A 110,676-nucleotide genomic window follows, 5' to 3' on the forward strand; every position below is an offset into this window, starting at 1 on the left:
TCTCTTCTTTCACTTTCCCAAGGCCCTTCACAATTAAGAATATATCTTTCAAATCACCTGTCAACCTCCTTTTTTGAATAGCAGTGTTTTATGTAGTTTTCCAATCTTTCTGAAGTATTAGTCTTGTATTTCCTTTTAATCAATATTTTAGTCTTGCTTTGTGGGTTTCTAAATGCTCCCCAATCCTTCACCTACTATTCATTACAATTTTACAGGCATTTTCTTCCAGTCCAATACCACTGATAATGTGTTTCATTGCAACATGACGGCGCCAGTGACCAACACAACCAACAGCGATGGTCCACAAACAGTTCATGAAACTTCTTTTAAATATGCTTCTATGACTAAACTGCACGTAACTGGAGCCTGATATTTACATTTTGATGATGTGGTTTTGTGCCGACTGAGTGTTCTGGAGCTTTTGCTGTCTCCGGAGGAATTCAGCGAGGTTGAGAGCAGAGTGTGCAGCCTAAAGGTGGAGCACAGGCTCCTGGTCAGCTCTATTATGTCTCGCTGATTAAAGCGTCGAGCAAGATTGAACTTGACGAGGACGAGAGTGGAAGGCAAGTGGGTGTTCAACGCCATTTGTCTGTGCTTGACTGGTCTCCCTTCCCCCTCGCTTACTGCTGCCGCAGGAGTCTCACACTGCAAGGTGTGATTGGCATGGCTCATGGCTGTGGACTTATTTTTGGAGGACTGCGGTTCAAATTACATGCGTCTCTGGATTCTGGTTACTTTTTTTTGCTGTTTTGCGCAATTTGATTAGGGCACTTTGGCGCAGACTGTCACTGTGGCCTGCTATCACCAAACAATACAGTGCCAGACCAAATTAAACTGAACATCCCTAGACATTTTGAGGACTCTGCAGTTTGATATTTAATATTCTGTGTGTTGTTCACTCACTTTTTGCTGTTTGAGTGATTTGTTCTTTTTTTTGCATTTTGAGTGTTTGATGTTTTCTTTGAATGAGTTCCATCGTGTTAGTCCTGACAAAGGGTCTCGGCCTGAAACGTCAACTGTACCTCTTCCTAGAGATGCTGCCTGGCCTGCTGCGTACACCAGCAACTTTGATGTGTGTTGCTTGAATTTCCAGCATCTGCAGAATTCCTGTTGTTTCCATCATGTTTCTTTGTTTCGTGGCCTGTGGGAGCATGAAGCTCAGTGTTGTATACTGTATATATATTTTAATAAATATAGTTTGACTCATTGGCTATAAAAGGTTCATTTTGCCCATGGTGTCTTGATTTACAGTGGGTGATATTTTGAAAATTATGAAATATTTCTTTAAATTCCAACCATTGCACAGATACTGTAATATCTTTTCATCGTTCTTTGTATAATTGTTTTCGGTCATTTCTGCTATAACGCATAGGCAGCCATTGAGTTGTAGGGAATACAGTGAGCAGAATTGACTCGATGCTAGGATGCAGAGGGTTATTTGAAGGTTGACTCTGGCTGAAGACCTGTGACTAGTAGGTGTAGCCCAGAGGTCAGCGTCAGGACCTGTTATATGTGAATGATTTGGATATGAATATAAATGGAACAATTAGCAAGTTTGATGATGATACAAAATTAGGAGGTATTGCTGATAGTGAAACAAGTTACAATGAATTGCAAAAAAAGATCTTGATCAGTCAGGGAGATATGCTGAGGAATAGCAAAAGGATTTCAACTTGGGTAAGTGTGAGATGATGCATTTTTGGATAATCAAACCAGGGTAGGACTTATACAGTGAATAACAAGGCACTGACAAGTATCATGAAACAGAGGGATCTGGGAGTACATGCACACAGTTTGTTAGAAGCGACCTCACAAGCAGACAAGTATGTGAAGAAGGGAATTAGTAAGCTGGTCTTCATTAGTCAGGGCACTGAGTTTAGGAGTAGGGACATGATGTTGCAGTTATAAGTTGCTGGTGAGAATACACTTAGGAGTATTGTTTACAGTTTTGGTCACCCTGTTATAGGAAAGCCATTGTCACACTTGGAGACATTACAGAAGAGATTTAGGTGAATGCTGCCTGGACTAGAGAATCTGAGTTATAGGGAGAAGTTGGCCATACTGGATCTTTATTACCTGGAGTGCAGGAATCACCTCAGACGATTATGAAGTTATAAGGGATATGGTTAAGACAGACAGCCACATCTTTTCCGCCGTGTTGGTGAGTCCAAAACTGGAAGGCGCAGATACAAGAGGGGAGGGACTTTACAAGAAACTTGAGAGGTAACTTCTTTATACAGAGGATAATGAATGAACTTCCAGAGGAAGTGGTCAAAACAGGTACAATTTCAGCATTTAAGAGGAACAGAGGGGATAATTGTGAAAACTGGGACTAGTAGGAAGGATGCTGTGGTTGGCCTGGACCGGTTGACATTACTGTCTATGACATTTGCTCCAACACTATCTCAATCTACAACGGGCTATGAAAGCACTTCAGTATCACTGCTCTGCAATTTTCTTGCAGATTTGGTATTCTGTTCCCCCTTATTGATTACTGGCAGTAGAGCAATGGCACCCATTTTCCTCATCTCCAACCAAATGCGTTCTCTGTCCTTTAAGGACAGTAATTGAAAATCTGAAATTTTTTTAAAAAGTGAAACTCCTGGGAATACTCATCAGGGTCAGGCAGTTTTGTGGTCTGAAAAACAGAGGTAATGTTTCAGGTTGATTACTTCTCATCAGCCGATTTAATCCTTGGATACTTCAGCCTCTCCAAAGCCAAGAAGGCATGATATCCAGAACTAATCTCCAGGTGGGCAACAGCTAAGACTGTAAAGAGTAACTTATCTAATAACTTTTGAAACATGTGATTGCAGAGAAATAATTATTATAAGTTAAAGAATCAGAACGGGAATCTGGTAGGAACCTCAGCAAAATTCGTCAGCATTGATGTCAGGTTAGAATGGAGAGAGTGCTTGCTCTCCTTGGAATAAGGAAAGCCAAGAAAAAAATCATAAACATAAGAGATTCTGCAAATGCTGGAAATCTTGAGCAACACACAAGAAGTGCAGAAAGAAGTCAGATCCTAATCATCAGGTTTCATCAATCCCGAAGAAGGATCTTGGACTGAAACATCAATGTTTATTCTCCTCCATAGCTACATCCTGAGTTCCTCCAGCATTTTGTCTGTGTTGTTCAAGTTGAGAGATTTGGTTGAATTGCATGAGATTGTGATTGGTTTTGATTGGGTAAATAAAGGAAAGCCGGTTCCATTACTTCAATAGCCAGCAACAGAAAATTTTAGATAAAAGATATAAAGGGGATGTGAGAAACAAATTATCAAGAGTAGTTTTGATCTGAAATTCACTGTCCATAAAAGCAATGGAAATAAATCAGTCTTCAAAGCCAGACTCAGTAGGCCTTGAAAGTAAATTATTTGCAGCCGAAAGAGGATGATAGGATTAGGCCTCGAGGTGCTGGTAGAGATTCAAGTGGCTTCCTCTAATGTGGCATTTCTGGAATTCAGCACTGGACAAAACTTCAGCCTACCATGGGGTACAAAACACTTTCATAAGTTTAAACAGCAAAAGCATTCATCTTGGATCCCATAGTCAAGAGCCATTACATTTGGCAGATTATTTAATGACCATCACTTTCATCTTACACAAATGTGGGTAAGTTCTTAGTTCATGGTTCACATGGTGCTACCAGCACCCAAGCTAGCTCTCTATGTTGTACATACAGCTTCAAGTAAATAGTTTCTTTAGGAGGCCTGGCAATTAATACATCAGTTTCCCTCAGGGAGCGCTTTCTTTCTCTTTGCCAGTGCTTAAGCTGCAAGCACAATTCTCAGAAACTGCAATAGGTAAAAATAAAAGCTGTCGTCAAAGTCCAAGGTTCGGAGCAGCCTCCAGTTTTGAGGGAGATCTGTTTGTTGACCAGTCTCACTTCCATTCTAACAAATTTCAAAAATACTTTAGGTAACATAGCAGGACAATCTCTGTAATGTGAAGGGCTAGTTTACTTGTTGGCTAAAAGCAGCTACTGTGCTGGTTGTTGATTAACCCTTTCAAGGGATGCATCAGCTCCTTCCCATTGGTTGCCTTGCTCGCCAAGTCCAGTTCCAGGCACTGAGTAGTATGTGCAAGAGACTTGCAGGTTTTCCTTTGTCTCCAGGTGCTCACCTTCACACTGAGGTCACGACCAGTGCAGAAGAACCACTGGGGAAATGTGCTGCATATATAGGAAGGCCCATGCACATGCTTAGCTCGGTACTGAAACTGTTGAGTTTGAATGTTTGGTGTTGTAGTTTCTGTGACAGATGTTTGGTTGATTGTTTTACTGCTTGTCTGTAAATAAATGGTGAATGTGCTTATTTGTAATCAGCATCTTCTATCTCACTTACCAAACCTGTGAACCTGCTTCCTTGTGACAAATCTCCCAAGTAATTCAAGACCTTTCTCTTTTAATAATACAGTAAGCAACACAATATCTGCTATTATTATGGCATAATGTATTCCTGGGACTGATTCCAATGCAGTAATCTAGGCATTTAAGTGATTTTGTAGTAATTTGTAATAAATAGTATGTACAACAGGACAGTCAATACAGCATAGAAATACAACTGTGTCAGTGTGAATTAATTAGTCTGATGGCCCGATGGAAGAAGCTATCCTGGAGCCTGTTGGTCCTGGCTTTAATGCTGTGGCACCATTTCCTGGATGGTAGCAGCTGGAACAGTTTGTGGTTGGGGTGACTCGGTTCCCCAATGATTCTTCGGGCCCTTTTTATGCACCTGTCTTTGTAAATGTCCTGAATAGTAGAAAGTTCACATCTACTGATGCGCTGGGCTGTCCGCACCACTCTGCAGAGTCCTGCAATTGAGGGAAGTACAGTTCCCATACCAGGTAGTGATGCAGCCAGTTAGGATGCTCTCAATTGTGCCCCCATAGAAAGTCCTGAGGATTTAGGGACTCATACCAACTTCTTCAACCGGCTGAGGTGAAAGAGGCACTATTGTTTTTTTTTAAAACACACAGCCAGTAGGTACAGACCACATAAAGTCCTTGGTGATGTGTATGCTGAGGAACTTAAAGTTGTTCACCCTCTCAACCCCAGATCTATTGATGTCAATATGGTGGGGGGGGGGAGGGGGGAGCCAAATCTTTTGGACACAGATGAAGGGAGTCCATTCACAGCACAGTGCATCACGGGCTCACCACTTCCAGCCATCTTCATGATGTTTTTCTTCAGGAAGGCCTTTCCCTTTACTCTTTTCTACTTTCTGCCAGAAGATATAGGAGCTTGAAATCTTGGACAGCTGGCTTAAGAATAATTTCTTCCCCACTGAACCAATCATTTCTTTCAAATTTCCTTTGCAATGGTGCTGCTACATCCTAGGACTCGCAATTCTCCGTTATCGTCACTTCAGCATTTCTTTTTCTCCTACTTCGAGCTGCACGGCAATCTTTGCACCGTTCTGCTGCCTTGTACTCGTCGCTGTGCTCGTTGTGTTTATTATCACCACGTGCACCGTTTACCCTGCAAGTTTCATGCAAGCAAGGAATCTAATTGCACTCTGGCGTACATGTCCAAGTCTGAATCTGAACAAACATCACCCTAAAGTGCTGCGGATATGTTCTGCCAGTGAGCACATTCAAAAACTGAACTTTTTAAACACTTGAGGAATCAAGGATGTGGGGAAGTGGGCAATGCAGGTCAACTATGATCTCATTAAATGGCATAGGAAAATGCAAACAGCCTCCTCTAATGTTTAAATGCACATGAAGTGCCACAAGGAAAGCCTTTAAAAGTCAATAGAGATTCAGTTGCCCCTCGATATGCAGCATTCACATGCCTTCAAGTCAGAGGCTGTTCCAGGATGACCATCCAGGACGTGCAGCTGAGAAGGGCCATCTTTCCAAGTAGTCAATGATCCCCAGTCCCTCAGGTAAAGGAAGTAAGTGAACGATTCAAAGGTACATATGTCAGAGAAATGTATACAATATACATCCTGATTGCCAAGGCTTATACTCCAAAACAAACCAACAACAGACAAAGAAGGACGTATCAGATGAGGTATCATTCTACAGGAGGACAGTATACTTGATCCGATCCAGGCTCTCCTCCATCCTGTTGACAAACAACTGGATTTCCAAGTAGGTCATCTTATCCAAGGGGAAGGCAGAAATTAAAAAGATCTGCATTTTAAGGGTGGTGAATCTCTACCCAAGGGGGCTGTGGGGGCTCAAGACAGAGACTGATAGATTCTTAGATAAAGAAAGTCAAAGTCTATGGCATAAATGCAAGAAAATGGAGTTGAGGTAATAATACAGAAAGGCAAAGCAGTTACAAGGTACCTAGTTGGCTACTCCCGCTTCTACTTCTTCTACATAAAATCAAATTGTAAACCATTCCACTACTAGATCATAAAGAGTATACCTCTGAACTCCAGTTCCTTCAGTTTGATAACTTTCTCCCTTTCCCTATCAAGACTTTTCAATTTTATTCTTGATATTTTCAACTAACCCACCCACTACAGTTTTAAAGATTGTTCCCACCTTGGGTGAGGGAAAGTGCTTCCTGATTTCATCCATGAACATAAAGCTTTAATCTTATAACTCTTTCTGTCCAAGACTCACAATGTGGGCGGTAGTTGCTTTCCATCTTCCTTTGAAAGTCCTTAGGACCCGGACTTTCCACTCATATTCGGCATTATTCTAGTGAATCTGCTCTACATCCCTTTCTAATATCCTTTGGCGGTTTGGGTCACAGAATAGAATGACTTACGTTTGCAATAAATATGAAGACAACATAGAAGACACTAGAGATTTTCAGAACAGTGACAACAGAGATATCAAACATTTTACCTAGAGGAACAGTTATCTTGATGGAAAACTAGGAGCAGAGTAGCCATGATTGACCAGTAGGGCAGACTTGAGAGGCTGAGTGGCCTACTCTTACTTTCTTCTGTTAAAATCATCAGCCTCTTCACTGTTCAAGCTATAGTTTTCACATTCAGCTTTAAAAAAAAACAACCAAAATCCATCTATTCCAGCCACACAAACAGTCATAAATTTTGCAGTAGTCGATTAAGGATTGAGAACAGTTAGTCTTTTGAATGAAAGAAAAGCTCCATTCTAAAAAGAACCCAGTCCACTGAAAGAGTAATCTGTTGTTGGGACTGTAGGTCAAGAAGGACTTATTCGTTGAAATAAGGAATTCTTTGATAAGCAAAAGATTCATATCTCTCCACAAAATTAATCTGGGCTCCAGGTGATGTGGTTAACCCAGCATCTTAAAAAGATTCAGAGTATGTGACCCTCTCAGAGAGGTCTTGCTGGCACAGTAGCTGTGAATGAGCAATAGCTCTTGGAAAATATTTCTTCAGATATACGCAGGGATCCTGAGGTCAAGATCAGGCTCTACCTCCAAATGACCCGAATTCATGATTGATCAACATTTACTGATCAGTTGAGAATAAGAACACAAGAGAACAGGAGCTGTAGGCCATTCTGTCCCACAAGCCTACCCCACATCCAATATGATCACAGCTGATCTACCCCAAGCTTCATTTCTTTTATGTCAGTTCCTCAGAGCCCTCAATTCCCTTAACTTTATATAATTTATCTATCCTCCAGATGCTCTAGCCTCCAGAACCCTTCAGGGTAGAGAAATCTAGATATTCACCATCCTCTGAGTTCAATACATATTTCAGTTTTAAATGATCACCCCTAATCTTGTTATTATGCCGCTGTTTAAGACCTTTCACTGGTGTAAACATCTTGACATCTACCCTGTGGTGCCCCCAAGGATGCCATATATTTCAATAAGATCACCTCTCATTCCTCTCCACCCTAAAGAACATAGATCTGATTTCTTTAGCTACATATGACAGGGCAAATCTCTCAAGCCGGAAAATAGCCTCATGAATCTCTTCTGCATTGTCAAAATCCCAGGAAGAATTAAAACTTCATTGAAGTCAGTGGCTGCAACATCCAAGACAGCTGGGTTACAGCATTCTCCCTCAACAACTTAATAAAACAGTGCATAAAGCTGGGAACCTCTCCTGAGCTGAACTTTCAGTCTAGTATGGTATTAAGATCATTTTTTCTTCCCACCAGAAACACTCTCTCTCCTAAATTTGTGAATCACTTTTCTCACAGACCTCTTTCTTCCTCCTTCACAAAATCCATAGCCCATCTTATCAGCCACATCATCTGCCTTTTTCAAGCCCCCCCCCCCCACCCAGGCTCCTCACTGACATTAACAATGTTACACCCAGTCTGGAATACTGCAACTCACCTCGGACAAAGGGAAACAGTCAACCTGCTCTTTAACATTTAAAAACTGAAGTTATGATCCTATCAACAATTAGAGTTTCCCATTCTCTATGAATTACTAATTAATCATCTGGAACCTCTGAGGAACCCAGGTCCAACTTGTGGAGATACTTCTTTGCTCAGTTTGTAATTAACCTAGCTACACATTTCTAAATTCTTGGACTTCTAAAGCAATAAGATTTTAATTTTTTTTATCATCTTTAATCATAAACATTTCCATTTATGCATTCTATAAAATGTTTAATCTATTGGTTAAAATCTGGATATTTTTCCTCTAAGTTTGCTAGTGTGAATGTGATTGCCTCCCTGGTCCATACATCACTTGCTGAATGCTACAGATCCCTTTGAATTGATAGCTGGCAGCAAAAGACTTGAGAAACTAATCTCCTTTAACAATTCAGTAAAAGAAAAATGAATTGGAAGTGAAACAGGGCAAAGATTCAAAGTCACAGCAATACGTCATTTGGGCACAAAGTCAGTTCATTCTTTTTAAAAAAAAGCTAAATTTAAGGAATGCAGTAAACCAAATTAACCAACCATACAAATTTCTCTCAATAAAGGCAAAATAAGGTTACTACATACAATTGGAGAGGATAATTATGTATAAATTAATTGCCTCAAATCTGTTGGTTATAAAGTTTCCAGGTTTGATTGGTAGGAGAAATATCTAATCATCTCCATACAGTCTTGGAATAACCAGGCACAGAAATCTGGTGTATTAGTAAAGAGCAACTGTAACGAAAACCAATTTCCCCCGGGATCAATAAAGTATGACTATGACTATGACTAGGAAGTCTACCCTCCGGGACCCAGCAGACTTTTACAGGCAGCTTTCTTCAAAGCAAGAAGCAAATGTTGTCATTTAGCTGTTTATTGTTGTGTGATCAATGGAACCTTGCAGAAACATCTTCCTGAAACAAGAAAAAACCTCGGACTCCTGAAATCATCCCGAGTAAAGTCAAGCCCGTAAACAAATGTCAATCCTCCAGTAAAGCTACGAGGGTGAAGAATAGAATTTTGCTGCACAAAAAGATGCCATTTGATGCCACTTGATGCCACTTTTTATGTCTAGCCGTCTCCGTGTGTCACAAGTTTGGAAGAACTGGAACAATTTCAGCCCATACTTCAACCTCAAATCGGGCCACCAAACCCTGCTCTAGTGAAAAAGGAACAGAGGCAGCTGGAAATGACTGAATATGGTATCTATGCACAGTAAAATGTTAGGCTGAATTAACATTTTACTGACACACCACTGACCACTGGTGAAAAGTGCACTTTGCAATTAAGAGTTTGATTAAAGCGCACACTCACACACTTACACACCACACTAATCATCAAGACATGGTTTTACCTTATTTGAATCCTTTAACTAAGGGTCTTCCTGTAATCCCAGATTTGCATGTTGTTTCAGCATTTGGGAAGGAATTGGTTCCCCCTGTTCCAGTACCGCACTGATAATCCAAACCAGGTTTGACCTATTTCAGCACCTTCATCACATGGCAGCTGGATTGCTGCCTACCACAGTATCACCTACATTTCCCACTTGAACTGTGCAGTATCCTTGCAATCAACTAAGCTAATCAGGAACAGAGGAGCATGGGATTGATGGCTTCTCAAAGTTCATTAAAGGACTAAGTGGGTCTCATCACTCGGGTATTTTACTGTCTTAACCAAGACTTCTAAGTTATTTCTTAATACCACAGTAACAGGAACTGCTTCTACCTACTGTTGAAGCCTTGACTGCCATTAGAGATGTCTTAAAATGGACTCCTTGTTTCTAATTCCACCACCATAAGATGGCCTGTAGTGTGCTTCCAATTTAAGGGCTCTGACACCTTGGGTCTCAGTAATGTGGGCTAGTTTCCCTAATTATTATTGCTGCTTGGTGAAGTTAATACCTCATGCTAGACTAAATTTATCCTGTGATCAATCACTCCTTCAACTATCATCAACTGCTTATATTTTCAAAAAAACTTTACAACCACTGACATCCTTGTATGTAATTTCCAACTTATGGTTTAAACTGTAAACTGTTCTGTTGTGTTATAGCTGTTTTAACTCTCTGACAACCAAAACATTAAGGTATATCATCTTGGTTTACCTCTCCCTCCTCCACAGTTAAAGCTATAGATTTAAGCCAATTCAGAACTGTACCAGGAACTGTGGGCCAACAGCAGAGCAAAGCCTTACAACAGATGTACAATCTTTAACAAGAAACATTAATCTCAACCCATGTGAACTTTAAAAATCCTAATACATTAAATAAAAAAAACAGGAATAGCTTGGCTCAGTCAAAAATCCTTCATTCACCAGAGAAAAAAAAAACAAATTGACTGGTGCTTAATCAAGCAGTACACAAACTCCCAGGTCTGTCTCCAATACAGAGACTACACTTCAAAACAATTCATCATACACAGAGTACATGAGAAGACTGAGACACACACAAATTGGCAAATAAGTACAGGTTTCCAGCACAAGACTGGTTTTGTTCGATGATTCTACTTTGAGAGTGGGAGCCTGACTCAAACCATTTAGTGAGAAACAAAACAATTTTTGGATTTTGCATTTCTAACATAGAAAAATATCTCAACCCACTTCAAAGGCAAAGAGGAACTTAACACCAAGGAGTGGCAAACAAAAGTGTTTGGCAAGAAACAAGATTTGGTTAAAAGTCAAAGAAGAATAGGGAGGAACAAAGATCTGTGGAGGGAGTTTAGAAAACAAAACACAACAGTGAAATGAAGGAGCATACACAAGAATGAAATGCAGAGAGCAAGGAATGCTTTGTGCTTTAGGGACACAACGTTTTGAATGCATGTTTCTATGCTGTATGATTCTGCAAATACGAGGAACTGGAGCTCCACAAATAGGTCAGTAAGAAATGAGGTGATCAGGAAGCAAGAGGCTAAAGAAGATGTTACATGGGTTGCAGTATAAGAGAATAAGGAAGATTGCAAGGTCAGTTGAGATAATACTGGAATCAAGGCAGGGATGAACATTAGTTCAACCCAATTCTGTTTTATATATTAACTGCCATTATGCTTTGCTGGGAGTTATCAAGATAGTCAATGGAGCAAGTCCTAAAACCTATATGAGGCATTGTCAGGTTGAAATCTACCAAATGCTATAATGCATTTGCGACAAATTTTGGGTGGCACAGTAGCCGGCTGGTGGCGTAGTGGCATCAGCGCAGGACTTCGGAGCGAAGGCTCCTGAGTTCGAATCCAGCCAGCTCCCTTGCATGCTTTCCATCCGCACTGGGTTGAGTGTCGAGCTAGCAACTTGGCCTCGTAAAAATAAGAAATGCTGCTAAAAAAAACCCGTCATGACGGCATCCCAATGACTCCACCCAGAGTTAAAGGCTTTCTTCTTTCTTCTTCTGCGTGGCACAGTAATGTAGTGGTTAGCATAACGTTATTACGGCTCCGGCGACCTGGGTTTAAATCCTGCCACTATTTGTAGGGAGTTTCTACGTTCTTCCCATGTCTGGCACGCTATGATTTCCCCCCACATTCCAAAGACTTACAAGGTTAGTAGGTTAATTGGTCACATAGGTGTAATTGGGTGGTGCAGGCTTGTTGGGCCAGAAGTGACTTATCTCTTTGTTAAAGCATCTACATACTTGCCAACACCTCCCTGAGGCATAATATACTTTCTGGTGCCTCCATAGTGTAAAAACATGTCTTCCATACACTAACATGGGAAAAATAATTCTGCTTTAAATTTTTATTTGTCTTTAAACCTAGTTTATACAGTACCTCTGCGCTGTACAGCAGCTTCAATATCAATGTGATCCTTGAGCTTGATTGTTTTTAGCAAGAGTTGAAATAGCTGGTTCAACAGGAATTCTGCAGATGCTGGAAATTCAAGCAACATACATCAAAGTTGCTGGTGAACGCAGCAGGCCAAGCAGCATCTATAGGAAGAGGCGCAGTCGACGTTTCAGGCCGAGACCCTTCGTCAGGACTAACTGAAGGAAGAGTCTTCCTTCAGTTAGTCCTGACGAAGGGTCTCGGCCTGAAACGTCGACTGCGCCTCTTCCTATAGATGCTGCTTGGCCTGCTGCGTTCACCAGCAACTTTGATGTATGTAGCTGGTTCAAGTTGTGACTGGAACAGCCTCAGGTCACCATGCCTAACAATGTCCAAGCAGTTTCTGTTTTTTGTGAGTATATCATTCACTGCACTGAACCCTCTTTCAACAAGGTAAGAGGATGTAAGTGCAATGAAGAGCAGTTTGGGTCTTCTCCAAAGACCAGGAAACTTTGTACAACAATGTAGCCACACACCACAAAAGCCGACAATTTTGAAAAGCATTTTTGCTTCTTCATTCTGAATTTCAATAATTTCTTCTTACAAGCTCCCTTCCTGTTCTTCCACCTTACATAGAAATGGGTTAATTACCCAGTCCGGAATTTCCAGGTCATTCAAATCCTTGAGTCGATTCTGAAAATCCTTCTTCAGTGATTGCAGGTGTAAGCAGTACTCTTGCAAATCACCTTCTGTGGAAGAGTGCCATTCTTTCCATGCAGGGAAACTGTGAGAACATTCTTGTCCCAGTGTTTTGCTTATACATTTCCAATAAAAGTGGACACTGCACTTTTTGTCTGGATTAAATTGAAATTCTCACCCTGCAGTTTCATATTTAGAATGTTCATTTTGTCATACAGATTGGCTCAGTATGCCACATCTCCACGTAGAAGTTCAATCTTATTTCCCAAGTTCTTGTTGACTTAGAGAAAAAATTCAACCAGTATGTCAAAAGATCAAAGAAAAGTTTTAAGCAGCTGCCTTTTGACAGCTAATGCACTTCAATATGAAGCAACAAGCATTCAAACTTTTCATTGTTATCTTGGCATAACTGGTGACATATTCTGCTATTTAATGGATGAGCTTTAATTTTGTTGATAGCAGAAATTACAAGAGTCATGCCTGAAAAAGTCCCTGGCTGAGGTTTTTGGCTGCAAGATGTTGATGATGAGTTACCCAATGATTGCAAACAGACTTAAATTTTTTTTCATAAATGCAATGAAACCAGCAATGCGACCTGTCATATATGGTGCTCCATCTGTTGCACAAGAAATTATGTTCCTACTTGGAATACTTTTATCCTCAATATACATTCTGAGCTCATCATAGAGTGATTTTCCATTGATACTTGTTTTTAAACTTTTTACAATCTCTTCATAAACTTTTCCATTTTTGATAAACTATACATATGCTCTAAGCAATACCTCATGTCTTACACAATTCACTCATCCAGTTGTATCCCAAATTCTGTTTTTATAGCTCTGTGCATAGTTGATACTCAATGTCTTCACTCATGTTGTCAATACAATGAGCTACAGAGCTATTACTCAGAGGAATTGATTTTAAAATACTGGTATCCATTTTGAGACAGTGGTCAGCATTTCTTATATAAGCAGGCATTATTAATCCTTCACCAATTGTATGAGACTTTTCACACTTTGCTATCCTTTTGGAAATGTTATAAGAAGCAATGAGACAACTATCAAGGTTATTTTTAGCTTTCTTGGCAAATAACTTGAGTGTGCAACATTTTTCAAATGCTTCTTTCTTCTTCTGGAACTGAGTAATAGCATAAGTAGCCTTATCAGGGTGTCTACTACGGAAGTGTTCCTGCAACCTTGATGGTTTCATGGCTTCATTAGCCAGTGCAGTTTTACAATTAAGACACATGGGGCGTCGCTGATCTGACAGGAAGGGAATAAAACCATACTCCAGGTATGTAACATTGTATTGATGAACTTTCTGTAGTTTCTGTTTCTTAGGATTACAATTCAAGGCTTCACTACTCTCAGACTCAGATCGCACCATATGTATTTATCCATTATTATTGGAGCTGGATTAAAATAAACTCAACACACACTGGGGATACTTACTGGATGTTGACGACAGCAGCGAGTTGACATGGATGGAACGATGGTAGCAGCACGTGAAGGAATGAGGCGATGATGAAGACCATCACAACAGCAGAAATTACATTGACAAGGATTCCGATTGGAATCTGAATGTTAGTTGGGATAGAGCTAGTATTTAGCAAGCTACCTTTATACTATTCCAGTTAGCACAATTGACCAATCACGTAAGGTCTCATAATCCCCAACGATGGTTCTTGACTGCAAATATGAAGCCAAGGTCGCTTTGAACACCTCAGGAGAAATCCTTGGGATTGGCAGGTTCATTGATTGGCTCTATTTTACTGTTCAGTTCTGGCCAGTGCTGTATCATTAAGTAACCTGTTTTCTGTAGATCTGTAGAGAAAGTTGAGAGGGTGTACTTGACTTACCAACTATTAAATTGCATGAACTCGTTCCATGTCACGAGTCAAGGGGAACTGTTGGGCACCCTAATACTAATTTATGTATCCCCAGTAATGTCTGTTTGCTTGGTAAGGTCGGATGAGATTGCTGAATTTCAGACGTGTTCTGACGACAAGTGCTCACCACTTGTTCTTCCTGTGTACCAGTGCCTCATCCCTTGTTTTTAAAAAAAAAGTTCCTGCTCTACTAATGGTCAGTCAGGTCTCGTGCCTCAAGTTAGGGTTCTGCTTACTGCCTCCCTTCCCAAGAATTTTTAAACGCCCCCCATGACTTCCAATTCTCCTAACACCCCGTAGGACGCGTTAACCACCCCCATTAGGAATTACTGCTGTAACTCTAAGTTAAAATAAAATCAACAGGGCAGATAAGGTGGTGGTAAACACAAAATAATCTGCAGATGCTGGGGTCAAAGCAACTCTCACAACACGCCGGAGGAACTCAGCAGGTCGGGCAGCATCCATGGAAACGATGAGTCGACGTTTCGGGCCGGAACCCTTCGTCAGGACTGTAGAGGGAAGGGGCCGAGGCCCTATAAAGAAGGTGGGAAGACCCTCTACAGTCCTGATGAAGGGTTCCGGCCCAAAACGTCGACTCATCGTTTCCACGGATGCTGCCTGACTGGCTGAGTTCCTCCAGCATGTCGTGAGATAAGGTGGTGGGCTGGGGTGGGGTGGGGAGGCTGTGGATTTTTTTTTGTATCTTTAGAAGGCATTTGATAATATGCCATGCAAAGGCATGTTGTTCTATGATTGTAGCTCATGCAACTGAATAAGAGCTTGAATTTTTTTCAATTTTTATTTTCGGTTCTTCGTTAAATCAATGGTGCAGCTAAGTTTAATTTGGTAGTAAGAAAATGTACATATTCAAAGTATTATTTATTAAAATCTACCAATGTCTACCAAGTCAACATGGTCACATCACTGGCCAATGCAATCCATAAATAAAATCATGTTGTCTTTGTAGAACTGAGGAACTCAAAAAGCAACATAAATTAAAACGCAAATTTATACCCTACACAGTTTTATCAGTTTTAAAATCATTTTCCCAATATTTTGGACCCCGTATCCAAAGAAAGATGTGCTGGCACTAGAGAGGTCTAGGGGAGGTTCGCCAGTCATCCTGGAGGTAGTGTACATTCCATTTCAAGCAAATGTCAAATGGCACTGGAGCACTGTGATCAGTAGTCATAAGACAAAATAAGACAGCACACCCAGATGCCTTCCTGATTGTTGTGGGGGTGGGGGGGGCTTCAACCAGGCTAGCTTGAAAAAGACCCCAACTACTCAACACCAACATGAGAGCTGCAGAACCAGAGGAGCCAACACACTTGAGCACTGTTACACCATCATCAAGAACACTTACCATCCCATCCATTTCCATACTCTGGTATGTCCTATCAACAGGCTGTACTACTCGCAACATATAGGCAGAGACCAAAAACCACAGTACCAGTGGTGAGGACAATGAAGGTATGGTCAAAAGAGATAGAGAAGTATATACAGGACTGATTTTGAATTGGTGGGCTGGACCATATTCAGAGATTCCCCATAGCATCTGCTAACCCTGTGATTTCCATCTCAGAGATTGACATCAGAACATCCTTGTCAGGCATCAGGTCCCAATAATGTATCTGACAGGGTACTGTAAATCCATGCCAACCAACTGGCTGGAGTGTTCAAAGCCATCTTCAATCTTGCAGCCCAGCAAGCAGAGGTTCCCACCTGCTTCAAAATGTCATCAGTCATACCAATACCCAAGAGCAGAAGGAGCTGCCTCAATGACTATTGCCCAATGGCACTCTTATCTAATATGATGAAGTGTTTTTGAGCATTTTGTCATGGTTAGAAGCAATTAGATGCAACGCTCAGACTGAAGGAGCTATACCTGGGTAACCTGCAACCTGATGGCATGAACGTTGATTTCTTTTACTTCTGGTAATTTTCTCTCTTTTTCTATTCCCCATTCTGGCTCCCCTCCTACCCCTTTCTCTTCTCACCCATCACTTCCCTCTGGTGCCCCTCATTTTTCCCTTCTCCTATGGTTCACTATCAGGTTCTTTCTTCAGCCCTTTACCACTTCCACCTATCATTTCCCACCTTCGTTCTTCATCCCTTTCTCCCAACCACCCACCTTCCACCTCATCAAGTTTTCACCTATCACTTGCCAGCTTGTACTTCTTCCCTTTCAGCCACTTTCTTATTCTTGCTTCTCCCACATTTATTTACAGTTCTGATGAAGGTTCTTGGCCCAAAATGTCAACTGTTTCTTGCTCTTCATAGATGCTGCCTGACCTGTTGAGTTTCTCCATCATTTTGTAAAGTGTGTGTTGTTCAAGATTATTAGCATCTCATGTTTAGCTCCTGCCTGGGCAAGGCGCTGGCCCCACATGCACTTGCCTGCTGCCACAAGTCCACAGCACACACACTCTCTCTTGGCTTTGGAGCACTGAGACAACAGCAAAATGTATGTCAAGCTGCTGTTCATCAATTACAGATTAGTGTTCAACACTATGATCTCCTCACCACTAATCAACAAGCTTGAAAACCTGGGCTTTTGTATGTCCATTTGCAGCTGGAACCTTGAGTTCCTCATTGGGAGACCACAGTCCATACAGATGGGTAATAACATCTCTTCCTAGCTGACAATTAACATAAGCAACCTAAAAGATGTCTGCTTAGCTCACTGTTCTACCATCTCTACACTCATGACTGTGTGCCTAGGCACAGGTCAAAGGCAATCCATAAATTTGCGACTGACACCACTGTTGTTAGCAGAATCCAGATGGTGATGAGGTGGTGTACAAGAGTGAGATAGATTAGCTGGGTGAATAGTGTTGCAATAACAACATCACTCTCAATGTCAGCAAGACCAAGGAACTATTTGTGGACTTCAGCAAAGGGAATTATGGAGTACACGCACCAGTCTTTATTGATAGGTCAGAAGTGGAAGGGTGAACAGCTTCAAGTTCCTGGGCATCAACATCTCAGAGGATCTATCCTGGATCCAGCACACTGATGAAATCATGAAGGCGGCATGCCAGCTGTTATAGCTCATTAGGAGTTCGAGGAGATTTAGAATGTCACCAAAGACTCTTGCAAATGTATTCACTTGTATAGTTGAGAGCATGCTGATTGGTTGCGTCACAGGCTGGTACAGAACGCCAGTCCTCAGGATGACAGGAGGCTGCAGAGAACTGTAGCCTCAGCCAGTTCTGTTATGGCACAACTCACCTTGCCAAAGGCCAACTTCAAGTGGCACTGTTTCAAGGAGGCAGCATCCATCATTAAAGACCCCTCACTATCTGGGACATTCCCTCTTTGAGTAACTACCATCAGAGAGGTGGTAGAGGAGCCCGATGACCACACTTGGTATTTTAAGAACAGTTTCTTCTCCACCACCACCATTTTTCTGAATGGTCTATGAATCCATGAATACTACCTCATTTTTCATTTTTTGCACGTTTTTGTACTTGTAATATTTATGCCTTTGCACTGTACTGCTACAGCAAAACAACAAATTTCATGACGCATGTCACTGATAATAAATCTCATTCTGAACCTGGAAATGAAAAACTTAACAAAGAAGGAATGTTTGATCACTCTGGGCTAGTACTCAGTGGAGTTCATAAATATGATCTCATTGAAACCTACTGGATACTAAAAGGCCTGGATCAATAGGACATGGGGAGAATGTTTCCATTAGTGGAAGAGTCTCAGATGTGACAGCACAAGCTCAGAATAAAGTGGTGTATCTTTAAAACTGAGAGGAGGAATTTCTTCATTTGGAGCGTGATGATTCAGTCATTGTGCAGTCATTGCTATGGAGCACTGTGGAGGTCAAGTTATTGGTGTATTTTAAGGCAGAGATTGATTAGTACAGGGGTTAAGGGCTAAAAGGTGAAGGTGGGAGAATGGGACTGAGAGAAAGAAATATTAACCATGAATGAATAGTGGTGCAGAATGGCCCAATTCTACTCCTACATCTCAAATTAGTTAAAAACAAGAAATTCAAATAGTACATATATTTTGTCAAGGCACCACAAGTTAATAAAACAGCTGCAAAGAGTGGATTATTTTCACAGCTTGAGTGTTAAGTTTAGCCAACTGTGATCAATTCAAAATTCTCTGGAGAGTTGAAAACTAACAAGGTATGTGACGTGTTCACCATTTTGTCACACTACCAGCTCTGGAAAATAGAACACACATACGTAAGATGCAAATTATGTCAGAGCTTTCTGTTTCCAGTCAGGTTTATGCAGTTGGTATAAAAGCTTGCACTCTTTATTAATGGATTTTCAAGTGATTATGTACAAGAAACTGCATCACAAACTACAAACATCTCACACAAGATCACCACACACAAGAAAAGCAGCCCAGCTTAAATACCTTCTTGGTTACAGACACTGCTGGTCCAAACACCAAACACATAATGTGGAAAGAAGTGATGGAGGAGCAAAAAAAAAGCCATGTTTTACAAAGACTCTTACCAAGAATCGTGCAACCTTCCTTTTAAGTATAAAAAAAACTAGTAATTTCACTTTATTAATAATTTCTGATAGAAAGATGACATGGTTAGAATTTTAACCAATATACAGGAACCTGGAGTGGAACGATACTACAACTGCACAGTGCTCAGTCAATTCACCATGGCCAGGAGCAGCACAGAACAAAGCCACACTGCAACAAATTGACAATTCTTTTACAGTCCTTCTGGAAACTAAAGATACAACGAGGCTCACAAGTATGCAATTTTGATTAGCATACACCCCACTTATTCCCAAGATGAAAATATTAATATTTTTTAAGGGAACTTCTTTCTTTTTCTCATTGAGAAAATATTCAAACAGTTCTCGAATGGCTCCTGTCAGTCAATGCGGGGGCAAACACGAGTTAAGTTTTGCAAGTGCCAAGAATCACATTCTCAAAGATGCTTGCCTCATGTAATTGTAAAGGAAAGCATATGCTTTAAGAGACCAGCAAAATCAGATTAGCTGTTTTCACAAAGGGGTTCCCTTCTTCTGTTGGTAAACTGACAACTCTGGCTGCTGGACTTGGATCATTCTTCCATTCTAAGCTACAGCCAGCCTCAACAACTGCAGCTGACTGGGGTTGCTAATCACAAACACCTAGATTTCTTCTAACTTCTCGCCACTGTAAACCAATATTGGTGATGAGGTGCTGCTAAATTGGAACTAATGAATCACTACCCCAAACTCATTACCTCAAAGATTAAAAGAAAATTAACGGGAGAACTGCCTGCCAATCTGTTTTTTCTGAACGAGGAACATCAAAGGAAGGAGGAGGAGGAAGCCATGCTATTTAACTTGATGAGCAAGTTAGTCAACACTGCAGTGTGTAGTCAGGTTCAAGAAAAATCAAACTCACTTTTTGCAGGTTGTCACAATTTTAGTGGGATTCAACTGATCAACAATGCTGAGACTGTGGGTATTTCCAATTACTGCCATCCACACCACAGCAATGTTCATGTTCTGTGGAAACTATCCATCACCTGCAAACATTGGCTTTATTAAAATATCAAACTAAACATTTATACAGTGGCTTTAAAATACAGTTACTACCCAAATTTGAGACCTTAGGACTTCTCTTTTCTTTTCAATTTGGACACCTTTTTGACGGTTCCATTTTTGTTGAGGAGTTTTAGGACTCGATCCTTGTGATCCAGAACCTTCATCATGGTATCTTTGGCTTCAGTGATCTGGTCTATAACCAGTTTGCAACGCTGCATGTTCCCCTGTGAATAGAACAATGCAGAATAATGTTACAGCAAATTAGATACTATTAGTTCCATTCTCACCAAAATGCTCCCAACTGACTGGGGACAGATCAAACCACACTCCATGGGCAGGAGGTGTACGGCTTTGTGCACTTTGCTTTGCCAGGGTCCCAGTGCTAGTCAGGTGTATGTATTCATGCTGACTGGTCAGGTAAAAGAATAGACAAGAGATTCTGCAGATGCTGAAAATCCAGAGCAACGCACAAAATGCTGGAGGAACTCAGCTGGAGAGGAATGAACAGTCAACATTTCAGGCTAAGACCCTTCATTAGGACTGAGCTCTTCCAGCAACTGGTGTGTTGGTCAGGAAAAATAGCTTTATTTGAATAATCCAATTGGGAAGAGGCTTTGGTACTGTGATAGTGTGATGCACAAGGTCTGCTCTGTGGGCTGCACAAAGATCCATTCTCTCAGCAATTTCACATCATTCACTTATTTATTTCTTTTGACTCAAGTGCTTCAGAACAAAAAAGAACCAGAGAGGGTGAGGCTATGAGGCTGGAAGTGGTCAGTGGAGGGGGCAGCTGGGAGGGAAACAGGTGGGATTCCATTGCATAATTTAAACAATTTTATTTGTGAAACTGTATATACATTTTAAAACAACTTTTTAAACTAATAATAATTAGCTTATGAATGGGCCTCAAAAATATTTCACATTGTCCTTCTGTCCCTCCCAACTAAAAGGTTGTGTACTACCAAGTATACAGGACTAAAACAAATAACGATAATAAGTATTACTGCCTCAACCTCCTCCTTTCCAATAAAGTCAGTGCTGTTCTGATCTTTGACCTCATCCTCTTAGCCCTCAATTCTCATGTAGATTTTGTATTTCCATGTCAGTCATGAATTTCTTTTAAGGACTACACCCACAACACTGTCGACATAGTGAACTTTCAAAGATTTGCAACCGGAGGAAATTCCTCCTTACAATTTTTTTTTAATCCTAAAACACTGCTCTTTAATTTTGTAACTTAACAACTTCTGTCTTGCACTGTACTGCCCCAAAACAACAAATTTCATGGTGTGTCTGTAATAAGGAATACAATTCTGCTAACCAATTTTATATTCTCCTACTGTGAAATATCTTCACAACACCCCTCTGATGACCCTTCTCAAAATTAAACATCTCAATGGGATTGCCGCCTACTCTTCTAGATTCTCGGTTTGCTTTTCCTTTCTTCTAAAACAATTCCCAAGAATCAAGTCCCCTAGATGTGACATCACAAACCCTGCATGGCTGTTACAAAGTTAATGCACCAACACTTTGCATCAAGAGTCTACATTTTTCCTCCAGTATCTTTCTTTAGTTACTTACATCCTATCTTTGTGTGTTCCTTTGAGTTTCTAAACACTATGTAATTTTAATAAAACTGTTTTCTATTCTTCCCAAAGTAATACATTTCCCCACTACCCATCTGCCACATGCTTGCCCATGTCTATATTCCACCTTACTGTCTTTGGTCATTTATAAACGTGGCTAAGCTATACTTGGTCCCCTAGTTCAAATCATTAGTACATAAGTAGTGAGGCCACTAGTACAGCTGGTTAACCCCCTCTTCTTCAGTGTGCTGCCATCAACATTATTTGACACTTTTTATGTGGCACCTCACCGAATGCCTTTTGATTTGATCCTCAAACATTAACAGTTTCTCCCTCTACAGATGCTGTCTGACCTGCTGAGTGTCTCCAGCATTTATTTCAGATTTCGCAATGTTTGATTTTTTGTTTTAATTTTCAAAGGACAATTAATGTTGGTTTGTGGCTCCCAACTTCCTCTGTAATCCAGTGAATTGTAAACAGGATTCATACTATTAGTACACAGTTGATGCAAAAAGGATTAATGAGCACTTTGAATTTGACTTTTCTCATAAAAAATGGTAAATCTGAAGCATCATGTGTTGTCAAATTTGGGACCATCCAGTTCAAAGTGCAAGACTATCTTATTAAAGTTAAGAATTTTTACCTCAACAGAAATGACTGCATATATACCTATCCACCAACCACAATATTCCTGCTCCAGGACATACTTTATCTAACTACGTGATACAGCCTCCTCAATTTCTTTACATTCTGCGGACAGATTTAACTGGCCATTTTTAAGGTGGAGATGGATCAACATTAGTCGTCTGATACAGAGCGCCATACTAGGCTTTCTCTGAGACGAGGTAATAAACACTGATGTGGACTGCAGTCTAATAAAGGCCAGATGGGGTTAAGACAGCCACTTTCTTTACCTAAAAGATATTAAGTAATCAGTTCAGTTTTGACAACAAATCTGATAAATTAAACGTTTTTTTTTAAATCTAGTTTAAGCTATTTCTCTCTTATCCCCCTAAATAATCTTAATTCAGATCCATAGTTTGGCATTACGGCATTAAAACAAGTGCCAAACTCAGCCACTACATTGTGGCATGTAAGCAACATCAGCAAGAATAGCAAATCATTGTGTTAGTTTGCCTGGTCCTTTTACAGGGTGGTTAAGAATCACAGTGTTACAGACCAAGAACAAACTAGGCTGAGGACCTCAGGTTTCATTCCCGAAAGGATGTTAGTGAACAACCAACCAACATCCTCTGTAAGGAAATTAATTACTGCATTTAATTTTTCCAGCTGTCATGACAGGACTTGAACACTTGCCTGTGGACAATCAATCCACACCACCAGACTGAGAGTCAAGGTGACTCACCATTGTGCTAACGTAATCTGTTATCACACTGAGATGGAGCTAAGGGCAGCAGTCGTGTTATAGTTTGGACAGGAAGCAATTGTAGTGATACATAATTAGACCATAAGACATACGAGTACAATTAGGCCATTCGGCACATTGAGTCTGCACAGTCATTCAATCATGGCTGATTTATTATCCCTCTCAACCACTTCTCCTGCCTTCTCCCCATAACCTTCCATGCCCTTACTAATCAATAACCGTTCAACTTACACTTTAAATATACCCAATGACTTGCTCTCCAGCGCCATCTAAGGCAATAAATTCCACAGATTCACCACCCTCTGACTAAAAAAAATCCTCCTCCTATCTGTTCTAAATGGACATCCTTTTATTCCAAGGCTGTGCTCTCTGGTACAGGATTCCCCCGGTGTAGGAAACATCTTCCCCATGTCCACTCTATCTAGGCCTTTAAACATTCGATAGCTTTCAATGAGGTTCCCCCTCATTCTTCAAAACTTCACTGTACACAGGCCCAAAGCCATCAAACATTCCTCATGTGTTTATCCTTTCATCATTCTCGTGAACCTTCTCTGGACCCTCTCCAATGGCATCACATCCTTCTTAGATAAAGAGCCCAAAACTACGCACAATACTTCCAAGTGAGGCCTCACCAGTGCCTTATAAAGCCTCAGCATTACATCCTGGCTTTAATATTCTAGTCCTCTCAAACTAAATGCTAACATTGAATTTGCATTCATCACCACCTACTCAACCTGCAAATTTACCTTTAGTGAATCCTGCACGAGGGCTCCCAAATCCCTTTACACCCCAGAATTCTGAATTTTCTCCCCGTTTGGAAAATAATCCACACCTTTATTCCTTCTTCCAAAGTGCCTGACCACACACTTCCCTTTACTATATTCCATCTGCCACTTCTCTGCCCATTTTCCTAACCTTCTGCAGACTTCCAGCTTCCTCAACATTACCTGCCCCTGAACCTAGTTTGTATCATCCACGAACGTGGCCACAAAGCCATTAATTCCGTCATCCAAATCACTGACATATAATGTGAAAAGAAGCAGTCCCAACACCAACCCCTGAGGAACACCACTAGGAACTAGCAGCCAATCAGGAAAAGATCCTTTTATTCCCACTTCCTGCCAGTCAGCCAATCTTCTATCCATGCTACCATCTTTCCTATGGGCACTTGTTTAGCAGCTTCATGTGTAGCATCTTATCAAAGGTCTTCTGAAAATCCAAGTAAGCAACATCCACTGACAGTCCTTTGTCTATCCTGTCTGTTAGTTCCTCAAATAATTCGAACAGATTTGTCAGGCAAGATTTTCTCTTAAGGAAACTATGCTGACTTCAGCCTATTTTATCATGTGCCTCCAAATCCCCCCAACGCCCCCTCCCCCTTTTTTTCCAGTGGTCTGATATCCATTCTGGCTTCTCTTTTACTCTTTATACACCTGAAAAAAAAAACTTTTGGTATCGTCTTTTATATTATTGGCTAGCTTACCTTCATATTTCATCTTTTCTATCCTTATTGTTTTTTTAGTTGCCCTTTGTTGAATTTTAAAAGCTTCCCAATCATTTTTGCTATACTGTATGCCCTCTTTGCTTTTATGTTATCTTTGACCTGCCTTGCCTGCCACAGTCGCCCCATCTGTCCTTTAGAATACCTCTTCTTCGGGAGGAGTCTATCCTGCGCCTTACAAATTTCTCCCAGAAACTCTAGCCATTGTTATTCTGCCATCATCCCTGCTTGTGTTCCTTTCTAATCAACTTTGGTCAGCTCCTCTCTCAAGACTCTGTAGTTGCCTTTACTCCACTGTAATAATGATACATCTGATTTTGGCTTTAAACCCTCAAACTGCAGGGTAAATTCTATCACATAATGTCACTGACTCCTAAGGCTTCCTTTACCTTAAGCTCCCTAATCAAATCAGGTTCATTACACAAAATCCAAAATTGCCTTTTTCCTAGTGGGCTCAACTACAAGCTACTCTAAAAAGCCATCTTGTGGGCATTCTACAAGTTTTCTCTCTTGGGATATAGCGTCAAAATGATTTTCCCAATCTACCTCCATATACTGAAATCTCCCCATGACTATCATAACTTGCTCGTTTTACATGCATTTTTTATCCCCCGTTGTAATTTGCACTCCACATCCTGGCTACCGCTTGGAAGCCTGTAATCTAACTCCCATCCAGGTCTTTCGACATGCAGTTTAGCTCTACCCACAGGGATTATACATCTTCCAGTCCAATGTCACCTTTTTCTAAGAACCTGTTCCCATCCATCCCCCAACCTCCAAATAGAGCCACCCTGCCACCCTGCCCCCCACCTACCTGTCTGTCATTTCAACACAATATGTATTCTTGGATGATAAGCTCTCAACTATGCTCTCAGTAATGCCCACAACATCACACCTGAATATCTCTAACCTCACTACAAGATTATTTACCTTATTCCGTATACTGATGCATTGAAGTATAACACCTTCAGACTTTTCAGCACCCTTTTCAATTTTTTCCCCATGTTACCAGCAGTTTCATTCTTATCTCTTTCTAAACTACACACTGTATTTACTCGTATACCAACAACCCCATCCTCTGCACTACCACTCCAGTTCCCACCTCCTTGCCAAATTAGTTTAAACCTTCTCCAACAGCTCAAGCTAAGCTGCTCACAAAGATATTGGTTACCCTTGAGTTCAGGTATAACCTGTCTTTTTGTAAAGATCACACCTTTCCCAGGAGAGATGATCTAGAAATTTTAAACCTTGCCCCGGCATCAATTCCTCAGACACACCTTCATCTACCAAATCATCCTACACATATCCTCATTGGCATGTGGCACAGGCATCAATACAGAGATTGCTGTCCAGGAGGTCCTCCTTTTCAGCTTTCTATGCAACTCCCTATATTCTCTGTTCAAAACCTCATCTCTTTTCTTATGTGTGGTGTTGGTACCACGACTTCTAGCTGTTCATCCTCCCCCTTTAGAACACTGTGGACCTAAACTGAGATATGCCTAACCCTGGCACCTGGAAGGCAACATACCATCCTGATGTCCCTTTCATATCCACAGACATTCACATGACGAATAATGTCAATGTCATCTTGGAGGTCCCAGGTGTGCTGGTTTCCATTATCCTACCTTGGTGATGCTTTACCATAGGGAGATCGATCAATTCAGCCCATATCTGGAGGTTGCCTAGAATTAGCCAGTTCCAACAATACATTTAGCCATCTAGTCAGTTGCAATAACAGATTTAAATTCTTCTCTTTCCTGCAGCTTACACAATTCTAGCCTTCAAATTCCATAAGACCACAAGTTATAGGAGCAGAATGAGGCCATTTGGCCCATCGAGTCTGCTCCACCATTTCATCATGGCTGATCCATTTTCCTCTCAGCCCTAATTCTGCCTTCTCCCGGGATCTCTTCATGCCCTGACTAATTAAGAATCTATCAACCTCTTCCTTAAATATATCCAATAACTTGACCTCCTCAGCCACCTGTGGCAACAACCCCAGATTCACCACTCTCTGGCTAAATTAGCGTCCCTCTATTCTGAGGCTGTGTCCTCTGGTCTTCGTCACCACAGGAAGCACCCCCTTTACATCCACTGTATCTAGGCCTTTCAGCATTTGAAAGGTTTCAATAACATCCCTCCTCATTCTTCTGAATTCCAGTGAATACAGGCTCAGAGCCATCAAACGTTCCTCATATGAGAAGCCTTTCAATCCTGGAATCATTTTTGTGAACCTCCTCTGGACCCTGTCCAATGTCGGCTCATCTTTTTTTTAAGATAACAGGCCTAAAAACTGCTCACAATACTCCAAGTGATGCCTCAAAAATCCTCAACATTATATGCTTGCTTTTATATTCTAGTCCTCTTGAAATGAATGCTAACATTGCATTTGCCTTCCTCACCACCAACTCAACCTGCAAATTAACCTTCAGGAAATTCTGCACAAGGACTCCCAAGTCCATTTGCAACTCAGATTTTTGAAATTTCACTCCATTTAGAAAATAGCTTATGTTTTTACTTCTTCTACCAAAGTGCATGACCATACACTTCCCAACACTGTATTCCGTTTGCCACTTCTTTGCCATTTCTCCTAATCTGTCTAAGTCCCTCTGTAGCCTCTGCTTCCTCAACACTACCTGGCCTTCCACCTATCAACGCATCGTCCGCAAACTTGGCCACAAAGCCATCAGTTCCATCATCCAAATAATTGACATATAACGTAAAAAGCAGTCCTAACACAGACACCTGTGGAACATCAACCAGAAATGACTCCCTTTATTCCCACTTTGTCTCCTGCCAATCAGCCAATGCCTTATCCATGCTTGTATCTTTTCTGAAACACCACAGGCTCTTAACTTGTTAAGCAGGTTTATGTGTGGCACCTTGTCTAAGGCCTTCAGAACATCCAAGTACACAACATCCTCTTTTGTCTTTTCTACCTGTTATTTCTTCAAAGAATTCCAACAGTTTTTTTGTTTGTGATTTGTCAGGCAAGAATTTCCCTAATCATGCTGACTTTAGCCTATCTTATCATGTGCCTCTAAATACCCCGAAACCACATTCTTAACAATCGACTTCCAACACCTTCCCAACCAATGAGGTCAGACTAACTAGCCTATAATTTCCTTTCTGCTTCTCTTCCTTCTTGAAGAATGGAGTAACATTTGCAATTTTCCAGTCCTCCAAAACCATGCCAGAATCTACTGATTCTTTAAAGATCATTACCAATGCCTCCGCAATCTCTTCAGTCTCTTCTTTCAGCACCCTAGGATGTAGACCACCTGGTCCAGGTGACATCTACCTTCAGACCTCACAAACTGCAGAGATGGGGCCTTGTATATATCATGGGCCAGCACTTAATCTGCTCCCAGCAATGCATGGCTGGGATGTCAGCTCCACAGTTTGCTCATATAGGGCATCCACAAACCTGGATCAGCTCACTGATTCGATGCATGTCATCATCTGCAGCTGCTTTCTTCTTTGGAATCAGCCCTTCCTGTAATGAAGCCAATCTGTTGTACACATCATGTTCCAAGCTAGTCTGTAGAGTTCAGAAAAAGAAAAAGATTAGTGAAAAGGACTGAGCTCAAATTCCAAACTTTTTCTTAGTAATCTGCAATGAGTAAATACTTGAATGTTATGATACCCAGTCAGGAAACAAATGAACAGAATCTGTTTTAGTTTAAATTTCCTTCCCTCTCCCCACCCTAGTTCTTAAGCATTGTAAATTCTAGGAAACCTCTAGTATAATTTTCATAGACATTATTAATGCATGAGCCTTGAAAGTAAACAGATAATTCTTAATGCCCTTTATGTGGAAATTAAAATCCCACTGATGTTTCTTCTGTTAAGTGGTTATATTCACTGAGCAGATAACGCTCAATTGTATTCACAGCTCCTCGGGAAATGATCGAATGCCAGAGCAGACTCAATGAGCCGAATGCCTAATTCTGCTCCCAAGTCTTATAGAGCCCATGCCTACATGAGCAAAGGCCTTGTCAAAATTCAGTCAAAGACAAAGTGACAAGTAGCAATTAACCAACAAGCACCAGGTACTTTACCATAATATTTTTGATATTTAGTTGTCACTAACACTGCCATTTTATGGTTCACCACCAAGCAGAACTCAGCTGGACCAGTTGTGCAGGGTCTCCCTTCTCAACATCCATGCAGGCATGTCAGAAGCATGATTTTTCACTTGTCTGGGTGAATGCAGCCTCAACAGATCAGAAGTTAAACAGTAGCGAGGATGAAGTATCCTGCCTGATTCATCAACCTAACTATTCACACCTTGAGCACTGTGGATGCAGTGTGCACCATCTACAAACTGCACTGCAGTTATTTAAAAGAGCACAGTACCTCCCAACATCACAGCCTCCATTAGCCTTCCCTTTCCTTTGCCAAAAATTATCCTTTACTTCAGGATCAAAGAAAGCATCAGCTTTTGTGTATTTAAAGCACCTCCCCACCTTGCCCTGTCACCTTTCATAATAACAGCTTTGTCACTAAGACTGAAACTGGTCCTGACTCACCACTGTTTGTGATCTCAACTATAAATGATTTCATGTAATCATCTGTCAGACATCTAGCATCATGAAACAAATAGAATTTGACTTCTGCTGACATAACTTACTCACAGATCAGCATGAACAATGCACCAGAGCTTCCCGAAGATAATATTGTACACAGTATCCAGTACCATTACAGCTACGTTCAGCAAACACTTAGTTAACAACTTTTAATGAAGGTCACAGCTGACAACCAAATACAAAGATCATTCTATTTACAGAGCTCTACTGGTAAATTTAGATCCATGCACCCACTACAGCAATGGGTCTTTTATCATAATGCAATGATGTAGAGTCTGGTGTGCTTCATGAGAAGGTATCTAGTAAACACATACCTCAGCTACTTTCCATAAACAGCAAAATTGGCAGATGTTTGGTTTATGCGCTGGAATATCTTCAAATACATTTCAGCATAACTTCTCCCTTTGGTATCAAGTTACAGACAGTATACTGGAATTCCTTGCGTGTGCTTCCAGCATGAAATCAGACTCAGCAGCATCCTACAGTCATACTGATGTCAGTCTTATTTGATCACAAACTTCTACAGACACACTGTTGAAAGTATCCTGACAGGTTACGTCATGCTCTGTTTCAGCAATTCAAATGTCCAGGAATACAAGCTACAGAGAGTAGTGCATTAACCAAACAGATCACAGGCACATCCCTTCACATCATCGGCAGCACCTATAAAAGATGCTGGCTTAAGGCAGCAAAATCTATCGAAGATCCTCACCATCTACTTGCAGCTACCATCGAGCAGTAAGTCCCAGACCACCAGGTTCCAGCACAGCTACTTCCCTTCAACAATCTGGTGCTTAATCCAACTGGCAAAACCTTAATCACCACTATAATTTAGTAAACCTATGGCTATTCTGATCACCATGGACTAAAATGGACTGTTTTAAAAAAACTGAATTACATTTCTACTTGTAAAATTTGCGTATAATCTACGTTTAACAAGTTTTTCTTATGAATGCTGCTTATTTGATGCTATATGCCTGTGGCACTGCTACAGACTAGTTTTGCATTATCACCTGTGCAGATGACCATAAACTCTACGTGGAATCCACCAAAATATTTCAGAGGAATAAGTAGCAAGGCATAGAAATTCACTGGAGCCAGGAAACAAAGTGATGATGAAAAGAGGTTTTGCAGGAATTTCATACAAGTCCTCCTCGCAGCGATATTCCGTTGCACGTGTAGCTCAGGGAACTGGGAGTGAGTGAATAAGCCCTGCTTACGAGAACACGCACAGAAATTTTCTCCAGCATGGAGAAAGTAACTCAGCCAATCAGGAAGGCTACGGATTACAGAAGATGGAAGTTGTTAGGAAAGACACTGGGGAACAAACATAGAAACCAGGTATAGGGATGGTGGGTAGCGATTGGGGCTTTAACAAGATATGAATCAAGCATTTTGGGGTGCAAATAGGTAAATAAAATTTATCTTGAATGACCTAACAGTAGATTGATTCCAAATTATGCAAGTATATTTCCAGCCGTTTATCTATTAAATCTCTGGTGCTAGTTAATAAAACCACTCTATTTTCTGAGTTGTTATTTTAAACTTCCTGTAGAATCACCACTATTTATTTGAAAGCATAAATCAATAACCCCACCCACCCTGGATGTTCTCCTATCCCTCTCCCAACGAGCAGGAGATACAAAAGCCTCAAAGAAAAGCTCTTATCCCACTGTTATCAGATCTCTTAAACAGATATTGAAATGTACTCGTGGCCTCAATCTACCTCATTAGGATTGTACACTTTATCATTTACCTGCACTGCACTTTCTCGGTAGCTTTTATGCTTAATTCTGCATTGTTTTGTTTTACCCTATTCTAGCTCAATGCATAGTTTAATGATATGATCTGTATAAACAATATGCTTTTGGGACCGCCTGGTAAAGGAAGCCTAGAGAAAAATACTATTAACAAAGACAAAGTCTCACTCCAAGCAAGGACTGGAATTCAATTGTAAACAAAGTGGGAGAGCGGAAACCTGATTGGATGAAGACTAACCAATCAGGAGGGATGGAATACAGGGGTATAAATACTACCAGTCTAGATATGCCCAGACTTCAACACTGAAGGATGTCAAAGTATGTCATCAAAACACCAGTTATAATCAAACCTGTACTCCGCTTGAAGCCAGAGAAGAGTTTATTCGTAATATGCATACAAGCTTTTCACTGTATCTTGGTACATGTGACAATAATAAACTGATACCAATAAAAGGTCAGATTAATTTAACTCTGTCTATTTTAATGCAAAGAGTATCATGAACAAAGGGGATGAGCTTAGAGCGTGGATCAGTACAGGGAGCTATGATGTTGTGGCCATTACAGAGTCTTGGATGACTCAGGGGCAGGAATGGCTACTTTGAGTGCCAGGCTTTAGATGTTTCAGAAAGGAAAGGGAGAGAGGCAAAAGAGGTGGGGGAATGACACTGCTAATCAGAGATAGTGTCACATAGAAACATCGAAAACCGACAGCACTATACAGGTCCTTCGGCCCACAAAGCTGTGCTGAACATGTCCTTACCTTAGAAATTACCTCGAGTTATCCATAGCCCCCTATTTTTCTGAGCTTTATATACCTGTCCAGGAGCCTCTTAAAAGACCCTGTTGTATCCACCTCCACCACCGTCACCTGCAGTCCAATTTCACACACTCACCACTCTCTGCATAAAAAAAACTGACATCTCCTCTGTACCTACTTCCAAGCACCTTAAAACCGTGCCCTCTCATGTTAGCCATTTTAGCCCTGGGAAAAAGCCTCTGGCTATCCACATGATAAATGCCTCTCAACATCTTATACACCTCCATCAGGTCCCCTCTCATCCTCCGTCTCTCCAAGGAGTAAATGCCGAGATGACTCAACCTATTCTCATAAGCCATGCTCCCCAATCCAGGCAACATCCTTGTAAATCTCCTCTGCACCCTTTCTAGGGTTTCCACATCCTTCCTGCAGAGAGGTGACCAGAAATGAGCACAGTACTCCAAGTGGGGTCTGACCAGTGTCCTATATAGCTGCAACATTACCTCTCTGCTCCTAAACTCAATCCCACAATTGATGAAGATCAATGCACCAGATGCCTTCTCAACCACACAGTCAACCTACGCAACACACATCAAAGTGCTGGTGAACGCAGCAGGCCAGGCAGCATCTCTAGGAAGAGGTACAGTTGACTTTTCGGGCCGAGACCCTTCGTCAGAACGCTTGCTGCGTTCACCAGCAACTTTGATGTGTGTTGCTTGAAGTTCCAGCATCTGCAGAATTCCTCGTATTTGAGTCAACACGCAGCAGCTTTGAGTGTCCTATGGACTCGGACCCCAAGATCCCTCTGATTCTCCACATTGCCAGGAGTCTTACCATTAATACTATATTCTGCTATCACATCTGACCTACCAAACTGAACCACTTCACACTTATCTGGGTTGAACTCCATCTGCCACTTCTCAGTCCAGTTTTGCATCCTATCAATGTCCCACTGTAACTTCTGACAGCCCTCCACACTATCCACAACACCACAAACCTTTGTGTCATCAGCAAATTTACTGACCCATCCCTCCACTTCCTCATCCAGGTCATTTATAAAACTCACGAAGAGTAGGGGGGTCCCAGAACAGATCCCTGAGGCACACCACTGGTCACCAACCTCCATGCAGAATATGACCTGTCTACAACTACTCTTTGGCTTCTGTGGGCAAGCCAGTTCTCGATCCACAAAGCAATGTCCCCTTGGATTCCACGCCTCCTTACTTTCTCAATAAGCCTTGCATGGGGTACCTTATCAAATGCCTTGCTAAAATCCATATACACTACATCTACTGCTCTACCTTCATCAATCTGTTCAGTCACATCCTCAAAAAATGTTAAATCCTTTTCAATGCCACCATTAACTTTACAGCTTTATAACCAAACTCTGTCCAAGGTCCAGATGATGCCTTGGGTACATCAGTGATATTCTTCTCTATCAAACTGGTCTCCCCTCTCTCTTATTGGTCTCTCTCCCTCTTCCTCCTATGTCCTGCCCCATTGATTGGTCTCTCTCTCTCTCGCTCTCCCTGTCTCCTACAAGTTTCTCTGTCCTACTTATCTCCTCTTCCCCTATTGGTCTTTCGCTCTCTCTCCTGTTTGTCTTTCCAACCCACCCTCTCCCCATCTCCTATTGGGATCTCTCTCTCTCACGCTCTCTCTCACTCACAGCTGCAGAAAAGAAGGAAGTCATGGAAAGATTGCCTACTGACCGTCTCTGTGGGTGGAAGTTAGGAACAGGAAGGGGTCAATAACTCTACTGGGTGTTTTTTTATAGACCACCCAATAGTAACAAGGATATCAAGGAGCAGACAGGGAGATAGATTCTGGAAAGATGCAATAACAGGGTTGTCGAGGCAGGAGGTTTTATTTTCCCCAATATTGATTAGCATCTTCCTAGAGCAAGGAGCTTAGATGGAGAGGAGTTTGTTAGCTGTGTTCAGGAAGGTTTCCTAACACAATATGTAGATAAGCCTACAAGAGGAGAGGCTGTACTTGATTTGGTATTGGGAAATTAACCTGGTCATGTGTCAGGTCTCTTGGTGGGAGAGCATTTTGGAGATAGTGATCACAATTCTATCTCCTTTACCATAGCACTGGAGAGGGATGGTAAAGGAGACAGAATTGTGATCTATCTCCTTGTCTATCCATAGGTACAGACAAGTTAGGAAAGCATTTAATTGGAGTAAGGGGAAATATATAGCTATCAGGCAGGATCTTGGAAACATAAATTGGGAACAGATGTGCTCAGGGAAATGTATGGCAGAAATGTGGCAAGTGTTCAGGGGATATTTGCGTGGCATTCTGCATAGGTACGTTCCAATGAGACAGGGAAAGGATGGTAGGGTACAGACACCATGGTGTACAAAGGCTGTTGAAAATCTAGTCAGGAAGAAAAGAAAAGCTTAGAAAAGACTCAAAAAACTAGGTAATGATAGAGATCTAGAAAATTATAAGGCAAGCAGGAAGGAACTTAAGAATGAAATTAGGAGAGCCAGAAGGGGCCATGAGAAGGCCTTGGCGAGCAGGATTAAGGGAAACTCCAAGTATGTGACGAGCAAGAGGATAAGACGTGAGAGAATAGGACCAATCAAGTGTGACAGTGGAAAAATGTATATGGAACCAGAGGAGATAGCGGTGGTACTTAATGAGCACTTGCTTCAGTATTCACTACAGGAAAGGACCTTAGCAATTGTAGGGATGACTTATGGCAGATTGAAAAGCTTGAGCACATAGACATTAAGTAAGAGGATGTGCTAGAGCTTTTGGAAAACATCAAGTTGGATAAGTCACCAGGACTGGATGAAATATGCCCCAGGCTACTGTGGGAGGTGAGGGAAGGAGATTGCTGAGCCTCTGGCAATGATCTTTGTATCAATGGGGATGAGAGAGGATTGGAAGATTGCAGATGTTGTTCCCTTATTCAATAAAGGGAGTGGAGATAGCCCAAGAAATTAAAGACTAGTGAATCCTACTTCAGTGGTTGATAAGTTGATGGAGAAGATCCTGAGCGGCAGGATTTATGAACATTTGGAGAGGCATAATATGCTTAGGAATAGTCAGCACGGCTTTGTCAAAGGTAGGTCGTGCCTTACGAGTCTGATTGAATTTTCTGAGGATGTGACTAAACACATTGATGAAGGTAGAGCAGTAGATGTAGTGTATATGGATTTTAGCAAGGCAGTTGACAAGGTACCCCATGCAAGGCCTATTGAGAAAGTAAGGAGGCATGGGATCCAAGGGGACTTTGCTTTGTGGATCCAGAATTGGCTTGCCCACTGAAGGCAAAGAGTGGCTGTAAATGGGTCATATTCTGCATGGAGGTTGGTGACCAGTGGAGTGCCTCAGGGATCTGATCTTCAACCACTTCTCTTCGTGATTTTTATAAATGACCTGGCTGAGGAAGTGGAGGGATGGGTTAGTAAATTTACTGATGACACAAAGGTTGGGGATGTTGTGGATAGTGTGGAGGGCTGTCAGAGGTTACAACGGGACATCCATAGGATGCAAAACTGGACTGAGAAGGGGCAGATGGAGTTCAACCCAGATAAGCTGAGGTGGTTCATTTTGGTAGGTCAAATATGATGGCAGAATAGAGTATTAATGGTAAGACTCTTGGCAGTGTGGAGGATCAGAGGGATCTTGGGGTCCGAGTCAATAGGACACCCAAAGCTGCTGCGCAGGTTGACTGTGTGGTTAAGAAAGCATACGGTGCATTGGCCTTCATCAACCATGGGACTGAGTTCAAGAGCTGAGAGGTAATGTTACAGCTGTATAGAACCCTGGTCAGACCCCACTTGGAGTACTGTGCTCAGTTCTGGTCACCTCGCTACAGGAAGGATGTGAAAACTATAGAAAAGGTGCAGAAGAGATTTACAAGGATGTTGCCTGGATTGGGGAACATGTCTTACGAGAATAGGTTGAGTGAATGTGGTGTTTTCTCCTTGGAGTGACAGAGGATGAGAGGTGACCTGACAGAGGTGTACAAGATGATGAGAGGCATTGATCGTGTGGATAGTCAGAGGCTTTTTCCCAAGGCTGAAATGGCTAACACGAGAGGGCATAGTTTCAAGGTGCTTGGAAGAAGGTACAGAGGAGATGTCAAGGGTAAGTTATTATTGTTGTTGTTTTTTTTTAAAAGCACAGAGAGTGGTGAGTGCTTGGAATGGGCTGCCGGTGACGGTGGTGGAGGCAGATACAATAGGGTCTTTTTAAGAGGCTCCTGGATAGGTAGATGGAGCTTAGAAAAATAGAGGGCTATGGGTAACCCTCGGCAATTTCTAAAGTAAGTACACGCTCAGCACAGCATTGTGGGCCAAAGGGCCTCTATTGTGCTGTAGGTTTTCTATGTTTCTATTTGGATATGCACATTTGGAGGATGAGAGCTGACTTGATAGAGGTGTACAACATTATACGAGGCACAAAGCAAGTGGCTAGTCAGAGACTTTATCCTAGTGTGGAAATGGCTAATATGAAGGTGTGTAATTGGAGGAAAATATAAGGGGATGGGAGAAGCAAGTTTCTTTTATATAGAGGGTGGTAGGTATGTGGAACACCCTGTCTAGGGGCATTTTAAAAACTCTTAAAGAGGCACATACAAGATAGAAGAATGGAGGGCCATGTACGAGGGAAGGATTAAATTGAAGGTCAGCACAACATCATGAGCCGAAGGGCCTGTATTGTACTGTAATGTTCTATGCTCCATGTTCTGTTACTTTTCAGAAAAAAATCTATTTTTCAGAAAACAGAACTATTTCCAGATTTCTGTTCTGATAAGATTAAGCACAGATACATTGAGCAACAGCAAAACTTAGAGGAAATGGGACAGATGAGACTACTTTAACACACAGCATAGGCTTGATATGCTAAGTGGCCTTCTATATTTTAAGAATAGAACAATAGAACTTCTTGCAATACGAAACATAAGATAAAAGTGGAAATTGCTATTGATACTTTGGCAATAAAAGACACTATTTTTTCAGAAGTCTGTGAAAAACAGACATCATACTTAAGCAACGACTATAAAATTGGACCAGGTGCTACACACCTAACTGCTTGCAATGTGCACAAATATGCGGCTTCACCCAACTTACCAACTGCATGAGTTGTGCGGCACAGAGATGTACTTTCCAACCCTGAGCCTTGCAGACAATTCCTTTTTGATTGGCTATCTCTTGTAGCGTGGGCTTTTTCTCCTCTAGAAGTAAAGAGAGAGAAGGCATCAATCCAGGATTACTGTGCAGTGAGGAATAAATCAACCAACCAAAACGTTACAAGAGATTTTATGTACTTTCAGAGACAAATACAAGTTGCATTTGATCAGTTAAACTCAAGAATCCTCAAGTGAAAAGAAACAGACTAGGCCTAAGCACCTTCTAAAATTATAGTCAGAGATCTCCCGAAATCGCGTATCAGAGCATTATTGCTCTCCTAGTTAAAATGTAGAATTGAAAAAAGAATGACATTTAAATAGCAACTTACATTTTCTGCCCAAAGACTACACAAGCAACAAATTACTTTGGCAGTAATTTTTCACATTTATCGAACATGGCTCAAGTAGCAATTTTAGTAGAAAGTTGTGTGTTTAAGTCATAGTCCAAGACTTCTAGCCCAACTGAACCTTCTGACCAATGATGGTGGAAAAGGGAGTGTGATGTCTCTGGAGGGACTGTTCGTTCTGTATGCAGTTCGTTTTGTACAAATGTCACTTCCTGTTTATAATCTGTATCTACATCATTTCCTTCACAGTTTAATTCAGATTTCAACTTGAAGCGCACACAGTAGAAAGATATCCATCTCCATCCACTCTTTACTTGCCCTTGAAGCAGCAATATCTGAGTCTTAAGCTTTCTTAATATTGGTAAGCATTAGTAAATGTACTTTGGAAGAAGTATTAGGTTTATCGTTCATCACTATTAAGCTATTGTTTTGCCAGGAGTTCGTTCTAGTCCATGGCATAACTATCTGTGTATAACCTTGTTTAACACTGATCAGGATTGACAATATTGGCATATTCAGGCATATGTCAATTCTGTATTGAATCTAATATGTGTTTACTTAACTTTTTGAAACCACAAAGTTATCATTAAAAACACTGAAGAAAGCTTCTGGCTGGGGTGATTTTTGAGAAGGTCCCTGTCTAGCTTTGTACGCAATGCACTGGAAGGGCAGTAGAGGGAGTATTTGCATGTAATATGTAAGCTTCAATGTCTGTTTCAATGGTTCAAATGGATTTAAGATGCACTTGTTTTGACAAACATTTACCAAAGCCACCAATCACTGTTTTTTGGGTTCTTGTTCTGCACCCAATAGCTAAACATCTTCCTATTACAGTGTAAAACAAGGTCTACGTTATACCCTTCATTGTTCAGATGCCAACTGACAAAATTACCAACAATATTAAATGTTTTCACAAGCTAACAGTAGAAGTAAAATGATAAGCATTTACACAGTTTAGTTTGTGCCTGTAGATGGCAGAATGACAATACAAGTACAGGTGTCCCCAACTTTTCGAACGTTCGCTTTACGAAACCTCACTGTTACGAGAAACCTACATTAGTTCCCTGTTTTCGCTAACAGACGGTGCTTTCACTGATACGAAAAAAAGCAGCGCGCGCCCCGAGCAGCCGCTCTCCCCCGGATTCGGAACTGCATTCTCACCGGCATTGCTTAAACATGTGCCTGTGAGCAGCCGTTAGCAAGATGAGTTCTAAGGTATCAGAAAAGCCTAAAAGAACTCGTAAGGGTGTTGCACTTAGCGTAAAACTAGACATAATTAAGCGTTTCGATCGTGGTGAACAAAGCAAGGACAAAGTGAGTTTGGCTTGTGGAAGTTGACGAAGATGATGTTGAAGAGGTTTTCGCATCCCATGACCAAAAAACTGATAGATGAAGAGCTGATGCAATTGGAAGAGGAAAGGATAACAATTGAAACCGAATGCAGTAGCGAACAGACCGAAAGTGAAGTAGTCCAGGAACTGAACGTGAAGCAACTGCATGAGATTTTCGCTGCAATGATAAAGTACGACTTTATTTTTGAAAGGGTACGTCGGTTTAGGGCATATTTGCAAGATGGTTTACAAAGAACTGTATGATAGAAAAATGCGCGAGGCTCAGCAGTCAAGCATACTGTTGTTTTTCAAACCTGCCACATCGCCACAGCTGACGACAAACCTCGATCTTTGACGTCGAGGCAGGCAGAGATAGAAGAAGATGACCTGCCTGCCCTGATCGACGATGAGATGACACCCCTATGTCCCACCACCCCAGTGGCCGCGGACAGATACCGATCCGCGGAGAATGCAGCGGTAGCCGGGAGGCACCCAGCACGTCTTTAAGAAAAAAAGCCGAGGGGGGACTTCCGGGTCATCAAGGGAATGGCGGCGTAAGGAAAAGGTCTCTCGACAAAAAAGAAGGTAAACTGCCCCAAAATCGAATTTAGACAAATACTTAATATTGCATAACTATATTAATAAAAGGGGCAAGGATGATGTCTAAGAACAAGAATAAAAAGTCCGCTCTGAAGGCTGATAAACATAAAGAGACGCAGCAAGGCAACGGGCCTAGCTCCCCCACAACAAGCCAGGACGGAGATAATGAGGGGGAATCGGTGACTCTGTCTTTGATTCTCGGAGAGATTCGCGAGTTCCGACAAGATAACAGCAAACAGCTGGAAGATATTAAAGGAGAAATAGTAAAAACTAACTCGCGGATAGATAAAGCCGAAGCGAGGATTGTTGGAATTGAAGAGAAGCTACAAAACGCAGAGGAAGTGATAGCAGAAATGCTGGAGCTACAAGACCAACTCCAGTGGAAACTAATAGATCAAGAAGGCCGCTCGAGAAGGGAAAATGTGAGGATCTACGGAGTTCCCGAAGGAACCGAAGGTAAACCCGGATTGGTGATTCCCTTCGTGGAGAAGCTGCTTAGAGAGAACCTTGATATACCGGCCGCAAAAGACCTACAGATAGAAAGGGCTCACCGCGCGTTGGCACCACAGCCTCCGGCAGGCGCCCAGCCCAGATCGATTCTGATCAGATTTCTCAATTACAGAACGAAGGAAAAGGTGCTTAAACGGGCATGGCAAAAGAAAGGTTTCATGTGGAACAACTGCAAAATCAGTTTAGACCACGACTACGCATCGGGGAGTCTTGCCAGACGGAAGGAATATATGGAAACACGGAGAGTCCTGAAGGAAAACAACATCAGATTCCAGACCCTGTATCCAGCTCGGCTGAGAGTCTTTTATGACGAAGGGACAAAAACTTACGCTACGGTGGAGGAGGCAACGTCGGACCTGGCGGACCGGGGACTACCTATTAAAGTTATCACCCAACCAGAGTCGCTACTGGAGAGGATTCGGCAGAAGTTGTGGCAGTTAGTGGGGCGAGGACGGTCCACTCGAACCAGAGTGTCAAACTACAAGGAAAAGCTGCAAATATTCAGACGCGAATGTACAGAGAATACAGATTAATTAAGAGAAATGACTGAGAAGAGTAAATCGGACTTAAAAGTAAAATGAAAACTGGTAACTGAAAATAAATTAGGCGGAATAACTTGAATGATAGCAATATGGTCGAGACATAAATAGGAGAAAATTCTCTATGATTATTCAAACTGCTGAGGGCCCTCTAACACAGGGTGAAGATAGAGGTTATCCCTCTGAACTGAGGCGGGTCGGTGCTCAGGCCTCACTGGGAAGTCGGGGAAAATTTTCAAATGTTATACATTCAGAAATGTCTAGGGTGTGGTTATATGTCTTGGTTTACTGTTGAGAAGGGATTGCTTACTGTTTGGTTAGAAAAGGAGAGTGCTTTTTTTCTACTAGAGAAAAATGCAAACTGAATTGGTAAAAATAATTTCCTATAATGTTAATGGGGTTTTGAATCTAATTAAAAGAAATAAGATTATGTCTAAATTGAAAAAAGAGAGGGCACAAATAGCTTTCCTCCAGGAAACACATATGAGCCAATCTGAACATGGAAAATTAAAAAGAATGGGCTTTAAGCATGTATTTTATTCATCATATAAATTGAGTCACAAAAGAGGGGTAGCTACTTTAATATCAAGTACTCTTAATTATGAACATATTTCAGAGACTAGAGACAAAGAAGGACGGTTTGTAAAAATCACAGGAAGAATAGAAGGTACAGAAATAACATTGCTGAATGTTTATGCTCCTCCAGATAGTGAATGGTCATTTTATAGACACATTTTTGACCTAATGGTCAGTTCTCGAGGGGTAGTAATTTGTGGAGGGGATTTTAATATTAGATTAAATCCTATATTAGATTCTTCAAGAATAGTTACTCAGAATAAACCTCTGACTCGGAAAGTGAATTCATTGATGGAGGAGTTGGGAATTATAGATGTCTGGAGGGAATTACACCCTACTAGTAAAGATTATACATATTACTCTTTCCCTCATTCAGCCTATTCAAGGATAGACTATTTCTTTATCTTAAATACAGATAGACTCAGGATAAAAAACTGTAATATTGCAACAATTGATCTGTCGGATCATAGCCCAGTCTCTATGTCTCTAATCCTGGAAAGGAAAATGAGGAAAACACTATGGAGGCTAAACTCGCATATTTTATCAAATCTGGAATAAATGGATTGAATATATAACCCCAATGCGAGCAGACTTTAGATGACTCTCCTAATGATTTATATTGCTCTTCTCATCAACACAGTAATATTGCTAACGCAAGCACCCCTAGTCTAAATGTTTGTTGTTTTTTTTTGGAAAATAGAGAATTAACACAAGTAAAGGGAAAGATTTGGGAAAGGGATAAAAAAAAATGAAAAAATTAAGTAAATAAGTACATAGGGATTGGGTTATTATGTCTGCGGGCAGGAACAAGCACGAACAAATTGAGATATAAACACCTACAATGGTTGGTATATAGGCTTGTATGCAACATTTTGGACCAGTGGAAATGGTCCAGAAGGGTTGTATGGAAACTATTATTACCATTTTTCTTAACAACTAATTTCATTACTTAGCCTAATAGGTTAGATTTATCACAGTACATAATTATCTATTTAAATGTTTATTTTCCTTTTATATCATCTCAATGTCTACTTAAGAATGTATAAATAATTGTGGTTTTGTACATATAAAAAAAATGGAAAAGGTTATATGTGTGAAAAAAGTACATGATAATTGTGAATTCCTTATCCAAATAAAAATAAAATTAAAAAAAAAAGAAAAAAAGCCGAAATAAACAAGCTAATTGATTAGGTGCCGCCCGGCACGTAAATGTCGATTCGCCTCTGACCTGGGCCGATATTTACGTGCCGAGCAGCACCTAATTAATGAGCTTGTTTATTTCGGCTTTTTTTCTTAAAGATATGCTGGATGCGTCCCGGTTACCGCTGCATCCCTGCATGCTTCGCGGATCAGTATCAGTTCACTGTCCAGAGGGTGGGGGCCACTGCACCACCCCAACCTCCGCCAACTCAGCCTAACACACCATCATCAGTCTGCTCGGCGCTGTCCCAATTCCGGTAAGTGATACTACACTGTACATATATTATTTCTACTTTATATTGGCTGTGTATTTTTACGTGTTATTTGGTATGATTTGGCAGCTTCATAGCTTAAAGGTTACTGGAGAGCGCTTGCGTCGTGTTCTTGCCAAGAGCGCTTGTGTGAGTTTTTCTACCGACGGTGCTTGCACCATGTTTCTGCCAACAGCGCTTGCGTGAGATTTTCAGTACGGAGAACAGTGCAGACAATCGTTGTAAAGCAGTATTTCTAATTTATATAGGCTGTGTATTTATCATATCATTCCTGCTTTTACTATATGTTACTGTTATTTTAGGTCTTATGTGTTATTTGGCATGATTTGGTAGGTTATTTTTGGGTCTGCGAACGCTCACAAGTTTTTCCCATATAAATAAATGGTAATTGCTTCTTCACTTTACAACATTCCGGCTTACGAACCATTTCATAGGAATGCTCTACCTTCAGATGGCGGGGGAAACCTGTAATGTGTTTCTAAAAGCCAGTAGTCTCGAATTCAATTGCAAACAAGTTTACTGGTACAAATAATATAGGTAAGAGGTATTAGCTTGTACAACACAAATTTAGGAAGCTAGGTAACAGATTAAAAAGTAGGAGTTTTAAGGCTGTCATCTTTGTATTACTTCTGGTGCCTTGTGCTTAGAGTATAGAAATTGTTTGATGAAATGTGTGACTGAAAAGATGGTGCAGGAGGGAGAGTTTTGAATTTCATTGGGACCATTTTTGAGGTAGCACCTGTAGAAACTGGGCAGGTTGCAACTAAACCAGAACGGGCTCAACATTCTCGAGAGCTAGTGCCACAGCAGAGAATTTTAGCTAATTTGGCAAGGGAGTGGGACAAAGTTGATGGTGGAGTGCTGTCAAATCTGGAAGGAAAACAATATTCAGTAGGTAGATCAGACATAGGCTTGATAAGGCACACGGGATAAATGCACGAGAAATGATGGATTGAGAGCATTGATTATCAACAGGAATATGGTAACATTGAACTTGGTTGAAAGAAGGGCAAAACTGGCAACTCAATTCCTGGTAGAAAATAGTCAGGTGTGCTGTGAAATAGGAAGTGCATTACAGTATTGATGCAGTCCTTTACTGCAGTAATAAGGAAGGATATCCTAAAAACTTTTCAAACAAGGTCACATAAGCAGAGTTTAGGAAATAAGGAGATATGATTAGCATGTTTACTGATGACATGTAAACTGGTTAACATTGACAACACATTCGATTCAGTTCAAAAATACTCACTGGCCATCAGACTCATCTATAACGTAGTAGGCATGAAAATAAAGTCTCACCTTTGACTTTCACATCGCTGTATCTTTGGAAATGATGATAAGCTGCCTTCCAGGGATTCCTATAATGTCGGAGTAACGTAACCGGAGGTCTAGGGCGCACAGGCACATATCTGACACCCTCTTCATCTGCAAAACAAGGTTTTGGTTGGGTGGAGAGATTTTAGAAAGATTTCAAAAGGATTTGCATTGCCAAAATAAACATGCTGTTTTGGGTTAGGATTGAATGACATTTTCCAGGCAGGTAAGTTACATCTCTTCTTCCTCCCTCTTGGGGTTACAAATGACCGCTCTGCTCATCTTGGGTCTACAGCCATCCTTCACCCCACCCTCAGTCTTCATTGTAGCTGCAAATCCACTTTACCTATATATTCCTTTGGTGGTGATTTCCTCTTCTCTGCTTTGATCAGCACTGGCTTGCTGCTGCTATTCTTCTCCTCGTCTGTACTATTTGCTTCCATAATTTCACTCTCTTCTGTGGAGATGATGTGCTGTTGTTTACGGGGTTTCTTTCGGGGAGATGCACCCAGTGGCAGCTCGTTCCCAGGAAGGCTGAGGTTGTTCACCACTGGAGTCAGAGCAGGCGAAGTCACCGACATATTCTGTGAAGTTGATACTGCAACTGGGCAGTGGCAGAGGGCAAGAGAAAGTGGAGATGAAAGGAAAAAGAATGATAGTGAGAGGGAGGAAGAGAGGCAAAAAAAAAGGAAGAGATTGAAACACAGACATTCAGAGGGACAAGAAAAAACTAATGAATAACCTAAAAAATAAAGCATCCAAGTAACCATACAGATTCATATAGCTGAATATCCCAATAATTTCGAACCCAAAATCTCTGCTAATTAATGGATTAAAATCAGTAAGCTATCTGGAAGGACTGGGTGGCCAATTGTCTCCTCTGCTGGGAGTTTGTCCTTGGGTTACAAACAGGTTATTTTCCTTAAGACATTCTTGAAGTCAATTTTATCCACAAGTCAGAAAATACTAAAAAAATCACTCAGTAGAGTAACCAGCTACCACACTATTGTAATGAATGGCATCAAAAGCACACGACTGATAAGAAGGAATGATTACTAAAATTGGTGGGTGAGGGGAGGAGTGGGGGAGAGGAGAGAGGGGGTCAGTACACTGTACTCTGATTTAATATGTGGCTAAGCTAAAGGTACATTTCTAGTTGGAATTCAATCAGCAATATGCACTCTTCTTCTGACCAACAATCTGCTGGAGGAACTCAGGTTCAGCAGCATTTGTGAGAAAAGGAATTTGTACACCTCACCACCTCCTCTCCAAACACAATTGCAGCTTAACTTGCTAAGTCTCTGCAGAAAATTGTGTTGCTCCAGATTCCAGCTCCCTGACCATTTTCTTCCTTAAAGATTCCAACCTACTTTCAAAAAATCTCCCCCAGTAGACAGAACATTGTGTCTATAAAGCACTCTCAAGCACTCTTCTGCAAGTATGAATGACAAGTTATCAAAGCTTGATCCTCATAAAAAGAAATGACGATCCTGTGAATGATTATGGTGCTCAGAAAGCTTCCCACTAGGCCATGGGATGCTGGGCTCAGCAGTTAATTTTGTTCACTTGCTTCCCATGTTCTTCAGACAAAGGTTACCATCAGTAGCCTATTCTGCAGAGAAAAACAGAACTCACTGCACCCAACTCAATCTTTACCTGTGCTCTGCAGAGAGAATACCTACTTGATACAGACAGTGCATCTGCAGACTCGCTCTCTTGCTTGATTTTCACTTCTGGTAACGTTGAGCTCATGGAAACAGGTACCGAGATGGCAACTGGTTGTGATGGAGGAGTTACCACTGTAGCCATGGAGACTGAAATTGGAGGGGTGGTGGAGACGGCTGCTGTAACAGTTGACAAGGCTGTAGGCTGAGGATGGGGAGCAGCCGCTGCAATGAGTGTTGGGATTGGTGGTGGAGGCTGCTGAGAAGTCGGCTGTCCTGGTATGTTTTCCATACTCTGGTTGCTAACTGCTTCCATTGCAACAGCTACTGGTGTGGCCATGGAAACATGGATCTCTGACTTAGGTTTTGTTCTGAAAAAGTTAGAAACAATCTGAATCAAACATCAAAATACCCTCATCAGCTGCTGCAAAAGAATACCTACAAGGATAGGGTCAGTTTGTTCAAAACTCTGAACATTTCACTCCCGAGTCACAAACACAAACAAAACTAACCTGATGCAGCAGTGTCAAGCAATCATGTGATTCTGCTCCTGTGGTATTAAAGAAATGTGCACTGGCACCATAGAATTGCCAGTCTTTGAACAGGGTTCTGTGTGCCCAAGTGAATGGAAAAGATCCTGAACAACATTCCCTAACCAACATCACCAAAACATTATCTAGTCACCATCACACTCTGTGCAAATGACCTGAGGCAATTCCTACACTTCAAAAGTAATTAATTCATTATAAAGTACTTTAAAGAAATTGAAACTGTGTTAAGCTCTAATTTACATTAGGAGTGCAAGGCCATCATTAAATGGAAGATTCAAATATCAGTACTTGACAACACGCCAGAACATTTTCTATCATCTTCATTGCTAGATCTATGTTTAGTTATTAGATTAGACATTTGAATTGTTATTTTCTTTGCAGTTTAACAATTAATTATCAGCTTGTATTTTATGCAAGCTTGATATGCCTCTGCCACTATACAAAGTATAATTCCAGAAAGCTCCGGAAACTTATTTGTTCTGCATTAACTGAATAAGTGCACTTTCATTGGTTGACTTGGTACTGTAGTATGAAATAAGTATTTTCTCATTGTTTAATTCTTATCTATAGTTTTGAATACAATTTTTCTTTACCTCAGGGTACAAAATAGCTAAATACAAAGCTGTTCTACAAGCACTTAATAAAACAATCATGAAGCAATAAGTTTTATGCTTCATTTCATACTTCTAAAAGAACCCTAGCTTTAAGCATCAGAATCTAACACCAGAACTTTACATCCAAGTAAATCCCCATACATTCGTTAATTTCAACTTAATCTTATTCATTGGCTTCTACAGTGAGCAATCAGGAGGCCATACATCCTCATATAATAAGGCATTTGAACAGCAGCCAATCAGAGATCAGCAACAAGAAAAGCGGTGACTCACACAGGTTGGTACATGTGCATTAAAAAGGACATTAAAAAACTCGTGGGAGTTTCGGCGTTTAACAGCAGCCAGAGAAAGTGATTCATTAGCAAGGGCAAATAAAAAATACAGCAGAGCATGCAGAGTGGCCTTTGTTGGAGCAGGCAATGTTAACATGGAGATTTGAGGCTTTAGCTCTTTGAGGCTCTGGTGAGTTAAGCTTGAGTGAGAGAAGGCAAAAAGCGGTGGGTAGATTTCTTCCTCTCAGTTTATTTATCATTTCCTTCTTTATAATTTCATAGTTAGAGTAGTAGGGGGCGCCAGGCAGGATAGTTGAATGCTCCTCTTGCGGGATGTGGGAAAGCAGGGAGACCTTCAGTGTCCCTGATGATTTCACCTGTGAGAAGTGCATCCGGCTGCAGCCTTTAATACTCCACATTAAGGAGCTGGAGTTGGAACTAGATGAACTCTGGATCATTTGGGAAGTTGAGGGGTTGATAGATAGGACATATAGAGGGGTAACTACACACATGGTGCAGGACACAAGAAACTGCGCAACAGTCAGGAGGGTGAAAAGGGTTACACAATCATTGCAGAGTACCCATGTGGCCAACCCACTCAACAACAGGTTTACCACTTTGAATACTGTTCGGGGGGGGGGGGGGCGGTGGAGATGACCTAGCAGAGGAAAGTCACAACAGTCTGGTCTCTGGCATTAGGTCTGACTCTGTAACTCAGAAGGGAAGGAGGAAGGGGATTCTTGGTTAGGGGAACAGAAAGGAGGCTCTGCATGAACATAAGATTCCCAGATGGTATGTTGCCTCCTGAGTGCAAGGGTCTGAGATATCTCCAATTGAGTCCTCAGCATCCTTAACTGGGAGGGTGAGCAGCCACAGGTCATGGCCCACAGAGGTATCAATGAAATAAGAGAGGAAGAGGGACAAAGTTCCCCAAAGTGAGTTCAGGGAGTTAGGAGCTAAGTTAAAGGACAGGTCCTACAGGGTTGTGATCTCAGGACTGCTACCCATTCCATGTGCTAGTGAGGCCAGAACTAGGAAGAACATACAGCTTAACATATGGCTGAGGTGTTGGTGTAGGCTTCAGATTTTTGATCATTGGGCTCTCTTCCAGGGAAGGTGGACCTGTACCAAAGGGAGCATTTGCACCTATAACTGGAGGGGAACTAATATCCTAGTGAGAAGATTTCCTAGTACTGTATGGTGGGGGTTTAAACAAGAGTTGCAGGGGGATGGGAAATCTAAATGCCAGAACAGATAGCAGAGTGGTTGTGGAGACAGATGTTGCTAAGACCCCAGACAAAGTCAGGAATCAAAGGTTGAACATGGGGAGACTAATGTTTGAGTTGCATATATTTCAATGCAAGCAGTATTGTAGGAAAGGCAGATGAGCTCGGGGCATGGATCAACACATGGAATTACGATATTGCAACCATTAGTGAGACTTGGTTGCAGGAGGGGCAGGTCTGACAGCTCAATATTTTTTTAAATATAATTTTTATTAAGTTTTCAAAGTGAATACATGGAAAGATAACATCTACCCTCCCCCCTCCCCTTAACCCTCCCACCATATATACTCCTACCTAAAAAAGAAAAGAAAGAAAGAAAAAAAAAGGAAGAAGAACCGCCTGGATATTGGAAGGTTTCCACATGCTCCATGGGATTCAAAATAAATTTAGTATATTTATTTATTACTTTCCACAAGGGACCAAGATCTTTATCATCGGAGCAACTAAATATGCCATCCTATCTTTTGTAAATAAGGGCGCCAAATATTAAAAAATGTTTCATATTTATCTCTTAAATTATAAGTAGTTTTTTCGAGTGGAATAGAACTAGCCATTTCATTGTTCCAACGATTCATACTTAAATACGAATCAGATTTCCAAGTAGCTTCTTAGCTACTGCCAGTGCAATTTTTATAAATTCTTTCTGATATTTATTCAATTTAAGTTTCGGCTTTATCCCTTCAAGTAAGAAAGTACCAATTTCTTGATTACACTGAAACCATTTATCGGATAGATTTGAATTTAATCTATTTATTTTTTGTGGTGTAATATATAATTGGTGTAAAAATTATATTGTACTAATCTAAGTCGAACATTTATTGTATTTGTCATACTGTCAAGACACAGTCTTGACCAATTTGTTTCATCAATATTAATATTCGGATCTGTTTCCCATTTTTGTTTTGACTTACGGATTCCTTGTTTAATTGTCTGTTTTTGAATCAAATTATACATACAAGAAATAAATTTTTTAATCTTCCCTTTTTGAATTAAAATTTCAATTTCAGCTCAATATTTTTAAGTTCAATTGTTTTAGATTAGATAGACTGGGAGGAATTAAAGGGGGAGGGGAGGCTTTAGGGAAAATTTCACGGCAGTGCTTAGTCAGGACAGACTGGAGAACTCATCAAGAGAGGCTTTATGGGTGGAACAGAAGAATAAGAAAGATACAACTACATTAAGAGGGTTATATTAAAGACCACCCAATAGCCCGCAAGCTTTAGAGGAACAAATTTGTAGAGAGATCACAGACTGTTGCAAGAAACTATTCTAGGTGATTTTTCCACATATTGACTGGGAATCCCATACTGTAAAAGGACTAAATGGGATAGGGTTTGTCAAAAGTGTTCAGAAAAGTTTCAATCATCAGTACATAAAAGTCCCAAAGTGCGTGCAATACTGGATCTGCTATTAGGGAATGAGACAGAGCAGGTTACACGAACACTTTGCATCTAGTGATCATAATGCCATTAGTTTCAAGGTAATTAAAGATAGGTCTGATGCTCAGGTGGAGATTCTAAATTGGAGAAAGGATAATTTTGATAGTATCAGAAAGTTCTAGCAACTGTATACTGTGACAGGCTGCTTTCTGGCAAAGGTGTACTTGATAAGTGGGAGGCCTTCGAAAGTGAAAATTTGAGAGTAGAAAGCCTGTATGTGCCTGTCAGAATAAAACGCAAGTTTAACAGATTTAGGGAACATTGGTTTGAGAGATACTGAGGCCGTGGTTAAGAAAAAGGAGGTGTATAGCAAAGATAGACAGGAAGGAACAAATGAGGTACTTGAGGAGTATAAAAATTGCCAGAGAACATTTCAAGAAATCAGGAGGGCTAAAATAAGGCACGAGGTTGCCTGAGCAGACAAGGTGAAGAAGAATTCTAAGGGATTCTACAGATATGTTAAGCAAAAGAATGGCAAGGGGCAAATTAGTCCTCTGGAAGATCAGAATGGTAATCTATACGTGGAGCAAGAGTTAGTGGAGATCTTAAATAGATTTTTTTTGCATCTGCATTTACCTGGGAGATGGACACAGATTCTATAGAAGTAAGGCAAAGCAGCACGGTAATGGACTCTATACAGAGGAAATGTTTGCTGTCTTAAGGAAATTTAGGATGGACAAATCCCCAGGGCCAGGCGAGGTGTTTCCACGGACCCTGTGGGAGGTAAGTACAGAAATTGCAGGTGTCCCAGTAGAGATATTTAAAATCATCCCTAGCAACAGGTAAGGTACCAGAGGATTGAATGATAGCTAACGTTGTTCTGTTGTTTAAGAAAATCTTTAAGAATAATCTCGGAAATTATAGGCTGGTGAGCCTGATATCTGTAGTGTGGAAGTTACTGGAAGGTATGCTAAGGGACTGGATATATGAATATTTGGATAGACAGGGACTGATTAGGAATAGTCAGCATGGCTTTGTGTGGGGTAGGTCAGGTCTAACCAAATCTTAGTGTTTTTTGAGGAAGTTACCAAGAAAGTTGATGAAGGCAGGTAAGTGGATGTTGTCTACATGAACATCAGCAAAGCAGTTGACAAGGTCCCATGAGGATTTGCTCAAGAAGGTTCAGTTGCCTGGCATTCAGGATGAGGTAGTAAATTGGATTAGACACAGGCTTTATGGGAGAAGCCAGAGAGTGGTCTAGATGATTGCCTCTCTGACTAGGTCACAGGGATTGGTGCCGGGTCTGTTGTTGTTTGTCATCTATATCAACGATCTGAATGATAATTTGGTTAACTGGATCAGCAAATTTGCAGATGACAACAGGATTGGAGGTGTACTGGACAGCTTGCAGCAAGTTTTGGACCAGCTGGAAAAATAGGCTGAAAAATGGCAAATGGAATTTAAAGCAGACAGGTGTGAGGTGTTGTACTTTGGGAGGGCCATAAAGGATAGGTCTTACACAGTAGGGCACTGAGGAGCGCGGGAGAACAAAGGAATCTGAGAATGCATGTCCATAATTTATTTAAGGTGGCATCACAGGTAGATAGGGTCATAAAGAAAGCTTTTGGCACATTGGCCTTCAGGGATCAAGGTACTGAGTTCAGGAGTTGCATGTTACATTGAAATTGTACAAGACATTGGTGAAGTCTAATTTGGAGTTCTGTGCGCAGTTTTGGTCCACTACCTATAGTAAAGAGTACAGAGAAAATTTACAAGGATGTTGCTGGGACTGGAGGACCTGAGTTACAAGGAAGCATTGAATAGATTACAAGTTTATTCCTTGGAATGTAGAAAATTGAGGGAAGATTTGATAGAGGTATACAAAATTATGACAGGAATAGACAGGGTAAATGCAAGCAGGCTTATTCCACTGAGGTTGGGTGAGACTATGAGAGGTCAGAGGTTAAAGGAGAAAGGTGAAATGCTTAAGGGGAAATTTCTTCACTTAGAGAGTCATGAGTGTGGAACAAGCTGCCAGCATGGATGTGATTTTGATTATTACGTTTAAGAGAGGTTTAGATAGGTACGTGGATGGGAGGACTATGGTCCAGGTGCAGGTCAGTGGGACCAGGCAGTTTAAATGGTTCAGCATGGACTAGATGAACCGAAGGGCCCGTTTCTATGCTGTACTTTTCTATGCCTCTACGAATACTCTGATCAGATACTCAGCCTTAAACCATTGAGCCTACTATATAGTGCATCTCATCAATCCAAACTGCAAGTAAAAGCCCGATTCTTGAAACAGGCAAGCAAATGCCCTGGGCATCTTAGTAAGGAACAATTGAATTTCTCACAAGGTGCAGATTAAAAATGTTGGGGGAAAGCAGAAACTTTAACACTCAATTTCTATTTATATGGAATATGTCATGGAAGGACAAGCACTTTGAAACCTCACTGGGCCAGATCAAACAGCAATGAGGAAAATGGTGGACAATTTGTGCATGGCAAGCATTCACAAACAACACTGATAACTTCTCAGGATCATTACATTCATCCACCTGAGAAAAGCAAACTTTAAGCAAAGGGGAATTCCTCAACTGTGAAGTATACCTACAGTTCGGTAGAAAGCAAGCCAAGACCTTTGTACTTGGTTATCCAGAACTTAATCCTGCAACCTTATGATGACCATGCTAATCATGTGAGAATAGACCAGCACCTGTGGATGGGGACATTTTCTCTGCTACCTTTCAACTGAAAGGCCCAAATCAAGCATGTGTAAGGGGCTTTCTTTTTTTTATATGTCTGCGTAGTATAATTAAAAGGGCTTCTTTGTTATGTTAACTGCTGAAAAAATCCTTCCCGCTAGGGGTTTGTTTGAATCACGTTACTGATAAGAAGGTATTACGAACCAATTGAGATAGTTGTTATGTTTTTAGTGTATCTGTAAGATATTGTATGCGCGGGGTTTTGGGGCAGAAGGCGGGGGAAGAGAGACAGAGGATGGACCAGGTGCTGTGAGTCCGCTAATGGGGTCAGACCCCAAACAGTTCGGTGAGGAGAGGAGACGGAGACGGACTCGTGTGGAGCGTCTGGTCGACCACCGTCGTTGGTCCCAGGCGGCCGGTCGAGATGGTCCAACGGGTCGCAGGGTGAAGAAGAAGGGTCCTGAGCTCCAACTGTTTGTGCACGAAGAGATTGAACTTTGATAAGTGTGGCGCCTTTTATTTTCCTTTTATACTTTATTCTCTATTAATTATATAGTTCCAGTAATACCTATAAACTGTAAATCATTTAATCCTATCTGGTGTATTGTCTGTTATTTGGGCGGGGTGGGGTACTTCACACAGCATCCACACTGATTACCCAGTTTGGCGGGGCCGAGGGCTATTTCCCTAGACGACAGCGAGCCGAGCGACCCTGAGGTTGGCCGGGGGGGGCTACATATGCAATTGGCCTGAATACTCCAATCAGCTTGCATCCTTCAGACAAGTTTCACATGCGAACAACATCTATGATTTGGAACTTGCTTGTTATTTTTCTGCTCCATAGAGAAACGCCATCAGCAACACAGAGACAAGCAATGATAAAGGTGGACTGAAGTTATATCTCAAATGCAATTAAATCATTATCTGGCTGTTCTCCTGGAGACTAATGTTCCAGTCTGTAGACGTAGCTCTAGTTCTAGGTACAGGAAACTTGAGACAGAGCCTCGAGGAAAGCAGTCCAAGGACAATGGACAGATGTGCTCAGGGTAGATTCTACTCAGCTCACACTAGCACACCCTACAGCCAAATGCTTAGTGACTTTACTAGGTTGGATAAGCAAGGAGGAGAAAGCAACCACCTCTTCCAAAAAAAAAGTATGCAGCAAGCCTGTCACATGAGCAACCTCCTTCCACAAGGCACTTAAAATACTACCATAAAAGATGATGACCTTTACAGCTACAGCTGTGTCTTTCACCCTAATACTGCCTCAAATATCACCAGAAAATTATTCTGCAGCAAATACACAAAGCACTGAAGGAACTCAGCAGGTCAGGCTGTAGCTACAAAGGGAAGTGGGCAGTTAACGTTTCAGGTCCAGACCCTTCATTTGGGCTCGTGTTCAATGTATAACATGAATTCCTGAAGGCATGGAACTTTCCATTAACTGAAATACACCAGGATGATAAGTCACCCTTGAATGGCATCCATCCACAAGAGTTCATTAATTTTGTACTTCCAGATAAGGCCATCGATAGCCATCAAGAGTCAGAACCACAATTGATTCCTCCACAACTTGAACATTAACTTCAACATTAATTGCAAGTCACTTGGTTACAGATAACAGAGTAGGGTTCAAGCAACACACATCAAAGTTGCTGGTGAACGCAGCAGGCCAAGCAGCATCTGTAGGAAGAGGTGCAGTCGACGTTTCAGGCCGAGATCCTTCGTCAGGACTAACTGAAGGAAGAGTGAGTAAGGGATTTGAAAGTTGGAGGGGGAGGGGGAGATCCAAAATGATGGATCCTTCAAACTTTCAAAACCTGACGAAGGGTCTCGGCCTGAAACGTCGACTGCACCTCTTCCTACAGATGCTGCTTGGCCTGCTGCATTCACCAGCAACTTTGATGTGTGTTGCTTGATTTCCAGCATCTGCAGAATTCCTGTTGTAGAGCAGGGTTCAAACCTGGAGAATTTGGGGGTGGGGGGGGCAGGATTTATTTAGACCTCAAAGGCCATACTTCTCTTGCTTTAAAAGCTGAATTAAAAAGGAGCAATTTCAAAATTCTAATCTTACCCAACTGGTCGTGGGGATCCTGATGCATTCCGCATTGTGCCATCTAATCGAGGGCTTGTAGCCTCTGTTGGCTGAGGAGGAATGAGACTCTTCCGAACAGCCATGCTGAAAATGAGAACGTGATGAAAATGGTGAATAATGAGCCATTTTTATTTCAGATACCCTGAAGAGTAGAAGCATAATTGCAACACAATGGTATCTTAAGGGAACGACCAACTGAACGGTTCCAGGCAATAAGTACAGACAAACAATAACTTCAACCAAATTTCTGTCTTTAACATACATTAATTAAGCAGGGGAAAAAAAAATCAGATACCGGCAGCTGAAATTGAAACAGAAAATGCTGGAAACATGCAGAACTGCCTTCTAAAACAGGACTAGAAACATTAACAGTTTTCTCTTTCTACAGATGAGGCCTGATATGCCAAGTGTTTCTAGCATTTTTGTTTGTGTTTTAAAATAGTGGTCAAGTATACATCCAAGACAAAATTCATTGTCATTGTTTTAAAATAATAATGGTAGTAGCCACCTTGAACAAGACTCTAGTAACAGTGAGTTAGATTAACATGGCATTTAAAAAACATATGGCTATAGAAGTCAGTGTTAAGTGATTTCAGATGTGAATTGGAAATGGCAGTTCATTTAAAATATTAGTTAGCATAAGCAGTGGCCCAGTGGTTCCTGAACTAATGGAGCTGCTACTTCACAGTGCCAGAGGCCCAGGTTCAATCCTGACCTCTGGTGCTCTCTGTGTGGAGTTTACACATTCTCCCTTTGACTGCATGGGTTTCCTCCCACATTACAAAGATTGTGCAGGTTGGTAGGTTAACTTGCCACTGTAAATGCTGCTACTGTAGAATTGTAGAGTTGCAAAATCTGTGGAAAAACTGGTGGGAATTAAGGGTAAGTTGGGGGCACGGGAGTTGGTGAGAGAATCTGAGGAGCATAGGTGCTATATCTCTACAAAGAAACTGACTAGAACCCTATAAAGATTGGACTAAATGGTTTAAGGAGATATATTTCTCTTCCATTTCCCCTTCTTTCACAAGAATGCAGATCTGATGAGAGCAAGAAGATCTCATTAATATAACTAAACAGGTTTCACTACACCTGCCAAGCAACTGAAATGTATCTGCTTGATTGGTGTAAGGTCCAGTTAAATGCCCTTACCCATCAGAAGCTGGTTTCTTGCGCAGAATACTCGGTCGTGGTGAAGATCCCTGTGCTGGAGCAGTGGTACTGCTACTCTGAGTGTGGGTTTGAATCACAGTTGTGATAGCTGGTGTTGCGCTGAATGTGCTGATGGGATTTGCTACAATGGTGGCTCCATCTGTCAACACCACTGCTGAAAAACAGGCAAAAATTAGCACCAATGATACCTCTCATGGATTCACACTTAAAACACATTCACAATCACAGACAGAATGAACAACTCAGCTCAAAGTAAAAAGCATCAAGCAAACTTCAGAGATGGAACACTAACAAGATAATCCATAGGTAAACTGCAAGGATTAAAATTCACCCATATCCCACCAGCAATTACTAGATGTCTACTATTATCCAGCTGTTTTCATTACAGAAAGGACTATTCCTTATTCCCAATCAATTGATTGGAATGCCTATGCTCTAGGTGATGTTCAGAACCATGAATGGTATAACTAATCAAGATCAAGATCCACTCTCCACTTGCTGCCACTTGGCATATGCGCCAAAGGCATGAAGTACACCTTTATTTCCATTTAGTTAATTAATCAGAGTGCCCTACAAAAACTACAAGCAATGAAGTACTTTAAAGGGTGGTTATTATTGTAGCCAATATACCCCAAGGGGATGAATAGGTGAAAATAAACATTGGCCAAGTCACTAGAGAGCTTCCTTGTTCTTCTCTGAACCACATACTTGGTTTAAAGGGGCATAATTGAGGTTTGACTTTACAAAATGCATCACCTCATCTACATTGAAATCCATGACACTCCTTGGCTCATTTCCCTAACAAATCAAGATCCCCCTGTAATCTACAATAACCTTCTTCACTATCAACATCTCCTAATTTTGCACCATCTGCATAGCTACTAATCAAGCCTTGCACATTTACATCCAGATAGTCTATATAAATAATACATAACAAATAACAAGGGTCTCAACACCAATCCATGGCACGATGCTAGTCACTGGCCTCCATTCAGAAAAGCAACCTTCAATCTCCATCTTCTGGTTGCTACCTCCAAACCAACTTTGAATCCAATTGGACTCCATGGGATACACTCTTCCAGACTAGCTTATCATGCCAGATCTCGTTGAAGGCCTTGCTGAAGTCTAAATAGACAACATCCACTGCCCTACATTCAACTACCTTTGTGGTTACCTCTTCAAAAAGCTAAAAGATTTATCAAGCATGTCTTCCAATACACACAGCTGAGATAACTCCTCTTAACCAGACTGACCATCCAAATGCTGATAGATCCCTTCCCTCAGAATTCCCTCCAGTAACTTCCCCATTACTGATGTCAGGTCTACCAGCCTGTAGTTCCCTGGTTTGTCCTTGCTACCCTTCTTAAACAACGAAACTACAATACTCACCTTCTAGTCCTCGTGAACTTAACCAGTGGCTAATGAAGCTACTATCTCCACAAAGACCACCATCTCCTCTAGACTCCCACGAAGTCAGAGGTGGCACTGCATCACACCTTGTACTCTTGTTATCAATCTTCCTGTAAATGAAATAGCTTCTCCCTCTGCATAATCAAAATCTGCCAGAAAATTTTAACACTATGAAATCTATCTTTTGTGTCCAGGAAAACAATCCCAGTTTATTTGGTTTCTTCATGTAATCAAAGTCTCTCACTGTTCTAGTAAAGCTTCTCTGCACCTACCTCCTTCCAAACATCTGATACCCAGCACAGGTGCTAGAGCCAAGGTCTAATCAGAGGCTCATAAAACTTTACAACCACCTTACTTCAATATTTTCTACCTCCATTCACCAAACCCAAGTACCTTGAATCACAGACAAGAGAAAATCGGCAGATGCTGGAACTGTTTACTCGTTTCCATAGACGTTGCCTGGCCTGCTGAGTTCCTCCAGAATTTTATGCGTAGTAACAAGAATCTGGAAGGCAGCTTCAAAGCCTTTACAATTTATCTTACCAACTTCAATAATTTTGGTATGCCAACCTATCACTCTATTCTTATTACAATGGAGAGTAAAATACAAAAATTTAACCTCATTACAACTTGGGAATAACCTATAATAAGGTGAACTAAAATTTCAAGAATTCAGCCACAATTGCTTCACTGGCAGGTGTCTTCAAGGAGTCTTCTTGCTAATGAATGCAAGGCTACAAGGAGATATGGCCAAGTCAATTAACTCCCCCCTCCAGGTTTCAAGCTATATTTTCCCCTTTACCTGGTGGCTTGTTCTCTGTGGTCTGTTGGGGGCCGATTGATGCAGGCTGCAGAGCCTGGGTACCAATAGTTGATGACTGAATTCCCTGAGCCCCAAGTGGAGCTGGTTGAATTCCTTGGGGGCCAATTGAAGTAGGTTGTAGCCCCTGGGCAGTGATTGATGCCGGCTGGAGCCCCTGAATGTGACGTGTGTGTGTGGTATCCACAGTCATCAGCTGCATGGGATTCAGATGGACAGTGGAAGCCACGCCCACACCCGCCTGTGCTGCAATCGCTGCTGCAGACACTGAACTCGGTGCTTGTGCTGAAACTGAGATGGAGAGTGGACATTAATGGTTTCTTAAATAACAGCACATCTGCTTTTTCTTCAAAGTGTTGTAGAATTATGGATCTTATAGCATTGAGAGAGCAAATTTGGCCATCATAACCATGCCAGCTCCACAAAATATTCAGTTCAGTCCAACACCAAAGCTTATTCCCCATAAGCACAACAACATTAACAATACTCTTTATCTATGAAAAATAACTTGCCCTCCCCCTTATGCACTAAAATAAACACGATGATTCTTCTTAAATTATTAACACCAAAATGACTAGACTTAAAAGAGCAAGTTATTATATATTACTTGCAAACAAAAACATCCTGTCAATTGCCCCACTTTCCAACGCTCCAGTCAGCTGGAGGCAAATAGAATCAGAAATGTACAGCATAGGTAGACGCTCAACCCAGCACGAATGGAAAGCATGCAAGGGAGCCGGCTGGATTCGAACTCGGGAGTCTTCGCTCCGAAGTCCGGTGCTGATGCCACTACGCCACCAGCCAGCATGGTTGAGTAAAGATAGTGTAAATTAACTTCACTCTAGCTGGAAGCTGAGAGGCAGGATGAGCATTTCTGAGAGATACATAAAGAAAGTTACAGCAATGACAGAGGCTTGACCTCAGTCTGCACTGATATTGGGATCACAGCTCAAACTACTGTGTTTAGAATTTAGAAAGTGTTTATCATTTAGAATGATAACAATGGTAAGTATTTCTGAAAACTGTTACATGCGAGGTTTCTTTACAACATTTCTTGGTTGTCAACTGTTCTTGACAGGTCCAAGGCAGCCAAAGTTTGGTCTTCCTTCTATCCTTTCTTTGAATTTGTCATGCAGTGAAAAATCACATCCATTGGGCATCTTGATGGAATCAGAGGATAACTCCTCAGCTACTGGAGTAGGATCTTTCCGAAAAAAAATATTCCCCTGTAGCAGCCAACAGGAAAACACTATTTGTTGGAAAACTGGCAATCCTTTTCTTCAAGATGGTCATTTCTGTGGAATAACTCCCCCATGTTTCACCAGAGGTCTTGTTTTTCCAAGTTTTAGGTGACCTTTTTAATATCTTTCAGGATGGGGTGGTGCCGTGAGCACACTGTAGAACAGAATACTAAGCACCCATGTAAAAGGCAGTTTCGCCTGAGGAGATTTTCTCAGTGCTCTTTCCATAGATACAGAGTTTCCCTATCTTTGGTGAACTCCTTATTTTCAGCTTATGGATTCCAATAGGGCACCATGGTAGCATAGGGGTTAGCACGACACTATTACAACTTGGGGCATTGGAGTTCAGTGTTCAATCACAGCATCCCCTGTAAGAAGCTTATACATCCTGCCAGTGGAGTGCATGGATTTCTTCTGGGTATTCCAATTTCCTCCCACAGTCCAAATTGGTCATCGTAAATTGTCCCATGATTAAGCCAGGTTTAAATGAGGGGCACAGCTCAAAGAGTCAGAAGGACCTATTCTGCACTATCACAAAATAAATGAACACAATTCACTGAGGCTTAATTGGTAGCACCTCCAGACCATAATCTGTTCACCAAAAAAGGTAGTACATACTAGGAATGACACTACCATCTTTATTTCCTCTCCAAATCACATGGCACCCCAAATCTGAAATGGATTACTGTTGACTCATTGTGGAAAATCCAGGTAACAGGAACATATCCAGCACAAGGTAGTTCAGGAAGCTAATTCACTAACAACTTCATCTTGGGATAGTCAACAATTTTTGTCATCGCTACTGCTGCTTATTCCCATAAAAGCACGTTCCTCAATGAGGTTGCCATTTGGAGGTTAGGTAATTATATGGAGTAACAGTACTTCCTTTCTAATCACTATTAGGAGTCCCCTAGTATTCTGATAGCAGCTTTATAGTTTGAAGATTAATCATCTCCAACAGGAAAGTCTAACCATCTATGTTCAAAATTACATTAATATTGCCAAGTCCTCTACCATCAACAAACTGGGGTTGATCAGAATCAAATATTGTGATTACGTGAGGCCAGCAACCAAGAATCCTGCAGTCACTGACTCACCCTCCCAGGACCCTAAAATCTTTCGACAAGACACAGGTCAGGAATGGGATAGAAGTCTCCACTGGCCTGGATAAGCACAGCTCCAATAACAAAGAAGCTTGCCACAATCCTGGTTAAGGCAGCCTAGTAGCATTCCATTAACCACCTCAAATCACAAGACCACAGACCATAAGATATAGGAGCAGAATTAGGCCATTTGGCCATTGAGTCTGCTCTGCCATTTCATCATAGCTGATCCAATTTCCCTCTCAGCCCCAATCTTCTGCCATTTCCTTATATCCCTTCATGCCTTGACTAATCAAGAATCTATCAATCTCTGTCTTACACATGTTTTGGCATACACAGCTGTCTGTGCCAAAGAATTCCACAGATTCACCACTCTCTGGCTAAAGATATTCTTCCTCATCTCTGTTCTAAAAGGACACCCCTCTATTCTGAGGCTGTGTCTTCTTGTCTTAAACTTCTCCATCATTGGAAACATCCTCTCCACATCCACCCTATTAAACCTTCAACATTCAATAGGATTCAATGAGATCCCCCCTCATTCTTCTGAATTCCAGTGAGTGCAGGCCCGAGAACCATCAAACTCTCCTCATATGATAAGCCTTTCAATTCTAGAGTCATTTTCGTGAATCTCCTTTGAACCCGCTCCAATGTCAACACATCCCTTCTTAGATAAGGAGCCTAAAACTGCTCACAATACTCCAAGTGAGGCCTCACCAACACCTCATCATGACATTGTTGTTTTTTCCGTTTTGATCCTTTCAAAATGAATGCTAACACTGCACTTGTCTTACTCACCACTGACGCAGTCACCAACTTAAGCTTTAAGGAAGTCTGCATGAGGGCTCCCAAGTCCCTTTGTACTTCAAATTTTTGAATTTTCTCTCCATCTAGAAAACAGTCTACACTTTTATTTCTTCTACCAAAGTGCATGACCATACACTTCCTACACTGCATTCCATTTGTCACTTCTTTGCCCATTCTCCTAATTTGTCTAAGTCCTCCTGAAGTCTCTCTCCTTCCTCAAAACTACCTGCTCCTCTACCTATCTTCATATTGTCTGCAAACTTGGCCACAAAACTATCAATTCCATCATCCAAGTCATTGACACAAATCATTCCCTTCATCAGCTGTGTAGAGTGGTGCCAATGTGCTGTACTACCTGCAAAATTCTCTACAATCACTTGCTGTGATTACTCCAATAACACCTTCCAAACTCTCAACCTCGATCAACAATAGGATTGATTCTATTACAATACAGTTGTAATCACTATTAACGACTTCACTATTAATAGTCATCACTATTAATGACTTTCTTTTAATTCTAGATGATTAACTGAATTTAAATTCACAGCAGCCATATGAAGATTTAATCTCCCATACCCAAATTTTTCTCCAGGGCACTGGACTACCATTCCAGTAACATAATCACTATGCCATATTAATCCCACCCCACTCTCTCAAAGTTCAAAGTAAAATTTATGATCAGAATACACACATTACTACATGCAACCCTGAGATTCATTCTCGTGGGAACACCGATACCTGCAAGCTCCCCTCCTAGGCTCGCATCATCCTGACAAGATGATGTGAGTCCTTTGTTATAGTTGGGTCTAAATCCTCAAACTCCTTCCCAGGTATCTTCAAAAGATTACAGTAATTCAAGCAACCACCACTTTCAAGGGCAGTAAATGGGGACCTGACCAGCAACAGACACATCCTGTTAAATGAATCACAGAGAAGTGATAGTCATGGTTTTAACAGCTTGGGACATACTACACCCCAATTTGGAGTTAACCACTTTCAATAAATGCCAAAGCCCTTACTTGTTTCTTTAAATTTCCCCTCCTCTCCTATAATAAAATCATGGAATCCTATAGCATAGAAACAACTCTGCCAGTCTATCTCGTCCATGTCAATCATGATGCCTACCTATGCAAACCCAAGTAATTGCCTTAGGTCTATATTGCTCTGCTCTCTTCCTATTCAAACACCTGCCCAAACACCTTAATCACTGAATTCTATATGCCTCCACCACCTCCTCTGGCAGTTCATTCTGGACATTCACTACTCTGTGTAAAAAGCTTAGATCCCTCAGACCTCCTTTACATTTCTCGACTCTAATCAATGTCCTCTCGTTCTATACTCCCCTGCCCTGGAAAGATGATTCTGACCATATATCCTATCTATGCTCCTCATAATTTTATAACCCCTGCAGGATCACTGCTCAGCCTCCTATACTACCAAGGATAAATACATCCTATTCACCAAGAGAGTTATCCTCCGTGACCACAGTTTACATTCTGCCAAAAGCAGTATGTAACCAGGCACTCGAGATATTGAATTCTGTCATCAGCAAACATGAAATAACCCACTTCAACGCACTTCAAATCACTGTTGGGGCTTCAATCAGGCTACTTTGAAGAAATCTCTGCCCAATTATCATCAGCATATAACCTGCAGCACCAGGGGTCCCAACATACTCTACCATGGTTATATTATAATAAGGAATGCCTACCGTTCCATGCCTAGACCACATTGCGGGCAATCTCATCACTTGGCTGTCCTTCTCCTACCTGCATACAGGTAAAGGCTAAAGAGCAAAACTCCAGAGATAAGAATAACAAAGAGGTGGTTTCAGGAGGCAGAGAAGTGGCTGCAGGACTGTTTTGAGTTGGTGGACTAGGCAGTGTTCAAGGATTCAGAGGATCTGAATGAATACACTACACTTGTCACAGAACTTATAAAGACAGTTGTAGACAGGTGTGTCCCCACAAAATCATTCAGAGCCTTCCCCAACTAGAAGCCTTGAGATCTGCAATCTGCTAAGGACCAGATCAGTGGCATTCAGGCCTGGTGATCAAGTAAGATACAAGAGATCCAGGTATGATCTCCAGAAAGCCATCTCATGAGCAAAGTGGCAATTCCAGACCAAACATGAATCACTGAAGGACACTCAACAGCTGTGGCAGGGCTTGAATGCCATCATCTCTTACAAAGTAAAACCAAGCATCATAGGTGACAACAAGGTTTCGCATCTAGATGATCTCCATGCCTTCTATGAAGGAACATTCACGAACTCCCACAGCTCCCGATGACCTTGTGATTTCAGTCTCTAAGGCCAATGTGAGAGCTCTGTCAAGAGGGTGAACCTACAGAAAGCATCTGGCCTAGACGGGGTACCTGGCTGAGAACTGAAGATCTGTGCTGATCAACCACTGCACCCCACCCCGCCCCCGGGCTGGAGTGTTCACTGATATATTTAACTTCTCATTTGAGGTACGCACCTGCTTCAAGCAGGCTTCAATAATACCAGTGCTCAAGAAGAAGGTGATGACCTGCCTCAATAACTATTGTACGGTTACACTGACATCCACAGTGATGAAATGCTTCGAGAGGTTGGTGAGGAAACATGTCAACTCCTGCCTAACAAGCTACTTGCATCCACTCCAATTTGTCCACAGCAGATGCCATTTCATTGCCTCTTCACTCAACCCTGGAACATCTGGATATTCTTTATCAACTACAGCTCAGCATTCAATACCATCATCCCCTCAAGTTCCAAGACTTTGGCCTCAATATCTCCTTGTGATGTTGGAACCTCGATTTTCTCACTTGTGGACCCTAACTAGTTTGGATTGACAAAAATATTGCTTCCACAATCTTCATCAGTACAGGTGCACCACAAGGCTATGTGGTTAGCCTTCTGCTCTGCTCTAATTATACATGACTATGAGTCTAAGTGCAGCTCCAATCATATTTAAGTTTGTTGACAACACCACTGTCGTTGGCTAAATCAAAGGTGGTGACAAGTCAGCATACAGGAGGGAGACTGAAAATCTGGCTGAGTGGTGCCACAACAACAACAACGTCTTACTCAATGTCACCAAGACTAAGCAGCTGATTATTAACTTCAGCAAGAGGAAACTGGAGGTCCATGAGCCAGTTCTCATCGGGGATTAGAGGTGGAGAGGGTCAGCAACTTCAAATTCCTCAGTGCGATCATTTCAGAAAATCTGTCCTGGGCTCAACATGTAAGTGCAATTATGAAGAAAGCATAGCAGTGGCTCTACTTTACCACAGAAGTTTGCTAAGATTTGGTAGGTCATATAAAACTTTGACAAACTTCTGTAGCAATGCAGTAGCTATTGACTGCTTGCATCACGGCCTGATATGGAAACACCAGTGCCCTTGAACAGAAAACTCTACAAAAAAAGTAGTGTACGCATCCCAGTCCATCACAGGTAAAGCTCTCCCCACCACTGAGCACATCCTTACAGAGCAATGCTGCAGGAAAAAAAGCATCCATCGAGGATACCCACCACCCTGGCCATGCTGTCTTCTCGCTCCTGCCATCGGGAAGCTGGTATAGGAGCCAGGTTCAGGAACAGTTATTACCCCTCAACCATCAGGCTCTTGACCCAGAGGGGATAACATCACTCAACTTCACTTGCCCCATTACTGAACTGTTCGCACAATGTATGGACTCACTTTCAAGGACCCTTCGTCTCATGTTCCTTGTAATTATTGCTTTATTTATCAGTATTATTTTTTGTCTTTTGTATTGCACAATTTGTTGTTTGTCTGCCCTACTGGCTGCAGTCTTTCATTGATTCAATTGTGTTTCTTGGATTTACTGTGTACGCCCATAAGAAAACAGACCACAGGGTTGTATATGGTGACATGCATGTGCTTTGATACTAAATTTACTTTGAACTTGGAACCCCAGTCAATTCAATCCCTCCTTTTAAATACACACCTGCATTCCAGGAACATCCTGGAGAATCTCTTCTGCACTCTCTCTATTACAGCACAATATGGAGACAAGAACTATAAGCGATGTTTTAATTGTGGCCTAATCAATAGCAATGTCTGTGTCTGTGCTATATGACTCATCTTCCATGAACTGCACCAAAAAACCTAGTCTGATTTCTAGGTTTAGTTTCTGTTGCAATTTAATCCTCCATTTATCTTTTTATTGTTGAAGCAACAGGCATTGTTTTAATGGCGACACCAGACTTCCGGTCAAGATGGCGCTTGTGTACAATGCTCCTTTGGTCAGTATCTTCTGGATAGATCATGAAACCACACATTTCACTTCTTTTACGTTTTTTTATGTTTGTTTTTTTGTCTTAAGTGTGATTCTGGAACCGTTGAAGCCTGTGATTTGCAGTTTGGAGATCATTTGGGTGTTTCAACGCTCTGCAGTCTCCGAAAGGATTCCAGGAGGCAGAGGCAGCACGCGGAAACCTCACGGCAAGGCTGCAAGCCAATTTTTTACATGCATTTTGCTGTTTAAAGCTTCCCTTCTTCACCAATTAAAGCGCCGAGAAAGAGTAAAATGCTGGCTGGCTGCCTTTTTATCACTGGTGAGATTGCTCTGCTATGGAGGGGGAGAATGTTGCCCAGGTTTTCTGCAATATGGATGTGAAATTGGACTGTGAACTATATTCCCCCCCCAGTCTTATGGCTTTTTCTGTGTTCTGTGTTTTTCACCCTATCTTTCTTATTTTTTTGTGTATGGGGGAAGAAGATTTGGGGGTTGATGATTGTGCAGCCTTTCTTTTCTTTCTTGGTTTCATGGCTATCTGGAGAAGAACTTCAGAGTTGTATAATTTAATAATAAATGAACCTTTGAAATAGCCTCCACACTCCAGATGAGAGAGGGACTATAGGAAGAAATAAGAATTACAGGCTAATAAAGAGTAAACTAACAAGTGTATCTTCTCATGCTCAAATCCAACTAGATGAAAAATTTAAATATGAAGAAAGAACTGATCTTGGGATGACAAACTGGACAAGATAAATACAAGGAAATAGAGAGCTGCCAGTGGTCACAAAGCTACCCTCCAGAAAGACAACAGCTTGCAGATTCAGAAAAGTACACAAGGTGGGGTAAGTGTTTTAAAATCTAATGCAAGAGGCAGTACAATACAAAAGTGTCTATTCAAAACAAAAAAAATGAAGGATTAGGCTCAACTGCAGTACTTTCAACCAACTTCCCCAAGCAGTAGTACAGGAGTAAATTGAAAAGCTGCTTTCATTATACCCCTGAGAGTCAAGAGGCATATCCTGCAAGAGCTGCTAGCTGCAGCCACAATTTAATAGCTGCTGTCTTATGCACCATCTGATTATTTTATCATTATGATAACTAATGAAGATTAAATTATTGCATAATTATGAAATATCAATATAGAGTAACCTGCCAAATATCAATCATCATGTAGAATTTCAAGAATTAGCCCACTTCCTAATTGTAGAAAAGCATTACATATGTTCCCACTACTACACTTTTAGGAGTATATGGGCATCTTTATGAGATCAATACAGTTCTCACCATGTGCATGTATGAGGGAGAACTAAGTCTTTGAGTAAGCTACTTAAAAACAGTTCAAATCTGAGAGGGCACCTTCCCAGTTGCTCAGTTTATCCAATCAGTAGCCTATCCAGTCGACTCTGAACTGCATTTCCCATGATACACATTCCTATAACAAGTGAATTAATTCAGATATTCATACCTGGGTATTGCCGAATAGTGGAGACTGTACTGGTTATTGGGGTAAAGGTATGTGCTAGTGCTGAGTAGCCAGGGATGGCAGCTGACGGTGGATAAGCTGGCAGGTAATACTGGAACTGCACAGGAACTTGCCTTGACCAAATGAAAAAGAAATTGGGAACACTGAGTTAATCTCTGTCAATAATTTAAAAAAACACAGATTTTGTAATTCAAAATTATGCCTACACTTTTGAACAAATTTCTAAATACAAACAAGCCATTCCTGTATCACAGCCATTCAGGTTATGGAAATACACCCATCAGAATTCACAAATCAATACCCAAAAATCTGAGACACAGAAAAAAATTTGCTCATGAAATTTAGGTGAAAGTGAATAAACAAAATATCTCCTTTTTTTAAAAATCTCATGTTTCTTGGTGTGTACGCAGATGACATGGCTTCACCTGGCAGAAAATCATGACACAAACCATTTTCTAGGAATGAAACCTTCTAGTAACACAGAGGGTTCCCTGTACTTCAGTTTCAGAATAACAGCTACTTCAATTTAAATTGGTTAATAACTCAAATAGGTGATGTTAATGTACAAGCCAAGATAATAATAATAATAATATCTGATCTGCTGGGGCACATCTACGAAGTACATTATTCTTGATCAACTTGACTCTTACATTTACAGTTTATTTTCCAACAGATCAATGGGCATTGACCACAGGTCAAAAACAATTGTATTTTCCCTTATTATACGACAAGGTCGATTTGAATATCCACCCAGCACATGGAGCCTGTCACAACAATAAATTGGTACACATGGAAAAACAGAGGAATGGAGAAGGAAAATGGGATAAAAATATTGACAGTAGAAGTCAATGGGGAAACTTGGATATGCAAAATCTAAATCCCTATTGATGCTTCTAACATTTACTCAGGCACTTGAAGCCACCATACCTATTCTCAGTGCGTGTTTCCATCGTAACAGGGTTAGGCGATGCCCTATGACCTGGTATGGAAATCAGGTTCCCCCTCTCTGTTGTATAATCAGGCTGGATCCGTGGGGAATTGTGGGTAATTGGTTGAGGAACAACTTTTGCTGTAACACAGTACAACAGAGTGTACATTAGTGATGGAAAAATACAATCCCAACTACCAGCAATTTCCCCACCCAGAAACTTTAGCTGGGTAATCCAAGTTAACAGCCACAGAAAGAGTTACGTTGAAAGTTCATGAACCAGAAATGTCAATCCTGTTGCTCTCTCCATACATGCTACTTGACCTAATGAGTGCTTCCAGCAGCTTGCTTTTTACTTCAGCTTTCCAGGTTTACTTTTGTTTGCTTTTCTGCTAAAATTAGCAGCTACTGAAGAAGCTCTTTTTTGCCAATACTTCAATAAGCCTTTTAAATCTATTCTTAGTTCAGAACAAAAAATTCTAATGGGTTGTTACTCACATTATTTTATAGCTAGCCATTGATTTTTCATTCAACTTGAATTCTTTCTAATTGGTAGGACAGTTTTCTTTACTGTGCCATAAATCAATCCATTTATGAAGATCATTGCAAGGAAATTCAACTTCCACAATGTCCTACAAAATAGTATTTCACCTTTCCCCTGAAAAACAGCACTCAAGCAGTCAATACCCTAGTCCAGAATGAAGACACCAATGTCCGAACACTGTACCAACTCCTGAATTAGAACCTTTCAAAAAAATTCAGTCAAGCTTTCTGGTCACATTTGAGTTGGAAACCATGATAATGGGTTGCACTCACCAACAGGAATAGTTGACGTCGTGACTACAGGAGCATGAGGTGTATGAGAAGCCATTGTCATGTTAACAATTGTACTGCTCGTTACTTGAGAATGGGAAACAGCACCTGTAAAGCAAAAATAAAAGTATTTACAAACAGAAATATCAAAAAGCTGACAAATAATGAAACACATAAGATGTAAGTGCTCGCATGTAAGCAACAGGAAATAGATTCAGTTTTCAGAGTCATGACATAAAATGAGAAATAAATCTAACTTTTCTTAATGCAGAGAGGTTTCTAAGCGAAAAAAATCAATAGGATTTTGGCATTCACTGTTTTCAGCTTCTCTGCTGGAATTATAGGAAAACTTAAATAATTTCCTCAACATAGATTACATATGCAAAAAAGTGAGATTCTAATGACCGTATTTTACAAACACTGCCAGGGTGGTACTTCATTTCAACAACCCTATCAAAACATATTTCTTTTTTAAATCTTTTTATTGAATAAGTATACAAAAAGGTAAGCCATATAGGCACTAATACACTGTTAGAATATAATAAAATTACAGAAGATATTAATACAAAAAAATAATACAATGTAATTTAAACATAACGTACCAAGGTAACATAATAGTATACTAATTTATATATATATATCAATAGAGAAAAGGAAAAAAAAAACCCAAAAAAAAACCCACCGTGCAACTAAACTAAAAGCAAAGCAAAGCAATGGGCTAACTTGAAACCAAACAGAGTTAAAGAACTTAAAATCACGTCCTCAATCCCGACCTCCATTAAAAACAGTAAAAAAAAACAAGAAGGGTATATATTACATTAAATGAAAATATTGAATAAAAGATCTCCAGGTCTGTTCAAATTTAAGTGAGGAATCATAAAGATTGCTTCTAATTTTCTCCAAATTCAAGCATAATATCGTCTGAGAAAACCAAAAAAAGGTAGTTGGAGCATTAAGCTCTTTCCAATGTTGTAAGATACATCTTTTCGCCATTAAAGTAAGAAATGCAATCATTCTACGGGCTGAAGGGGAAAGATTACTGGAAATTTTAGGTAGTCCAAAGATAGCAGTAATAGGGTGAGGAGAGATATCTATATTCAATACCTTGGAGATAATATTAAAAGTGTCTCTCCAAAAAGTTTCCAGAGTAGGGCAAGACCAAAACATACGAGTTAAAGAGGCTATCTGCCCCGGACATCTATCACAAAAAGGATTAATATGAGAATAAAAGTGAGCTAATTTATCTTTGGACATATGTGCTCTATGAACAACTTTAAATTGAATTAGGGAATGTTTAGCACAGCTAGAGGAAGTATTGACTAATTGTAAAATCTGCCCCCAGTCATCCACAGAAATGATAAACCCCAATTCCTGTTCCCAATCTACCCTAATCTTATCAAATGGAGCTTTCCTAAGTTTCATAATAATATTATAAATCATAGCCGATGCACCTTTCTGACATGGACTAAGGTTAATTATAGTATCTAAAATGTATGTAGGAGGAAGCATTGGAAAGGAAGAAAGTATAGTACTTAGGAAATTTCTAACTTGTAGATATCTAAAAAAATGTATTCTTGATAAATTATATTTATTAGATAATTGTTCAAAAGACATAAGGGAACCATCTAAAAATAAATCCAAAAACCGTGAAATACCCTTAGTCTTCCAAATTTGAAAAGCACGATCCGTAAAAGAGGGAGGAAAAAATGTTACCTAAAATAGGAATCGCTAACCCAAATTGATTAAGATCAAAAAATTTTCTGAATTGAAACCAAATACGTAAGGTATATTTAACTATAGGGTTAGACACCTGAAAATGTATTTCTAAAAAGCAGTCAGTTATGTTATCCATACAATAAAGGCAACAGGAGTGCTGAAAAAGATGATATAAATAGGTCAGTTGATACACAAGATTGTTTGGAACATCACCATTCTGGGCAGCATCTTTCATGATTATTTCAGTACTTTCTCTGATGGCTTAGCTTGAAAATTATTAGTTTGCTACTTGAGAGGAGCAGGAAGATTAACATCTCTGATACACAAATTAAACAACCGTTTCACCATGCAAACTATTAATCTGCTTTACAGTATGCCCAGTTACAAAATGACAAATAAGGTAAGACACATCAAAGTTGCTGGTGAACGCAACAGACCAGGCAGCATCTCTAGGAAGAGGTGCAGTCGACGTTTCAGGCCGAGACCCTTTGTCAGGACTAACTGAAGGAAAAGTGAGTAAGGGATTTGAAAGTGGGAGTGGGAGGGGGAGGGGGAGATCCAAAATGATAGGAGAAGACAGGAGGGGGAGGGATGGATCCAAGAGCTGGACAGGTGATTGGCAAAGGGAATATGAGAGGATCATGGGACAGGAGGTCCAGGGAGAAAGACGGGGGGGGGGGAAGAGTGGGGCGGATACCTCCTCTTATTTACCCCTCGATCGTGACCCCACTAAGGAGCACCAGGCCATTGTCTCCCACACCATCACCGACTTTATCCGCTCAGGGAATCTCCCATCCACTGCTACCAACCTTATAGTTCCCACACCCCGCACTTCCCGTTTCTACCTCCTACACAAGATCCACAAACCTGCCTGTCCTGGCAGACCTATTGTCTCAGCTTGCTCCTGCCCCACCGAACTCGTTTCTGCATACCTCGACACGGTTCTATCCCCCCTTGTTCAATCCCTTCCTACCTATGTTCGTGACACTTCTCACGCTCTTAAACTTTTCAATGAGTTTAAGTTCCCTGGCCCCCACCGCTTTATTTTCACCATGGATGTCCAGTCCCTATATACTTCCATCCCCCATCTGTAAGGTCTCAAAGCTCTCCGCTTCTTTTTGGATTCCAGACCCAATCAGTTCCCCTCTACCACCACTCTGCTCCGTCTAGCGGAATTAGTCCTTACTCTTAATAATTTCTCCTTTGGCTCCTCCCACTTCCTCCAAACTAAAGGTGTAGCTATGGGCACCCGTATGGGTCCTAGCTATGCCTGCCTTTTTGTTGGCTTTGTGGAACAATCTATGTTCCGTGACTATTCTGGTATCTGTCCTCCACTTTTCCTTCGCCACATCGACAACTGCATTGGCGCTGCTTCCTGCACGCATGCAGAACTCATTGACTTTATTAACTTTGCCTCCAACTTTCACCCTGCCCTCAAGTTTACCTGGTCCATTTCCGACACCTCCCTCCCCTTTCTAGATCTTTGTTCTAGAGCTGTCTCTGGAGACAGCTTATCCACTGATGTCTACTATAAGCCTACTAACTCTCACAGCTATCTGGACTATTCCTCTTCTCACCCTGTCTCTTGCAAAAACGCCATCCCCTTCTCGCAATTTCTCCGTCTCCGCCACATCTGCTCTCAGGATGAGGCTTTTCATTCTAGGACGAGGGAGATGTCCTCCTTTTTTAAAGAAAGGGGCTTCCCTTCCTCCACTATCAACTCTGCTCTCAAACGCATCTCCCCCATTTCACGCACATCTGTTCTCACTCCATCCTCCCGCCACCCCACTAGGAATAGGGTTCCCCTGGTCCTCACCTACCACCCCACCAGCCTCCAGGTCCAACATATAATTCTCCATAACTTCCGCCACCTCCAATGGGATCCCACCACTAAGCACATCTTTCCCTCCCCCACCTCTCTGCTTTCTGCAGGGATCGCTCCCTACGCGACTCCCTTGTCCATTCGTCTCCCCCATCCCTCCCCACTGATCTCCCTCCTGGCACTTATCCTTGTAAGCGGAACAAGTGCTACACATGCCCTTACACTTCCTCCCTTACCACGATTCAGGGCCCCAGACAGTCCTTCCAGGTGAGGCGACACTTCACCTGTGAGTCGGCTGGGGTGATATACTGCGTCCGGTGCTCCCGATGTGGCCCTTTATATATTGGCGAGAGCCGACGCAAACTGGGACACCACTTTGCTGAACACCTACGCTCTGTCCGCCAGAGAAAGCAGGATCTCCCAGTGGCTACACATTTTAATTCCACATCCCATTCCCATTCTGACATGTCTATCCACGGCCTCCTCTACTGTAAAGATGAAGCCACACTCAGGTTGGAGGAACAACACCTTATATTCTGTCTGGGTAGCCTCCAACCTGATGGCACGAACATCAACTTTTCTAACTTCCGTTAATGCCCCACCTCCCCCTCGTACCCCATCCGTTATTTATTTATATACACACATTCTTTCTCTCACTCTCCTTTTTCTCCCTCTGTCCCTCTGACTATACCCCTTGCCCATCCTCTGGTTCTCCCCCCCCCCCCCGTCTTTCTCCCTGGACCTCCTGTCATATCCCTTTTGCCAATCACCTGTCCAGCTCGGCTCCATCCCTCCCCCTCCTGTCTTCTCCTATCATTTTGGATCTCCCCCTCCCCCTTCCACTTTCAAATCTCTTACTAACTCTTCCTTCAGTTAGTCCGGACGAAGGGTCTCGGCCCGAAACGTCGACTGTACCTCTTCCTAGAGATGCTGCCTGGCCTGCTGCATTCACCAGCAACTTTGATGTGTGTTACTTGAATTTCCAGCATCTGCAGAATTCCTGTTGTTTGCATTTTTAAAATAAGATAAGAACTTGGATAAAATTATATCAAAAATCATACAATATTGAACTTAAAAGAATAATATTGATGTACGCAACATTAATTTTTTGGTCCCTGCACAGCATTGTTCTCATTTTTCTCTTTTACCTCAAGTGGATTAAATCAAATCAACTGCAAATTCTTAGACATAATACTCGCAGCATGGCAAGCAGTCATAGAGCATTAAAGAAATGAATGCTGTACTGGAACCAGAAAACATCAATCAACATACTAACCATCCAGGACCCACTCTTCCATTCATATTCTAGATGTTAAGCATTTTAGCTGTTAAGGAATTACTTATTTACTCCAGTATTCAGTGTTATGGCTAGTGTTTCCTTGGTACCTTGCAGTTAAGATAAGTAAATTAAAATGTTCAATAACTGAGGCATAGGGTTTTTTGTATGGAGAGCCATGCAGTTACTTTCGTAGTTATTGAGAACTAGTGTTAGGTAGAATCTACCATCAATACAACTGACGAACTCAGTAGAACTGAGAGCAAAAGATGTCTAATGTATGCAAGACTACTGCATCAAGAATGCTTCCATTTGAAGAGCAGTCAACAGCTTTCTGTCTTAAGAGTCTAAAATGAATACAAGTATTTTGCAGAAACCAGGTACTCACCCTGACCCGTCGTAGAAGGGACTGAGTTTGTTGAAAGTATAGGTGCCACAGTGGCGGCAGCAACTGGTGTGCCAGTACTGAACATGGCTTTCTGTTGAAAGAGAATGGTTTGTTGGTTTTGGAAGCTGATAAAAGTTATTGGTCGATGCTACCTATTACATAACCAACAGCAGGAATAGTCATTAGTCATCTTGAGATGAGCACTGGAACACAAAAACTGAATTTCTGATTTATCATGAGCTTAATGTCTAAAACATGCTAAACTTCCTTACTTCAAGAAATCACAACTGTGGCTTTCTTGTTCAAAAGCTGACCTGTGTGTGCAGACATAAGCTGACTGCTTGGGTTTACACCTGCCTTCTCAACTACTGAGAGGTGATCAGCACTGTTGAAAAGCTCTCTTAGTGGTCACTTAGGTTGCTATGGAGATGAGAGAAGACAGGGACGAGGGGAAAAAGATTGAACAGCAAAGTGCTGGGTAATGTGGCCTCTCCCCATATTGGAGCAGTGTGACTGAACCATTACCACAACAGTCATTGGAATGTATATGCTGCAATCTTACTCTGTGCAGCACTTGCAAAGCAACGTGTTACCAGTGAAACCAAAGACCAAGTGGGACCCTTTAACTTTTATGGTTCTTGATTTTCTGCTCAACATCCTCCTTATTTTACTGAGGTTGATCAAAGATCACATGTGGCAACCTTCTGATCCAATCTGTACAAGTAGAAAGTATGCACTACGCAGACTGCAGTGGGGAAATGACACCGGCACAGGGGTGAATCACTCAGCCTAATCTTCTAATGAATGGGATTTCTACCAGAAATACGTGTTAACACTCCAGAACATGCAAAAGCATGATTAATTTCGCAGCTTACAAACATGCAGTCTTTTAATTTTTCATACAAGCTTATCCAGAGCACACACTTGCAGGGATTCAGGAACACAAACACTTAATGAATGCCTACTTGCCAACAACTGCAGTTTAGCCAACAATAACAGCAGGATCGTGCAAGTGTGATGACACTGTTTATTACACACAATGAAACAGGTGCAATTGAAGGACCCCTTTCTAACCAGCAGAATTATTTTCCTGTGTTGGAAACCACCTGCATCATTTAGAGAGGCAGCAGTACTGGCTTGAGGAGGTAAGCACAAAACAAGATCCAAATGCAAATGCAAATGAGCAGGGGGCACAGTCCCTTTGCATGAAAATAATAATTGATATTGAATAACAGTGTTGCGTATGAATCTATCAATTAGACCAACTTTTATCATAGCTGTGGGCTTCTTCCCATTTAGTAATGCACTGAAGAAACCTCTCAGGAATTGCTGAATGATATCAACCTGGAACAAACCATTATATATATCCTAAATCAAATCACACTGTTTACAGTAACTCTACTATAATGCCAAGTTTTTCAGTTCATGAAAGATAAAATGTTCACAATGTTCTCACTTGCCAACTAAATTTCCAAGTTATTTAAAAGACCAAAATATGTCAATCTGTCTTGAGGGTTCCTTGTTACATTAAACATACTGATCTTGAGTGGCAATTTCAGGAAGAATTTATCTGATATAGATCACAGTACAACAATTTCACAGAGGGTGGGGGCTTGGGACAGGATAATTAATAACAATGACAGCCACTTTGGAGCCAAGTGCAGGATGGTAGATGAAAATCTTTACCTGTGTTATGGGATGGAGCTGAGGTTTCTGAGCAGCTACTGCAGGGTGAGAAGGCAATGTGATGCGAGCAGTTGTATCACGAGGCTGCTGGGTACGCTGGATACTAATTGTGGCAGCAGATGGATGAGGTTGGATGGTCAGTGCTGGTCTACTGCAGGGAAGGAGAAACAATTCAGACAGGGGACCTCTTGCACTGAACTCTGAATTCTCTGACAAAGACTAATGTTTGAAATTGGATACAAAGCCCCTTGAGTCTGTTTCACCACTAAATCAAGTCTGAACCATATCTTATCATCTATCCTCAACACTCCTGCATTATAAAAATCCTAGATTTTAAACTAAGCACTAGCTTCAGCTTTCTTCAGTATACGGTACTGTGCAAGTGTCTCAGGCACACGTAAAAAATCCTGAAGACACTTTCAAAAATAATGAAGTTTCTAAATACCTAAAAATGACTATAAAAGAGCAATAAACAGTTAAAAAGAAACACCAAATCAACTCAATACTTGGTGTGACCACCCTTTGCCAATTCTCTTGTTAGGTACGCCGACATGCAGTTTTATAGGGGTAAAGGGGGCAGGCATAAAGAAATATTTTGGTTGGTAGTTTGTTCCAAGCATTTTGGAGAACTTGCCACAGTTCTCTGCAGACTTTGGCTGTCTTGCTTACTGTCTCTCCAGGTAATCCCAGATGATCTTAATGTTGAGATCAAGGCTCTGTGGGGGCTACAACATAGAGAAATCCTTGTTCTTCTTTTTGCTGAAGATAGTTCTTTATGCCCTTGGCCGTATGTTTGGGGTCATTGTCCTGCTGCAGAATGAAGTTGGGACCCATCAGACACCTCCCTGATGGTATTGTGTGATAGATGAGAATCTGCTTGTACTTCTTAGCATTAAGGATTTCATTAATTTTAACCAAGTCACTAACTCCATTTGCAGAATTGCAGCCCCAAACCTGCAGGGAATGACCCCCGTACTTCACTGGTGGGTGCACACACTCAATGTAATGCTCTCCAGCTCTTCCAAGGACAAACTACCTCCTCATTGAGCCTAGAATTTCAAATACTAACCCGTCAATCCAGAGCACTTGCTTCCATCGTCTAGCACCCTAGCCCTTGTATTTTATGCAGAGGTGAGCCACTTGTCTGTTTCCACAGGAGGGATGGCCTTTTTGGCAGCATCTCTTCCTTGAAGACCACTTCTGACAAGACTGCTCTGGACTATAGAGGGGTTTCAGTGAGTTCAGAGCTGATAACCTTGTTCTGAATCATAAGGGATGCCAGTTTGATGAACTTCTCACGGCTGCACTGTTTTCGTGGCCTACCACTGCGTTTTTGATCCTGAACCTTGTTTTGTGCTTCTTCAGAAGAACTTAGACAGCACATCTTAGAAATGTCTGCCACAAGATTTCTGCTTGGGAGAGACCTTGCTGATGCAGGACGACCTCCTTGTGTCTTGTTGCTGTGATCACTCTTGCCATGGAGTAAGAATTGTGGATTTGAAGGTTACAATGTCAAATCTACCACGCCCTCACCTTTTAGTTTGGTTGTCCTTTGCCCAGTTTGATTGCTTCTCCACCCGTTTCTGTTTCAGTTAATCAGTTTAGTTCATTCAAGTCATTATGTCATTGATCATTAGCATCCTATTTTGTTATCTTTGTTTAATCATGCACTGGCCTACAGTGTATACTCACAAAGTAATCAGGTTTGTATTTGAAATGTGGTCCATTACTTAATAAGTTACTTTCTTCAACAAAATACAAAACAAAACATTTATTTTTTTGGAAAATAATGTTTAGACATCTAAAATTTGCTGCTCTTTTCTGCTGACACAGTAATAAAGACAAAAAATAATAACGGAATACAAAATTTATTTAAAAAAAATCAAGGGTGCCCAAGACTTTTACACAGCACTGTATTGCAAATTAGTTCTTTGTGGGAATAGAAGTAACATCATCCCTGAAAACCTACCTCTAATTTTATTTCCCCTACATCAGAGGAAGAAAAATCTATCTACCTTGTTGATCCTACTTAATCAATGCTAAACAATTTGTTTGAATTGGTCCTCGTTTCCTATGTGTTGTAATACAAGCATGATACAGAAACCTGTTCTTATAATTAAATCCTTTAGTCCCAGTATCACATATAAACTGTGTCACAATTTGGAGCCAACATGTGTTGTGGTGCTCAGAATTGAAAGCAAAATCTAATTGAGGTCTAACCATAAGCTTATATAACAGATGTAAGATGCAATACTGGGTTACCTATTTGGTGTATTCAATAATCCTATTATTTTTGCGGCAGTTAGTTCCTTAGTTCAAGTGAGCTTTTGTCCATAGCTTTACAGCCATCAATTCAGAACTACAGAAGGGAAGCGATGATTGCTTATTGTTAAAACTTTCAAAGTACTACAAGAAAACTTCACTGACATTTCCAAAATAGTGCCTCATTGTACTGCTGCCGCAAAGAAAACAAATTTTGCAACATATGCTGGTGATATTAAACCTGATTCTGATTCTGGGGCTTTAGCCTAACATATTAGTTCTGAATTCTTTACATGCTCAGGATCATAGATAAACAGAACTGGTTACAAGACAGATTGTTAATGTCCAAAAATTTAGCAACAGAATAGCTCAAGTTAACTAAAAAAAATTAAGCATTGATGGAAAGAATAACCCTGACAGCTGTATTCTAGGTTACTATCAGTGTTCCAGACTCATTTTTCTTGCAGAGCTGACAAAAAAAACTTTGGACAGCAGCCTCCAGCAACAACAACTGCAGTTCTCTGGAAGCAGGATAGAAAAGAAATTCACTGGCAATTAAATATTATTCATCCTGAAAACATAAAATACTTACAGGAGGTTCTTTCTTCACCTCACCACATCCCTGCTGTAGTAATGGCTGTGAAGGTATGAACTAGAGCTCTCTTGAGCTAAGGAACTAATTGCCACACTGGTACCAAGTTTGTTCAATTTAATATCTGATATCAGACAAGGTAACTATTCTTGCAGATGTTTACATCTGTTACACAAGCCCATAGTTGGACTTCCTTTTGTTTTCAACTCTGAGCACAACACATGTTGGCTCCAAATTGTTTGCCTTCTAGGTGTGTAAACATTTAAGCCATCACTAACGTACACACTGATGACCTTGTTTTCCATCAAGTTACCTGTGAGCCACATCTGTCCCATGAGCTGCTGCTGTTGTAATGACAGGAGACTGGGCTCGTGTTGCAGACACTGTTGCCACCACTGCTGAAGGAATTGCTGCAGAAGTGGTTGAAGGTGGCCGAGACTGCCAAAAGAAATGTACAAATTTCCATCTTAATATTTAAAGATGAGAGCAATGACTGCATAAGCTGCATCTAAGGTTGAAGATAGTACTGAAGGCCATTCACACCATCACCCTTGAAATTTGGCACAGATCATGCAGAATTACGTACCAGAGAACCCAAGTGTGATTGCCTTGAAGATAATACAGAGTGACATTTGGAAGTCAGCAATAATTGTACTACAGATATCTATCATTAAGTTGACAGTGTACTTAACGTTCCAATGGTGGATAGGTTCAAATGGTCATGAGGTGGAAAAAGATATAGATATAGGGCTGTAGAAAGTCATGCAAGATTTCAGGCTTACCATTCAACAAAGGGAGAGTCACAGGAAGAGACTATACGTTGATAAATCCCAGTGGTGAAGTACTTTTACACAAAGTGATAAAACTTCATGCAATATTGTGCACATTTAACCATTACTAAGAATCATAGGACAGCATAATGACATGTATGGACCAAAACTGCTGGGCGTGCATGGTAAATACTGAAGTGCAATGTATGATTAATGTCACTCATGGCTTTCTAACACAATTCATAAATGGTAGGTTGCAGGACCACACTTAGCCAGAGGATGAAGGCCTGATTCAGTGTCAGTTAGAAAGCAAACTGCTACCTGGTTACTGCTGAAAGTATGTCACTCATTCCTTTAGAGTGGCCAGGGACACTCAGCCACCACTGGAGGTCTCTGAATACTCACCTCTGCAGGCACAATGATCCACTGACTGTCAGAAGCACAAGGTGTCCAAATACATACTAACTCCACCAATTTCCACTCCAAATAAACCTTCAAGAAGTAACTTCTATTGGGAATTGCTATTTGAGAGCTTTCTCTGTGCTAGGAATCAGAGGTAAAGTCATGATATGCACATAACTTTGACCCTTAACCCAGCTTGTTACACCTAAGACCTGTAATTAAAACCTACTCTGAGCAAAGCACCTGAAACACATCACCCATCTTTAAAACCAAAGAATTACAAAGTATTTTAAGTGCAAAATGCATTCCATCGTGGGTTGATAAAGATTAACTTAGAGTTAAGTGGCTACCTGTATAGGTAAGTGCAGAGAATGTTGCACAGCAGTCTGAGGATTGCCTGCTGTTGGTAACGGTGCTGGAGCAGGACGCAGGACCGTGGTTACTTTGGAACTTGAGATTGCTGCTGCTACTGCTGCACCTATGGAGGACATCAGTTTGCTTAAAATAAATATTTCATTTCAAACCTCAAAAAGCATTGGAAAGCACTCAATTCTTTGAAATGCACTGGTTCAGTATCGTAAACACACAAAATGGAGGATTAATTAAGGAATATAGATGTATATCACTGCCTCTGAATAATACAATAGAATCTCCAACTATATGTCCTTTTCCACTGCAACTGACTGCAGGTCCAGCTCATTGGACCTCTGCTTAAGTAGACATGAAGATCTGACATCCCCAACTTGTAGAGCTCCCTCAAAACATTGACAATATTTGTGCACTAAAGCATGATACGAGATTTCCATCTAGTCAGCGAACACAACACAGCAGCAATAAAACGGGCAATGAAGATTAAACAAGATTTACAGAAATAACAAAGATTACTTCAGCTGTCTGTTGCATACAAACCTCTACGTGGACCTGAATGAGTCAAGAGAATTCTCATTTTTACTAATTTATGGGAAGAATTAAATTACTCATATAAACCGTGCCTACAGGCCAAAACAAAAATGAACAGAGGATGGAAAGTGAAAACTGCGCTTCCAAAACACATCCATGTTATCTCTTATATATGGAAAATGCTGTTAAAAATTACGTTACCTCTAGGCACATGAGATGAGAACATATGAGACTGTGCAGTGGATGGTCCAATGTGGAGGGAAGCGGGAACAGAGTTTCGGATAATAGACATCTGCACATTGGGACCCATCAGATGAGGGATGTTGGGATGTCCCTACAAAGAAGATCATCGAAATGAAGTCACAATACTGATACCACAATTGCAAGATTAAATGGTCTTCTTAACTGAGTGCGTGAATGTAGTTGTTTTAAGCTTTAAACAAAATTAGGACAATTGTGTACTTACCTGCTGCCCACTGATAGTAGCCACAGGGATTGCAGAGGCCTGTGGAACACTGGTATCCATGCTAACAGTTACGTGTCCTGAAACTTTAGGAGGAACAGTCAAGTGTCCCAAGCCAGACGATGGAGCAGGAGCAATGGGCCTACTTGGCAAGGGCGACTTCAGTGTGGTCTAGAAAAACAAAATTTCAGTCCGACTTCAGACAAAAACATAAAAGGGCAACAGTAAAGCTTTGAGAAGTTGCTTAAACTTCAGCTTATTTGGATCTTTTTTTTGCCCCTCCTCCAAATACGCACGTGTGGGAGAGACCGACAGATAGGCGCAGTCACTCACAACACCTGGCAAATGAACCTCAGGATTCATTAACAATAATTCTGTAGCACTTCAACTGTCTATGGCATCATTGTGGAACTGGCTTTAAAGTAACATAGTTTGACATTGGCAGGTTATCATAGCATTCTCACTTCAGCAGGATCAGCAGCTCTCCTCAGAGACAAGGTTAACATTCATCATTTTAAAACAGTGGTCCCCAACCACTGGGCTGCAAAGCATGTGCTACCGGGCCGCGAGGAAACGATATGAGTCAGCTGCACCTTTCCTCATTCCCTGTCACGCACTGTTGAACTTGAACATAGGGTTGCCAACTGTCCCATATTGCCGAGACATCCCGTATATTGGGCTAAATTGGTTTGTCCCATACAGGACTGTCCTTGTCCCGTATTTCCCCCGCTAAGGTAGAGCGTTCCTATGAAACCTTTCGTGCCGAAATGGCGTAAAGCGAAGAAGCAATTACCATTAATTTATATGGAAAAATTTTTGAGCATTCCCAGACCCAAAAAATAACCTACCAAATCATACCAATTAACACATAAAACCTAAAATAACACTAACATATAGTAAAAGCATGAATGATATGATAAATACACAGCCTATATAAAGTGGAAATAATGTATGTACAGTGTAGTCGGGAAGATCAAGTCAAAACCGATTTGTGGAAAAAAAAAATCGGCAAGTACACACATGCACACACAGGTGTCTGCACAAGGTTTCATGGTCATGGTCGTCTTTCTCAGGGTAAACACAAGTGTCCCGTATTTGACTGCTACTTTTGTCCCTTATTTGGGAGTGAGAAAGTTGGCAACCTTAACTGTAAAAGTCATGCTGAGGTGAGCTTAACCCTACTTGAACACTCCAACCCCCCCACACCCCCCCACCCCCGATCGGCCGGTCCGCAAGAATATTGTCAATATTAAACCGGTCCGTGGTGCAAAAAAGGTTGGGGACCCCTGTTTTAAAACACATACAAGTAAAAACAGGTTTCAGTCTGGGCCGGCACTTAAATCATCCGAACATCGGGGAGTATGTTGCTCTCAGGCCGCTCTGGGTCTGAACCCCACTGCCACGATTCAGCCCGTTCCCCAACTTTCCAATTTGGCCCAGCACTTAAATTCATCGGACATCGGCACTTTGCTTACACTCAGGGATACCACGACTCTGATTCGACCCCCTCCCCACCCTTCACTTGCCTCGACCATGCCTTCCCTGCGCCTCACCTCCATTTTCCTTGACCATTTCCACCTGTGATATCCCTTACTAGTGTTGATCATTTTTAATGAAGCGTTATTAATAAGACATTTAGCAGTTTCCTTTGTTTTGATTTGATAAGTAGTCATTGGGCATCAGCAGTGCCATCTTAAACTAGATGTTTATTCTTGGGAACTGTTGGTAGGCCAATTTCTCCTAATGGCAGAGACATGTTTTCTCTAGTAACCCACATCATATCTACCAATTTGCATAGGTAGATTTCCTTCAGTGAAATCATTTGTAACTGGGTTGGGGGGTGGCAGCCGGATATGATATTCTGTCAAAGGAGGTGATATAATCACAGCATTTAAACAGGAATAAGAGCGAGAATAAGAGAGAGCGAGAGATATTCCCCAGATATACCCACAAAGGTTGGTCTGAATGCTAAACAGCTACAAATGAACAAATCTACCAACTAAAGGAAACAAACATATGGGTGCCCTTTAATCAAATAAGTGAACGCACAGAATTTCAAACCAAAAGACAGAAGAATGGTTTTGAAGAGGATACTGGAATAAGTTACCAACTGCAAAAACAACAGCAAACATGTCACATATCCCCTTTCCCTACCATCTTGCAATTCAAGTATCAAAAAAAAAATCAAATTGCAAATCAACTCTGGCAGCAACTCACATAAATATGGACACCTCACACAATGTGGAATAATAAATGACACCAAGTTTTCTTAAGATATACGGCAACCAGTCCAATTTCTTAGAAAGGGTTTCATTTACAACTACAAACCACTAAATCCACTAAGGCTGGCATAATCATGTTGGGTTCGGAGAACCTGGACAGCCTTAGTTGAGAACTAAAAGTGAGTTACTGATCAGAACACAATGATCCGTTTCAATATTCAAGTCTGCTGTTTATGTTGCCAAGTACTTTACATGTCTTCAACATGAAGTTGACAGAGGTATTTTTAACTCATTTCAAGTCAACAAATTTAACCGAGATAATAAATCTTGCAATGTATCCAGTTAGGGACCTGAAAAATTGCTTTAATGGTGCCTAAACAATATTCTTTTCTGACTGCTAATTAAAACAGGAACTTCCTACATGGATCATTCCCTTGAAAGGAGAGCATTACAAACAGATTCTATACTATTGGATGTGCTAAAAGCAACATCTGAGAAGATGAGTCATTCTGAAAGAACTGAATCAGTCTTTAGAGCTAACAGGTCAAAGGAATAGTGACACACATCAAAGTTGCTGGTGAACGCAGCAGGCCAGGCAGCATCTCTAGGAAGAGGTGCTGCCTGGCCTGCTGCGTTCACCAGCAACTTTGATGTGTGTTGCTTGAATTTCCAGCATCTGCAGAATTCCTGTCGTTTGCGTTTTTAAAGGAATAGTGAATTAACTTCACCATGGATAATAAGCCCAGCCTAGTATTTCTGACATCACAGAATTGTGAAACAACCACATTCAGTACACTAGCTTTTAGTACAAACTCCAACAAGATGCAGTACTGAGCTTGGATGTACAGGCAGTGCATGGAACTGACATATCACCAGTGCACAGACTTCAAACAACAGATATGAAGCGATATGAGCAGACTACTCAGCTCAAGTCTGCTATGTCGTCTAATTAAATCATTCGTACATTCGCACCATTTTATACCTTTGTCCCACTTCCTTTGATATTCTTACTTCACATAGTCTATTGATCCTAGTCGTGTGAACTCCTGTCTCAACTAATTTGTAGGAAAATTTATAGATTTTCACTAAGCTTCCCGATTTATAAATAGGACTACATTAATTTTAGTCACGGCCTCTTCCTCTTGATGGTTTTGCTAGAAGAAAGTTTCTACCATAATGAATCTCTTCATTATTTTGAAGACTTTGATTAGATTGTCTCTTAATGAGTCAATCCAAGTTTATGTGACTGAACCAGAGTAGTTAAGTCACAAGGATAAAAACCGTTGCAGAATGCAGGGATCACATCCCTGGATGGAAAATTACCAACAGCATGTGGGACATTCACTGATGTGTCAATTAATGGAACACTGGCTATAAACAAGCTCAAATTCCACCTCAGATGCACATTTTACGTCCCTAGGCTTTGCTTGCTGAATCTTAATTTAAAACTTAATGGGCTCTGCTTCTAATATTTAATAACAGAAGACCACATACCTTCATCAGACCTTCTGGGAAGGACAGTTGAGTGGCCTGTGCTAGGTGAGTGGGAGGAGCGCCCATAGTTACAGGCACTCCAGGCTGCTGCATGTGGTGCTGGGCTGTTGCTAATGGCTGTGTGTGAGTCTGCACCTGTGGGTAAGGCCGAACTACCACAGTCTCCTGCTTCTCATCACGGAATGGCAGTGAAGATATAGGATTAGAGTGTTCACGTGGTACATGCTCCAGATCTCGATTCATCTCCTCACTGGTAGCTGGGGAGAAACAGTAATCAATATACACAGTAAAGCTTTAACACACCATTTTGATGAGGTAACTACCTACACTCCTGAAAGCCTGCTCAGCATCCTTCTTGATTTTAATCTCCCCTTAGCCTCAATGCACTAGTCCACCTCCATCTTTCTCTATAGCATCCTCCAGCCCTATGTTTTCCTGAGCTCTTCAAATTTTTGTGAACCAATATTAAATAAAAATGAATGTGCACTAAAATAAGTCAGCTTGTCAGGCATCTGTATTTAACTCATTTTAAAGCAATTCTATCTCCACAAGTCACTTTGAGATGCTCTAACATGCATAGGTACCACCGTGACAGTGCAAACCAAGCCAAACACAGCAAAATCAACTTAATTTTTTAAAAATTATTTACTATGCTTCACAGAAGCTGAATCTGAATCTGAATCTGAGGAAAATAAACATGTTCAACATATACCTGTGATGGTATTGCCTGATGTCACCGTACCACTAGTGTTCTGCATGCTGGTGATGGTAGACTGGCTAACTCCCAAGCTTGATGAAGATACACCAGGTCGCGGAAACTGTTGGGTGCTCATTGGACCCTAGAATAAATCAACAACCAAGTCAATTATACAGCAAGAATAGCAGAGAAGAGAAAATAAATTAAAGAGCAAAAAATAAATGAATAAAAGTCTGTGAAACGTCCACAGACCAAGCAGATTAATGTGACAGTTACTACCGCCACTTCTACTTCTACTCACCCTATCACACACATTTTCTTTCTTCAACCCACCTCCTCTCCCCCTTCATTCCCATTGAAAATTAACATGCATCCATCTCTCTTCCAGTTCTGACGCAGGGCGGCAGGCACACAACCACAGATACTGTCTGATTTGCTGAATTTTTCTGGCACTTTTTGCTATTATTTCAGATTTCTTTATACATTTTATTTTTGTGTGCCATACTCTGCCAGAGCCTCAGCGACCATTTTTTTTCAAGTGGTTGTCTTGGAGGAAAGATTCTGGGAGTGGTCCTCCACGTCCTCCTCACAGCGCAGTTTTTTTTTTAAAGAGGCTGAGTTGCGAGCTCGACACTCAACCCGGCATTGGATGGAAGGCGTGCTCGGGAGCGGACCGACTGGGTTCGAACTCAGGAACCTTCGCTCCGGAGTCCGGCACTGATGTCACTGCGCCACCAGCCAGATCCTTTATACATTACTTTCACTGTTTAATGAAAGGGCATCCAAAATGTTTGTTATTGTAGGCAGCACTTTACATTCCAGTGTCGAAGACAACATCATATAACACAGGAAGCACACAGCCCATTGCTTCTGTACAAGCTCTTTGAAGGAGCTTTCCAATTTAACCCCTTCCATGCTTTTCTCACTGCCCTGTAACACTCTCCTTCTTATAAATGTATTTTTTCTTTTAAAGTTATTTTTGGAACTGTTTCCATCATACTTCATGCAGTGTACTCCAAATGATAACTCTCTCATTCTCCTCTCTTGGCCTGAATCCACAGCATTATTGCTTCATGGTTACTTATTCCCAAACAAGATAGTTTCTTCCCAACAGATCCAGCAAGATCCCTAACATCATCTTTAAAAAATTACTCCATAATTTGCTCTGCACTAATAAAAATGTCACTTTTGTCACCACATAACTGAGGTCCCTTTCAGTACTACAGACTTTTTTTTAAAAAGCCTGAAAGAGGAAGTCACACTAAACTTCAAATCACCAGCTCAATTTCCACTGAAGTGCTCTGTCGAATTCTGAGTATCATATTTCTGGAAGGATATCAACGACGTGGAGGAAGAGTTTCAGCTAGGTGAAGAACTTCAAGACACTAGAAAAATGCCAAATATGAGAAACTTGGTTCTCTAATAAGTCTTCAATACTAGATGGCAAATTTATTATAAATGGAAGCATACCCAACCACCCTTCCCCTAGTCTGATCCACCAGCTACTTGGATATCATGGTTGATCCCTTAGCTCATCACCATTTTTCTGCCTTCTCACATCCACGGTTTTTAACACGGGGCAGCACGGTAGTGTAGCACAACGCTTCACTGTACAGGTGACCTGGCCTTAATTCCTGCCACAGCCTGTAATGAGCTTGTACTTTCTCCCTGTGGCCGAGTGGGTTTCCTCTGGGTGCTCCGGTTTCCTCCCACAGTCCAAGGCAGTAGTGGTTGGTAGGTTAATTGGCCATTGTCGACTGTCCTGTGATTAGGTTAGGGCTCAATCGGGGGATTTCTGGGCAGTGTGGGTTAAACGGCCAGAAGGGCCTTTTCCATGCTGAATCTCAATAAATAAATGAAACCATCTCAAAAAGTTAATGGAAAACAGCTTTTTTAAAAATACCATAGACAAATAAATTACCTCCTACTATACATAATAATCTAATTCTAGTAAATCGCCACATCACTCACACTCATCAGCCTTCCGAAAACACAATCCCTAAAACTGGACACAATTCCTAGCCTGAGTTACAAAGGCTTACAAATTTTCACAAAGCCTCATCAGAAAGTCAAAGCATTGAAATACGGATACAAACGATACAACTTCTTGGAGGGGCAAGGAAGAAATCGTGAGCTACCATGAGTAAAGTGATGATCTAGAGCCTGTAAATGGACCCTCCCCCCACCCAGCTTTCCTTCAAATGAAAGATTCCCTGAAAAAAGTTGGGAAACATGACAAGACTAATAGCAGGGGAAAAAAGCAGAATGTGTCATATTATCCAGAAGGCACAAGGATGGACACGAGTCTAGCTGACAGGTATGGATGGGATGGGACTGAAGTACATCTTGTGTATCATTTCCCATGTGTTCCACTAGATGTTAACATGAACATGAGAAATTCTGCAGATGCTGGAACACACACAAATGCTAGAGGAATTCAGCAGGCCAAGCAGCATCTATGGAAAAGAGTAAACAGTTGACGTTTCAGCCTGAGACCCTTCTTCAGGACATGGTCTGGCCACATTGTACAGTTCTATGATTCTAAACTTTCGTGGCACATAATCCAAATAAAGAATTCGGGAGAAACATCTTCATCCAGGGTTTGATTAGACTGAAGCACCAACCACATACTTAATAGGGTCATGAGGTCACATTGAAGAACAGCTTGGGGTTAGATGAAAAGGAAAGAAAGGGGACTTACCATCATAAACAACAGATGACTTGCCTATGTGGCAATTTTTAAGCAATCTTTCTCTCAACCACACACACACACACACACACTCACAGTGTGACACTTTCTCTCTGACAGTGCTTCTGATGACATTGTCCTTTACTCTTTCATGACTCACAGGTTTTCCTATCAGTTTTTAAGGCCTCATAAGCAGTGTCATGGTTTGACATTTTTCACTCGTATCTCATCCCACCACTTTACTTGCTCCATTCATGATTGGCTCAAATGCCACCTACAAATTTGCAGATAACATTACTGTTATTGGTATTATCTTAGATGACAATGAGGCAGCATACAACATCATCCTTGCACTAAACATCGGCAAGACCAAGAAACTGATGGGGGCTTCAGGAAGGGGAAATCAGGAGAACACACACTAATCTTAATTTCTGATTGGGTCCCAAACAGCATCTATCAAACATTGTCCGGGGGGGGGGGTCCCTCTCAAATCTGATGTGTTTACCTGTACTCCACTAAAAAAAGCTCAGGATCGAATGCTGCTCCCTGAACTCCAAACACGTTACTGGGCATCAATAGTATCTCCCGACCTCCCTCACTAATACTGCTCAGAAACTAACCTCTCCCAACTGACTCAATGGAAAACCCATACATCTGATGCGTCTACCCCCACCCCTCAAGCGGCTCGGGACTCCGAGCGTCTCCCCCGTCTGCCCCTCACACGACCCAGGGCCCCGAGCGTCACCCCCGTCTGGCCCTCGCACGACTCAGGGCCTCAGGTGTTTCCCCATTCCTTTCCACTGGCTTCCTGCCGTGCCCTCACCTCTTGGCCTGCACTCCGCGGCCGTTGGGATTACTGGGGAGCCGCCGACACTCGCACTTTTTCCCCCGCTGCGGGCAATCGCTTCCCGAGGTTTCTCTGGCCATCGACGACGTTCCAAGCAACTCCTTCTCTGATTGGCCGAGTTGTGGAATCCTTTCTTCTGCTATTGGGTTACAATCTGACGGAGCGCAGCGATTCAACATGCAACACAGATGCCGATTGGCCATCGAGCTCTCGCTCCGCTCTGCCAGCTTCTATTGGTCACCACGAAGAAACGGTGAACCCTGTACCCTAGTTGTCTTGACAACAGATGACAGAGCCTTGCCCCCCGCGCGGCTCTCTGGGAATCGTAGTCTTTTACGTTTCCGGTGTGTGTTGGCGGGCAACAGCAGGGGTCAGGGGTCAGAGGTCAGGGCGGAAGGATTCGTCGATGCTGCGACGCCGCCATGGCCTTTTGTAAGGAATAGCGAGGCAGAAAATGCCTGTTGTACCCGTGCCCTCATGAAGGTTGACGTCGCGAACTTTTCCCTAATGCCTTCTGTTGTTAAAGGTCATGGTAGAACCCGATTTAATGTGTGACTCTGAAGGCGGATATTAGGCCTCTCGAGTTGACCGGCAAGACTCCCAATAATTTTCGGCTCATTTCCCGGATCTTGTACCCTAATGCCTAGTGGAATCTTTTTTTATTTATTAACCACACCCTCATAATTTCAACTAACCACGATTTTTTTGCTTCAATTTTATCTAAAACTCTTACATAGTATATGCAAGCCCTAGAACCCATTGGAGAACAGATACTTCGGGATATGGTTCTGTGATAGCGGTTACGCAGGTAGACAGGTTAGTGATGAAGACTTTTGGATTACAGTATTTGCCTTCATTGGACGGGGCAGTGAGTATAGAAGTTAGAGCGTCGTGTTACAATTATTCCGGACGTTGGTTAGACTACACTTGGAGCATTGTGTGCATTTGTGGTCACCTGAATATAGGATAATTGTCATAAAATTGGAAAAGGGTGTAGAAATGATGAACAAGGATTTTAGTGAGCCCGAAGGGCTTGAGCTAAAAGAGGAGACTTTGACAGGCTGGACTCCTTTCCCGGAGTGAAGGAGGCTGAGGTGAGCTTAAAGACGTTTTTAAATATTGCAGGTAGAAATTTTGTTATGATAGAGTTTGATTCCTGGGATGGCAGGTCTTTCATATGAAGAAAGACTGGATGAACTGGGCTTGTACTCGTTGGAATTTAGAAGATTGAGGGGGGATCTGATTGAAACGTATAAGATCCTAAAGGGATTGGACAGGCTAGATGCGGGACGATTGTTCCCGATGTTGGGGAGGTCCAGAACGAGGGGTCACAGTTTGAGGATAGAGGGGAAGCCTTTTAGGACCAAGATTAGGAAAAACTTCTTCACACAGAGAGTGGTGAATCTGTGGAATTCTCTGCCACAGCAAACTGTTGAGGCCAGTTCATTGGCTATGTTTAAGAGGGAGTTAGATATGGCCCTTGTGGCTACAGGGGTCAGGGGGTATGGAGGGAAGGCTGGGTTCTGAGTTGGATGATCAGCCATGATCATAATAAATGGCGGTGCAGGCTCGAAGGGCCGAATGGCCTACTCCTGCACCTATTTTCTATGTTTCTATGAAACTGGGTTTAAGGTGAGAGGAGAAAAATCTAAACGGGATGTTTGGGGCAAGTTTTTCACACAAAGTAGTGGGTATATGGAACAAGCTGCTGAGAAAATTAAAACAGCGAGTACAATGTGAGAATGTTTAAAAATTATTTGGGCAAGTTCATGGATAGGACGCTTCTAGAGGAATCAGGGCCAAGTGCAGGTAATTGAGATCAACTTAGGTACATACCATGGTCAGCATAGATAAGCTTGTACAAAAAGCCTGTTTCTTTAATCCATGCTAATCCAATCTTTCCACCCAAATGTTATTTAGCTGTACTGATAACATCCTCATAAATCTCCTTTGCACACTCTGAACTGCACTTACCTGTGATGTACTGACCAGAAGGGTATGTTATACACAAGCTTGTGGTCTTGATTGATATACATTTAATGGGCACTTTATTAGGTAGACCTGTACATCTGTGTGTTAATGCAAATATCAAATCAGTCAATCATTTGGCAGCAACTCAATGCATAAAAGCATGTAGGCATGGCTCAAGACATTCAGTTTAGCTTGGCTCAGAGGGGATGAAGTCAGCGTGGAAAGGTGGCGGTTGGTGGTGCTGGCTGTGAATGGTGTGGGGATGTTGGGGAATAACATAGGTTCAGATGGGGGGAAGAACTGCAAATGGAGGGTCCAGGTGAGTGTAGGTTAGTAGAAGGAGGTTGGAATAAAGTTGAATCTAGATCTGGAAAATAGAAAAAGAAACATAGTATTGGATTGATTTCAAGTGATGGAGAGGAAGGGTGGGACTCTACTTGGCAAAAAAGATAGTGTCTATGTTGGTTGATGAAAATAGAGGTATCAGGGGTGTTATAATGGGCGTTCCTGTGGAGATGTTGATAGAAGAGGTTAAATCTCATTAATTGTGAGGCAAGTTCAAGGAGGTAAAGAGATTGTAAGTAGTCAGAAATGGGGAATGGGTGGATAGTTTATATTGGTATGTTTTGATGAAGTGAAATTCCCTGATAAAGTTAGTTTAGGGTATGTTAGTTATAATGTGCAAGCTTACATTCCACCCCCACTTGGATGTTACAGATGTCGGAGGGTTGGGCATGTTGTGGCAGTATGTCATGGGAAACTAAGATGTAGTACGTGTGGAGAACATAAGTATGAAAATTGTGAAGACGTAAAGTTTAAATGTAATTTTGGAGGAGAATGTAGTGCAGCTTATTGAGGATGTGAAGTGCTTAAGAAGGCAGCTGAAGTTCAACTGGTTAAAGTACAGTTAGGTGTGACCTGTGCAGAGACTTTGCAAAAGTTAAACCAAACGTTGATAAAGCATTACATCGGAGAGCAGAATGTGAAGTTGGTGCCTATATGTCAAAATCACAGTTCTCTTACTAAAGATACTTCACTAAATGAAGTTTGTGATGTTTATAACAGATATGGTGAATTCTACTGCTCATATGTCTAGTTGTAGTGAGAAAATTAAATTGATTGTGAAAGCTGCTGAGAAGTATCTTGGTATAACTGGTAGTACAGTATGTGGGAAGCTGTAAGTGAAGCTCTGGCTGGGGTAACTGTGCTTCAGTGTGCTTGTAAAGGTACGTAATGGGATTAGGAATATTGCAGAGGAATGCAAGAAGCCTGATTTCTGATGGTCAAGACTTTAAGTTTATTTCTGAGTTGTCAAATCATATGTATTCAGGAAACCTGGTTGTTAGCATATTTAAGTTTTTCTTTGCTGGATTATATGGTAATTGGGTGTGATCAGTAAGTTGGTAGCGGGATGTTATTGCAAGTTCTGTAAGGAAATGTACAGGATATAGAGTTGTGGATGTGAATAGAGTGTGCACTTGTAGAAATATTTCATTCAAAGTGCTATATTTTTACAATCCTGGAAAGCTTTCAATTGATGGCAGGTATATGTAGCTCTAGTTCACTAAGAGTTGTATGGAGTGGGGATTTTAACAGAATTTACTGTGGGGGTTGTTTGTGGAATGATAATGGTTTGATAGTAGAAATTTTTTTTAGATATTTCCCATTTTGCGTGTCTTAATGATGGAAGAGTACAAGATTTAATGTTCATAATAGTTCTGAAACTTTAGATTTAACATTAGCTTTGGACATTCTGGCTGGAGTGAGTGAGTGGGATGTCATGGGAGATGCAACATTGGGGAGTGATCATTTTCCTGTATTTATACGCTTGGGTTTGGCTTTATATAGGAGATAGGTGGAATTTTGGTAGAACAATTTGTGAGCAGTTTAAGGTTTTATGTGATGAACATCTGTCTGGGCTGCATGTTGACGATGATGTGGATTTGTGCAATGAAAGGTTATGTCAGATTATTCACCAGACTGCGTTAGAAATGATTCCTGTTAAAAAGGGCATTAGTAAGAGAAAGACTGTACCATGGTGGACTGAGGAGTGTGTAGAGGCAACTGGGGAGAGAAATGAGGCATTTTGGAAAGCTAAAAGTATCACTCTCTGAGTGACCTTTTTAAGTATAAAAGGGCATTGGCCGTGGTGAGGAAGGTTGCAAAAAAGGTTTACTAGAGGTCACATTGTGATGGTATTGGAAGGGATGGTAAACTTGAAGATGCTTGGGGACTGATTAAGAAAATGGGGGGGGGGATTCATAAGGTTAATAACATTCCAGCATTGATTAAAGAAGGTAATATTTTAGTAGTAATCATAGAGAAGGTTGAGATACTGGCTCAGTATTTTTGCAATTCACAATCAAGATAATTTAAGTGAAGAGGCTAAACAATGTAGGGGTAAGGTTTAAGTGCATACCCTGATATGTTGGAATCCAGCTGTAGCAATGAAAATATTAGCGATATACAGTTTTCTTTGTTAATTTAAAAAAGCTATTAATAGGACAGGTCAGATGGCTCTGGAAAAGGATGATATGTTTAAACATGTGGCTGACAACACTCTTGAAATAATAAAAATTTTGAATCCTATTTGGAATTTAGGCCATCTTCCTCGTGCGAAATGGCAGTAGTAATGCCTGTTCTAAAACCTGGAAAACCCCTGTTGGATCCTTCTTGTTAGCTTATGGAATGTATGGCAATAGTGGTTAAATTGTATTTTGGAAAAGAGGTGATAGTGTTTTATCAGAGTGGATGTCAGAAGGGTAGAATGGTATTGATTTCAGCTTTATGTTTGGAAGGTGATAAAGGAAAGCACAGGCAAATAATGAATAATGAAAAAGCATATCGTCGTCTGAAGTGACTGTCCCTCGAGGTCGAGGATGATGGTCTTCGTTCTGAAGAAGTGGCCCACAGAGTGAAGACACCTGTGCGTGTATCTGTTTAACATGTACTTGATGTTGCACTCCAAGAAGCACACGATACTTCACAAATCAACCAAATGATTCCAATGGCATGGCAACCACGACGATTGGAGCTGATGGATTTGTTGCAGCCTTCATCCGCCTTCACAGCCGTTGATTTCGAAGTAACTTCGTTTGCCTGTTCCACCATTGAGGTCTTGGTTGGATTGTTCTTTGTCAGGAACCTCACCCTCCACCTTACCGCCATGGGTGACCCTACCAGGAGCATGGCTCCAGACAGCATCGCTCTCGGGATCATAGGACCACACAAGCTTCTCCACCGCGACAAGGTGACAATCCATGGAGAAGAGAAAAGCATGTATGTTATGAAAGGAAGATCTTTTGATTAAATTATGGAAATTAGGAGTGAGAGGAAGGCTATACCATTTTTTTCCCCCCTGAGTTTATTTGGACGGTCTATGCAGGGTATATTTGGGTTTCTATGAGATAGAGAATGGGATCCCACAAAGCAGTATTTGTAGCCCTTTATTTAAAATTATTATTAATGATATTTTCTCTGAGATGGGTACTGGGGTGGGTAAATCACTGTTTGCAGATAGAAACATAGAAAATAGGTGCAGGAGTAGGCCATTCGGCCCTTCGAGCCTGCACTGCCACTTATTATGATCATGGCTGATCATCCAACTCAGAACCCTGCACCAGCCTTCCCTCCATACCCCCTGATCCCCATAGCCACAAGGGCCATATCTAACTCCCTCTTAAATATAGCCAATGAACTGGCCTCAACTGTTTCCTGTGGCAGAGAATTCCACAGATTCACCACTCTCTGTGTGAAGAAGTTTTTCCTAATCTCGGTCCTAAAAGGCTTCCCCTCTATCCTCAAACTGTGGCCCCTCGTTCTGGACTTCCCCAACATCGGGAACAATCTTCCTGCATCTAGCCTGTCCAATCCCTTTAGGATTTTATACGTTTCAATCAGATCCCCCCTCAATCTTCTAAATTCCAACGAGTACAAGCCCAGTTCATCCAGTCTTTCTTCATATGAAAGTCCTGCCATCCCAGGATGATGGAGCTTTGTGGATTGGAGGTAGAAATTTCAATTCAACTGTATAGAATGCAATTTGCAATTAAAAAGGTCAAACAGTGGGCAAATAGATGGGGTTTTAAACTTTCAGTAGCTAAAATGCAAGTTGTGTGTTTCACAAAGAAAGTGTTTTGCCTTTGCATAAGCAGTTTGCTAGAGGTAATAGAAGCACTTGGCTTGTTTTTCAAAGAAAAAAGTGAACTGATAATTAGGACAGTGGTGAAGTTGTTGTAGGCCTAACAAGGCAGGACTAGGAGTTGCTTCGTGATATATTTTACCAGTGGGGGGAGTGGATTTGACCAATTTTGGCTCAAGAGGCTTTGGGAAGGAGGCACAGTTGAATAGTGGGTAAAGCTTTTGCAGTGGTTGAATTTTAAAAAGTCACCAAACTATAACTAAATAAAGTAGGGATGTTGCAGGATCATGTGATGTGCTGTAGCTGCATGATGTGGGAGCTGGTGAACCTCATTGTGGTTCCTGGTGACCACATCTGCAGCAAGTGCTAGCTGCTTGAGGAACTCAGGCTCAAAGTTGATGACCTGGAATCTGAGCTTCATGCACTGTGACATATCAGGGAGCGGGAGAGTTACCTGGATTCTCTGTTTCAGGAGATAGTCACACCCATTAGATTAGCTGCCTCAAATTGGGTCTGTGGTCAGGGACAAGAGGGTGTGACTGCAAGTGAGGCGAGTTGTTGGATCCAAGAGACAGTGCTGGAGGAGCCTCAGCCCTTGAGGTTGTCCAACAGGTCTGAGATTCTTGCTCCCTGTGTGGTTGAGAGTGGGAGCTGTCGGAAGGATGAGCAACCTAACTGGGGGAGAGAAGAGAAATGTAGTGGTAACTGGGGATAATATAAGTCAGGGGATTAGACAAAGTTCTCTGTCACAGAGATGGAGCATCCCGTAGGCTGTGTTGCCTGCCTGGTACCTGGGTTCGGGACATCTTATCTGACCTGCAGAGGAATTTGCAGTGGGAGGAGAAAGATCCAGTTGTCATGGTCCATGTGGGTACCAGCAACATAGGTAGAATGAGGAAAGAGGTTCTGCTGAGGGAATTTGAGCAGCTAGGGATTAAATTAAAAAGCAGAAGAAAAAATGTGGTAATATCTAGATTGCTACCTGAGCCATCTGCAAAATGGTCAAAAGATTAGTGTGTGGCTCAGGAATTGTTGTGGGAAAAGTGGGTTTGAATTCATGGGGAAACTAGCACCAGTATTGGGGAAGGAGGGAGCTGTACCAATGGGACGGGCTCCACCTGAACCATGATGGGACCTGGATCCTGGCGAATTGCATAACTAGGGCAGTGGATAGGGCTTTAAACTAATAGCAAGGGGGTGGATTTAACAGATTGAAGAAGTGTGGGTAAAGGTAAAGTAAAAGCAAAAGTTTTTTTTAAAAAAAAGTAAGAGTGGAGTGCAGAAAAGTCATGTGCAAAAGAGAGAAAGATAACTAATTTTAAAAGTACAATGAGTGTAAAGGGCACTTCATCTGAATGCCCGTAGTATTTGAAACAAGGTCAGTGGACTTGTGGCACAAAGGGGTACGATATAGTGGCCGTTACAGAAATGTGGTTACAGGGTGGAGAGGAGTAGGAATTAAGTATCCAAGGATATCAGGTATTACGGAAGGTAAGGGAAGTAGGGTAGTGCTCTAAATTAAGGATGAGATCAGGGCGATAATGAGAGAGGATATAAGATCTAAGGAGCAGAATGTTGAATCCATCTGGGTAAAGATTAGGAATCATAAAGGGGGAAAAAAATCACTGGAGGGTGTTGTCTATATACAACTGAATAATACATTACAGTGGCACAGGCAATAAACTGAGAAATCAGAGGTATTTAAGAATGGAACAGCAGTTATCATGGGGGCTTTAACTTGCACGTAGATTGGGTGAGTCAAGTTGGCCAAAGCAGTCTTGAGAAGGACTTCATAGAACGGATATGTAATGGCTTTCTTGTTCAGTACGTTACTGAACCTACAAGGGAACGTACTATCTTGGATCTGGTCCTGTGGAATGAGGCAAGTAAAATTAGTAATCGTAGTTAGGGATCCTCTTGGAAAGAGTGATCACAGTATGACTGAGTTTCTCATACAAATGGTGGGTGCAATAGTTTGATCTAAAACAAGTGTATTATGCCTAAACAAGTGAGCCTACAATGGGATGAGGGAGGATTTGGGTAGGGTAGACTGGGAGCACAGGCTATATGGTGGGACGGTTGAGGAGCAGTGGAAGACTTTCAGAGATTTTCAACGGTGCTCAACAAAAGTAAATTCCAGTTTAAGAGCAAGGACAGTAAGGGCGACGAGAGCCAGCCATAGATAACTAAGGAAATAAAGGAAGACATCAAACTAAAAGCTCCTGTGTACAAAGTTGCCAAGAGAAGTGGGAAACTGGAAGATTCGGAAAACTTTAAAAAGCATCAGAACCACGAAGTGAGCAATAAAGAAAGAGAGATGGATTATGAAAATAAACTAGTACAAAATATAAAAACAGATAGTAAAAGTTTTTATAATTATAGAAGTGGAAAAGGGTGGCTAAAGGTACCTTGGAGTATGAGGAAATGGCCGAGGCTTTGAATGACTGTTTTGTGTTGGTCTTCACGGTGGAGGACACGTCTAATATGCTGAAGAGATGATATGGATGCGATTGGAGGTGAGGACCTTGACGCAATAGCTATCACTAAGGAGGTAGTGCTGAGCAAACGGGGCCTAAAAATAGACAAGTCCCCTGATCCTGATGGAACGCATCCCAGGGTACTGAAAGAAATGGCAGAGGTTGTAGTAGAGGCTTTGGTGATAATTTACCACAATTCTCTAGACTCTGGGCAGGTCCCGGCAGATTGGAAGATGGTGCATGTCACACCACTGTTTAAAAAAGGATGTAGACAAAAGGCAGGTAACTATAGGCCAGTTAGTATAGCATCTAGTTGGGAAAATGCTTGAAGCCATCATTGAAGAAGAAATGGCAAGGCACCTGGAAATAAATGGATCCATCAGACAGATGCAGAATGGATTCAGCAAAGGCAGGTCTTGCTTGACAAACTTGGTGGAGTTCTTTGAGGATATAACGAGCACAGTGGATAGAGGGGAATAGATGACATTATTTACTTGGATTTCCAGAAGGTGTTCGATAAGGTGCCACATAAAAGACTTGTCCAGAAGATGAGGATGGATAGAATTGGGGTGATGTATTGGCATGGAAAGAGGATTGGTTAGAGAGAAAGCAGAGTTAAGATACATGGATATAACTCTGGCAATCCGTGGTGAGTGGTGTGCTACAGGGGTTGGTGCTGGGCCCGCAACTGTTCATGATATACATTAACGATCTGGAAGAGAGACTGAATGTAGTGTATCTAAGTTTGCTGATGACGGTAAATTGAGTGGAAAAGCAAATTGTGCAGAAGATATGGAGAGTCTGCAGAAAGATAGAGATAGGTTAAGTGAGCGGGCACGGATTTGGCAGATGGAGTACAATGTTGGTAGATGTGAAGTAATCCACTTTGGAAGGGAAAATGGAAGATCGTATTATTATTTAAATGGTAAAAGATTGCAGCCTGCTGCTGTGCAGAGGGACGTGGGAGTGCTTGTGCATGAATCACAAAAGGTTGGTTTGTAGGTGCAGCAGCCTATCAAGCAGGCAAGTAGAATGTTGGCCTTCATTGCTAGAGAGATTGAATTTAAGAGCAGGGAGGTTATGCTGCAACTGTATAGGGTACAGGTGAGGCTGCACCGGGAGTATTGTGTGTAGTTCTGGTCTCCTTTCTTGAGGAAAGATGTACTGGCTTTGAAGGTAGTGCAGAGGAGGTTTATTTCAAGATTCAAGATTCAAAAAACTTTATTGTCATTCAAACCATACATCAGCTCTGCAGGGGAGAATGAGACAGCGTTTCTCAGGGGCAGTGCAATCATAGCATAACAAACGCAACACTAAATAATAAACATAACAATAAATAGTAAAACACAACGGCCACATGTCCGTTAAAATCAGTTATAAGTGTCCAGTGCAAGTTAAAAGTGTCCAAAGCAGAGTCAGGTGGAGCAGCTATTTAGCAGTCTGACTGCCTGTGGGAGGAAGCTGTTTAGTAGCCTTGTGGTTTTAGTTTTGATGTTCCTGTAACGTTTACCTGATGACAGAAGAACAAACAGTTCATGGAGAGGGTGTGAGGGGTCTTTAATGATGTACCGTGTCTTCTGGAGGCATCGACTCTGAAAGAGGTCTTGGACAGAAGGTAGGGAGACCCCAATAACCTTCTCTGCTCCCCTAACCACCCTCTGCAAGGCTTTTTTGTCGACAGCACTGCAGCTGGAGTTCCAGGTTGTGATGCAAAAGGTCAGCACACCCTCAACCACGCCTCTGTAGAATGTAGTTAAGATGCTAGTGGGGAGTGATGCATGTTTAAGCTTCCTCAGAAAATGCAATCTCTGCTGGGCCCATTTCACAACCCCAGTGGTGTTCCTGGACCAGGTGAGATGTCCGAGATCTGCACCCCAAGGAACTTGATGTTTTCCACTCTCTCCACTGTGGAGCCGCTGATGCTGAGGGGTGTGTGCTCAGGCTGAGACTGTCTGAAATCGACGATCATCTCCTTGGTTTTGGTGACATTAAGCATCAAGTTGTTATTCCTGCACCAGCTCTCTAGGTGTTTGACCTCCTCCCTGTACATAGTTTCATTATTTTTGCTGATGAGCCCCACCACTGTGGTACCCTCTGCAAATTTAATGATCAGGTTCTCCTTGAATCTGGCTGCACAGTCATGTGTTAGCAGTGTACACAGCAATGGGCTAAGCACACAGCCTTGTGGGGATCCAGTGCTCAGTGTGATGGAGTCAGAGATGTTCCTGCCAACGTGGACTGACTATGGTCTCTCTGTCAAGAAATCCAGAATCCAGTGACACATGGCAGTGCTAAGGCCAAGCAGCGACTGTTTCTCCACTAGTCTCTGCGGGATTGAACGCTGAACTGAAATCAATGTACAGGATTCTGGTATAAGTGTCTTTGTTGTCCAAGTGAGAGAGAACTGTGTGCAGTGTGGTGGATATTGCATCCTCCGTAGAGCGATTTGGACAATAAGCAAACTGTAGAGGATCCAGCGATGAGGGGAGGCTGGCTGTGATATGAGGCTTGACAAGCCGTTCAAACCACTTCATCACTATGGGGGTCAGGGCAACGGGACGGTAATCATTCAGATAGGCTACAACTGATTTCTTTGCTACAGGGATGGTTGTGGAGGTTTTGAAGTATCTGGGGACAATAGCTTGACTAAGGGAGATGTTGAAAATGTCTGTCAGGACATCTGCTAATACATCAGCACGTTCCTTGAGCACACGTCCAGGGATGTTGTCGGGACCTCCCGCTTTTCGTGGGTTGACCCTGGCAAGGGTCCTCCGTGTTTGCTCTGGATCAATGATTGGAGCTGGCTGGTCAGATGGTAAAAAGGAACTGGCTCTCCCCCTTGCTGTAGTGTTTGATGCTTCGAAGCGGGCAAAGAAATTGTTAAGCCTGTCTGGTAGAGAGGTGTCGCTGTCATCAGTTTTATCAGGTTGATTTCAGAGATGAAACTATGAGGAGAGATTGAGTCACCTGGGACTGTACTCTGGAATTCAGGAGAATGGGAGCAGATTTTATCGAAACATAAAATTATGAACGCGATAGATAAGATAGAGGCAGGAAAGTTGTTTCCAGTGGTAGTTGAGTCTAGAACTAGGGGACATAGCCTCAAGATTCGGGAGTAAATTTGGGACGGAGAAGAAGAGGAACTGTTTTTCCCCGAAGAGTGGTGAATCTGTGGAATTCTCTGCCCAATGAAGCAGTGAAGGCTGCCTCAGTAAATATATTTAAGACAAGGTTGGGTAGATTTTTTGCATAGTAGAGGAATTGAGGATTATAGGGAAGTAGGTGGAAATGTGACCATGATCAGAACAGCCATGATCTTATTGAATGGTGGAGCAGGCTCGGTGGGTCAGATGTCTTGCTCCTGTTTCTTGTGTTTCTTAGACCTGCACTTGATTTGAAATTGTAAGGTCAAACTCTTGAAGTGTCGCTGGTAAGACCATAAGATCTGGGAGTAAAATTAGGCCAGTTGGTCCATCAAGTCTGCTCTGCCATTTCATCCTGGCTGATCCAGTTTTCCTCTCAGCCCCAATCTCCTACCTTTTCCCTGTATCCCTTCATGCCCTGGCCAATCAAGAATCTATCAACATCTGCCTTCAGTGTACATACAGACTTGGTCTCTACAGCTGCCTTTGGCATCAAATTTCACAAGTTCACCACTCTGGCTAAAGAAATTCCTCCTGGTCTCTGTTCCAAAAGGACACCCCTCTATTGTGAGGCTGTGTCCTCTGGTCCTGGACTCTCCCACCACAGGAAACATTTCTCTCCATCGAGGCCTTTCACCATGCAATAGGTTTCAGTGACGTCACCCTCATTGTTCTGAATTCTAGTGAATACAGACCCAGAGCTATCAAATGCTCTTCATGTTGTGGAAGTCGAATCCGGATAAAGTTACTCAGAGACCGTATAAGTACAAACTTTATTCAAAACATCCGGGTCTATTCAGTTAGTCGCTCAGACAGGAACAGACTGCCTGTGACTGTCTGCCCGATCCACCAAACTAACTAACAATTCCCCTTACAACACAGATGTATTTGTTCAGATACCTCCCACACAAGACAGGCTGGAGTCAAAGTTATCCACTGTGACAGCCCCAAAAGACAAATTACAAAGTAGGCATAATAGACAGAACATGCAGAAACAGGTTAGAGTGGTCCTATCTCTACACGTGAGTGCACAAGGAGATAAGCATCCTGAAACCCTAGCTAGCTACCTTCAAGAAGAAATATAGCTTAGCATATCTGTTGATCATCAGCGGTTTCTTTCAGAAAAACAGGATGCTATTGTTTAATGAAGTGTTAACCCTTTCACATTGTCATTCCCTCCTTTTGATAATTACATGATCAACAAAACAGTAATTTTTTACAGAGAAAGTGATCGAGTACATCAGTGGGTAAAAACAGTGTACAACAGTAATTATAACAATAAGTACAACTATTAGGCCATAATGCAATATCATGCCCACATATTACCGAACAGGCCTTTCGAATGACCACCATTTAGACCCCTTGGTGAACCCATGTAAATCCTGCCCTACTTAATGTTGTCGATCTCCTTGGCAATATGCTCGGAGAGGGACGTAATGTTGGTAGACTCATCAGGGATATAGGTGCAGCATTCTGTGTCAATAATAGCACAGGTTCGCCCTTTCTTAGCTAGGATAAAATCTAAAGCCATACAATTCTGTAGGACTGTTTGTCGAATGGCTATCATTTCTGTGATCACCTCAGCCACCTGCGTCTGGGTGCCTGATAGAACGCTGGCAGTTTCATTTGCCAGTTCCTCCAGGGCAGCTGCCAACTTAATTTCTCAGGAGTTTCTGGCATTGCCATAAGATGGGAAGGCAATCAGCCAGGACCTCTCTGATACCGTGATTCCCTGTTTCGGCCTCTGCCAGTGGTGGTGATCCCGTGGCTCGGGCACTACCCAGGTTGGGAAGTAGGTAAGCTAGATAACAGCACCCTCTCCATTTCTTCTGGGGTGGCTGCGGGTCCCACCCGTTCATCGCTTCCCTGGGTAGCCACAAGTAGGCTTTATCCCCACAAACCCAATATGTGCTATTCAAAGGAAAGAGGAAAAACCCTGCCATTAACATTATAATTATAGATGCTGCAAGTGCTGTTCCCCAGCAAAAGTTTCCCCTGGCGTCTGCAGTGACAAGTTGTATTTGTCACCCGGGCACGGGGCACACCTTGGTGTTGCCAAGGGGCTTCGGGGAGGAGGTCATATTCAACAGAGACCTGAGGTACCACCCTTCAAAACACTAACATTTGCAGTTGCTCAGGGTCCCCTTGCAATTCTGGACTTCACTACCCCGGGTGTTTAATTAGAGAATCCCCAAGCAGAGAGTTCCTCGTTAGAATTGAGGGGGATCACTGACAACTGTACCATAGTCTTTCCATGTGAGAGTACTTGCGCACATATAAGAACATAAGAAACCGCAGCAGGAGTAGGCCATCCGGCCCATTGAGCCTGCCTCGCCATTCAGTAAGATCATGGCTGATCTGTCCGTAAACTCAGCTCCATCTATCTGCCTTTTTCTCATCACCCTTAATTCCCTTACTATGTAAAAACCTACCTAACTGTATCTTAAATATATTTAGTGAAGAAGCCTCAACTGCTTCCCTGGGCAGAGAATTCCACAGATTCACAACTGTGGGGAAAGAGTTTCTCCTCATCTCCGTCCTAAATCTTCTCCCCTGAATCTTGAGGCAATGCCCCCTAGTTCTAGTCTGTCCTACCAATGGAAACAACTGTCCTACTTCTATCTTATCTATCCCTTTCAAAAGTTTGTATGTTTCTATAAGATCCCCTCTCATTCTTCTGAATTCCAGAGAGTATAGTCCCAGGTGACTCAATCTCTCCTCATAAGTTAACCCCTTCATCCCTGGAATCAACCTGGTGAACCTCCTCTGCACTGTCTCCAGAGCCAGTATATCCTTCCTCAAGTATGGAGACCAGAACTGCACACAGTACTCCAGGTGCGACCTCACCAGTACCCTGTATAGTTGCAGCATGACCTCCCTGCTCTTGAATTCAATCCCTCTAGCAATGAAGGCCAACATTCCATTTGCCTTCTTAATAACCTGTTACACCTGCAAGCCAACTTACTGCGATTCACGCACAAGCACTCCCAAGTCCCTCTGCACAACAGCATGGTGCAGTCTTTCACCATTTAAATAATAATCTATTATTCCTTCCAAAGTGGATGATCTCACATTTACCAACTTTGTATTCCATCTGCCAGACCCTGGCCCGCTCACTTAACCTACCTATATCCCTCTGCAGACTCTCCACATCCTCTGTACAATTTGCTTTTCCACTCAGCTTAGTGTCAGCAGCAAATTTTGCTACACTACGCTCAGTCCCCTCTTCCAAATCATCAATGTAAATGGTGAACAGCTGTGGGCCCAGCACCAACCCCTGCGGCACCCCACTCACCACAGACTGCCAACTGGAGCAACACCCATGTGTACTAACTCTCTGCCTTCTATTGGTTAACCAATACACTTCCTCTGACTCCATGCATCTGTATCTTATTTATAAGTCTCTTGTGCGGCACCTTATCAAACGCCTTACGGAAATCCAAGTATACGACATCCACCTGTTCCCCTCTATCCACTGCACTCATTATGTCCTCAAAGAACTCCAGTAAGTTTGTCAAACAGGGCCTGCCCTTTCTGAATCCATACTGCGTCTGTCTAATGGAATCACTCATTTTTAAATGTTTTGCTCCAACATTCCCCTGCTTCTTAGTGTTTGGCACAGTTGTAGCAAAGGGACAGGGATGTATTATGGGCAAAATCAGACAGTAGGGGATGTTTTGGCCACGGCACTTGGGGAACTACTCCCTGTGTGGGCCATGGGAAAAGATGGTTCTAACCTGTGGGGAGCTGCCACATCCTCGGTGGCCACTGCTCCTGCCCTCATGTATGACTCTAGTTGACTGGAAGCCCACAAAAAGAAGGCAAAAGACAGCGGCCCAGTACATGGTGGTGTCCGTGATGGTATCTTTAGTCCATACATTTTTACAGTCAGTACAATGTATCCACAGCGGTTGACTGTCCAACTTGACTGCCGTGGACGTGGTGAGCAGTACTTGGAACAGTCCCTTCCTCTGTTGTTCTAATTTGCCACGGCACCAGTTCTTAATTAGTACGTAGTCCTCGGGTTCGATGTTGGGGTAGTCGCCTTCTCTTGTCATATCATCTTCGTCCTCATATGCCTGATGCATCTGTGAATGTAAGGCTCGGAGAATCTTAGGTAGCCCGTTTATATCAAGAGTGGGAGGCTGTGTAGAACCCCATGGAATCATTGGGGGCTTTCTAAAGATGACTTCAGCTGGTGAGACTCCCGCTTTTTTTCCTCGGGGGGGGGGTCCCTCATATGGAATAATGCTAAGGGCAATACCTTTATCCAATTAAACCCCATTTCCTCCATGAGTTTTACCAATTTGGTTTTTTAATGTACCATTTGCTCTTTCCACTATACCTGCAGGCTGGGGATGGTGAGAACAATAGAATTGTTGTTGAGTGGATAAGGCATTGCAGATTTCCTCATTTAACTTTGCTACAAAGTGGGGGCCATTATCTGAACTCAACATTTCTGGTAGCCCATACTGGGGGATTACTTCTCACAACAGTATTTTAACTGCTGTCATGGCTTATTGGGAGCTTGAAGAAATTTGGCATATCAACAAAAACATGCCAAAAACTTCTATAGTTGTACCGTGGAGAGCATTCTGACAGGCTGCATCACTGTCTGGTATGGAGGGGCTACTGCACAGGACCGAAAGAAGCTGCAGAAGGTTGTAAATCTAGTCAGCACCATCTTGGGCACTAACCTACAAAGTACCCAGGACACCTTTCGGGAGCAGTGTCTCAGAAAGGCAGTGTCCATCATGAAGGACCTCCAGCACCCAGGGCGTGCCCTTTTCTCACTGTTACCATCAGGTAGGAGGTACAGAAGCCTGAAGACACACACTCAGCGATTCAGGAACAGCTTCTTCCCCTCTGCCATCCGATTCCTAAATGGACATTGAAGATTTGGACACTACCTCACTTTTTTAATACACAATATTTCTATTTTTGCACATTCTTTAAAATCTATTCAATCTACATAATTTGTTTGTTTATTATTATTTTATTTCTCTGCTATGCTAGATTATGTATGCTGCTAAATTTAACAAATTTCACGTCACATGCCGGTGATAATAAACCTGATTCTGATTATTCGTGGCAGGAATTGCCTCGATCCATCTACTAAACACATCTGTGATCACTAAGCAATATTTCTAACAATGCACTCTAGGTAGTTCAATAAAATCAAGTTGTAGACATGAAAAGGTAACAGAGTGGTGCCCAACACACAGGGTCTCCCCTTGCCCACATTCTTCTTACGGCATATTAAACATGCTTTTGTCCTCTTTGTTGCTGCTTGCTGCAATTTCGGATGCCCCTATGTTTGCAGCAAACTGTTTACCCTTCCCTCCTTTCCGAGGTGAGTACAAGTATGAATATAATCAAGGAGGGTTGGTAGAAATTGGGCGGGGACACAGACCTGTCCTGCAGGGGTATGCCAGGGCCCCGTCACGGGACCCTCCTTACAGCCCATCTGTGACCGTAGTCTGCGTTCCTCTTCAGGGGCGTCCCCCTGAAACGGACGTACGGCTTCCATGTCTGGCATACCCGTGCTGTCTGAGGCACAAGGGGTTTTGGCGGGGCCCCGGTGAGACTTGGGACTATAATTGCTAGTGGGCTGCGGCTTTGGCAGGCTCATCAGCCATGGCGTTACTGGTGGAGATTTTATCAGTCTGACAGGTATGAGCAGAGCATTTAATAATGGCCAATGTTTTTGGAAGCAGTGAAGAGAGTCTGTGCAAACGTAGCATTGCAATGGGTTGTCCTGAGGAGGTGAGGAAACCCCGGCATTTCCAAAGCACTCCGCAGTCATGAGCTACCCCGAAGGCGTATCGAGAATCAGTGTAGATGTTTACACGTTTGTTGGCGGCGAGGATGCAGGCACGAATGAGGGTAAATAACTCAGCTTTTTGAGCTGACACGGCTGATTGAAGGCTTCCTGCTCGAGCACCATGTCATTTGTGACCACAGCATAGCCGAAACATCTCTAGCCTTGAGGGCCCATGAAAGAACTACTATCAACATACAGTTGCTGGTGAACACAGCAGGCCAGGCAGCATCTCTAGGAAGTCGACGTTTCAGGCCAAGACCCTTCGTCTTCCTAGAGATGCTGCCTGGCCTGCTGCGTTCACCAGCAACTTTGATGTGTGTTGCTTGAATTTCCAGCATCTGCAGAATTCCTGTTGTTATCGACATACAGTACAAGGTTATATAACCATACAACAATTACAGCACGGAAACATGCCATCTCGGCCCTTCTAGTCCGTGCCGAATGTCGGGGTCCTGTAGGGGTTGGTCCGTGAGGTCCTCGTGGGCTGTAATGAGGAGTTGATTTCGCAGCACGCAATCGTTTGTAACCTGGGGTGGCAACGTTAGGAAAGTGGCCAGGTTTAAATTGGAGCAGAGAGAAAATCTCAGCAGGTGGTTGCTCAGTAAGGCTGTCTCATAGCGATTTTGTCATGCCTGAGTGAAGGTGCTGTGTCTGTCAAGAGGTCAAAAGCTCCACCACCAAGTGGGAAGAGAGCACATTTACAGGCTGATGTAGGGTAATATTAGTCATAGTCGTACTTTATTGATCCCGGGGGAAATTGGTTTTCGTTACAGTTGCACCGTAAATAATTAAATAGTAATAAAACCATAAATAGTTAAATAGTAATATGTGAATTATGCCAGGAAATAAGTCCAGGGCCAGCCTATTGGCTCAGGGTGTCTGACCCTCCAAGGGAGGAGTTGTAAAGTTTGATGGCCACAGGCAGGAATGACTTCCTATGACGCTCTGTGTTGCATCTCGGTGGAATAAGTCTCTGGCTGAATGTACTCCTGTGCCCAACCAGTACATTATGTAGTGGATGGGAGACATTGTCCAAGATGGCATGCAACTTGGACAGCATCCTCTTTTCAGACACCACCGTCTGTCATGGTCCGGTCCGTGAAGTCCGTATTCCGGTTCACAGTCCGGTCCATCGACCCTTGCTCCAGGTTTTCCTGTCTACCCTGTTTCTGTTCTTGCTGAGCTCTAATTGAGGCAGCTGATGCTCATTGGGGCTGGCTGCATAAATACCTCCAGAGACCAGGGCGTGGCTGCTGGATTGTTCTTGTCCTTACTCCTTGTATCCCTTCCTCTGCCTCCTGTTTCCTCGCCTGAAGCCCTGCCTTGTCTTGCTGGTAACTCTTGCCTCGCCTGAAGTTCTCGTCTTGCCTTGCATTGCCTGAAGCCTTGCCTTGTCTTGCTGGTAACTCTTGCCTTGTCTCGCCTGCAGTCTTGTCCTGGAGCCACCCTGTACCTAACTCCCTTCCTGTCCCTTGGCTCCACCCAGGTAAGCCAGGCCATCTTGCCGTTACCTGCGGTTGGTTCTCTCCCTTCCTGTCCCTTGCGTCCATCGGGCAAGTCAGGCCGTCTTGCCATTACTTGTGGTTGGTTCTGTCCCTTCCTGTTCCATGCCTCCATCGAGTAGTGATCTGCGCCCTGCCCAAGAGGAGCCTGGCTAGCCTCAAGGCTGAAGACTCCAGCCTCCTGCCTAGCCTCAAGCCTGAAGACTCCAGCCTCCTGCCTAGCCTCAAGCCTGAAGACTCCAGCCTCCTGCCTCCCGCCAAGCCTCGCCTCAAGCCTGAAGACTCCAGCCTCCTGCCTCGCCTCAAGCCTGAAGACTCCAGCCTCGTCCTGCCTGCCTGCCAAGCCTCGTCCTTGCCTAGTTCTGGGGTCCAAGCCAGAGGCAAGACCCAGATACTGGGTCCTTGTCCAGTCTCTGGCTCGGAGTCCAAGCCCGGGCTCCCAGCTCTCTTGTCCAGTCCTGTTCCGGGTTCCCGGTTCTCGTGTCCATGTCCTTGCTTTCACCCTGTATCCTTGTCCTGTCCCTAGTACTTCAGTGTCTGTGTCTTGCACTTGGGTCCGTTCCCAGCCACCCCCCTTATGACACTGTCAGAGAGTCCAGTTCCATCCCCACAACATCACTGGCCTTACGAATGAGTTTGTTGATTCTGTTGGTGTCTGCTACCCTCAGCCTGCTGCCCCAGCACACAACAGCAAACATGATTGCACTGGCCACCACAGACTCACAGAACATTCTCGGCATCGTCCGACAGATGTTAAAGGACCTCAGTCTCCTCAGGAAATAGAGACAGCTCTGACCCTTCTTGTAGATGGCCTCAGTGTTCTTTGACCAGTCGGTTTATTGTCAATTCGTATCCCCAGGTATTTGTAATCCTCCACCATGTCCACACTGACCCCCTGGATGGAAACGGGGGTCACCGGTACCTTAGCTCTCCTCAGGTCTACCACCAGCTCCTTAGTCTTTTTCACATTAAGCTGCAGATAATTCTGCTCACACCATGCGACAAAGTTTCCTACCATAGCCCTGTACTCAGCCTCATCTCCCTTGCTGATGCATCCAACTATGGCAGAGTCATCAGAAAACTTCTGAAGATGACAAGACTCTGTGCAGTAGTTGAGTCTGAGGTGTAAGTGGTGAAGAGAAAGGGAGACAAGACAGTCCCCTGTGGAGTCCCAGTGCTGCTGATCACTCTGTCGGACACACAGTGTTGCAAGCACACGTACTGTGGTCTGCCAGTCAGGTAATCAAGAATCCATGACACCAGGAAAGCATCCACCTGCATCGCTGTCAGCTTCTCCCCCAGCAGAGCAGGGTGGATGGTGTTGAACGCACTGGAGAAGTCAAAAAACATGACCCTCACAGTGCTCGCTGGCTTGTCCAGGTGGGCATAGACACGGTTCAGCAGGTAGACGATGGCATCCTCAACTCCTAGTCGGGGCTGGTAGGTGAGCCGGAGGGTATCTAAGTGTGGCCCGACCATAGGCCGGAGCAGCTCCAGAACAAGTCTCTCCAGGGTCTTCATGATGTGGGAGGTCAATGCCACCGGTCTGTAGTCATTGAGGCCATGCTGACTTCGACACAGGGGCGAGGCAGGTCGTCTTCCACAGCACAGGAACCCTCCGGAGCCTCAGGCTCAGGTTGAAGACATAAGTCCATAAGGTATAGGGGCAGAAGTAGGCCATTCAGCCCATCGAGTCTGCTCCGCCATTCACTCATGAGCTGATCCAATTCTTTCAGTCATCCCTACTCCCCTGCTTTCTCCCCATACCCTTTGATGCCCTGTCTGATCAAGAACCTATCTATCTCTGCCTCGACAGACACTCATGGCAAGAAATTCCACAGATTTACCACCCTCTGACTAAAGTAATTTCCCTGCATCTCTGTTCTAAATGGATGTCCTTAAATCCTGAAGTTATGCCCTCTTATCCTAGACTCCCCTACCATGGGAAATAACTTTGCCATATCTAACCTGTTCAGGCCTTTTAACATTCAGAATGTTTCAATGAGATCCCCTCTCATTCTCCTGAACTCCAAGGAATACAGCCCAAGAGCTGCCAGACATTCCTCATACGGTAACCCTTTCATGTCGGGAATCATTCTCGTGTATCTTCTCTGAACCCTCTCCAACGTCAGTATATCCTTTCCAAAATAAGGAACCTAAAACTGCACACAATACTCTATGTTTGGTCTCATGAATGCCTTAAAGAGCCTCTACATCATATCCCTGCTCTTATATTCTATACCTCCAGAAATGAATGCCAACATTGCATTTGCCTTCTTCACCACCGACTCAAACTGGAAGTTAACCTTTAGGGTATCCTGAACAAGGACTCCCAAGGCCCTTTGCATCTCTGTATCTTGAATTATCTCCCCATCTAAATAATAGTCTGCCTGTTTATTTCTTCCACCAAAGTGCATGACCATACACTTTCCGACATTGTATTCCATTTGCCACTTCTTTGTCCATTCCCATAAACTATCTAAGTCTCTCTGCAGGCTCTCTGTTTCCTTAACACTACCCACTCCTCCACCTATCTTTGTATCATCGGCAAATTTGGTTACAAACCCATTAATCCCATAGTCCAAATCATTGACATACATTGTAAAAAGCAGCAGTCCCAACACCGACCCCTGTGTAACTCTACTGGTAACCGGCAGCCAGCCAGAATAGGATCCTTTAATTCCCACTCTGTTTTTTGCCAATCAGCCAATGCTCCACCCATGCTAGTAACTTCTCTGTAATTCCATGGGCTCTTATATTGCTAAGCAGCCTCATGTGCGGCACCTTGTCAAAGGCCTTTTGAAAATCCAAATACACCACATCTACTACATCTCCTTTGTCTACCCTGTTTGTAATTTCCTCAAAAAATTGTAGACGGTTATTCAGGCAGGACTTTCCTTTCAGGAAACTATGCTGGCTTTGCTCTATCTTGTCATGTGCCTCCAGGTAGTCTGTAATGTCATCCCTGACTATCGATTCCAACAACTTCCCAACTATTGATGTCAGGTTAACAGGTCTAGTTTCCTTTCAGCAGCCTCCCAGCCTTCTTAGATAGCGGAGTAACATTTGTAAAGATCATTGTTATTGCCTCTGCAATTTCTCCAGCTCCTTCCTTCAGAATATGAGGGTGCATTCCATCAGGTCCAGCAGATTTATCCACCCTCAGACCATTAAGCTTCTTGAGCACCTACTCAGTTGTAATTTTCACTGCGCATACTTCATTTCACTGATACTC

At 42.1% G+C, this 110,676-nt stretch overlaps 1 protein-coding gene and 1 long non-coding RNA gene across 3 annotated transcripts; one reads left to right on the forward strand and one right to left on the reverse strand.

Annotated features, from left to right (window-relative positions):
• Positions 1 to 18,878: 18,878 nt before the first annotated feature.
• sap130b (Sin3A-associated protein b) lies at positions 18,879 to 88,492 on the reverse strand. Of its 2 annotated transcripts, none has more exons than XM_063046206.1 (21): positions 88,360 to 88,492; positions 84,863 to 84,989; positions 84,151 to 84,407; positions 80,438 to 80,605; positions 80,173 to 80,305; positions 79,422 to 79,549; positions 78,213 to 78,337; positions 75,046 to 75,196; positions 73,360 to 73,450; positions 68,161 to 68,265; positions 67,344 to 67,485; positions 66,399 to 66,529; positions 57,522 to 57,830; positions 55,289 to 55,460; positions 54,119 to 54,223; positions 45,256 to 45,608; positions 43,920 to 44,177; positions 43,559 to 43,684; positions 36,826 to 36,929; positions 28,054 to 28,167; positions 18,879 to 20,376 (listed from the first exon to the last, which is right to left on the reverse strand). In XM_063046206.1, the coding sequence occupies exons 2-21, from the start codon at positions 84,981 to 84,983 to the stop codon at positions 20,218 to 20,220; spliced, it is 3,252 nt and encodes a 1,083-aa protein (XP_062902276.1). In that variant the 5' UTR covers positions 84,984 to 84,989; positions 88,360 to 88,492; the 3' UTR covers positions 18,879 to 20,217. The 2 variants fall into 2 exon arrangements, with proteins under 2 accessions (XP_062902276.1, XP_062902275.1); XM_063046205.1 differs by having other exon boundaries at positions 55,289 to 55,463.
• A 304-nt stretch (positions 88,493 to 88,796) lies between these two features.
• On the forward strand, positions 88,797 to 93,734 carry LOC134344875 (uncharacterized). The gene is made up of 3 exons (XR_010017546.1): positions 88,797 to 88,815; positions 90,304 to 90,379; positions 93,153 to 93,734. It is a non-coding gene; the product is annotated as an uncharacterized LOC134344875 (long non-coding RNA).
• The last annotated feature ends 16,942 nt before the right edge of the window (positions 93,735 to 110,676 follow it).

Source organism: Mobula hypostoma, chromosome 4 (assembly GCF_963921235.1).
Source record: "Mobula hypostoma chromosome 4, sMobHyp1.1, whole genome shotgun sequence".
Lineage (NCBI taxonomy): Eukaryota > Metazoa > Chordata > Chondrichthyes > Myliobatiformes > Myliobatidae > Mobula > Mobula hypostoma.

What these genes read in the sequence shown, in the direction of transcription:
- sap130b (XM_063046205.1), bottom strand. Translation starts at nt 84,983, where the DNA reads ATGAGCACCCAACAGTTTCCGCGACCTGGTGTATCTTCATCAAGCTTG. An exon ending in GAAACACGCACTGAGAATAG is followed by an intron (nt 66,530 to 67,343) that starts GTATGGTGGCTT and finishes CATTTGGTCAAG; the next exon opens with GCAAGTTCCTGTGCAGTTCC. An exon ending in CAGCGATGTGAAAGTCAAAG is followed by an intron (nt 36,930 to 43,558) that starts GTGAGACTTTAT and finishes CTTTACTTCTAG; the next exon opens with AGGAGAAAAAGCCCACGCTA.